The sequence below is a fragment of the Abramis brama genome, assembly GCF_963993115.1.
Source record: "Abramis brama genome assembly, chromosome: 10".
Lineage (NCBI taxonomy): Eukaryota > Metazoa > Chordata > Actinopteri > Cypriniformes > Leuciscidae > Abramis > Abramis brama.
The window spans coordinates 10,733,514-10,877,147 of record NC_139972.1 but is presented as its reverse complement, the minus strand read 5'-3'; the positions used below and the strand labels follow the sequence as shown (position 1 = coordinate 10,877,147).

Here is a 143,634-nt window from a genome sequence, read left to right as displayed (position 1 = left end):
CCCGTTTGAGCTTGTTCGATCAATCAGATCAGGCTCGCGTTTCCAGTGCATCAGGCCCCGCGTCTGTTGAGGCAGCGCGCCGCTTGTATGCATGGGATTCGCACGTGGAGCTGGCAGATAACACTGAGACGGTTGCAACCCTTTCTCAGTGTTTATTAACCAGCTCCACTGGTCTCGCGCACGGTTCGGGAGCCCGCGCTGCGGCTTCTTCCGACCGTGTTAAAGACACAGCGTTTGATTTATCTGGCTCCGAGGGGTTAGATATTATCAACACTGAATCACATAAATATGGGGATTCGCCACCCCATATTCCCGTTATTGAGGAATTGCTGGAGGTTGTGACCAGGGCAGTGGTTAAATTAAATGTTGAATGGCCATATAATAAGCAGGAGGCGACTAAGAAAAATAAAATGGATGAGCGCTTCCTGCAGACCCAGTCACAATCTTTGTGTCAGAGCCTTCCCTTTTTCACTGATCTTCATACTGAGGTATCGAGATCGTGGGAAAATCCATGTTCATCTCAATTATTTTCCCCCCATGTATATATTTACTCATCTATTAGGGAATCTAATGAGAATGGTTATGGGGTGATGCCTCGGGTTGAGGAATATTTTGCGAAATATTTTCTCCCCGACGTTGCGTCACCCCTGATAGCTCAGACACTTCCCTCCAAATCTCGTACATCGAATTTGTTAGGGAAAGCTTATATGGCGGTGGGTCGAGCCGGTGCATGCCTACACACGATGGGGTTATTACAGGCATACCAGGCTGACCTCCTCAAAGAGGTGGATGATAACTGGGAGGTTTCACTCAACGGTATTACTGAATTTCGTAGAGTAGCTGACTTATCTCTCCGTATTATTAAGGAGACGGCTCGTGCTATTGGCCGTTCTATGACAGCAATAGTCGTCACAGAGAGACATTTATGGCTTAATCGCTTGGGGATCGAGGAGAAAGACAGGGCTTTCCTTCTCGATGCCCCCCTTTCACCTTCTGGCCTCTTTGGCGACGCGGCGAGAACCGTTGTCGAAAGGTTTCAGGAGGCAGAGCGACAATCAGCTATCCCCAGTTGTCAATCTAGGTCTCATGGGGTTGCTGCCAGGGGGCAGCCTCAGGGGACAGCCGCCAGTTCAACATATTTTGAGAAGGTTTCCTCTCGTGCCCCCCCGTATAAGGCTTGGGGCCAGAAGAGACATTCTCGTATGAAGCCCTCTATATCGAGGACAGGTCTGAGGACTGTCTCTCGGGCTAAGATGGCTTCAACTAAGAGGTCTTGTCGTAACACGCAGACCCTTATGGCCGTTCCCCCAGGAGAGCGAGTACAGGAGTCTCGCCCCCTTATACAGCCCTTAGGAAATCGATGTTTACTTCCCGCCGCCGATGGCGCTTCGGGACACATCGGCTTCCAGCGAACACAAATCGCAGTATCTGCCCGGAAACGTTGCGGCCCTGTCGAGTTCTCCGCCTCTCAGGAGGTCTGTAGAGAGCATATTTCGGTTAGTTCCTGCCAGTTAGCTGCTTCAGGTCACCGAAACCAATTGAACATTTTTAGCCAAGGCCAGTCTCGAGGGACTGGTCCCCGTAATAGCATATTTAGACACCCCGAGGGGTCTTCAAAATATAGCCTGGAGGGTCCTGCTTACAGCGGAGCTAATATAAAAATATTATCTACTAAGGGTGGTTCACATGTCTGCCAGCCCCGAGCAGGGTTGGTTCTTGGAACAGGAAGTCAAGTCTCTCTTAACAAAGGAAACCTCAAGGTGGGCTCTTCCTCGGTTTCGGGAGCCCGGGTTCTACAGCCGGTACTTCATAGTTCCTGTGAGGGAAGGGGAGTAAGGCCTTGTTTCGGATCTCAGGGTAATGGATCAACCTCCGAGGGGGTTCAGATTCAAGATTCCGACTGTCAGTCAGACCAGCTCCGAGGACTGGTCTGTCGTGATAGATCCACAAGGCCCTTAACTCCTCATTCCCTTCTAACCCCATCACGGGAAGTTTCCGAGATCTGCTTTTGGGGGAAAAGCACATCAGTTCCGGATTCTTCCATTCGGCCTAGTATTGTATCCCCGCACCTCCTCGGAATGCATGGTCACTGTCCTAGCTCCATGGAGTCTTCAGGGCATCCTCATTCCTGTCCATTGACTACTAGAGCAGACGGTTCAACACCGAGGTGTTGTTCCGAGTCTCGTGAGGTGCTAGGGAATATGGCTCAGAGTCTAGGAAAAATCACCAGTGCCTCTTCAGAGAAACCGATTCCTGGGGGCGGTGTAGGTTATAGTCATGATGCAGGCACAATTGTCTCCAGCTCAGACACTCATCTTCCTTACCATAGTCATGAATATCAAGCTAGGCCAGGCCACCACTACGTGACCTTATTAAAGAGTGGACTCGCTGGCAGCAGTGTTCAACATACTATTCTTTGGCCTGCTGTACATGGGGGCCCTGTAGTAGTGGCTCAGGACCAATGGGTTTTCCCCGAGAGGGAACCCACTCCGCATGACCAGAGTTACGCGCACATGCCCTCGTTTTCTGATCATGGGGAGGAAGTTATGGTTCCTGCTCCTAGTACCTGTGTTGGAAACACAGGGTCTGAGGAAACTTCAGAGAGACCATTAGGTTCTATTTTTGACAGACACTATGTCGATGGTCTCTCTGATCAAAGAGGAGGCAGTCATCCTGTTGAGGCAGGGGCTGCAGCCCGGGGATTTCGAACTCCACCCCAAGTTGGCTTTAGCCGGGATGGAGGTCGGTTTGTCAGAGGTGCTCCTGTTTCCCCTTTATGTGGACGGCCACCTTCTGCGCCACCTCTCCCATGCTCTTCCAGCTCTGCTGGGTTTGGATATCATGATACAGACATGGTTGAGGCCATGTCTGTGTATACTTTCCCCGATTGTTCTGCCCCCGGGGGTTCTAGAGTACAAGAGGGTTCAGCAGTACGGGATCAGCTTACTCTTAGTGGCCCTGTACTGACAGGCCCAAATATGGCTTCCAAACATCTGGGCCCTTCTGGCAGGCCTTCCGCGGTGAATCCGGATCAGGATGGTCCTCCCTCTTCAGCCCAAGGTCATGATATTTCACCCTTGGCGGTAGCCCAGGAAGCTACTGGATTGGCCCCTGAGGGGGACCAATTCATAAATTCTGGTCTCTCAACCGAGGTTGTTGAGACCATTGTAAACTCTAGAGCCCCCTCCACGAGGAAACTTTATGCATTTAAATGGAAAATTTTTATTTTATGGTGCAGAGAACATCAGTTGGACCCAGTTAACTGCCCAGTGGCTTCAGTACTGGAGTTCCTCCAGAATCGTTTCTCTGACGGGCTCTCCCCGTCCACGCTTAAGGTCTATGTGGCGGCTATATCAGCCTTCCACACGCCTTTAGGGGTGGGCACGCTGGGGACACACCCACTCATAATTCGTTTCCTTCGTGGAGCCAGGAGGATGAGGCCTGCTATCCAGCCTAGGGTCCCCACGTGGGACCTGGCAGTGGTCCTCGAAGGTTTATCCCTGGCACCCTTCGAACCCCTGGATAAGGTGTCTGAGAAATTTTTATCCTTTAAGGTAGCCTTCCTGCTCGCTATTACTTCCCTGAAACGAGTTGGCGACCTGCAGGCGCTATCTGTGGCTCCCTCTTGCCTCGAGTTCTCTCCTGGCAGAGTGAGAGCCATTCTCCACCCTAGACCTGGCTACGTGCCTAAGGTGCCCACAAATGTGGCACGGTCTATAATCCTTCCGGCCTTTCATCCTCCACCGCATGTGTCGGCTGATCAAGCTAAGTTACACTTGTTATGCCCGGTCCGAGCTCTTGAGGCCTATGTACATAGGACCTCGGGCTGGAGGAAGTCGGACCAGCTGTTTGTGTGTTTTGGGTTATCCAAGAAGGGCTCCCCGGTCTCCAAGCAGACTATTAGCAAGTGGATAGTAGAGGCTATTTCTTCAGCTTACGAGGTGCGCAATCTGCCTTCACCTCTCCTGATAAAAGCTCACTCAACCAGAGGAGTGGCATCCTCTAGAGCCTTGCTAGCAGGGGTTTCTCTTCAAGAGGTCTGTGATGCCGCTGGCTGGGCCTCCCCACACACCTTCATCAAACATTACAGTCTGGATCTGTCCTCTACACCAGGTTCACAAGTTCTCATGTCTTGAGTGTGCCAGATTGCTTCACACCAGGGCAGGGTCTCTCAGTGTGGCGGCGTGGGTATTCGTTCCCCAAAGTATCGAGTATCGATGCAGCGGGAGTTCCCTTTACGAAAGGGAACGTCTCGGGTTACGTATGTAACCCTCGTTCCCTGAGTAGGGAACGAGACGCTGCATCTCTCGGCCACACTTTTCGTGCTCCTGAGAACGACTTGCTTCGACCCTTTAAAAGCTGATACGGCTATGTTCCGTTGCCCTTTTATAGCTTCCGGATCACCGTCACATGCAACGTCACGAGTGACGAGCACCAATCAAGATTGGAATAGTTCCATTACAGACTTCAGACGCGTCATGCCGAGGGCATTCCCCAAAGTATCGAGTATCGATGCAGCGTCTCGTTCCCTACTCAGGGAACGAGGGTTACATACGTAACCCGAGACGTTTTCAAGATGAAGAAATTCGGAACTTCAAATTCAGTTTTCTAAAATTCAAGTTCAAAAATTCAAGTTCAAAAATTCAAGTTCAAAAATTCAGATCTTACAGAAAGTAGGTCACAGGTCATCCACAGGGAAGAGTAAAGGATATCAGATAAGTCGAACAGAGCATTTTGGCTGCACTGCAGTAGTTTTCTGCCGCAAACGCGGTGGTGGTTCAAGATAATCCGTGTATCTTTCGTTTAGTCGTTTTTTTATTTAATATTAAGAGTAGAAAAATGAGAAAACAGCTTGAGTATTAGATTTCTAATATAATAGCCTAATAGTCCGCTGCAGCAGTTGCACGGAGCTTACAAAACGCGTGTATTGCAACTAGGCTACATTTAATTTTCTCATCAAACAGCTAGACTAACGAATGGCTCGGTACAACAGAAGAGCCTAGAAGGGCTTTTTCTCGGTGTAGACCAGCAGTTGGTCTGAATTTGCTATAACCTATAGCCTATTTTCTGGACTGCATAGGCTGTCACGTTTTATCATGAAACACGCTGTGATTTATTCCAAAGTGACTCAGGCATATATAATGCAACGTTATAACGTTAAATAATCTAAATGTTGACTTTCAAAAGTAGGCGCGCCAAGAAGGCTATTCTCTGTATTTTGGTTCATTTTTGGTGAGCGCCAGAAAGATAAAGAGACCGAGACGCGCTAAAGCAGCTCATCATGTTGTTTTATTTATTTTTCAATGACATTATATTTTGTAGTCATTTTGAATGTACACAAATAAAAATATACATTTTACTGTTTCGAATGATGTCATATTATCTGTATGACTATAAATAACAGAGTATTAAGTTATTTACCAGCAGTGGAACAAATCCAAGAGATGGCGCTCGCGCATCGCGCTCTCACACAACATAGTATAGGAGATCAGTTCTGCCGTTGCTTCATATCGCAGACTGCTCATTATCAAAATGAAACACAATCAACCAAACATATAAAAAGTTATTCTGCCTAATTTAATTGGTCTGCTGTACAATATAAAGGGCAAGCTGTGCCGCACACAGTCCTACTTGTTATTCCAAACATTTCCCTTGCTGTGAAGACGCTGATTTGGCCTATATGCCTACGTGTATTTTGGGACTCGACTGAAGTATGACGCCTTTTTATTTGTATTATAATATAATATATTAAAATACAAAATCTTCTGAGTTTTATGATGTAGGCCTTGTGTGTTAAAATGTATTATAATTTACATCTCAAAAGGATGCGCTTTGTGCATTCTCTGACATTATATTTATTTAATTAATTAATATTGAGTATCAATTGATGTTAAACAAAACGGTGTGTTGTTTTCTCTGGCAACTAAACTTCCAAAAAAAAAAAAAAAAACTTCCAAAGAAAAGCCATTGTGCGTTCTCTCCGCGCTCCGCAGCTTTTACACACAGTTTTGAGAACGGCCAGCTAAAAAAAATAGGCCAAAGAAGTAGACTAACGGCTAGTGTCCGGGAAATGCGAGGTACGTTCATATTTATAAATAAACATAACTGAATTTGTCTACACCTAAATACATTTCCTAATAATAACAGTGATTAAGCCCAAATGTGGGTGCATGGGGGTAATGAACACAATATTCATTAGTTGTTTTTTTTTTTTTTTTTTTTTTTGCCAAAATGGTCTTCACTCTATGCATTTTGTAATAATACAGCAACATTTTTTTAACTGACCGTATTTGCCAGAAAATAAGTCGCATGCACATGAGTGCAAGTCACACCGGATCATGTTGAGAGAGAAACGCGTCATAAAAAAAAAATACAAAAAAACATTTTAATATTTGCCTATTCAGCAATAGTGTAAAAGACCTGTAAATAAAATACAACATTTACATGATAAACACTGTTAACATGTAGGCTATGTGTTGCCTATTTTACTTTCCCTTACTGTATATCAAATGAATGCAGAAAACAACAAGAATGAAAAATGAGTAGCCATGTATAATAAAATAATATAGGCTACATAGACTATAAAAATAGCCTATACTGTGCCCTTTATTACAAACAACATTTAGCCTATTTTAAACGCCAAGCCTAAACAAATTTATTTTAATCGAAACGGTCGCGCATCTCTCATTCAGTCAAAAGTTTTCATATTTGCAATGTAACATGTGGATGCTAACTATAAAGAAGGCGTCATACTTCAGTCAAGTCCAGGCTAAATCAGCATCTTCACAGCAAGGTAAATGTTTGGAATAACAAGTAGGACTGTGTGCGGCACAGCTTGCCCTTCCTATATTGTACAACAGACCAATTAAATTAGGCAAAATAACTTTTTATATGTTTGGTTGACTGTGTTTCATTTTGATAATGAGCAGTCTGCGATATGAAGCAACGGCAGAACTGATCTCCTATACTATGTTGTGTGAGAGCGCGATGCGCGAGCGCCATCTCTTGGATTTGTTCCACTGCTGGTAAATAACTTAATACTCTGTTATTTATAGTCATACAGATAATATGACATCATTCGAAACAGTAAAATGTATATTTTTATTTGTGTACATTCAAAATGACTACAAAATATCATGTCATTGAAAAATAAATAAAACAACATGATGAGCTGCTTTAGCGCGTCTCGGTCTCTTTATCTTTCTGGCGCTCACCAAAAATGAACCAAAATACAGAGAATAGCCTTCTTGGCGCGCCTACTTTTGAAAGTCAACATTTAGATTATTTAACGTTATAACGTTGCATTATATCAGAGCCATAGAGAGAGAGAGTTGCGACAACGGAAGTTCAAAATGCTTAGTTGTCACGTGATTCGCGTAGACCTCAGATAGTTCCAGGAAGTGCTTCGGAATCAACTAGCATGCTTTAAAACACAAGTTTATTTGATTCAGATGTACTGATAATATACAATCTTATTCTTTAAACGTCTTACCTTTTAAAAGTGCATCACAAACGGTCTGTTCTACCGCGCTGTTGTTACTTCCGGGAACTATTGAGAGGCTCTACGAGCCGCCATTGCTGTAAAAAAAGCGTTCCATTGTTGTCAATGGAGTTGTCGCAACTCTCTCTCTATATGGCTCTGCATTATATATGCCTGAGTCACTTTGGAATAAATCACAGCGTGTTTCATGATAAAACGTGACAGCCTATGCAGTCCAGAAAATAGGCTATAGGTTATAGCAAATTCAGACCAACTGCTGGTCTACACAGAGAAAAAGCCCTTTCTAGGCTCTTCTGTTGTACCGAGCCATTCGTTAGTCTAGCTGTTTGATGAGAAAATTAAATGTAGGCTCCGTGCAACTGCTGCAGCGGACTATTAGGCAATTAGAAATCTAATACTCAAGCTGTTTTCTCATTTTTCTACTCTTAATATTAAATAAAAAAATGACTGAACGAAAGATACACGGATTATCTTGAACCACCACCGCGTTTGCGGCAGAAAACTACTGCAGTGCAGCCAAAATGCTCTGTTCGACTTATCTGAGATCCTTTACTCTTCCCTGTGGATGACCTGTGACCTACTTTCTGTAAGATCTGAATTTTTGAACTTGAATTTTTGAACTTGAATTTTTGAACTTGAATTTTAGAAAACTGAATTTGAAGTTCCGAATTTCTTCATCTTGAAAACTTGAATCTGTATTTTTTTAAACTGAATATTTGCAGTATACGAATTCAGAACAAAAAAAACTAGCTGTTTGAAAATACATGTCTATAAAATTCAGCCATAAAAACATTTCAATTTGTTAAATTTCAAATGTTCAATATTTGTTTAAAAAAAATCAAATTCAGAACTATTTAAACTACCACCTAAAATTCAATTTAGTTAGATTACACTTGCAAATAATTCAAATTTACACAATTCAAATTCAAATCGTTTTGTCATATTATGAGCTCCATAGTTTTAACTGCTTCTAACACACTTCCAGCAATGTGTGTGTAAAATAATAAAATCATTAATGAGTTCATGCTTGTTGTACAATGTCATTGGCATCAAAGCTTTAACATGTGATGCTTCGTGATTGTAAGTACAGCAGGTTTTTATTCAGATGTTGTGGAGAAAAACAACAATCACACACAATCTCACACAGATCATGAATTCTGGAGAGAAAATATTTCCTAAAACAAACTCTTTCCATCAAATGATCTCTAACTGCACAATACATTATTAATTATACATTAAACCAAAGAAAAACAAATATAAAGATGAAACTTTTAAAGAAACATTGCTATGAAAGATACAGATCATTTTAAAAATTAGTCTTTAAAAGCTTTCTGCCGTTTCTCAGCTTTTTGTCAACACCGAAATCAAAAATCAAACATAAATATAGCTGACGGTTACAAACGTTTAAGCACATGCGTAAAAAGGTATTTTTTATTTAGCAAGCCTGTAACCACCTAGATCATAGACGGAAAATACCATTTACATATGAAGTAGTTTATCGCATCCACTACTGGGATAATGACAGAGTGAAAAGCTTTTGAGCTAAACTGATCACAGCTGACATTTAATTTCTGATGAATATGTAAAATATGTCTGATATCATTTTTGATGATTTAATGTAAAATACTAAATCTATGCGTTTTGACAATTTAGTTAAATAATTGAATAATGACAGAAAAAAAAAAATGAAAATCTGAGTCAAATAAATGCATCTGAATGACAGATCTCTAATGATGCACAAGCCTGTATATTTAGCTGAAGGAGTGTCATAACAGTAATATAATCACAGATGCTTAAGACAATGTTTTCTAAAACAGCAACATTTCCACTTTGAAATTAATCAAAAGATCAGTGTTATTAACACCAAAGAACAATTTCGTTAAATGTTCTCTTTATTTTATCATAATTGCAGATTACATTATTACTTAGATACATCAATCCAAGAACAACAAATATAAAGATTTTTTTTTTTTTTAAGAAACATTGCTATGCATTGATGGAAGATGATATTTGAAAAACTCAATGTCTTTAAAAGCCATTTCTCAGCTTTTTGCCAACAACATCAGATAGTTATAAAACAGTGAAAATCAATCAAAATCAGGCCTCATTCTGAAGTCAACTCAGTTATTCATATTGTAAAAAAGAAAAAGAAAATTGTTAATAAAGAAAGGTGGTCTTATTAGCAGCAGCACAACAGAACAAAACAACAGCTGCATTTAAAACATGTAATATAACATATTACATGTGACATGTAAAACATTATCAACACCGTCCTGTAAACAGTTTACTAGGTTCCACAGCCGAATATGTTCCAAACTAACCTAGAAACCTTGTGGCTCAATGATGAACTGCATCATGAATTCAAACATGGACTATTATCCATTATCCAAAATTAGAGAATACACAAAATCAAAATCATTGCAAAATCTGGTTTTGTAACATCTGATAATGAACTGTTTACTATATCCAACTTGAGAATGTCTTAAATGGGTGTTGTATATTCTTTGATGGTGTTTAAGAAATGTGTCTTTTGTTTATTAAACTACAAGTTACATTTTAATTTCAACATATGTTCCAGAAGTTTAGCAAATGAATCTGAAACTCGATCAATTATATTTATTTCTGGTCTCTCTGAACTCTCTTCTGCTCTATGATCCTGACAGAAGAACCTGTACCAACCCCAAACGCAGGGTATAAGGGTTCAGTGAAAGTGGTCTGGACTCTGTGAAGGAGAGTCATTGTGTCAGAGACGCTGTAGAAGGACAGAGTTCCTGCTCTGTGATCCAGATACACTCCTATTCTAGAGGAGCAGACAGCAGGGATTGAGACTTGGGCTTTATCATGTATGAAATAGACATTCTGGTGATACCGGGACAATCTCCAGGATTCTTTGTTGCAGCCAAGTCTACTGTCATCACTGCTTTTACGATCGATTCCTTTGTAACAAACTGCTATAGCGCAGTCGTTCCCACTGCACTCGACCTCCCAGTAACAGCGACCGCACAAACCCTCTCGACACAGGACATTAGGAAACCTATCAAATCGCTCTGGGTGATCAGGATACTGCTGGACTACATTTGTGCTTAAAATATTTTTATTTCCATCTGACAGGACAAGGTGGTTTTTCGCAGTGTTTGGATCCAGGTGCAGCTGACAGAAATCTGATTAAAATAAATGGACAAACATTAAAATAATGTATAATAAAGTAAAAACTAAAGTTTAAATAATATACACACACACAAACATATAACACGAACGCCAGTGAAGATTCCTCAATCGGCCACCAAAGGTCTCACTGGCCTGAGTTTTAACCCTGGACTACATTTCCCAAGAATCCACATAGCCTACATGGACTGACTGCATCCACACCTGTTCCCCATTACCCAGACTATTTAAGCTATGTGTGTTTATTCACTCTTTGTGAAGTCTCGTTTGCACCAGCTGCAATTCTGAGCATTACAATTCCTGTGTTGTTCTGCACGTGTTTGGCCCTGACCTGTTTGAATTACGATTGTAATCTTTGCTGCCTGCCTTTCTACCGTTTGTTTGCCTGGATTATTCCCATTGTTGTTTGCTGCCTTGTCCTGATCTTCAGCCTGGTTATGACCTCGCTGACTGTCCTGCCTTTGATGTATCTTGACCCACGACTGTTTGCTGTATTTTAATAAACTGCATATGGATCCCACTCAACCTGAGTCGTTGTTACTATATATATATATATATATATATATTATATTTCAAACTGTCACATTCTAGAGGATAAAATGTAGTGGGATGTGTTTGTGTTCTAGAAACATTTGAGAAAATGCATCTCAACTCACATTGCAAACAATCACTTCGAGTGTTTGGTTCTGGAGACTGTGCAACATGGACATTTGACACTGAAAAGGCAAAAACAAAGAAAATGTATTGGTTACTTATAAATACAATTTTAAATACCATGCACAAACACACATGTTTGTTTCACTATATTAGTGAGGGCATTGCATAGATGATGTCCACTGATTTTATATCAGGTTTATATCAGATTAATAAAAACATATAAATAGATACAAAAATGGGACCTTCTCGTGATATTCTGGCTGTTTGCTGTTTATAGACGTCCTCCAAAACCTCCTTAAACGCTGAGACTGAAATGTCTTTAAAAGACAGATGAGTGTGTTGAGTGATGGGAACATCTTCAAATGTGGGTAAAACACACACAGACTGACAGCTCTGAAATGAGACAAATACAGCACTGCTTGTTATGTAAAAGACTATTTAAAAATGTGAAACGGTAAGAATAGAAACATTATGGTATACTGATTAAAGGACTTTTATTACCTTCAGAAAATTGACCTGATCATCATTAATCAGAAGTTTCTCAATCTCTGCTTGTGTTTTTCTGAGTTCTGTCAGCTCTTGATCCAGATGTTTGTGAAGTTCCTCTGCTCGATCTATCTCAGTCTTCTCCTGAGCTCTGATCTGCTCTTTAATCTCAGAGCGTTTCTTCTCAAGAGAGCAGATGAGCTCAGTGAAGACCTTCTCAATGTCCTCCATGGTCTCTAGCGCTGAACTCTGTCAGAGACACAAAGATCTGATCATGGAGAACATTGTTGTGACTCAAAACAATGCATGTAGAAAGTAAATGAGTGGCAGTCAAGCTCCAAAATTGACAGAAGTCTCAATAAAAACACTGTGAATTTCATGTCACAATTCTTATAACAGTTTTTTAACCATTTTTTTTTTAACTCAAAATCCATCGGTCATCATGTACTTTTATTGAATTTTTCAAATCTACTTTTTTGTGTGTCAAACAAACTTTAAAACTAAAGAACACATAAAGAAACATACTTTAAGAAGCTTCACAGCTTCACTGAGTTCCTGCTGACCTCTCTCTCGCTCCTGGATCAGCTTCTGACACGACACCTTTATCTCCTTTAACTCTTCCTGAGGATGTTCACATACAAAGGAGGAAGTAGGTTAGTTATAGTAAGTTACTATGTCAGTCATTCAAATGAGTAATTTAAAAAGAAAAAATTACAACTACCTAAACTGATAAGCATTCATTACCTTTTTACTAGTCCATTCTGAAGCCACAGAAACCACACTGTGTCCTTTATGATTATCAGTACACAAACAACAAATGCATTGACGATCATCCTGACAATAAATCTCCAGTAGTTTCCCATGACTGAGACAGATGTTCTCCTGAATGTTTCTGGAAGCTTCGACTAGTTTGTGCTTCATAAACGCAGGAGATTGATAGTGAAGCTGCAGGTGAGTTTGACAGAAGGAGGCCAAGCACTGCAGACAGGACTTTACAGCTCTGTTCTTCTCTGTAGTGCAAACATCACACTCCACAGCAGCCGTTTGTAGGGACGTCTTCTGCAGCGTCTCCATCATCTCAGCTATCAGAGTGTTCTTCTTCAGTAGAGGTCTCTGACTGAAGCTCTCTCTGCATTGGGGACAGCGGTACGGCGGCCCCTGCTCCTTCTGGCCCCAGCAGTCAGTAATACAGCTCATACAGTAACTGTGTCCACAGGGAATCGTCACCGGCTCCTTCAGAGGATCCAAACAGACTGGACAGCTGAACTGATCCACATACGGACTCGCTGCAGATTCAGACATTTCTTTGCAGACAGTCTGTCCTCAAATAGAAACTGCTCTGCCAGAAGTAAATCCACTTGTAAATCATTAATGAAAGAGCATGTGTAAAAATCTAAAAAATGCTTACACACTCAAAAAAATAACTCTTTGAATGAACATAAAAAAATCATGGAAATGATTTCCACATGATTAACTTGCTTTATTTCAGCATTATGCAATTCTGTTATTCCAATTTAATGTACTTACGTTGGGTCAACTTAATTTATTAAGGTTGATTCAACTTATTTACTATGGTTGGACACAGCTTAATTTAATAGTGTCAGCCCAACTAATTTACTTAATTTGCATTCAACTTATGTGTTTGTTATTTTCATTCACCCATTCATATTTTATTTATTTTAGAGACACATAATTAAATGAATAGACTATAGCTAGCTATTTGCTAGCAGTAGCACGTATTAGCATTTTAAATGCTATGATTTACATGCTCCTTCAACCAAAGCAGTTAAAAGTAACCAAATCAGTCCACAGCCAAACAAAATGTTCCACACTTCTCCACAATGGTAACCCATTGTATTTTAAATGGTTCTAATAAGTCCAACGTAATTGAACATTAAACACAATTACACACTATCAAGTCTTCCCCTTTTCTCATTTTCTCAAAAAAACATAAAATAACACTTAATTTTAACATTTATTCTCTCTTAATTCAACCATATGCAAAGCATGCTGGGAACTAACAAGCACTGCCCAGTTTCAGTTAATGCAACACAAATCATTCATGTAATCCAACACAAATGGATTAAGTAAACTTAAATTTTACATATTAAGCAGATTGAACACAATCAAATTAAGTTAGGGCAAAATGGCAGATGGCGTCGCACTATACTGCCACCCTCTGGATGTAAGAATTTTTTTGCTTAACATAAATGGTTTGCGTTTAGACAACACGTTAGGATTTTGTACTGTTAAGTTGAGACATAATTACGTGGACCTTAATAGAACAAAACATTTCAAGTCAACAAACACAATTATTATAAGTAAACTAAATATAAATATATTATGTAAAGTATACAACCTTCCTAGTTCATTTTTTTGAGTGCAGTTTTGTGAATTAATATAATAAGAATCCTAAACTCTTCATCCATAACCAGAAGAATAAACAAAAATCATCCAGATTAACATGGAATTATTATCAAACTCATACAGTAATAATTGAATTCCCTTTTTTCAATGCAAGAAGACATAAAATAATTAGTTAAGGATTTTTGATGTTCTTACCTGATTTGAAAGAATAACAAGTCAAATATTCCCTCCTTTACAGCTTTAACCAAACTGGAAGAGTGTGGATCCTGAAGCAGAGGCTCGTGTAGCAGGGAAATAGGTTTCATTTCTCTTGAATCCACAAACTTCCTGGTTTTCAGTGTGCAGGTGTGTGTATGAGAGAGAGAGAGAGAGAGAGAGAGAGAGAGAGAGAGAATAAACATAGTGTTTATGTGAAGCCATGACTTTGCAGTTTTAATGCTCTACTCTTTGTACTTTGCTTAAAATCCTACCGCATTTCTTTACACCAGTAATCAGTAGTTTAATGGTTTGTAATAATGCAGAAAATGTGTTTCTTTGTTTGAACTGCTTCTAATACACTTTCAGCAATCTGTGCGTAAAATGATGTTTTATTAACAAAGTTCGGGAGGAGCACGAACTCCTTGAATGCTATTCAAGGAGCACTTGATTAACTCAAGAGGAGCACACTCAGTTAATCAACCAATTATCAAAATAAGAGGTAGGCCTATATATGGGCCATTCTACAGAATTGGTGCAAACTGCTGTCCCACAACCAAAAAACACATTTAAAAAGCATTTAAGTATTCAAATTTTAGATGTTTACTAAGATCCTTCTATTATCTATTGAATCCCACAATAATATTTAAAATATAATTAAATAAAATCATATATATAATCATATATAAAATCATCATTTATTGGGTACTTTCAATTGGGAGGTGGCTGTCCCGAAACCTAACCACTAAATTCCAACTTGTGAAAATGATATTGAAATGTTTTTTTGTTGTTTTTAAAAGTATACTTTTTTATTTCTTATAAAAAGTGAAGTTAAAAAAAATATATATTTTATATTTTATTTTTAAATCATGAAACTTAATGTAAAAAAAAAAAAATGTATTTTGCATTTTCATGTCACTACCGAAACAGTGTGTGTTTTAGTCCATTGGCTGAGACTGATTTTAAGCACACCCCTACATTTTTGATCAGGAAATATTTCTGTCCCTCTCTCTCATTTTCATTGTAGATAGGTACCATCATTTTGAGGGAAATGTGTTCAAAAGTCTGAAAATCTGTGTGTAACTTTAAGGAACGTCACTACCAAACACTTTTTTTCCTGCAACTAAGCAAACTTTTTGGGGTGTTATTCCATAACATTTAGTTTTTATGTGTGTATAACAGTTCAGAACTGTTCTAGGTAACCATGTGCTGGCTATCATCTTTGAACTAGGCTCAAAAGTATCTAAAATTCTCACTACTGAAACATGTGTTGACGTTTCGGTTGTGACATCATGGTTTTTTGAGTGTTATTCGATAAAATTTAGTTTTTGTGTGTGTACAACTGTTCAGAACTGTGCTAGTTAACCATGTGCTGATTAGCATATTTAAGCTAGGCTCAAAAGTATCTAAAATTGTCATGACCGAAATAGTCATGGCCGAAACATGTCATCATTGTTTTGGTAGTGACAAAAGGGAACACATAATCATTTATTTGGGGGAAATAAACAACATTTTAGTACAGTTATGCAAATCATTAGTTTCTTAGTATGTTTTAGTATGTGAGGTTAAATTCTGTAATGTAATGTGGTCACTACTCGCTACCTACTGTCACTACCGAAAATGTGCCATCACGACCGAAACATGGATGTTTTGTCTAAAACTAGATGTACCGCATGGCGGTACAAAATATGACCGCCGCTCAGGCCTGCACTGGCTTTCCACAAAAATAAATGACGTGGAGCAATTTGGCTGTATTGCGTGTTTATGTATATACCTAAAAAAAGTAGTAGTATGTGCATGTCTGTCTGTGTGTGTGTGTATGTGTTTGTGTGTCTGTGCGTGTATGTATGCGTGCGTACAGTACATGTGTGTGCACGTGTGTGTTTGTGTGTGTATGTCTGTGCATGTGGATTTGTATGTGTGTGTATGGGTGTGTGTCTGTGCGTGTGGATGTCAGTGTGTGTGCATGCTTGCCTTTGTTTGTATTCCTGCATGTGTGTGTGTGACAGTATCATCCTAAACCAGCAACCCTTCGCTCAACACCACCATCTACAGGCCGATGAGTGTACAGTCACTAAATGTGCACATAAATGAATTTATTTTATACCCCCCCATGGATGAAATTCTACAAAACTTAGCATACCCCCAGAGGATGTCAAGTTAATCATACACATGAAATATGGTGCAGTTCTGAACATCTAAACTGAAGATAGGGGCGATTAAAGCAGAATAATATTGCATTTTCATTTTTTATGGGAGGGGCGCAAATCACAAATGAGTGATTATGGGCTAGGTTGATGTGGGCCCTTAAGACCAACATACCATACAAATTTCTTCATCCTCGGTGCCACGGTTCAGGTAGCTATTTAGGAAAAACAGCATTTTTTGGGTTTGGGGGGGCCCAGCGCGGGGGGGGAGTGGCCCCCGGGGACCAAACGAAATTTTTCCGTAAAAGTCTAGTGGGGCTACATGCCCACCAAATTTCATGTTCCCCGGTGTTTCGGTGTCCCTGGTATCGTTGACGAAAAATTCAGTAAGATGACAAAAAAAAAAAAAAAACTTTGACAATCGATTATGGGCTAGGTTGATGTGGGCCCTTAAGACCAACATACCATAAAAATTTCTTCATCCTCGGTGCCACGGTTCAGGTAGTTATTTAGGAAAAACTGCATTTTTTGGGTTTGGGGGGGCCCAGCGCGGGGGGGGAGTGGCCCCCGGGGACCAAACGAAATTTTTCCGTAAAAGTCTAGTGGGGCTACATGCACACCAAATTTCATGTTCCCCGGTGTTTCGGTGTCCCTGGTATCGTTGACGAAAAATTCAGTAAGATGACGGGAAAAAAAAAAAAAAAAACTTTGACAATCGATTATGGGCTAGGTTGATGTGGGCCCTTAAGACCAACATACCATACAAATTTCTTCATCCTCAGTACCACGGTTCAGGTAGTTATTTAGGAAAAACTGCATTTTTTGGGTTTGGGGGGGCCCAGCGCGGGGGGGAGTGGCCCCGGGGACCAAACGAAATTTTTCCGTAAAAGTCTAGTGGGGCTACATGCCCACCAAATTTCATGTTCCCCGGTGTTTCGGTGTCCCTGGTATCGTTGACGAAAAATTCACGGGGGGCCCAGCGTGGGGGGGGAGTGGCCTCCGGGGACCAAACGAAATTTTTCCGTAAAAGTGTAGTGGGGCTACATGCCCACCAAATTTCATGTTCCCCGGTGTTTCGGTGTCCCTGGTATGGTTGACGAAAAATTCACGGGGGGCCCAGCGCGGGGGGGGAGTGGCCCCCGGGGACCAAACGAAATTTTTCCGTAAAAGTCTAGTGGGGCTACATGCCCACCAAATGTCATGTTCCCCGGTGTTTCGGTGTCCCTGGTATCGTTGACGAAAAATTCACGGGGGGGCCCAGCGCGGGGGGGGGGGGAGTGGCCCCTGGGGACCAAATGAAATTTTTCCGTAAAAGTCTAGTGGGGCTACATGCCCACCAAATTTCATGTTCCCCGGTGTTTCGGTGTCCCTGGTATCGTTGACGAAAAATTCACGGGGGGCCCAGCGCGGGGGGGGAGTGGCCCCCGGGGACCAAACGAAATTTTTCCGTAAAAGTCTAGTGGGGCTACATGCCCACCAAATTTCATGTTTCCCGGTGTTTCGGTGTCCCTGGTATCGTTGACGAAAAATTCACGGCGGGCCCAGCGCGGGGGGGGAGTGGCCCCCGGGGACCAAACTAAATTTTTCTGTAAAAGTCTAGTAGACCAACATACCATAAAAATTTCTTCATCCTCGGTGCCACGGTTCAGGTAGTTATTTAGGAAAAACTGCATTTTTTGGGTTTGGGGGGGCCCAGCGTGGGGGGGGAGTGGCCCCCGGGGACCAAACGAAATTTTTCCGTAAAAGTCTAGTGGGGCTACATGCCCACCAAATTTCATGTTCCCTGGTGTTTCGGTGTCCCTGGTATCGTTGACGAAAAATTCACGGGGGGCCCAGCGCAGGGGGGGAGTGGCCCCCGGGGACCAAACGAAATTTTTCCGTAAAATCTATAGTGGGGCTACATGCCCACCAAATTTCATGTTTCCCGGTGTTTCGGTGTCCCTGGTATCGTTGACGAAAAATTCACGGGGGGCCCAGCGCGGGGGGGGAGTGGCCCCCGGGGACCAAACGAAATTTTTCTGTAAAAGTCTAGTAGACCAACATACCATAACAATTTCTTCATCCTCGGTGCCACGGTTCAGGTAGTTATTTAGGAAAAACTGCATTTTTTGGGTTTGGGGGGGCCCAGCGTGGGGGGGGAGTGGCCCCCGGGGACCAAACGAAATTTTTCCGTAAAAGTCTAGTGGGGCTACATGCCCACCAAATTTCATGTTCCCCGGTGTTTCGGTGTCCCTGGTATCGTTGACGAAAAATTCACGGGGGGCCCAGCGCAGGGGGGGAGTGGCCCCCGGGGACCAAACGAAATTTTTCCGTAAAACCTATAGTGGGGCTACATGCCCACCAAATTTCATGTTCCCCGGTGTTTCGGTGTCCCTGGTATCGTTGACGAAAAATTTACGGGGGGCCCAGCGCGGGGGGGGAATTGGCCCCCGGGGACCAAACGAAATTTTTCCTTAGAAGTGTAGTGGGGCTACATGCCCACCAAATTTCATGTTCCCCGGTGTTTCGGTGTCCCTGGTATTGTTGACGAAAAATTTACGGGGGCCCCAGCGCGGGGGGGGAAGTGGCCCCCGGGGACCAGACGAAATTTTTCCTTAGAAGTCTAGTGGGGCTACATGCCCACCAAATTTCATGTTCCCCGGTGTTTCGGTGTCCCTGGTATCGTTGACGAAAAATTTACGGGGGCCCCAGCGCGGGGGGGGAAGTGGCCCCCGGGGACCACACGAAATTTTTCCGTAAAAGTCTAGTAGACCAACATACCATAAAAATTTCATGTTCCCCGGTGTTTCGGTGTCCCTGGTATCGTTGACGAAAAATTTACGGGGGCCCCAGCGCGGGGGGGGGAGTGGCCCCCGGGGACCACACGAAATTTTTCCGTAAAAGTCTAGTAGACCAACATACCATAAAAATTTCTTCATCCTCGGTGCCACGGTTCAGGTAGTTATTTAGGAAAAACTGCATTTTTTTGGGTTTGGGGGGGCCCAGCGCGGGGGGGGAGTGGCCCCCGGGGACCAAACGAAATTTTTCCTTAGAAGTGTAGTGGGGCTACATGCCCACCAAATTTCATGTTCCCCGGTGTTTCGGTGTCCCTGGTATCGTTGACGAAAAATTTACGGGGGCCCCAGCGCGGGGGGGAAGTGGCCCCCGGGGACCAAACGAAATTTTTCCTTAGAAGTCTAGTGGGGCTACATGCCCACCAAATTTCATGTTCCCCGGTGTTTCGGTGTCCCTGGTATCGTTGACGAAAAATTTACGGGGGCCCCAGCGCGGGGGGGGAAGTGGCCCCCGGGGACCAAACGAAATTTTTCCGTAAAAGTCTAGTAGACCAACATACCATAAAAATTTCTTCATGCTCGGTGCCACGGTTCAGGTAGTTATTTAGGAAAAACTGCATTTTTTTGGGTTTGGGGGGGCCCAGCGCGGGGGGGGAGTGGCCCCCGGGGACCAAACGAAATTTTTCCTTAGAAGTCTAGTGGGGCTACATGCCCACCAAATTTCATGTTCCCCGGTGCTTCGGTGTCCCTGGTATCGTTGACGGAAAATTCAGTAAGATGACGGGAAAAAAAAAAAAAAAAAAAACTTTGACAATCCCTATATGACCGCTTTCGCTAGCTACGCTAGCGGCGGTCATAATAAAGTATACTGAATTATTAACTAAGATGCTATTATAATGTTTGGTTCAGTGTATATTCAAACTAATGAATCCTTTACTTTGAAATCAGTATGATTAACTGAATGCCTTTTACAAAGAAAAATTGGATTCAAAATACAACAAATTTTATAAATTACACTTGAAATATTGCTAAAATTGTAATTGTTATTGATTTACCTGTGAAAACTTTTTAAAAATAGCAAAAAATATGTTTACAAGGTAGATGTAAACAAAATTTGAATAGGTCAAAATAAGCCTTCTTATTAAATTATTTATTATTATGTTTCGATAGTGACAAATTTAGGGAGAGGAGAAATATTCCAAAACTAAAATATAATTAACTGCACAAATACTAGAAATGTGTACCTTGGATATTATACAATTTGCATACATTTAAAATTTGTGGAAAAAGATAAAAAAAATTCAAGACATTTAACCAATTCTGTAGAATAGCCCATATATAGCAGACTTACCTCCGTTCATCAACAGTTTAACAGCATCCGTCCACCACCCCTTCTCACTTTTAGTCCTAACAACTCTTACAACAACCAGGGGAATACTCTGGTTTTGGGCAAAAATTCAGAGCTCGGAGCCGTTCCCTCGAACAGTACGCCAAATACGCATAACCTTTACTCCACTTAATTACATGTAAGTGTGAAGTTGTGAAATAATCAATTTATTAATGAGTTCATGCTTGTTGTACAATGTCATTGGCATCAAAGCTTTAACATGTGATGCTTCGTGATTATAAGAACAGCAGGTTTTCATTCTGATGTTGTGGAGAAAAACAACAATCACACAATCTCACATAGATCACAAAATATTTCAACAGACACATTTCCATCAAATGATCTCTATAATGTAAAGAAAAAATTTGATTTTCTCTTTATTTTATCATAACTGCACAATACATTAAACCAAAGAAAAACAAATATAAAGATGAATCTTTTAAAGAAACATTGCTATGTTCTGACAAAAATTAAGAAAATTTTACAAATTAGTCTCTTTTTGCCGTTTCTCGGCTTTTTGTCAACACCAAAATCAAAAATCAAACATAAATATAGGTTTAAATATGTCTAACAGGTTTCAAGCATTTTAAGGCCTTTAAACACATGAGTAAAAAGGTATTTAATATATGTTTTATTTAGCAAGCCTACAACCACCTAGATCATACACGGAAAATACCATTTACAGCCAATACAGGCAATTTACTAAGGAAATATATGTTTTAAAGTTTTTTAACAGTTATCAAGGTTGAGCCAAAAAAGTAGGACTAGTCCACAAAAGTAGGTTTTTGATATAATCTCCAATATTTAACTAATAATTAGATTGACAGCAGTGGTCCTAGAGGCAAAGTTTCTCAAAATTAGGATCTCTATATATATGGTATGAATGCCATGGGCATGTGTGGAAAATTGTGTGATATAAAATCCTTTACAAATGTGAAAAATGCGAAGGCGCCCCAGGGGTCAATTTCTCATAGGCCTCTGGGCCGTGAGTCAATTAGGAGTCAAACAGGCCCAGCGAGTTTCGTTAACCTTGTCTGACAGCAAATCGAACTTCATTTGCTGATGGCGGCTGTGTGTCAAGATACGCGAATGTCCTCGCAGACAATCGCAGCACCTTGGACAAAGCCACTGCATGCCAGTTTTCGTGTCAATTGGACTGACTGTTGCACAGCTATATTTTTTCAATTTTTAATTTCATTTTATAGCGCCACTGACTGGCCAGTCGGCACTTCTTTTTCACGCAACCACAGACCGAGCCCATAGCACATCGCTGTACCGAGTTTGGTGAAATTATCTCATACTGTTCATGAGGGAAAGCCGTTTTAGTAAAAGTGGCCACGCCCACTTCGAAAATGTTGGCGTTCCGTCGTGAACGTAAATCGAAATTTCAACTTTTTTTCTATAATTATTGACACTCAGACTGTAGAGAATCTTTCTGCACTGGTTTGCGACCGGGCAAAAAAAAAAAAAAAACTACTAGTTCGCAATAGTAGATTTTTGGACAAATCCAAAATACCCGAAAATTTCGGAAGACAATCGAATCCAAGATGTGCGTTTTGTTTGTCTTGATCCAAGAATTCCAACTATATGAGAAACTTGAGCCTTAAACAAGTTAGGAGTTACATACTTTTGATCGCTATAGCACCACCATCCAGACGAATGGGGCGAGCCTTGGTGACGTTGTAGACGGGGTGAGTACTGCCATTTTTTAAAGTTTCATGTCTCTACGACTTACGATTTGGTCTGCCCGATCACTTTTAGGGGAGAATGTGATCCTTGGAAATTCTAACATTTACAACAGGGTTTCAGTGCTTCAACCCCTCATCAGGCCTCATCCTGAAGTCAACTCAGTTATCCAAATTGTAAAGAAACTGTAAAGAAAGAAGGTCATACTAGCAGGCAGCAACTAAACAAACTATCGGCTGCATTTAATACATGTAATATAACATAATATGTGTGATGTAAAACAATTATTTTATCAACACCACGCTGTAAATAGTTTACTAGGTTCCACAGACAATTATTTTCCAAACCCTGACACTTTGTAGCTTGAGGATGAACTGCATCATGGATTTAGACATGGATTATTATGAGCTGCAGTAAAGAAACCTTGCTGAAGATGAAAGCTTTCAGATGCCAAGATTACAGAATACACAAAATCAAAATCACTGTAATCTGATTTTGTAACATCTGATATTGAATTGAGAGTGTTTTAAAAGGTGCTTTAAATGTTGAATATTCATTGATGGTGTTTAAGTTTGTTCATCCAAACTTCAAATTACATTTTAATTTAAATATACCGGCATACATGTTTCAGAAGTAATATAATTTATTTCCTTCTTTTTTTCTTTTGAATTTTTTGAATATTTTTGCCTGTCTGAACTCTCTTCTGCTCTATGATCCTGATAGATGAACCTGTACTAACCCCAAAAGCAGGGTATAAGGGTTCATTGAAAGTGGTCTGGACTCTGTGAAGGAGAGTCATTGTGTCAGAGACGCTGTAGAAGGACAGAGATCCTGCTCTGTGATCCAGATACACTCCTATTCTAGAGGAGGAGAAAGCAGGGATTGAGACTTGGGCTTTATCATGAATGAAATCGACATTCTGTTGATCAAGTGACAATCTCCAAGATTTTCTGTTGAAGCCAAGCCTACAGTCATCATTGTTTCCTTTACATCCAATTCCTTTGTAACAAACTGCTACAGCCCATTCCTTACCAATGCACTCAACCTCCCAGTAACAGCGATCATACAAACCCTCTCGACACAAGACATTCCAATATCCATCAAATCGCTCAGAGTGATCAGGATACTGCTGAGCTTCAAGTGAATGTGTTGCTTTTCTGTTCCCTTCTGACAAGATGAGGTTTTTGTGTGCTGTGTTTGGATCCAGGTTAAGTTCACAGAAATCTGAGGAGAATGGATGCACACAAACAGAGTTATAAACGTTATTATTATAATTATTATTATTATTATTATAATTTTCTTTATATTTCACTTGACTGATATTTATCAATTAACATGTACAGCCTATTCGTTTTTGTGAGCAATAGCTCAACTTACATTGCCAAAAAGTATTTGGAGTCTTTGGTTCTGGAGTCTGTGCAACATGAACATTTGACACTGAAAACATGAGAAGAAAATCAACAATAAAGTCAATATTTAGGTGTAATCATACATAGTATAAATTACACATTTTATTTTCTAAGGAAAATCATTCAGACCTTTTCGGGATATTCTGGCTGTTTGCAGATGACAGACGTCCTCCAAAACCTCCTTAAACGCTGAGATTGAAATGTCTTTAAAAGACAGATGAGTGTGTTGAGTGAAGCTGGGAACGTCTTCAAATGTGGGTAAAACACGCACAGACTGACAGCTCTGAAATGAGAATAATAATTCAGACTTAATTTGTGAACGCATGACACTTTTTCCATTCATTAAGATAAACTATTTATGGTGATATGTTGTGGAAGGTTCACACACAGATATGATAAATATCATAACAAAATGTATTACCTTCAGAAAATTGACCTGATCATCAGTAATCAGAAGTTTGTCAATCTCTGCTTGTGTTTTTCTGAGTTCTGTCAGCTCTTGATCCAGATGTTTGTGAAGTTCCTCTGCTCGATCTATCTCAGTCTTCTCCTGAGCTCTGATCTGCTCTTTAATCTCAGAGCGTTTCTTCTCAAGAGAGCAGATGAGCTCAGTGAAGACCTTCTCAATGTCCTCCATGGTCTCTAGAGCTGAACTCTGTTGGAAAGGAACAACAGCCTAAATACTGTATTTATAAGACCAATTTCAATTAAATTACTCGAGTTCCGTCAGTGACTGACGAATGGGGGTCCCGATTCAATCACGCCACAGCTGCTGTCTTCCAGTGCCCTGCGCAAGTCTGAGCTCCCTGACGTGAGACTAGCACGGACGAAGGGCTAGGCTTAACGCAAGAATACCAAGGTACACTGGGTGGCATATCCCAGGTAGAACATGTAACACAGTGCCTACCTGTAGAGAGGACTTAGAATACACATATGACCTGAGAGCGGGATGCATATGGAAAACTCAGAGGTATCCAGCCTGCAGGGTGGAATGTTTCAACCTTGAGATGGCAAGAGGTCTTTCCGAGGGAAAACACGTGTTCGGTGGAGACTTACCATAGAAATACACATGTGGGGGTTGCCCAAGCGGGGAACCATGCACATGGAAGCACCAAGCCAATCATGAGGACTGACTGACTGACTGGGCATGCACTCTGGTGATGGCATCGACAGTGCAGGAGGAACTCAGAGTCTAAGAGAACTATCTGAGTGAAATAGCGCATGTATCCAGTCCGTGGAGTGGATTGGCCCAGCAAGCGATGACACAGAGCAGATCCTACTTACTGGCTAGTGGAAGCATGTACATGAGAGGACAATGGCTCTACCCGTAGATTATAGAATCTCGCGAAAGTGTTGGGTCTGCAGCTCTACAGATGTTTTTTAGCGAGGCACCATGCGCTAAAGCCGAGGAGGAAGCTACACTCCGGATGGAGTGAGCCCTCACCCCTTGGGGGCATGGTCGACCCTGCATCTGGTAAGCCAAGACAATGGTGTCCACTATCCAGTGAGACAACCTTTGCTTGGAGAGAGCCTTTCCCTCAAGCTTCCCACCACAACAGACAAAGAGCTGGTCTGAGGTCCTGTTCCGTATTCAGGCCGGGGTCTCAAGATCACATGAGAGTTAGCTGGCCCGAGTTCTAGGCACGCTTCGTCAACCCGAAAATGCCTGCAGGTGCCCTACCATCTTGATGGAGGCCAAAGCGACCAGGAGCGCTGTCTTCATAAACAGGAACTTAAGCTCGACTGATTGCAATGGCTCAAAGGAAGCTCTCTGCAGGGCAGATAAGACCACTGCAAGGTCCCAAGAGGGTTTAAGAGGAGACCGAGGAAGATTTAGTCTCCTCGCCCCCCTCAGGAACCTGACGACCAGGTCATCCTGTCCCACTGTTTTTGACTCCACAAGGTCATGGTGCGCAGAGATCGCAGCCATGTAAACCTTCAAGGTTGAAGGAGACAACCTTTGGTCCAACCCTTCTTGGAGGAAGGAGAGCACCGACCCGATCGGGAATTTTCTGGGATCTTATCAGCGAGAAGAACACCAGGTGACGAAGGGGTTCCACTTCAGAGCATAGGCGTGTCTTGTGGACAAGGCCCTAGCAGAAGTGATGGTAGCCACCACCTGAGGTGGTAGGGTACTCAAACCTGCCGCATCCCGTCCAGAACCCACACATGCAGGTTCCACAGATCGGGACATGGGTGCCAAAGGGTGCCCCGTCTCTGAGAAAGGAGGTCCTACCTCAGAGGGATTGGCCAGGGAGAGGCTGTCGCGAGGAGCACCAGTTTGGAGAACCAAGTCCGGGTTGGCAAATGAGGCGCAACCAGAAGGACCTGCTCCTCGTCCTCCCTGATCTGTGCAAAAAGGCTCACTGGGGGAAACGCATACTTGCGGAGGCCCCGCGGCCAGCTGTGCGCTAGTGCATCCGAGCCGAGAGTCCCTTCGGTCAGGGAATAAAAACCAGCAGCAGTGGGAAATGTCTGGGGAGGCAAACAGATCTACCTGTGTGTTGCCGAACTGTCAGGGGATGGAGTCTCCATTCCCCAGGATTATATATTAATATACATTAATGAGGTTCACAAAAAAGAAATAAAGATTGGTGATGTTAACAAATACTCCATTCCCCGGGATGTGGCCGAAATCATGAGAGCTCGTCAGCTGCACGATTCAGGTCTCCCGGAATGTAAATGGCTCAAAGCGACCTCAGATGCTTCTGACTCCATAAGAGGAGATGGCGGGCGAGTTGCGACATACGGCGGGAGCGCAGACCACCTTGCCGGTTGATGTATGCTACTGTCGCTGTGCTGTCTGAATGGGCTAGTACGAGTTGGTCCTTGAGTAATGTTCGAAAACGGTGTAGAGTCAAACGTACTGCCAGCAACTCAAGGCAACTGACATGCCAAAGGTGCTGGGGTCCTGTCCAGGAGCCCGCAGCAGCATGTCCATTGCACATGGCACCCCAGCCCGTGGCAGAGGCATCTGTTGAGCCAAAAAATGACTGAAAACTCATTCTAAGGGCACTCTGACCCATAGAAAGAAGAGGTTCAACCAAAGTAGGGATGTCCCGATCAGGTTTTTTTGCCCTCGAGTCCGAGTCATTTGATTTTGAGTATCTACCGATACCAAGTCCCGATCCGATACTTCTATAATACATAAAAAAAGAATAAAGAAGAGCGAAAAACAGATCCAGGATGTTCCTTATTTTTTATTTAATTCACCTTATTTTAACATTCAACAACTCTGTTAAAGGGGTCATATAATGCCATTTTTGTACAATCTAATATGTTTCTTTATGGTCTAAATTAAAAGTTTGTAATATACTTTAATTAAAAATTCTCATTAGTATTGTAAGAAAACACTCATTTTACCTGGTCAAAAACAGCTCTGTTTTCAGCACGCCGTTTCAGTGCATGTGTCTTTAAATGATAATGAGCTTTGCTCACCCCGCCCCTCTGTTCTGTGGGGCGTTCTGAAACAACGCACGTGGACCGTTGCCTTGACAACAGTTCAGGTTATATTTTGGAACAAGAATGGCAACGGGAGTTTCTGGGGATACGTCTTTGCAACCATACCAATTTGAACCTGAGTCGGACTCTGAACAAGATGACGGCCCAGAAGAAGTTCGACCATTACGGCTCGGACAGGACGTTTCTGAATGGTTGGTTAACGTAATGTCATTTTGATCTATTTTTGTATGTACTGGCACGGTAGAATAGTGAGATACAAACGCTATGTGTTTAACTTTACTTATGTATAGGTTAGTTCGTTAGTTAATGAGTGTAAACATTAGCCACATTCATCATAAAGTGCAAGCGATTTGCAAATATTAATATACAGGTTAATAAAACGTTATACTTACTTCTTCTGGAATTGCAGCAGGCACACGAATAGTTGGTACAGATTCGTTTTTCAGTAGCAGCCTCTTAGCAAAACCAGCTTTATACTGACACTCGTTTAAAAAGCAGTCTGGTGAGAAATGATTAGCGCAAACATAATAGCATTTAGATCGACCGTTGGGAATATTCCCTTCAAAAACAAAACTCAGCCACTGCGTCTTCAGCGGGTCGGATTTCAGAACAGTAAAATTACTGCTGTGTTCCTTATTACATCTAAAAACAGAACACCACAATCGCTTAGACGCCATTCTACTCCAGCATATCAACAATGGTGGACTACTATGACGACAGCTGTCACAGCTCGCTCAGGGCGGGTCTTGTGTTGAAACACGGCTGTCAATCACAATCGCGGGAGGGGCGTTGGATATTATGACGTCACAATATCGAACGGCTTGATTTCAGAGAGGGTCAAACATATAAGGAGATTAAAACAAAACCACTGGATGGATTTTTATCATGATAGGATGGTTGTGTACAGGCACTGCCAACAGACATTTCAGTGCAATCAACTTGTAAAAGTGCATGTACCATTATATGACCCCTTTAACAAACAGAGCACTTCTGTGAGGTAGCTTGAACAATCAAGTAATAAATAACATAAATTCTTCACTTTTGGACTTAGTGCAACAGTAAATATAAAAAAAGTCTAATATATAAACAAATAGCACCTCAACTTAAAATACCCAGCAGGCATGTAAACAAATAAAAAATAAAAGTGCCACAGTGTTTGCAAAGCCAGTAATGTGCTTTTAGGAACTGCACTCACCGGTTTCACACTGTGCGCGTTAGCAGAGCGTATTTTTTTTTCCCGCGTGTCCTGCTCCTGCTCACCATACGCACTGCTCCTGCGCTGCTTACGCTCTGCTAACATGTGCAGTGTGAAACCGGCGTAACTCTGTGCCACCGCATAACTATAGATTATAGTGTTAAAAAATAATGACAATATATATACATATATATCCGAGTCCTGATCGGGAGGTAACGTCCGATTCCGATCGAGTCTGAAACCACGTGATCGGGCCCGATTTCCGATCACGTGATCGGATCGGGACATCCCTAAACCAAAGGATGACGGTCTGACGCAGAGTAACTAGTACTCATCTCGGCCCATCTCGGGACTCGATCATGAAGCCAGTGCTGAAGCGTTCTCATATGAAGCAGTCCCAGCGGCGTGGCTACCGCTGTGGATGCCATATGCCCCAGGAACCTTTGAAATAACTTCAGTGGGACCGCAATCTTGCCCTCGAATTGACTCAGGCAATTCAGCACTGACTGCGCGCGCTCGCTCTGAGTCATGGCGACTGAGGCGTTTTCCATTCTGAAAATAGAGATCCTCTGCACTGGGGAGAGTTTGCTCTTTTCCCAGTTGACCCAAAGACCCAGACAGGTGAGGTGCCGGAGCACCAGGTCCCTGTGTTCATAAACCTGCTCTCGAGAGTGAGCTAGAATCAGCCAATTGTCGAGATAGTTCAGGATGCGAACCTTGTGTTGCCGAAGTGGCACAAGGGCTGCTTCAATTACTTTTTTGAAGACGCAAGGAGACAGGGCTAGCCCGAATGGAAGTACCATGTACTGGTATGCCTGCCCCTCGAAAGCAAACTGTAGAAACGGTCTGTGTTGAGAAAGAATGGAGAGATGAAAGTACGCGTCCTTCAGGTCGATCGCTGCAAACCAATCCAATCGAAATTGCATTTGGCTGTCAACATCTTGAATGAAATCCTGTGAAGGGGTCGGTTGAAGATGCGCAGGTCCAGGATTGGCTGTAACCCACCGCTCTTCTTGGGTAAAATGAAGTAGGGGCTGTAGAAGCCGGACTTCATTTCGACTGGAGAGACAGTCTCGATTGCACCCTTTGCCAGTAGGGTGGCGACCTCCACACGCATGACAGGGGCATTGCCACCCACCATGGTATAGCGGACTCCCCGGAAGTGGGGAGGAGACCGTGTGAACTGAATCGCATTGCCGAGCCTGATGGTTCTCGGGAGCCAGAGGGACAGATTGGGAAGCTCTAGCCAGGCTCCCAAAAACTGAACCAGCGGGGTCATGTGAACGACAGATGTACCCACGATGGGGCAGAAAGGCGGAATGACCGGTCCAGATGTGGGAGGCGGTGCGTCCCGATGTGGGGGCATGGTCATATGCCGCGTCCTGACAGAGGAGGCCAGGGAAGGACGAGCATTCCACGGGGACCTCCTCTGACAAGAAGTCTGACGACAGAGGGGGACGAGAGTGGTGAGGCGGAGTGTCGCACACTGCCATCCGCGGCCTCTGGGGGCTCAGAGATGGGAATGTCAGTTCTTTCTTTAAGGAAGAACAAAAGATTCTGAAGGAGTATCCCTGCAACCACCTCCTGTGAAGAACTGCATCCTGGAATAACTGGCGTTTGGCAGGCTGCAGGGCTGGTATGGGCTGGGGCGCCTTCCTGTGGCCGCAGGTGGGAGCCGCAGGAGGGTGCCCTCGGCAGCGAGCAGACTGAGACGTCTGAGCCGGTGGCTGGGTGGAGGCCGCAGCTGGCCGCCGGGAAGGAATATGTTTAATAACCTCAGTCTGCTGCTGGGCGGCCGAGAACTGTTAGGCAAAGTCATCGACCGAGCCGGAGGTTGAGGAATGAGGTTTGCTCAGCCTCTCACATATCAGCCAGGTTAAGCCAGAGGTGTCTTTCCTAGACCCAGATGTGGAGATCACCTGACCCAGGGAGCGTGCAGTCACCTTCATTGCCGTAGAGCGAGGTCGGTAGTGGCACGCAGCTCTTCCATGAGCCCTGGATCAGCACTACCCTTGTGCATGTCTCTGAGCACCCTGGCCTGATAGACCTGGGGGATGGCCATAGCATACAGTAAGGAGGCAGCCTGCCCTGCAGCTCTATAGGTCTTCGCCAACAGAGTAGACAAAAACCTACAGGCTTTGGAGGGGTGCTTAGTGTCGCCACGCCAGGTGGAGGTGTTATGGGGACACAGTTGCATCGCCATAGAACGCTCCACCGGGCGGACCCCAGTGTACCCTTTGGCCGCGGCCTCATCGAGGGCAGAGAAGGCGGAAGGTGCCGCTGAGCAGTCGTGAAAAGTCAAAGGAGACTTCTATGATTTCATGACCTCTTCATGCACTTCCGGGAAGAAAGGAATTGGGGGTGGGTGCTGCCGTCAGCCTCAGATCACCCTGGCCACCAGCCAAAGTATCCCCTCTCGGGAAGAAAATAGATTGGAGTGTGGCAAATGGGACTCTACCTCTAAGGAGGTCATTGAATCTCGATCGCAACATTGTGATGGTCATGTTTCCGAAACGAGAACATGACGCATCCACGAATGCTGCCTGAGCGTGATTTAAGGCCAAACACGCCAGGCAGCGTTCGTGCCCATCAGCAGAATTAATCTGTCTACCGCACCCAGAAATACATGGGCGAGACATATTTAAAAAGGTGCGGCGCGTGCAGCTCTTATGGAGGGGATAAAACTCAACAGCACTGCTGAAGCATCTTGGGAGAAAACATACACTGTTGGCAGATCACTGCACAGACCAGCAGCAGGAATGAGATCTCGCTGGAACACGCCATCACACCAATACCGCTGAAGAGTCGCTCGTCTCGTATCTAGAACTCGTAGACAGCTTGCAGAGAGAAGTGAAGAAACACTCGGCTCCGAAGCAAAAACATAATGCGAGATTGCCGCGCTGCTCCTTTTATACCTACGCGGTGGGGCGGAGTTGCGCTATGCAAATTCCGAAGACCCATGGCATTGTTTTGCCTTTGGCTTGTTTTGTAAGAACTCGAAGGTGATAGGCTTCTAAGCAAAACCCCCATTCGTCAGTCACTGATGTAACTCGGAGTGACTGAACGAAAGGGAACTTTTGCATCCGCAAATCTCCATATAAAACTGCATACGAGTATGTTTTTGGTCTTGTTTTTCCGCAACAAATATAGCTTAAGATTCTCCGTAGGATCTGTAATAAATACATAACTTTTACAAGAGCTGTAAACATCACTGTCATCTTCTGATACTCACTTTAAAAGACTTCACAGCTTCACTGAGTTCCCGCTGACCTCTCTCTCGCTCCTGGATCAGCTTCTGACACGACACCTTTATCTCCTTTAACTCTTTCTGAAGATGTTCACATAAAAGAAGTAAGCAGATTATAGTATTTCAGTAATTTAAATAGGTAATTTAAATAAATAACTTTGACTAAAACTCAAGAAAAAATACAACTACCTAAAATTACACAAGCATTGATTACCTTTTTACTAGTCCATTCTGAATCCACAGAAACCACATTGTGGTTTTTATGATTGTCAGTGACACACAAACAACAAATACACTGACGATCATCCTGACAGTAAATCTCCAGAAGTTTCCCATGACTGAGGCAGAAGTTCTCCTGAATGTGTCTGGAAGTTTTGACTAGTTTGTGCTTCATAAACGCAGGAGATTGATAGTGAAGCTGCAGGTGAGTTTGACAGAAGGAGGCCAAGCACTGCAGACAGGACTTTACAGCTCTGTTCTTCTCTGTAGTGCAAACATCACACTCCACAGCAGCCGTTTGTAGGGACGTCTTCTGCAGCGTCTCCATCATCTCAGCTATCAGAGTGTTCTTCTTCAGTAGAGGTCTCTGACTGAAGCTCTCTCTGCATTGGGGACAGCGGTACGGCGGCCCCTGCTCCTTCTGGCCCCAGCAGTCAGTAATACAGCTCATACAGTAACTGTGTCCACAGGGAATCGTCACCGGCTCCTTCAGAGGATCCAAACAGACTGGACAGCTGAACTGATCCACATACGGACTCGCTGCAGATTCAGACATTTCTTTGCAGTATTCAAAGATGAACAGATTCCCAGCTTCTGTCCTGTAATAAGAGCTGTTTTGCCAAGAAAATCAACATTGTTTATCAAATGCTTGAGTGAAAGGATGGATACTGTCAAGATTTTACAAAGTATCTAACCAAAAAAATTGTTTGAGAGAAGCTTAATCACAATTTTTATTTTATTTTTAACCTAGGGAATAAATTCTGTTCTCTGCTGATAAACTGCAGGCTGTAAATGCTGTTGTATATACTGTCAATAGAGCTTAACTTGTATTTATCCAGAATAGTATTTTTAGTCATGATCACCACAGAAATAGGTTGTATTTTTAAACAATCACAGAAATTGTAAAGAGTAAAAATGATAATTTTGTAGCATACCTCAGTATGTAATCGATTTTTTTGTGATCGAGTTTTTATTAGACAACAAAATCCCAAAATAATTGTTTAACAATGAAGTACAAAGCAACATTTTACAAGTTACAGGTATAAACTTTGTACACACAAATACATTATTGCACACTATTTCTTTTAAAAAGCAGACAACATGATAAAGTTATGATCTTTGGATCCTATGAAGTCCTTACCTCGACAAAAAAACAACTCAAATATTATTTGCTTTACAGCTTTGCCCCAAAGAACAGCGGCAAAGATCTATTATAGAGGTTGAATCACTTGTGTAAAGGAGAAATAAGTTTCATTTCTCTTGAACTCAAATACTTCCTGGTTTTCAGCACGTAAACAAAAAAAATGAGTGTGTGTTCTGTGTGAGATAATGAGAGAAAAATTTTTTTTTTTTTTATTTGGGTGTGTGTTCTGTGTGAGATAATGAGAGAAAAAAATATATTTTTTTCATATGATGGACTGGTGTACATTATTTAACTGTTATTATTAAACTTACAATTTTTAGTTCTAGACTAAAACAAACAATCAAATGTTTTTTTTTTAAAATGATTTAATTTAATAATCGTTAGTCATTTATGTAGTTGTCATGTGATTTATCATTTAATTATTTAAATATTATTACTATTTGATTTACATAATTTAGTAATTTATTCATAATTTTATTGTTATTCATTTATGTTATTATTTTTTATTCATTTTTATATTTTATATTAGGCTACTTATAATTTTCTTTCTATTGTTGTCCTTTCAGTGGTTTGAAAGTGATGTTTGTCTTTATGAGTAAGAGAAATGAGAATGTGCCCATTTCAAGGTTTTTAACATCACAGGTTGGATTTGTACTGGTCAGACGAAGTCTAAGCATTAAAACATATGCAACTAAGATAATTCAATAAACACTGCTCTTTTTATTTTATTTTTGCTTTGTCTCCTGCTTCTGCTCTTCCTTGTCTTTCTCAGTCAAACTCTCAGGCTGATAGAAGACTGTTAATAGAGTTTTGCATACCAGAACAGACTTGCTGTTAACAGGTTTTACTGGTTTTGGACACCAGACAAACTTTTGGTTTTCAGTGTGATAGAGTGAGTGAGAAAGAGAGAGAGGCATTGTTTATGTGAAGCCGTGACTTTGCAGTTTTGTTGCTCTACTCTTTTTACTTTGCTTAAAATCATACCGTATCTCTCGACACCAATAATCAGTTGAATAGTTTGTAATAAAATACAGAAAATGTGTTTCTTTGTTTGAACTGCTTCTAACACACTTCCTGAAATCTGTGCGTAAAATGATTAAATCATTGATGAATTCATATTTGTTGTACAATGTCATTGGCATCAAACCTTTCAGAAATAATTTCTGTTTTAACAAGTGATGCTTCTGTTATAAGAACAGCAGGTTTTCATTCAGATGCTGTGGAGAAAATAATAATCACACACAATCTCACATAGATCATGAATTCTGGAGACAAAATATTTCCTAAAACAGACACATTTTCATCAAAAGATCACTTTTCTATTTTTCAAAATTACAACATTAATTACATACTAAACTGAGGAAAACTGGATTTTTCACAGGTTTTTTTTTTTTTTTTATCAAATTTTGAATTACACACTGCATCATGTTGTGTTTTATAGGGTTAAAGGAAATGTCCATAACCATAACCAGATAATACTGCAGCACAAATGATTTGCAAAAATAAATTTACAAACTAATTGATCCTGATGAACTGCATCAATTATTAAAAGCTGCAGTAAATAACCTTGCTTAAGTTGAGCACTTTTAGACACCAAGATGATGAAAAATTTACTGTAACATCTGATTCTGAAAAATCTGCCAATGAACCTCAGATTTATTTACTGACATCCAATCTTAGAGTGCCATAAGGCACATGTGTCAAACTCAAGGCCCGCGGGCCTAATCCGGCCCGCCACATTATTTTATATGGCCCGCGAGAGCATATGGGTGTCTTAAAATTAGGGATGCAACGAAATTTAGGCTGCCAAAAAATTTTGGACGAAAATAACATTTTCGGTATTTGGCCGAAAGATACTAAAAAGCCGCCGCGCCCCTCCGTGTTCGGCGATGGTTTGACTCTGGCTCAGCGTGTTTTATGACTTTGCGTGCGAGTCCGCTTCCGAAGATGCATAACTTCAAAGCGCGTTCTGTGTGTGCGCGCTGTGCTCTCCGCTCCGTGTTCACAGCGCGTTCTGCTCAATGTCCCGCAAGCAGGGATGGATTACTGACCGGCTATGGGGCCAGTGCCCAGGGGCCCTTGCCTACCAGAAGCCCGGGGGGGGGCCTGGGGTTTAAGGCCACGCAATCCAGTTTGGTTCAGAAAACCCATTAACAATGAAAACAAATGTTTATTAATTCTGTAATATATGTGTCCCATAGCCTACACAAGGCCTCTTAAACAAGGCACTTGGACTATGAGGGCTCCCTGGAACTTACTGTTGGGCCCTATGTGAATATGAAGGCCCTGTGGAGTTACAAATTTAAGAATCTGTATAAGATCTGCTGATCTTATGTCCTTACATAACATAACTAAGTTAGAACAATACTAAGAGCACATTGAATTTAGCATTTAAGGTTATGATGATGATATCAGCTGTTAATCAAAGTTTCCAGCAAGAGATTCGTGCCAGTCCTGTTCTCTCTATTGTAAGTTAAATGAGTCAGATTAGTAGTCTAACAAAGATATCAATAGCAAGATTAGTTTTAACATTATGTGACCATTGTATATCGACATGCTGAAAATATTCATTCAAAATCATTCGTGCATTAATGCTGCATAATTATACCTGAGAATGCTTTGACGTGTTTCCACAGCGCACAATGCTTAAAGGCAGGGTAGGTAGGACTATAAAAAAAAAAAAAGATCCAAATTTGTTAAAACTTTCTATATATATCAATACATAATTAAAATGTAAGTACTCTGAAAAAAAGAGTATAAAAATCAAGTGACTCTAGACCGTTTAATCTGTATTAAACACAGCTCATTATTTCGATTCGGGACGAATCAAAGGATTGGCTTAGGCGACTGTCACTCTCTCTCGCAACCATGGCAACAACCCTTTTGCCACGGGATCTGCCCACTTGCGCGCGGCCGCGCGCACGTTTGATTTGAGGAATTCGAGAGGCACTGAACCTAGGAATAGCAAAACAATGGCAGAGAAAGAGCAATCAAAATTCACATTACCGGCATGCAGTTAGTGAAGGCAAACAAGGCAAAAAAAAGAAGACAGTACAAGAAAAGGTAATGAACAAAAAGTCTTTGGATAAACAAAGAAATAAAATGCGTGTCAATATCAGCGTAGCTTTCCAGCGACCACCCCGTCCTCAGCCTCTACTTCCTCGGACCCTAGTTGCACGCCACGGCCTCTTGCACGACCTCCTCTGCTTCGCCCTAAAATTATTTTTATTTTACAAAAGGACATTTTACAAACCTACATTTTGCGCATGTGCTCCTGCATGCACTTTTCCAGTCACAACACAGCAATCAAAGGAGGACGCGCTGAAAACTGTAATGCTGTTCTCTTCCTTCGAATGTTTGAGTTGCAGAGGAATTTGTGACTGTTTCAGCTGTTCAACCACATCAAAGTTTCGTAATTAGTAAGTCCGTGCTTTTTCTCTTTTTGTTCTTATGTGCTGAAGGGCCGCTGTGCCTTGGTGAAACGGTGTTTGTACGTGAAGAGCTCTTTTCCAAAACGCCATAAACCTAAAAAGCTGCCTCAAAGAACCAGCAAAAGTAATGATTATGAATGTGTAAAATATTGCAATAAGACATTTTAATTGTTTATTAATTTCTGTGTCGGCTGCAAAGATGAAGTTGACGATATTTGACTCGCGATCTTCGCAGTAGGCTAGTGAACGCATGCACCGGAGAAATGCACATTTAGGCTACATAGTTTTATTTTGTTTTGGATGGTTTTGTTTAGAACCAGATTTCTGTAAATATATTCCACATTTTTTAGGCCTGTGAGGCGAGGCTACGGTTCGGTTCACGATGATATAATCTCCAGTTCAAGCACCTTATGTTGTGATTGATAGCCTATATTTACTTTATGTATTTAATGCAGGAATGAAAATATTAATGAATTAATGAAAAAAAAATATATTAAAATTAAGATACAATTAATACAAAACGAAATTCGTTTTAAAGAAAGGCTTTGTGCTTTCTGTTTTGAGGTCTCTGTTAAAGTTTGAAAGTCTCAGTGCAGCTTTCAGAGCGCTCGCGTCCATAATGGAGAACTGTCAAGTAATATTGTTTTTTCCTCATAAATGCAAACACGAAAAATAAAAGACAAAAACTTTTTTAAAAAGACAAACCATAAATTTAGAAAAAAAAAAAAAAAAGATGGATTTATAGCGTTTTGGGGGAAAAATGAATGGATTTATACCGTTTTGAAAATGTTAATTTTTTTTTACTTTGAATTGATCATCAACAATATTGTTGTTTGATTTAATAATCACTGTTGCAAGAAGTGCCTAGTTAAGTTTTTTTTTTTTTTTTTTTTTTTGTAAGTGGAAAAAGTAGGGGGTGCCACAGATTCTGTTTAGTTAGCTCCTTTATTGTTTTTTCTATAGCCTAGAATAATATAGGTCAAATGCAGCAAGTCAAAAGACCAACTGGACCTTCTTTGCCAGTTTGCTCACATTTCTTTGAAGGATGGCAAAAATATCGCCTGAATATCTATATCTAGATATTGGAAAAAAATATCGAGATATTCATTTTTGTCAATATCTCCCACCCCTACATGCAGAACACCATATATGTTATGAATCTTACACGAAATTCATCTTCATCACAATATAACTGATGGTAATGTAAAAAAGTGTATCAATGCAACCTGTTTTTAGCTTATATAACTAGCTCGTTAGCGAATCAAAAAATATATATTTTAAATTTACCAATATCAATATGCTAGCTTGATAGTGAGTACTAAAATACATCTTATTTGTTTATATTCATAAGCAATTAGCGTTAGATTTTTTTATTACATGTGATTCTGACATGATGTCACTACATGCACTGTGCTCCTTCCTCTCTGCTTGTCTCAGGTAAATAATGCGTCTTCAGCTCAGCGGTTGGAGTCGCGCGTTCATGTGTTTTGGGGGCGTGGCTTTGGAAGGAGCCCAGAAGGGAGGGGGTGGAGTGAATGGAAATAATGAACTGTCTTTAAAACAGTCCTGAGAGGTCTACAGACACTCGATTTTTATACTTTCTTTTTCAGAGTACTTACATTTTAATTATGTATTGATATGAACATAAAGTTTAAACAAATTTGAAAAAGAAGTTTTTTAGACCATTCCTACCTACCCTGCCTTTAAGGGAACGTCTGCCAATTCCACCAACTGCGGTAAACGTAGTCTATAATGTGTATTATTTAAAATGACTTTTAACATTTAAAAACAGACGTTTTCAAATTCCAAAGCTTGCAGAAGGTTCCTAATGGCAATACTGACTTAGGCTACAGCTTTCCTGTATAGCCTTGAGTGAATTAACTTGTCTAAGAAAATGATTCATAAAACGTATAAATATCAGTTGAGCCTGTTTACTTTCGTCACTGACACAGACGAAAATGAAAAGACTAAGTTCAGCTTTAGGAGGGGAAGAAATAGGCCAGGATAAGAAGACTGAGAGAAAAAGAAATATGAAGATGAGGAGAGAGCAGGTATTGACAAATAATCTAATGACAAGGTTTTAAAGCTAGCCTATTTCTTATCATTTTTTGGCCTTCAAAAGTCCTAAATTGCACATATGTAGATCAGAGAAATCCAAATTTTCTCGTGGGAGCATGCCCCCGAACCCCCCTAACTACGCCGGGGCCTTGAGTCTTGTTGCCCAGGGGACAGGAAATTGTTAATCCGGCCCTGAGCTCAATGAAAAAACAACTTATGATTTCGGGGGTTTACATAGCAGGCTATTGTCCGGTTTCCCCCGCAAAATCGACTGACCGCGTCTGATCAAAAGTAACCTGCCTTGTCTTGTCTGTTGGTGTCAGTGGCCTCTTTGCTTCGGGATTTTTCATTGCGTGAAAAAAGGAGAACAGTGTCAACAGAACACGATGCGTGAGATTTGGCAGCCCTGTCTTCACCAACAACATTGTGCATTATATTTATCAAAAAACAATTTTATTATCGAACTGAGGGGGGGCTGGGGGGGCCTTTGGAGATAACTGGCCCCAGGGCCTTTACAAGTCATAATCCGTCCCTGCCCGCAAGCAACCTCCGTGTGTGTGTGTGTGTTTGAGTTGCGAGCTCTGCTCACGCTCACCGGAAAGGCAAAGTTAAAAAAAACGTGCCGACATGAAATTTCTCTGGACTTGTTTCTTTTTGCAATAGCACTACTTCACGTATGTTTAAGCGTAGTGCGTCTGTGTTGTACGTCACCACGTATCACACATGACCAGCGTCGGCCAATAGTGAGCCTACGTGGTGACGTGCAACACAGACGCACTACGCTTAAACATACGTGAAAAGACCCGAGGCCCAGAGAGAAGGAAATGAAAAGTGGAATAAAGTCGTTATTTTTGTTTGTTTTAGCGCACAAAAAGTATTCTCGTCGCTTTATAAACTTAAGATTGAGCCACTGGAGTCACTTGGACTATATTAATGATGTCTTTAATACATTTTCTGGGCCAGCAAGTTTCAGTCCCTTAGAAGCCTATGGAGGAGTGAGACAACTCTCAGATTTAATCAAAAATATCTTCATTTGTGTTCCCAAGATGAACAAAGGTCTTACGGGGTTGGAACAACTTGAGGGTGAGTAATTACTGAGAATTTTCATTTTTGGGTGAACTATCCCTTTAAGGCCGTTCCTGTTTGGAATATGTGATTGTATATTGTCAACAAAAAGCAGAAACATTCTGCATTTCCATTTTGTAGTGTGGATAATTCATAGCAACATTTATCCTCATTCTCATTTTTAAGAATCTGTTATCTTGACATAATTTATGCTACTGCCCACTGACATGCTTTTAAAGCTATTGTTATCCAAATTTTTTGGCCTTTAAACACCTTAAAATGCACATATGTAGGTCAGAGAAATCCAAATTTTATCGGGGGAGCATGTCCCCGAACCCCCCTAACTACCTCACATTTGAATACGCATGACTGTGTGGTAATGTGTGCTGGTGTGGCTACAGTGCCAGGGCTGAATTTTTGAGCCAGTTTGCCCCTGCATATGTATATATGTAACAATATACATTATTCTCTGTATCAAATCATTATTACCCAGCTCCTGATGTTTCGGGCTCATCCCCTGATGTTTTTAAAACCTAGAAACACCCCTGCAAATGCATATACAAAATTTGTAACTTAAATAAGTAATAATCAAATAAAGAGACAATATATAAAAATTTTTAAAGTCTTACAGTTACAACCAGCCCTCAATGAAAATGAGTTTGACACCCCATAAGGTGTTTGTGATAACTAAGAAAGTACATTACTTTAATCTACCAAACTAGAAAATACACTATGATTTTAAGTAAACTGTTTTACATATATATGTTTTACGTATGCAGAACTGTTGAATTTAAATGAATGTTTGATGTGTACATTTAACTTGTTTTTTTTTAACATAATGCCTTTATGTATAATGCATTACAAAAGTATTTTAATACAGTAATTATGCCTTGTAATACACCTTATAATGCATTGTATTATTTCATGAACCACTGTAACAAGTTATAATACATTATAATACTTATCTATTTATTAAAAACACCTTAAGTTTAGAAAGTGTAATGCAATGAAACACAGCAAACAACCAATTTCAGAATCTGCAAATATTATAATGCATTCTAACTTTGGTTACAATTATTTATGAAATGATATAATGCATTATAAACTACATTATGAATACCTTCATAATGTATTATACATCAGGGCTTTAAGTAAAGTGTTTCGTTTTTTTATCAAATACAGTCATGTAGATTTTAATGTGTAATTTTATTAAATTTTTAATTTTAAATTCTGCTCTTCTATGATCCTGACAGAAGAACCTTCTCCAGAATAAAACGCAGGGTATAAGGGTTCAGTGAAAGTGGTCTGGACTCTGTGAAGGAGAGTCATTGTGTCAGAGACGCTGTAGAAGGACAGAGTTCCTGCTCTGTGATCCAGATACACTCCTACTCTAGAGGAGCAGACAGCGGGAATTGAGACTCGCTTATTATCATGTGTGAAATAGACATTCTGGTGATCGAGTGACAATCTCCATGATTTTATGTTGCCACCAAGTCTACAATCTTCCCTTTTTCCTTTACGTCCAATTCCTTTGTAACAAACTGCTACAGAACAGTCGTCCCCACTGCACTCAACCTCCCAGTAACAGCGACTGTACAAACCCTCTCGACACAAGATATAAATATACCAATCAAATCTCTCTGGGTGATCAGGATACTCTTGCTCTTCAACTGAATGTGATGCTTTTCTGTTCTCTTCTGACAAGATTAGTTTTTTGTATGCAGTGTTTGGATCCAGTTGCAGTTGACAGAAATCTGAGGAGGAGGAATGAACACAAACATGGAGTTATTAACAGTATTATTATTATTATAACCTTAATATGTCACTTTGTATTTTTTGACTAATATCTATCAATTATCATGTACAGTATTTGTGAAGAAATCGCTCAACTTACATTGCCAAAATGTATTTGGAGTCTTTGGTTCTGGAGTCTGTGCAACATGAACATTTGACACTGAAAACATGAGAAGAAACTCAACTGTAAACTCAAAATGAGGTGTAATCACACATAGTGTGAATTAAACATTTTATTACCATAGGAAATAAAAGCGTTCAGACCTTCTCGGGATATTCTGGCTGTTTGCTGATGATAGACGTCCTCCAAAACCTCCTTAAACGCTGAGATTGAAATGTCTTTAAAAGACAGATGAGTGTGTTGAGTGAAGCTGGGAACGTCTTCAAATGAAGGTAAAACACACACAGACTGACAGCTCTGAAATGAGAATATTAAAAATAATTAAGACTTAATTTTTAAATCAGAACAGATCTTTTCCAGAACATAAAACGGTACAATAGTGTTTAATTTTATGGATAATTCCCAACATTTTTGCATCATTACCTTCAGACACTGGATGTGATCATCAGTAATCAGAAGTTTGTCAATCTCTGCTTGTCTTTTTCTGAGTTCTGTCAGCTCTTGATCCAGATGTTTGTGAAGTTCCTCTGCTCGATCTATCTCAGTCTTCTCCTGAGCTCTGATCTGCTCTTTAATCTCAGAGCGTTTCTTCTCAAGAGAGCAGATGAGCTCAGTGAAGACCTTCTCAATGTCCTCCATGGTCTCTAGCGCTGAACTCTGACAGAGACACAAAGATCTGATCATGCAGACAGGAACAACAGCCTGTATTTATGAGACTAATTTCAATTATACCATGGTCTGGGTGAATACTCGATTCTGATTGGCTGCAGGGTGTCCATTAACCCTTGTGTGGTGTTCATATTTTTGTTACTCAGCCAGTGTTCGTGGGTCTGGTGGACCCGCTGCATTTTTGGGTTTTTAATTCAACACAATCAAAAATGTTATGTTAAAATACTCAACAGGGGCCTCATTTATAACTGTTGCGTACGCACAAAACAGGCCCTGAAAGAGGCGTACGCCACTTCCGACGCATAAGTTGTGATTTATAAAAACAAACTTGACAGGAAAATTTGCGCACCTGCACGCAAACTCTGACCCATGCGTACGAACGTTTTGGAGATGGAGCAGTTTGGCGACACCGATGGTGAGCTGGAGTTAAATGTCTTTTTGGTCACTTTTAGACAAAAAATCTAAAGAAAATTAAACATCTACAGAAAGATAATACAAAAATAATTTCACTCACCAAGCCTGTCACTTGAAGCAAATATCCATCCCTTCTTAAATGTCCACGCCAGCGAGCGCGTTGGGCCGTTTAGTGAAACTGACGCAGTTTAAATAAATAATGATTTAAACTACGGTATGTTTTACTTCTGATATAAACATTTAGATTAAATATGCCATTCAAATTATGGAGTTAAACACTTAAACATGAAATCATTACTGAGAAATTTTTTATATTCAATCAATATAAATATTTGTTGTGGATGCGATGCTTTTGAACACTTTTCCTGTGGCGTGCTGCGTTTTAATATTTTAACCACAGAGATAATTGCTTATCATGATAATACCAGATTGTCTGAGAAAATAGTTTCGTGCAAATAATGCCCAAGGTCTATCCATTTCCATTAAAAATAGAAATCAATTAAAAATACAATTCGGCCAGTGGAAAAGATTGAGAAAAAACTTTCTCTGAAATGTATTTTACACTATTTGATTTATGTATTCAAAAACAAGCCAAGGATAGGCAACTACTTGATTTTTATTAATGTAATGTGTCTTGTTAAACGTTATCAAGTGGATGAATAATTATATGCAAATGATATGCAGATGAGGATATGCATAGTAAAACTAGGCGTTGTAAGCTCCATATATGGTTATTTCGGGGTGGAGACGCATGTGCGCACAATCTTCCACTGACTGGGATTTATAAAATGAATTCTGCGCAGGTTCTGGCGTACGAACGGTTTTATAAGTCTGAATATTTTTATGCGTACGCCATTTTTGGCTTTCGGGCGCACGTACACTTTTAGTAAGGTTCCTACGCACAGTTTTATAAATGAGACCCCAGATGTTTACTTCATCCCAATTACAAGCAATATAAACAGCATATATGGTTAATATTTTCTCTTTACCTTTGTTAGATCACATTTAAGAATTGCAACCTTGTGCAGGAATGGCAGGGGTAGAAACAAAACTCACTCTTGCACTCTTTCACACTTACACACAATCTCTCTCTCACACGCACGCACACACACACTCATGCACACACATACACACACCCACAACACACACAAAACACACACCCACACACATGCACTCACTTGGATATGTGGTGTACGGTCACTCTCCATAGGCATAATGGTTTTTCTAATGTACAAACTGTATAATCTATCCCCCTACACTAACCCTACCCCTAAACCTACCAATCACAGAAAACTTTTGGCATTTTTTGAATTTCAAAAAACACCATTTAGTATGTTTTAGTATGAGGACACAGATGTCGTCATAAACCATGTTTACGTTGTAATACCCATGTCATTATACACATTTGTGTTCTCATAAACCATAAACAAGAACATACACACACTAACAGCAGGCCCTGACAGGAGGAGGACAGAGTAAAGGTACACAGGACCTACAATTTACACACTTTTATTAGCCCCGGGTCCAGTGGACCCGAACATCCTGTGTGTAATATAAATGTGTAGGGGGGGTGTACAGTGTGTTTTCATTGAGAATGTGTTCTGATATATATTCCTCACAGAAAATGAGCCAAGGCCAATGAGTCTCAGTTTGAAAAAATAATTAATTGTATAATTTTTCTTTTGATAAAAAATGAAAACGGGTCCAACAGACCCGAACACCACACAAGGGTTAAAAAGTGATAGAGGACACCTAGTAAATAAACCGTCAGGCGTAACCAGGGAAACCAAGTTATTGTTTGTAAAAACTTTAGATTTCAATTGTAAAACTAATTAAAATATAAACTAATGTTTTAAAAATGTGTTATTTGGCAAGTGACCATGGTATAGGCGGGTTAATGCCCTTCGAGGTGTCCATTGTCAGGTATTAATGGACTTCGGCGGAGGCAAATTAATGGACCTCCGCTGCACGTCGGACGGTTCACGCCTCGCCGTCTTCCATTAATACCTGACAATGGACACCTCGTCGGGCATTAACCCTTACTTAAATTACTCCATTATCATAAATCTTTTCCAAATCCAGACAGTGATTATGCATTCTATCAGACAAATGAAGTGGTAAAACTAAAATGTTACATATTTATACTGGATTAGTTTTCCAGTTATTTGCAAACATAAATTATAAAACTACAAATAACTGAAAGTGACATTACCGGAAAAAATGGCTACTTTTGCCTGCGCAAAAACGACATAAATCAGGAAACATTTGCATTTACACATATTTTGTTGTTGCTGTTTGTATGAGTGAGTTTTCGCTTTTGTTTTTCCGATGCAAGTGTTGCTTAAGATTCTCCGTAGGATACTGTAATAATACGTCACTTTTACAAGAGCTGTAAACATCACTGTCATCTTCTGATACTCACTTTAAAAGACTTCACAGCTTCACTGAGTTCCTGCTGACCTCTCTCTCGCTCCTGGATCAGCTTCTGACACGACACCTTTATCTCCTTTAACTCTTTCTGAAAATGTTCACATAAAAGAAGTAGGCTAGTATCTCAGTAAATTTAAATTGGTCATTTAAAAAAATAAATAAATAACTTTGACTAAAATTATCAACTCAAAAAAAAAAAAAAAAAAAAGAAATCTACCTGAAATTATAAGCATTCATTACCTTTTTACTAGTCCATTCTGAATCCACAGACACCACACTGTGGTTTTTGTGACCGTCAACCATACACAAGTAACAAATACACTGACGATCATCCTGACAGTAAATCTCCAGAAGTTTCCCATGACTGAGACAGATGTTCTCCTGAATGTGTCTGGAAGCTTCGACTAGTTTGTGCTTCATAAACGCAGGAGATTGATAGTGAGGCTGCAGGTGAGTTTGACAGAAGGAGGCCAAGCACTGCAGACAGGACTTTACAGCTCTGTTCTTCTCTGTAGTGCAAACATCACACTCCACAGCAGCCGTTTGTAGGGACGTCTTCTGCAGCGTCTCCATCATCTCAGCTATCAGAGTGTTCTTCTTCAGTAGAGGTCTCTGACTGAAGCTCTCTCTGCATTGGGGACAGCGGTACGGCGGCCCCTGCTCCTTCTGGCCCCAGCAGTCAGTAATACAGCTCATACAGTAACTGTGTCCACAGGGAATCGTCACCGGCTCCTTCAGAGGATCCAAACAGACTGGACAGCTGAACTGATCCACATATGGACTCGCTGCAGATTCAGACATTTCTGTGCAGTGTTCAAAGATGAACAGATTCTCAGCTTCTGTAATAAGGGCTGTCTAGCCAAGAAAATCAGTTATTTGTCTTTTTGAATTTTCAGGGCTGCCAACACTCACGCAATTGACACTTTTCACACGCTCTCACGCCACACATCCATTTTCTCACGCACAGAAAAATTGCGGAGCAAAGAGGTACTTTTAATATTAAACTAATTCTCAGCTCTTAGATTCCGTCAATTTTATTACGAAATTCAGACAAAAATACGTTTGGCGCTTGTAAATGTGACGTGACAGATCGCTGAGCGCCTCAGTTCAAGTGCACGTGAACCGATCATCTGTTACTTTTTTATTTAAAGATGCAGTACAACTTACCGAAAGTATACATAACATCGACCAATTAGTGTTTTTCAACCACGGAAAGAGGTCAGTATAACAGCAGGAGAACAATTATGTCACATAACGTTACATTTACCTCAGGAAAGCCATTTAATGACCATAGCATGTTAATTGAATAGAAAAAATGGCTAGAGAGGAGATTTTGCTGAGCACTATATTACATATTTATTATATTTTTACTTATGTCATTAAATAATTGTTATTATAACAAAAACAGCATTATATTTAATTTAATTTGTTATTTTTAACCTTTAATAATACCAGCAGATTGGGCCCTCTATGTTTACAGCATTAGGTGAGATTATTTTTTTAAATAAAATTTAAAATAAACATGTATCCAAATTAGTCAATATTGAATCAAAATCGGAATCAAATCACAAGAATGCAATTGAAATCTTGAAATTTTTGTCAAGCAATAATAAAAACTGTATCCTACCAGTCATTGAACAATGTAAACATTGTAACATGTTGTCACTAAACTTCATAAAATTCTATTTAGTTACCAAATGTTTACTTATTGTGATGCAATATTTGTTTTGCCCTGAATTTTACTTGAGTGAAAGTATGGATACTGACGAGATTTTACAAAGTCCGAGAATAACCAAATAATTAATTTGAGAAAAGACTAATCACAATTTGAATCACAATGTTTCTTTTTAAAAGCAGACAACATGATAAAGTCATAATCTTTGGATCTTATGAAGTACTTACCTCGACAGAAATTCAACTCAAATATGACGCGCGTTAAAGCTTATAAAGCTTTTTACACAAAGAGCAGCGGTGTTGATGTATTACAGATGTTGAATCACTTGTGTAGAGGAGAAATAGCCTAAGTTCTTCTTCTTCTTCTTCTTCTTCTTCTTCTTTCCAATTTTACGGCGGTTGGCATCCAGCTTTTTGGTGCATTACCGCCCCCCTCTGCTCCGGAATATGGATCAGATAATAGATTTTATAATACAACTTTGTCCATTCTCTTTCCTACACTTACATAACACTCATTCCCCTCAAATAAACACTCACACACAAAACACACTTTAATTATCAATTAAATCCTATTGAAAAGTCCCGCCTCCCTTAAAAATAACATCAATATTCTACTCTGAGTCCCATTTACTGCGCTTAATAACCCTTTTAATGTAATCTCCTGCACCCCAATCTGCCTCAACTTATTCTTCATTACCTGCCTCTGCATTTCATATCTCTTACAACTCATAATTATATGCTCCACTGACTCCTCTTCTCGACAACCCTCACACAACCCTGTCTGGTGCTTCCCTATCAACTTTAGTGTTTTATTCAGTGAACAGTGTCCCAACCTCAACCTCGTCATCACAGCCTCTTCTTTCCTATTCCCACTTCCCACCCTATCCCCTTTAACATTTCTCTGAATTTGGTATAAATGCCTCCCTTTCTCCTCTCTATCCCACTTCTCTTGCCATCTTTTATTTATTTTCTCCCAAATTATGCTTTTAACCTCTGCTTTACTAACATTAACCTGTACTTCTACATTCTCTTTTGTTAGCGCCCTTTTAGCCAGCCTATCTGCCATCTCATTACCTGTAATGCCAACATGTGCTGGCACCCACATAAATTTAACCTGACATCCCATATGACTTAACCTTGTGTTTAATTGAAGTACTTCATACAGGATATCTTGCCGAGCTTTTGAATGGAATGACCTTAAACTTGCCAAGACTGATAAAGAATCAGAACATATTAAAACCTTTTCCTGTCTTACCTTTTCCACCCATTGTAAAGCAATTAAAATTGCCATCATCTCTACTGTATATACCCCTAAATTATTAGATGTTTTTTTACAAATTTCTACTTCTTTCCCTGGAATTGCCACCCCAAACCCTGTTTCTTCTGTCTCTGGTTTTTTAGCACCATCTGTATAAATCTGCATAAATTCACTATAGTTCCCACTTACTCTATTGTTAAATATTCTTTTCAGATTAACTTCTTCCTTTTCTTTCCTTTTCTCCTCATGCACATACCAGTCTACCTCAGGCCATGTCATCTTCCAAGGGGCAATCTCTGGAAAACTACCGTAGGACTTATTCTAAGATTAAATACTTCTAACTCTTTAGCTACATTATTTCCAATTCGACCAAAGTTTTCCTTTAACTTTCTTCCATTTTCCCAGCAATCCTGCAATACTGCTTTTGTAGGATGCGAGTCATTATGGCCCTGCAATCCAGCCCAGTAATTCGCCATCAGTTGAATCCTTCTTAATTCCAGTGGCATTTCTCCCATTTCCACTTGTATGGCAGGTACTGAAGAAGTTTTAAAAGCACCACAGCAAATTCTTAAAGCTTGATTCTGAATAACCTCCAACCTCATTAAAAGCGACTTAGCTGCAGACCCAACCACTATACTACCATAATCTAACACTGATCTTATCAGAGCCACATATATACTTTTAAGCGATGAACGACTGGCACCCCACTCTCTTCCTGTCAAACATCTCATCACATTAATGACTTTCTTGCACTTATCTTCCATTTTCTTTATATGTTCTGCAAATGTCAACCTTGCATCTAAAATCACTCCCAAAAACTTAATGGAATTTACCCTCTCTAACTGTCTCCCATACATCATTAGCTTAATTTCTTCCTGAATTCTTTTCCTGGTAAAAAAGACTGTCTGAGTCTTTTCTATTGAAAACCTGAATCCCCATTCATAAGCCCATTCCACCACTTTATCTATTGCTTTCTGAACCTTCCTAATTGTATACTCTATATTTCTTCCTCTTTTCCACAATGCCCCGTCATCTGCAAACAATGATGTTCCAATGTCTTCTGAAACATTTACAAAGACATCATTTATCATTATAATAAATAACAAAGGACTTATCACACTTCCTTGAGGTGTCCCGTTCCCAACCTCATATTGGCTTGACTCTTCTGCCCCTATTCTTATTTGAATTTTCCTACCAAACAGAAAATCTTTTATCCAGTTAAACAAATTCCCACCTATCCCTATTTTATCCAACTTGATTAATAACCCCTCCTTCCACATCATATCATAGGCCTTTTCAATATCAAAGAATACTGCAACTACAGTCTCTTTATTTACTTGTGCCCTTCTTATTTCAGTCTCTAATCTTACTACTGAATCCATTGTGTTCCTTCCCTTCCTTAATCCACTCTGACAACTTACCAGTAATCCTCTTTTCTCTATTTCATATGAAAATCTCTCTGTTATCATCCTCTCCATTATCTTACACAAGTTAGATGTTAGAGCAATTGGTCTATAACTTATGGGTTTACTTGGATCTTTGCCAGGTTTCCTAATTGGAACCACTACTGCTTCTTTCCATGCACCTGGCAGTTTTCCCTCCTTCCATATCTTGTTAAATACCTCCAGTAACTTTAATAGTGATCTTTCCCCAAGGTGTTTTAACATTACATAACACACCTGATCCTTCCCTGGAGAAGTAGGCTTTGCTCTTTTGATCGCTCTAACCAATTCCGCCAGAGAAAAAGCCTCATCAATAATACTACCAGTCTCTTCCTTCCTATTTAACGCATGCATATTTTGATTTAAAGTTACTGACCTTCTCCTTCTCTCTTCTTCTGATAAATTTTCTGAACTGTGTATCTTTGTAAACGCCTTTGCCATTATTTCTGCCTTTTCCAGATTAGTGACACCTATCTCCTCCTCTAATATCAACACTGGGTACTCCCACTGTCTCCTATCTCCACCCATCCTCTTTATCATTGACCATACCTTACCCACAGGTGTTGATCTTCCAGTTTCATCACAAAATTTACTCCAACTCGCCCTCTTTGCCTGTCGAATAGTTCTTCTCACTTCTGCCTGCGCTTTTTTATACTGAATTAGTGACTGCATGTTATGATCCCTCTTTACTTGTTTAAACGCTTTATTTCTTTTCCTCACTGCCTTTTGACACTCTTCATTCCACCAAGGCACCAATTTTCTATTACCTCTATTTTTCCCTTTAGGAATAGCTTCTTCCGCTGCCATTATGATTGCTGAAGTAACTTGGCTATTAATCTCCTCTATACTTCCAGCTATATCAATCCTAGTCATTATTTCTTCACTCATCTTCTTGAATTTATCCCAGTCAGCTTTTTCAAATATCCACTTTGGGATCCTTTCTTCTACCCTTATTTCTTGTCTTCCACCTACTCTGCATATAACTGGGTAGTGATCACTACCCAGAGTATTTGTTTTCCAGACCTCCCATCTAGTATTTCCAGCCAGATTGTTAGACACTAATGTTAGGTCTAATGCAGATTCCATTCCTGTTACTAAATTTATCCTAGTTCCACTTCCATCATTCAGACTGACCAATTCTCTCTCGTCCATCAATTCTTCAATTATCTTACCATTTGCATCTGTTTGTACTCCCCCCCACAGAGGGCTATGAGCATTAAAATCTGCACACCAGACTACTTTTTGTCTATACTGACCTTGAATACTTAATAAATGATCAATCATCATCCTTTTACATGGGTTATAATAGTTGATAACACTTATCCCCTCCCCTTTTTCCCACACCTCCACCGCTATATATTCCTGATCATCTCCCATTTCTATTAACCTATATGTCAATCCAAGCTTTATAAATGTGGCACACCCACCTCCTCCTCCATCAAACCTATCTTTCCTTAATACAGTATACCGTAAATCCTCTAATAGTGGCCTGTATTCCATTAGTGGCCGGGTCTCTAACATTGGCCGGTCTCGCTGTTGGCGGAGGTAAATAAAGGCCGGTCTCTAATAGTGGCCGGGGCTATTATTAGAACCAACGTTTTTCTGGGCAGGCCACAACATTATGCTTGTGATAGTAACATGCAAATACCACAGGGGGGCAATGTTTGCTAATGAATCCAAGCCATAGCTATGGTAGCCTGGTCATGTCAATCACTTCGCTCTTGACTCGCACGTGAGAATTCAGTCACCGGTAGGCTAATGTTGTTTACCATGGCAGCTGCGGAGCCAAAGAGGATTTTTGGCGAAAATCTATTTTTTAACCACCTGGGATCGACAATCGCACTGGCGCGATAGGCTCGCTTTTTTTCTTAAGTGCAAACGAGTTTCAAAATACTCTGTTGACTTTGATCTCTTAATTACGGAGAGCGCGCGTTATTCAAACGCAAATAATCTGAGGCGATCCACGCAAACCTGAACGCCCACAATCAGCTGGATAACACACATCTATCTAAGTAATAATAATCCTGGAAAATTTACCTCAGAAGTGCTTGGAAGTATTATTTCGAGGAGCAACGGATCCAGCTGAGAAATAGGTCAGTTCTATTTGCTTTGTTCTAATCGCAATATTGTCTGTAAGTTACACGCAAAAAGACACGCGTTTCTAGTGTGTGAATGAATGAATGAAATCAATGAATGCACAGATGCGTGCTGTTGTGGAGCTAACGTTACTACTGCTGGAACAAATACTGTTTCAAAATGAATCATTGCTTTTCACAAAAAATATTATTTATATTATATTTATTTGTTGTTAATGTTCTGTATGCATACCATAATGTTATATGGTAACTAACTGTACGTTTTCAATAAATTAACCTAGTATTTTATAGGTTAAAATAGACACAAAATCTCGTTTTTATTCATTCTACTGGTAGTCGGTTTTGCTCAAATACAAATAAAGGCCTGTCTCTAATTATGGCCTCCTTCCAATAAAGGCCTGGGCCGCGATGCGCTTGAGTAAAATAAAGGCCCCGGCCTATATTAGAGGATTTACGGTACCCATGTATTTCAAAATCAAGATTTGGTTTCAGCCATGTTTCCTGTATACACATCACATCTGGTTTCTCTTCCAATTCATTATGAAATGCTTAAATTCTTGACCATTAGCCATTAAGCTTCTAGCATTCAAGTTCTTCTTCTTCTTCTTCTTTCAATTTTTATGGCGGTTGGCAACTAACTTTAATAGTGCATTACCGCCACCTGCTGGACTGGGGTGTGGTACTGGATAATAGCAGAGAATGTCAATAGCCTAAGTTTCATCAGAGCCCGTCTACTGTGTTTACATACTTTTCTGTTAGAAAATTAACATATTTCACAAAAATACAAAACTACATTTAAACATGATCTTCAATTGTGTGTCTAAGTCTAGTACTAACAAATTAGTAAGTTTATAAATGACGGTTCAATAATGTATGGAATTGTTATTTAATAATTCTATAAATTAGATGCACATTCAGACATCTGTATTATTTATCTGTATTATTGTATTATTAACTTGTAAGTCAATTAAGTGCAGCCATTTTAATCTAAATTCATAGTTTATTACTATTATGACATTCCCTCGGCTAAAATACAGGCTTATGTATAATTTAGAGAACAGTAGTGTAATTCAGATGTATTTCTTTGACTGAGATTTTGTCATTTAATCTGTCTTTGTTCAATTATTTATCTAAAAATACAAAATACATAGATTTACATTAAATACTTAATTTAGTATTTTACATTAGATCATCAAACATATCAGTCATATTTTATATATTCAGCAGAAATCAAATGTCAGCTGTGTTAACCCAAGAGTCATTATCCCAGTTCGAGATTTAAACTACTTCATGATCTTCAATTGTGGGCTTTTTTTTTTTTTTTTTTTTAGTCTAGAACACATTTTTTAAATGTCTAAGTTTAATAATCACAGTTAAATCATGTTCACCAGTCGATCAGGGGTAGGGTTGGGAACCGAGAACCGGTTCTTATCCAGAACCGGTACTGTTTTTGAAAAAATACCGGAACCGTGTGAAATTCCTAGGTTTCGGTTCCGAAAACGGTTCTGGGGGAAGTGCTTATCCTTTAATAGCGACGTCTCACCTCATATTAAAATAGTAATGAATGCACGGAAAAGCCCTCGTGCTACTCAAATACGTTTTGCGTCAGATATCAACGCGAGAGAGAGAATTAAAGACAGTCAGAGCTGCACGATTAATCTTCAAAAGATCTCGATTCAAACACCCACGCGATCTTATTCCTAAATACCGGTAACAAAAACCTCACCCCTGAACATTCAAATCTGTTTGCGCTGTTGATGACCCAGAGAGAGCAGTTGTCAATATGAAACGGCTTTACAATCACACAGTATCGATATTTATGTTACAAATATTCAAATGATCATAGAAGTACTGAGATAAAAGTTTATAATTCGAGTAGCCTATAAACACTGATGTCTACGGTAGAAACCAAAATATTGTAAATCACCTTTTGAAAGCCGCTGCCTTCAGATAACGAGTGTATCGATTACATCTGATGCTTCAAAACATTCATAAAGACGCAGTCCGTAACTTCTTTGTGTTCAGAATTTACAAAATGTATAGAATAAGCGAGTGCATCATGAATGCCTTTTTTTCAAACCGTGTTTTTGTCTTATCCTGAATTACTACGTTAAAGGCAGGGTAGGTAGGAATGGTCTAAAAAACTTCTTTTTCAAATTTGTTTAAACTTTATGTTCATATCAATACATAATTAAAATGTAAGTACTCTGAAAAAGAAAGTATAAAAATCGAGTGTCTGTAGACCTCTCAGGACTGTTTTAAAGACAGTTCATTATTTCCATTCACTCCACCCCCTCCCTTCTGGGCTCCTTCCAAAGCCACGCCCCCAAAACACATGAACGCGCGACTCCAACCGCTGAGCTGAAGACGCATTATTTACCTGAGACAAGCAGAGAGGAAGGAGCACAGTGCATGTAGTGACATCATGTCAGAATCACATGTAATAAAAAAATCTAACGCTAATTGCTTATGAATATAAACAAATAAGATGTATTTTAGTACTCACTATCAAGCTAGCATATTGATATTGGTAAATTTAAAATATATATTTTTTGATTCGCTAACGAGCTAGTTATATAAGCTAAAAACAGGTTGCATTGATACACTTTTTTACATTACCATCAGTTATATTGTGATGAAGATGAATTTCGTGTAAGATTCATAACATATATGGTGTTCTGCATGTAGGGGTGGGAGATATTGACAAAAATGAATATCTCGATATTTTTTTCCAATATCTAGATATAGATATTCAGGCGATATTTTTGCCATCCTTCAAAGAAATGTGAGCAAACTGGCAAAGAAGGTCCAGTTGGTCTTTTGACTTGCTGCATTTGACCTATATTATTCTAGGCTATAGAAAAAACAATAAAGGAGCTAACTAAACAGAATCTGTGGCACCCCCTACTTTTTCCACTTACAAAAAAAAAAAAAAAAAAAAAAACTTAACTAGGCACTTCTTGCAACAGTGATTATTAAATCAAACAACAATATTGTTGATGATCAATTCAAAGTAAAAAAAAATTAACATTTTCAAAACGGTATAAATCCATTCATTTTTCCCCCAAAACGCTATAAATCCATCTTTTTTTTTTTTTTTTCTAAATTTATGGTTTGTCTTTTTAAAAAAGTTTTTGTCTTTTATTTTTCGTGTTTGCATTTATGAGGAAAAAACAATATTACTTGACAGTTCTCCATTATGGACGCGAGCGCTCTGAAAGCTGCACTGAGACTTTCAAACTTTAACAGAGACCTCAAAACAGAAAGCACAAAGCCTTTCTTTAAAACGAATTTCGTTTTGTATTAATTGTATCTTAATTTTAATATATTTTTTTTTCATTAATTCATTAATATTTTCATTCCTGCATTAAATACATAAAGTAAATATAGGCTATCAATCACAACATAAGGTGCTTGAACTGGAGATTATATCATCGTGAACCGAACCGTAGCCTCGCCTCACAGGCCTAAAAAATGTGGAATATATTTACAGAAATCTGGTTCTAAACAAAACCATCCAAAACAAAATAAAACTATGTAGCCTAAATGTGCATTTCTCCGGTGCATGCGTTCACTAGCCTACTGCGAAGATCGCGAGTCAAATATCGTCAACTTCATCTTTGCAGCCGACACAGAAATTAATAAACAATTAAAATGTCTTATTGCAATATTTTACACATTCATAATCATTACTTTTGCTGGTTCTTTGAGGCAGCTTTTTAGGTTTATGGCGTTTTGGAAAAGAGCTCTTCACGTACAAACACCGTTTCACCAAGGCACAGCGGCCCTTCAGCACATAAGAACAAAAAGAGAAAAAGCACGGACTTACTAATTACGAAACTTTGATGTGGTTGAACAGCTGAAACAGTCACAAATTCCTCTGCAACTCAAACATTCGAAGGAAGAGAACAGCATTACAGTTTTCAGCGCGTCCTCCTTTGATTGCTGTGTTGTGACTGGAAAAGTGCATGCAGGAGCACATGCGCAAAATGTAGGTTTGTAAAATGTCCTTTTGTAAAATAAAAATAATTTTAGGGCGAAGCAGAGGAGGTCGTGCAAGAGGCCGTGGCGTGCAACTAGGGTCCGAGGAAGTAGAGGCTGAGGACGGGGTGGTCGCTGGAAAGCTACGCTGATATTGACACGCATTTTATTTCTTTGTTTATCCAAAGACTTTTTGTTCATTACCTTTTCTTGTACTGTCTTCTTTTTTTTGCCTTGTTTGCCTTCACTAACTGCATGCCGGTAATGTGAATTTTGATTGCTCTTTCTCTGCCATTGTTTTGCTATTCCTAGGTTCAGTGCCTCTCGAATTCCTCAAATCAAACGTGCGCGCGGCCGCGCGCAAGTGGGCAGATCCCGTGGCAAAAGGGTTGTTGCCATGGTTGCGAGAGAGAGTGACAGTCGCCTAAGCCAATCCTTTGATTCGTCCCGAATCGAAATAATGAGCTGTGTTTAATACAGATTAAACGGTCTAGAGTCACTTGATTTTTATACTCTTTTTTTCAGAGTACTTACATTTTAATTATGTATTGATATATATAGAAAGTTTTAACAAATTTGGATCTTTTTTTTTTTTTATAGTCCTACCTACCCTGCCTTTAAGCCTGCAATAAGCGTTAGAGGTGGGCGGATCGATCCTAAAATATCGATACTTCGATACTGACGTGGTATCGAAAAGGATCGATCCTCACATAAAAATATCGATCCAAATGTGTGTTTTTTTTACCAGTAATTTTTATTAATTTAGCACGCAATTCAGTGCGTAAAATAAGCTTCTAAGTGGAAAAATAAGCGAATGTTAGCGGATAATTGTGTAGGATAGAACTTTTTCTCCTAGTCATCTGGATACAAGACGAAACCAATCAATCACAGAGAGCATTCGATGCTGGTGCTTTACTGAGCTCACAGGCACGTTTGGGAAACGAAGCCTTGCTTAGATGACAGAGAAACAATCGGGAGTTATTTTGCAATAAACAAAGCAAAAGTGTATATAACGGTTCAAAATGTTGAGGACAGTAAGATTTTTTTTAATGAAATTAATATTTTTATTCAACAAGGATCGATGCATTAAATTGATCAAAAGTGACAGTCAAGGGTTTTTCACTGTTAAAAAAATCTACTTCATATAAATGCTGTTCTTTCAACTGTGTTCATCAAATAATTCTGCATCATGGTTTCCACAAAAAAATATGAAACTGTTTTCAACATTGATAATAATAAGAAATGTTTTCTGAGCTGTAAATCAGCATATTAAAATTAAGTATCATCATAACTGGAGTAATGATGCCGAAAATTACGCTTTGATCAATTGAATAAATTACAGTTTAGTATGACATAGAAAACAGATAGCCTATGTTAAATTGTAATATTACAGTTTTTACTGTATTTTTGATCAAATAAATGCAGAAGAGAATTAAAAATCTTACAGACCCCAAACTTTTGAACAGTAGGCTAGTGTACAATAGTACTTTTACTATAATTAGGGTAGTTTTTTAAAAGTCACTGACTAATAATTACAGACGAGTTGAGAGCACAAATCACAAAATATTTAGTAGTCATGAAAACGTTTTCAGATTTAGCATATTAATGATGCATTCACCTCATAAATCATGACACACTGCTCTAGCACAGGAAAGTGCATACAAGTTCAAGTGCATGCTTTTAAAATTAAAAAGTATTGGTATCGGTATCGATATCGGCGATACTGGCCCTGTATTTACTTGGTATCGGATCGATACCAAAATTTGGAGTATCGCCCACCTCTAATAAGCGTTTATACTCGGACTATACTTTAGACTGGCGGATCGCAGCCGCTGCGGAGTAACGTTAGCCCAGTGCCTGCGTGACTCGTCATAGACATAAATAGAGAGAAGTAGCTCCGGCTACAATGTTCTTCCGCAAGACGCATGCAGTTCTGTTTTTTAACTGCTAAAACGCTGATTTATCCAGTAATGAAACAAGTAAAGTCTTTATGAATCAATCATTCAAAACTATTTTAAAAATAATCTGTTCTACACACATCTTACATTCAAGCATATTCTACCCCTTCTGAGAGGTATTCTCCACTGCTGGAAATACAATAAGCTAGGAGAGGTCCCAAATTATTCTAGAGAATGCAGACATTTTTATTTTCCTTCAGAAAAAAATTTTTTTTTGCAAAAATTGCTTAATAATATGTTGAATTTGTTGACATTACCAGTCTGTTAAACTCATTTGACAAGTATAAGAAATAAACACAAAAAGGATTGTGGATTTTTCACTTACTACTATTTTTTTATTAGTTGTTTTAATATTTTTTATTGAATGGGAACCGGAACCGGAACCGGAATCGTTTGGCGGAACCGGAATCGGAACCGGAACCGGAAAATTTCTTACGATTCCCAACCCTAATCAGGGGTATACATTTTATTACTCTTTCTCTCATTATCTCACACAGAACACACGCCCATTTTGTTTACGTGCTGAGAACCAGGAAGTAGGCTATTTGAATTCAAGAGAAATGAAACCAGAGAATGTCTAATAGTTCTGCTGACCTCCGTAACAGACGAAGAGCTGATCTGAGGTCCTGAAGCTTTGCGTTCTGTCCACATATAACCACAAAGAGTGGACGGGACAGTGAAAAGCAAGGGCGGGGTCTACCTCCTCCGAAGGCAGAGCTTGCAGGTTCACTAACTGATCCCTAAAAGGAGTGGTAGAAACCTTGGGCACATATCCAGGCCGGGGTCTCAGGATAACGTGAGAGTTGGCCGGCCCGAATTCTAGGCACGATTCGTTGAGCGACAATGCTTGCAGGTCCCCTACCCTCTTGATGGAAGCCAGGGCAGTCAGGAGCACTGTCTTTAGTGACAAGATCTTTAACTCAGCTGACTGTAGTGGTTCAAAGGGAGGTCTCTGCAGTGCGCTGAGCACCAGAAACAGGTCCCAAGAGGGTATAGAGGGGGAGGCGAGGTAGGGCTGGGTTTCGATTCAAATTTCAAGAATCGATTCGATTCCGATTCTCAAGATCTTGAATCGATTATCATTATTTGATTCGATCCGATTCGATCCGATCTGATCCGATCCGATCTTCGAGATTTAGATAATGGTTTTTGAAAAAAGCATTTTTTTCCAGCTGTTACCTGAATTACAGGACTGTAGTTATGCAACATATTGATACTATTATTATAGACATTCAACTGCAAATTAATGGAGTATTGGTGGTTGTAAAGAACAATCCCCCTTCCAGAGTGTTGATACAACTGCTTTCACAAACTTGCACTGGTGTAGACGACCGAGGACGCAGAGGTATCAGCAGCAGTAGACCGATTATTTAGACGCGAACCTGATGTATTATTAAAAATGACATTAAGAATTTTCCAAAAAGCTGCTACAGTTCAGATGCAAATGCACCTTTATTTTTTATTTTAATGATCAACATTTAGAACACATTTGTTCTAAGCCAGTGCAAATGTAAACAGATTGTTGGTTACTGGCTTCACAGTAAACAGACAACATTACACAGTAGAGATGCGCGGATGGGCTATTACTTCAACCGCATCACAAAACTCATCCGTCCGCACCAACGTTTTTGACCAATTTTCAAACACGTCATCCGCCCGATCCACGGTTTATCCGCGGAGTCCGCGGCTGTAACCGCCAACCGCGCATCTCTACACAGAATGTAAATAAAATTTGAACTTACAAAACCTTTAGAAAACCTTTGCTTTTGTCAAGCTCGTTCTCTGCATTGCTTCTGAACCCGAAATGGTGCCAGATCGCAGCTTTGAGCGTTTCTGGAGTTTTCAAAGCAACAGCTTGCTTAACGTTACTGACGTTGTTTTAATGTCCTTCCACCTCGCGCGCATGCGTGAATTCAATGACGCGGCAAGTTAAAGTTCACGGGGAAAATCGATCCTCTGAGTTACGGATCGATCTTTAGAAATTAATATGAAAATCGAGTCAGAATCGGTGAATCGATTTTTTCAACACAGCCCTAAGGCGAGGCGGATTCAGTCTCCTCACTCCCCTCAGGAACCTGACGATCAGGTCATGCTTTCCCAATGACTTACCTTCAATAGCAGCAACATACTGTACACCTTCAGGGTGGAGGGAGACAGCCTTCGCTCCAAACCATCTTGCAGGAAGGAAAGCACGACTCTGATCAGACATCTTAGGGGGTCTTCCCGGTGGGAAGAACACCATTCAACGAATAGGTTCCACTTCAAAGCATAGAGGCGCCTAGTTGAGGGGGCTCTAGCAGAAGTGATGGTGTCTACCACCGCTTGGGGTAGATCACCTAGAACATCCACGTCCCGTCCAGGGACCAGACATGGATTTACCAGAGGTCTGGACGCGGGTGCCATAGAGTGCCCCGTCTCTGAGAAAGCAGGTCCTTCTTCAGAGGAATGGGCCAAAGAGGTGCTGTCGCGAGGAGAATGAGTCCTGGAAACCAGGTCCAGTTGGGCCAATACGGCGCAACTAACAAGACCTGCTCCTCGTCCTCCCTGACTTTGCACAAAGTCTGTGCGAGAAGGCTCACTGGGGGAAACGCATACTTGCGTAGGCCCCGGGGCCAGCTGTGTGACAATGCATCCGTGCCGAGGGTCCCCTCGGTCAGGGAATAAAACAACTGGCAATGGGTCGAGTCCGGAGAGGCAAACAGATCTATCTGAGCGGCTCCGAAGAAGTCCCATATCAGCTGGACCACCTGGGGATGGAGACGCCACTCTCCCGGAAGCGTAGGCTGTCGTGAGAGCTCGTCGGGCGGCACGATTGAGCAGGCTGGGTATATAAGTGGCACGAAGTGACCTCAGATGCTTCTGACTCTATAGGAGGGGATGGCAGGTGAGTCGCGACATAAGGTGGGAGCGTAGACCACCTTGACAGTTGATGTACGCAACGGTCACAGTGCTGTCCGCACGGACCAGTACGTACTTGCCCTGTAGCGCCCCTTTGAGGTGGCCCAGCGCAAGGCGTACTGTGAGCAACTCGAGGCAATTAATGTGCCAATGCAGTTGAGGCCCTGTCCACAGACCTGAAACTGCATGCCCGTTGTACGTGGCCCCCCAGCCGGTGGCAGAGGCATCCGTGAAGACCACAGCATGCCTAGACACTTGTTCTAGGGGAACACCTACCCGTAGAAATTAAGGGTCCGACCATGGGCTGAAGGTTTGGAGGCAGTGCGGGGTGACATGCACACGGTACGTGCCGCTCTGCCACGCCCATCTCGGGACTCGGCCATGAAGCCAGTGCTGAAGCGGTCTCATATGAAGCAATCCAAGCTGCATTACTGCAGCTGTGGATGCCATATGCCCCAGGAGCCTCTGAAAAAGTTTCAGTGGGACCGCCGTCCTGCTCTTGATTGTACTCAAGCAGTTCAACACTGACTGGACGCGCTCCTCTATGAGTCACGCTGTCTGGTTGACCGAGTCCAACTCCATACCGAGATTAGAGATCCTCTGCGCAGGGGAGAGTTTGCTCTTGTCCCAGTTGACCCGAAGGCCCAACAGGCTGAGGCAGGACTGTAGTACTCGAGTCCGGTCTTGGACTCGAGTCCGGACTCAAGACCGTTTTTCTATGGTCTCGGACTTGTCTCGGACTCGCTGGTATTCGGACTCAGACTTGTCTCGGTCTCGGCCACTGCTCTTGCCAAATATGGCTTTTGGTCTCGACCGAGTCCAGGTGTCTTTATTATGTTCCCAGTAAGCACACATACGTCGCCGCTTGATGAAACCTTTTTTCATTTGATTGGTTCAACCGCCACCCGCCCGAATTTAATTAAAATATTATTTTTCATCACGTCATCTGCCCGATCCGCGATTTATCCGCATCTCTAGTGTGTGTGTGTTTGTGTGAGTTGGCTCGGCCCGCCCTCATGCAGTTTAATTGGTTGACATCGCGTGCATGATTGACAGGAACAGAATGTGAGGCTGATCAGACAGTCGAAATGAATGTGTGTGCACTTTTAGGCCTATATATTTATTTTTTTTGTTGTTCTTTGAATTAGTCAATTATTTTAAATAAAATTAAAATCAGTCATTATTTCATTATTACATAATGATTTAATTTCTATAGGCTATATTTTTAAAAATAGAGTCGGCTCTTCAGATATGCGAGCCAGCTCCCGACGCACCTACAAGAGCCCGCTCTTAGATCCGGCTCATTCGTGAACGACCCATCACTACTAATAACCAATTTAGATTATCTTCGCACAAATGCTTGTATACTGTTAAGTAGGCTATACTGTGCAAAATGGTTCTTATAAATTTCTTAAACAACTTCCTGATGAATTTATTTTAAAATTCTGCAGTTTGTTCTCAAATAAAAAGAACATATGTTAAATTACCCTGTGTTCATTGTTGTTTAACCAAACTTTAATGTTTTCTGAAAATGCATATCTTTCCTATTAACACACGTCCAAATAACAATATAATACAATACAATATTTTTTTCAGGCATAAACCAACCATAGGGGTACACTCTGTAATACTGGTCACTTCTTGTCTACACTACCGTACATCTGGAATGAAGCTATATTGTCATTTAGTTGCTCAAATGCTCAGTACTAGTACCTAGCAGTGGTAAAAGTAGTGGGTTAGTGTTTGTATATCAGTTCTAACACTGCTATTATGAGGTATCACCATATGTCATCATTCTGTTTTCTTTAGATTAGAAGATTATCAAGGGGATAATGATAATGTCATGCATAAGACATTTTTTTCCTGTCCTGGACTTGGTCTTGACTCAGACTCTAACCTTTTTGGACTCGGTTTTGTCTTGGACTCAAACCTCTTTGGACTTGGTCTTGACTTGGACTCGACTAGTCCTGGTCTTGGACTCGACAAAGGTGGTCTTGACTACAGCCCTAGGCTGAGGTGACGGAGCACCATGTCCCTGTGTTCGCACAACTGATCTCGAGACTGAGCCAGGATCAGCCAGTCGTCGAGATAGTCGAGAATATGAACGACAGGGACAGGGACAGCCCGAAGGGCAGGACTTTGTACTGATATGCCCGACCCTCGATTGCAAACCGCAGGAACGGTCTGTGTCGAGGAAGAATCGAGATATGAAAGTACGCGTCCTTCAGGTCGATCGCTACGAACCAGTCTTGGGGACGGATGCATTCGAAAATGCATTTCTGCATGAGCATCTTGAACGGGAGCTTGTGCAGGGCCTGATTCAAGGTTCGCAGGTCCAAGATTGGCCATAGCCCACAGCCTTTCTTGGGTACAATGAAATAGGCGCTGTAGAACCCTGTCTTCATATCGGCTGGAGGAACCGGCTCAATCGCATCCTTCGCCAGTAGGACATCGATCTCTGCCCGCAAGACAGGGGCATCGCAACTTCGCACAGAGGTGAAGTGGATGCCCCTGAACTTGGGAGGGCGCCGGGCAAACTGAATTGCATAGCCGAGTCTGATGGTACGGATGAGCCAGCGAGACAGGCTGGGAAGCGCTAGCCAGGCTCCCAGGCACCGTGCAAGCGGGACCAACGGGACCACAGACGTACCCGGGGTGGGGCAGTGAGGTGGAACACAGCGACTCGGCTCGGAAGGCACTGAGGCGGCCCGAAGCGGAGTCTGAGTGTGTTGTGACACTCTTACCTGGTTCCAGGGTGGAGCAGAGGGTGCATGGGAAGGCTTGGTGGCGTCCCCGAGCCGCACACTGCTGCCCGCTGGCGATGGAAGAGGGGGAAAGGAGTGGCAAGGCATGGGAGCATCGCTCACTGCAATCCGCGCCCTCTTGTGACCCAGAGATGGAAGAACTTGCTCTTTTATTGAAAATGTGGGTGGTGGAACAGAAACAAAACGAAACAAAAGGTTCTCCACCTGGTCCTCCTCCGGGGGAGGGAGAGGTGCAGACACTATCTCCCGAAGAGCAACTTCCTCCATCGCTGGGTCGCCCGTCTCAGGTTGCCAGATTTAGCAGATTTAGTTGCCCGTTGCCAGATTTAGCAGGGGCCTGGACGGGCTGGGCGCTCCTCTTGCGACCGGCCACCTGCTGCCTGGGTGGAGGCTGCTGCTGTTTAGACTGAGCAGGGGCGGAGGCGGCCGCAGGGGGGCGCCCTCTCCGACGAGCAGACGGAGGCACCGCCGACGACGACTGGGTGGAGACAGCAGCTAGTCGTCGGGGCAGGATGTGCTTAATCGCCTCTGTCTGCTTCTGTGCTGCGGAAAACTGCAGGGCAAAGTTTTCCACAGCGTCGCCGAAGAGGCCGGCCTGACAGACAGGGGCATTGATGAACCGCACTTTGTCGGGCTCACACATGTCTGCCAAGGTCAGCCACAGGTGTCGGTCCTGGACCACTAACGTGGACATCGCCCGACCTAGGGAGCGTGCAGTGACTTTCATCGCCCGGAGGGCGAGGCCGTCGCTGTACGCAGTTCCTGCATAACCCCTGGGTCGGAACTACCCTTGGGCAATTCATTGAGTAGGGCAACTATTCCTTGGGCAATTCTCTAGTAGACCTACAGGAGCGAGAGCGGACAAGACCTTACACACCCGGGAGGGGAGGCGTGGATTTCCCCCAGGAGGGGAGGCGTGGATCATCCGGTGGAGCCCCAAAAGAAATTACTGGGGCCGCCGTGGGTGGTCCAGCGCACTCTCTTGGGGGCTCCACTGGTGGCGTTACAGAGGAGTGAGGGGCCCGAGGAGACCAGCTCGGCGGGTTACCTCTCACTGTGATACCTCAGGTCACCAATGCTATTAACCAAATAGGCTTTTTCTGCTGGGCAGAAGAAGAGCTCTTTTAGATGTGCTCTGAGGTTCTGAAATGCACAGGGAGATAGCCACACCAGGAATGCAACCAAATGTGAGCACTCACTCTCGATTGTCACGCCCACCGAACCGACAAAGCTGTGAAAACAGCTGTTTATGCTCTGAAGAGAAGACGCAGAGAGATTGCGACCCTCGCTGTCAGCGCCATCACACAAACACCACGAACCAGAGATTCTTCTTGGCAGAGACTCGAAGACACTCAGTAGATCTTTGCAGGAGACAGGAACGGCATACACCATCTGGCAAAAGACAAGGATGCGAGGCACCTGCTGCTCGTTATATGCTCGTGCACAGCATTCGATGCACAGCAGCTGGTGCAATTATCGCATGGCAATATGCATTGGCTCGTTTTATTTCACTTGAAGTAGATAGGCTCTCGCAAGCGATCCCCTTTCGTCAGAATCACTTCTGACTCAAAACATAGTGAGCTGACGAAGGGGAAACAGCCATTTCCATTGTCACAGATGTTGTTCAAATCCAAAGTGATTATGCTTTCAGTCTAATGAAATTGGCGAGATTAAAATGTTGTGATGGTCTGTGGTATTTGTGATTTGACCAGTCATCTGGTCCTCGTACTGATACTCACGACTTCAAAAGTTTATAAGACTTCACAGCTTCACAGAGTTCCTGCTGACCTCTCTCTCGCTCCTGGATCAGCTTCTGACACGACACCTTTATCTCCTTTAACTCTTTCTGAAGATGTTCACATGCAAAGTTAATATGTAAAAGAAAGATTGAGCTGCAAGCAGCAATAATCAGGGACTAATTCCACAAAAATGCAATTTTGTTTATGCACAATAAAATGTAATGCCATCTGTATACTTGTCCGATTAGGGGATGGGATAAACAAGTTAAACATAAAACTACAAATTACAGATGAACATGAACATAAACATTTACCTTTTGATTTGTCCATTCAGATTGAAAAATGTAATATTCCATTTTAAATATATGTTTTGACAATTTAGTTAAATAATTGAATAATGACAGACAAATTAAATGACAAAATCTCAAATAAATCTGAATGACACTAGTCTAAGTTATACATAAACCTGTGGATTCTTAAGACAATGTTTCCTAAAACAGCAACATTCCCACTTTGAATTAACCAAAATATCACTGTTATTTAACACAAATGCACCATTTCATTTAACTTTCTCTGTATTAATTAATATAGGGGGAGAACGGGAGACTGTTTTTTTTTTTTTTTCAGTTTCCTTCATAATTCACAGACTTCTTGAATTACACTAGTCATCTTTTGATACAAGAAACAAATATACGTGCACTAATTAATAATACAATTGGTATATTTTCACAAATAAGGACAAGACTATAATATTAAATTAAATGCAAGAAGTCCGTTACAATTGCCCCCTAGGTGGGTGATTGTAAATATTTGGGGGCAATTGTAACACTTAAAAATAAGTTAAATTAACCCACTATATCTCAAATAAAAGCCTACCTCAAAGTAATCACTTCACTGCTGTAGTATCTAATAATGTTACTTTTTTGTACATGGTTCAAATTCTTTTAGATATCTGGCATCATATGCATTCAGAAGCAAAAGTCTTTTACTATTTTTGCAGAAGACTAGGCAACTATTCTATTGGTAACTATATTTTAATTTAAATATATATTTTACTCAAATACATTAATCACCTGAGGAGTCAAGAACAGTCTTTAACCAAACTTTAATGAAATGGTACAAGATAGACATATTAACAGAATAACTCTGTGGAGTTCTGGAGATAATATTCATTTTTTAATAATTTCCATAAACAATGACATAATGATTTGCCATACTTAAATTACACTGTTAAACTCTAGTATGATTCACAGTTGTGGCACATGCAGATATCATTGCCATTAGGTCAGGCCAAGTGTGTCCAGGACCGGTGAGACACACAAGACAGCAAGACCTCCTTTGATTTTGAATAGAACACACACATTTATTTTAATACTCCCTTTCTAAATGTAGTTTTACATTTAAATTTAGTGAAATATGTTCATTTTCTAACAGAAAAGTATGTAAACACAGACAAACAACGTGCTTACATTGGGCCATATGGCTCGGGGGCAATTGTAACACAATGTCATCTATCCTTTAGACAGCAGAATAAAAATACTGTACATCCAAAAAGTAACTTTCACAAATCAAAATCAGTGTTTTGTTGAAAACTTCTGCTGAGGTGAAATGATTGAGCTCCTTTTCCACAGACAGAGAGAGAATCCTACTGAGCATGTGCAGATTAACTGTCATCGCTTGTTTCTGATTGCAGGAATTGAGTGTGTTACAATTGCCCACTATTGTCTCCATCAAACCAAACAAATATAAAGAACAATCTTTTGAAAAAATGTTTATAAAGAAAGAAGGTCTTATTAGCAGGTACATTTAATAAATGTAATATAACATGTTACATGTGACACGTAAAACATTTGATCAATGTCGCACTGCTAACGGTTTGTTCCACAGCGACTGCATCGTGGATTCAGACATGGATTATTATTGAGTTTTGCAGTAAAGAAACCTTGCTGAAGATGAACACTCTCAGATGCCAATATTACAATCAAAATCACTATAATCTGATTTTTGTAACATCTGATAATGAACTATATTTATTTACCATATCCGAATTGAGAGTGTCTTAAATGGGTGCTGAATATTCATTGATGGTGTTTAAGACATATTATGACTTTTGTTCATCCAAACTACAAATTACATTTTAATTGAAATACATACACATTTCAGGAGTTTAGCAACTGAATCTGAAACTCCTCTGCTCTATGATCCTGACAGATGAATCTGTACTAACCCCAAAAGCAGGGTATAAGGGTTCAGTGAAAGTGGTCTGGACTCTGTGAAGGAGAGTCATTGTGTCAGAGACGCTGTAGAAGGACAGAGTTCCTGCTCTGTGATCCAGATACACTCCTATTCTAGAGGAGGAGAAAGCAGGGATTGGGACTTGGGCTTTAGCATGTATGCAACTAAAATTCTGCAGACAATTCCCCAATCTCCAGGATATTTTGTTGAAGCCAAGTCTACAGTCATTACCGTTTCCTTTACGTCTAATTCTTTTGTAACAAACTGCTACAGCCCAAACGTCCCCACTGCACTCGACCTCCCAGTAACAGCGACCGCACAAACCCTCTTGACACAAGATGTAATGAAACTTATCAAATCGCTCTGGTTGATCAGGATATTGCTGATCTTTATCTGAACATGATATTTTCCTGCTGTCTTCAGACAGCTTGAGGTTTCTATGCGCAGTGTTTAGATCCAGGTGAAGTTCACAGAAATCTGAGGAGGAATGAACAAAAAACACAAATATTGAACTTTAAAGTAAACTTTGGTTCCAAATGGTCACAATGTAACAGATCATTTCCACTGATCAATTAATGATTTGCCTTGAAGAAACCACAGTTCAACTTACACTGCAAAAAATTATTTGGGGTCTTTGGTTCTGGAGGCTTTGTAACATTAACATTTGACACTGAAGAGACAAAAAAAACAATTAGGTTAAATTGTTGGTTTAAGACTATGAATGACAAAATAATATATTAAAAGATTCAGACCTTCTGGAGATATTCTGGCTGATTGTTGTTGACAGACGTCCTCCAAAATCTCCTTAAACGCTGAGATTGAAATGTCTTTAAAAGACAGATGAGTGTGTTGAGTGAAGCTGGGAACGTCTTCAAATGTGGGTAAAACACACACAGACTGACAGCTCTGAAATGAGACAAATACTAATTCAAACATAATTTGTGAAGCAGAACTGATCTTTTCCAAAACATATAACAAGTCAAGCACCTCAATAATGTTTAGATTCTCAAAATGTTGGCATCAGCACAAGTGACTGTTTCCACTAAATAAAAGAAATACTTAAAAGCAAGGCAAGTTTATTTATATAGCACATTTCATACACTATGGCAATTCAAAGTGCTTTACAGAAAGGAATTCAAATAATTACAAAATAAAAGCAAGGAAAGTTAAAACAGTTATAAAAGGAATTAAAAGAGATATATGATACAGTTATAAAATGAATTAAAAGAGTAAAAAGATGATACATAGATAAACTTCTCATCTGGCAAAACACTGGTTTATCATATTTTTCACAACTCCCAGTTTTACTGTGAGTTTTTCCCATGCTGATTACACTGTGTCTGTGGTGTTCTTTCGGCGCTTAAGAAATCTATTGGACTTCTCCGATGGATCCGATTTTTCCCTAAAATTGGACAGGAGGAGCTCTAGGACTGACTCACGGGGTAACCTCGGGTTCACTGCCCCATCAGTCCGCACCCCAAAGATTTGTTCGGAAGCTCTAGGAATGTAGTGGATCCAGTCCGCTCCCCACAGAACCTCGAGTTTAATTACACATCAAACTCACTACTCCACCACAGACCCAGGTCATCAGCATGGATTCATCTCTCTTACCCAATTCTCAGTGCCATTTGAGGTCAGGGTAACACTTTAGAATACCGTTTCTTACTTACTGCATAACTAATAAGGAATTACTGAAGAACTAATAGGTAATTCTTTATTAACACTCAAGTCACTACTGTTAACTACCAAGGAAGATGTGCTAACTAATCAGTAATATAATTTTATGATTGTGTTAAGTATCAGTTAGTTAATCAGTAACTAATGAATTCTGTCATACCTACTATTAATTAACTACTATGAATTATCTACTAATTAAGGTTCAAGAAAAATAACTATGAAGTAACTAATAATGAACAGTCATACAGTAGTCACTACCAGGTTTTTCTTAGCTGTGGAGTGGTGGATGAAGTACACAAATCAAGTACTTGAGTAAAAGTACAGATACCCCAATAAAATATTACTCCAGTAAAATTATAATTAGTCCTATTCATTTTCAAAATTACCTTAGTAAAAGTACAAAGGTAATTCATTTTTAAAGTGATCAATGTTTTTTTTTTTTTTTTTTAGACAGTAATAAAGGAAGATATCATGTAGCCTAAACAAGTCATTGTTGTGTATTTTACAAAGGTTAAGATGATTACATTAATAGGGTTTTTTTTTTTTTTTTTACAGTAAGTTTGATTTGAGTCAGAATTATGTGGCAATTCTTTATTAATTTTAATAGGTTCCCTATTTTTTCACTTTAGAATACTGTTTCAGGTTATAAGTAGCCTAATTCCTGGATAATTATTTGATAATTCTTCATTAATTACTAATGGGTTCCCTATATTTTCACTTTAGAATACTTTTCAGGTTCTAAGTAATTCCTGCAGAGTTATTTGATAATTATTTATTAATTACTAATAAGTTCCCTATATTTTCAGTTTCCCTCAGTTGTTGCCTCAAATACATGAATTTACTCAATGGCATTCTATGCTGAGGAATACAGACACACACAGTACTGTAAATAAAATATAAAAAATAATCTGAGGTTAGTTATGGCAAGGCACTTGAGTGGGGTTCTTTTTCTTACAGAACACACAAACCACACAGGCAAAAACCTCTTTAACATTTATATGTATTTGTTAAACTTGTATTTTCATAATACTACTTCTATTAATAACATCAGTAAATAAGGAAGGTCACATCTCATTGTAGTTTTGTATGACTGTTCATTAGTTACTTCTTAGTTATTTTCTTGAACCTTAATTAGTAGATAATTAATAGTAGTTCTTCATGAGGTATGACAGAATGAATTAGTTATTGATTAACTAACTGTTACTTAACACAATCATAAAATTATATTACATACTGATTAGTTAACACATTTTCCTTAGTAGTTAACAGTAGTGAAGAAGTAGTTAATGAAGAATTACCTATTAGTTCTTCAGTAATTCCTTATTAGTTATGCAGTAAGTAAGAAACAGTATTCTAAAGTTACCGAGTTCAGTTTAGAATAAAAAGTATATACAAAATAAAATACAGGTCATACAAAACTACAATGAGATGTGATCCACCCTGCTGGTGTAATCCATTACAGTAATCCACCCTGCTGGTGATGAAAGCATGAACAAGTTTCTCTAAGTCTTGTCTAGAAACAAAGCATCTAATTCTTGCAATATTTTTGAGATGATAGTATGCTGATTTAGTTATTGCTTTGACACGACTACCGAAACTAAGGTGAAGATTGAATGGTGAGCGTCCTACAGTACATCAATAACACATGTGATCATTAAAAGACTTTTATTACCTTCAGAAAATTGATCTGATCATCAGTAATCAGAAGTTTCTCAATCTCTGCTTGTGTTTTTCTGAGTTCTGTCAGCTCTTGATCCAGATGTTTGTGAAGTTCCTCTGCTCGATCTATCTCAGTCTTCTCCTGAGCTCTGATCTGCTCTTTAATCTCAGAGCGTTTCTTCTCAAGAGAGCAGATGAGCTCAGTGAAGACCTTCTCAATGTCCTCCATGCTCTCTAGCGCTGAACTCTGTCAGAGACACAAAGATCTGACCATGAAAAACATTGTTGTGACTCAAATTAGTGCAATAGTCAAAATAATGTAATTTCGTTTTCCTTTTGTCAAATGTCCAAGAAGTCAAATTAAGCTGTATCTGTTCCAAACAAGGTAGACAGTAAATTAGTGGCTGTCAAGCTTCAAAACAAACCAAAGTTTCAATAAGAACGCCATAAATTGTGTCACTACTTTTATAACACTTTTTAATCAGTATTTGTAGCTAAACAGCTATTGGTCACATCTACTTTAATTGAATTCAAAATATCAACTTTTGCATGTCAAACAAACTTTAAAACTGAAGAACACATAAAGAAACATACTTTAAGAAGCTTCACTGAGTTCCTGCTGACCTCTCTCTCGCTCCTGGATCAGCTTCTGACCTGACACCTTTATCTCCTTTAACTCTTCCTGAGGATGTTAACATACAAAAAATAAAATAAAAATTGGTTAAAATAGACATAATACCTTTCAAGTCTGGCAAAGGTGTGTAACAAGGTTAATCGAAATTACAGCCTATAAATGCAATATAATAATTATAATAAAATAGTTTATGCATGTTTTTTAATTATTGATATTACCTTTTTACTAGTCCATTCAGAATCCATAGACACCACACTGTGTCCTTTATGATTATCAGCACACAAACAACAAATACACTGACCATCATCCTGACAGTAAATCTCCAGAAGTTTCCCATGACTGAGACAGAAGTTCTCCTGAATGTTTCTGGAAGCTTCGACTAGTTTGTGCTTCATAAACGCAGGAGATTGATAGTGAAGCTGCAGGTGAGTTTGACAGAAGGAGGCCAAGCACTGCAGACAGGACTTTACAGCTCTGTTCTTCTCTGTGGTGCAAACATCACACTCCACAGCAGCCGTTTGTAGGGACGTCTTCTGCAGCGTCTCCATCATCTCAGCTATCAGAGTGTTCTTCTTCAGTAGAGGTCTCTGACTGAAGCTCTCTCTGCATTGGGGACAGCGGTACGGCGGCCCCTGCTCCTTCTGGCCCCAGCAGTCAGTAATACAGCTCATACAGTAACTGTGTCCACAGGGAATCGTCACCGGCTCCTTCAGAGGATCCAAACAGACTGGACAGCTGAACTGATCCACATACGGACTCGCTGCAGATTCAGACATTTCTTTGCCGTGTTCAAAGATGAACAGATTCTCAGCTTCTGTAATAAGGGCTGTCTAGCCAAGAAAATCAGTTATTTGTCTTTTTGTTTTTTACTTAAGTGAAAGTATGGATACTGACAAGATTTTACAAAGTCCGAGTATAACCAAAAAAATAGTTTGAGAGAAGCCTAATCCCAATGTTTATTTTTTTTTTTAACTGAGGGAAAATAAAATCTGTTCTCTGCTGATCAGCTGCAGGCTGTAAATGCTTTTGTATATGCTGTCGATATAGTTTAATTTGTATTTATCCAGAATAGTCTTATTAGTCATGATCACCACAGAAATAGGTTTGTATTTTTAAAAAATCTTCGAAATCGTAAAGAGTAAAAAGTATAGTTTTGAGGTATGTAATCGAGTATTTCAATTCAATAGTAAATCACTTATGTTTTCATTAGACAACAAAATACAAAAATAATTGTTAACCAATGAAGTACAAAGCAAAATTTTGTTTCATCAGGCCTGTTACAAGTTACAGGATTAGAAACTCTGTATACACACACAAACACACAAATACATATTTGAACGCGATTTCTTTTTAAAATCAGACAACATGATAAAGTCATAATTATTGGATCTTATGAAGTCCTTACCTCGACAGAAATACAACTCAAATATGATTTGCGTTAAAGCTTATAAAGCTTTTGACACAAATAACAGCGGTGTTGATCTATTACAGAGGTTGAATCACTTCTTGTGTAGAGGAGAAATAGCCTAAGTTTCTTTTCTCTTGAATTCAAATACTTCCTAGCTCTCAGCGCGTAAACAAAACAATGGGCGTGTGTTCTGTGTGAGATAATGAGAGAAAGAGGAATAAAATGTTTCTTCCCCTGATCGACTGGTGAACATAATTTAACTGTAATTATTAAACTTAGATATTTATTTAAAAAAAAAGAAAAAAAAAAAGTGTTCTGGACTTTAAAAAAAAAAAAAAAGCCCACAATTGAAGATCATAAAGTAGTTTATCTCGTACTGGGATAATGACCCTGTAAACTCTTGGGTTAAATTTATCACAGCTGACATTTGATTTCTGCTGAATATATAAATTATGACTGATATGTTTGATGATCTAATGTAAAATACTAAATTAAGTATTTCATGTAAATCTATGTATATTTTGTATTTTTAGAAAAATAATTGAACAAAGACAGATTAAATGACAAAATCTCAGTCAAAGAAATACATCTGAATTACACTACAGTTCTCTAAATTATACATAAGCCTGTATTTTAGCCGAAGGAATGTCATAATAGTAATAAACTACGAATTTAGATTAAAATGGCTGCACTTAATTGGCTTACAAGTTATGATAAATAATACAGATGTCTGAATGTGCATCTAATTCATAGAATTATTAAATAACGATTCCATACATTATTGAACCGTCATTTATAAACTTACTAATTTTTTAGTACTAGACTCAGACACACAATTGAAGATCATGAAATAGTTTATCTCGTCCACTACTGGGATAATGACTCTCTGGAGAGAAAAGCGCTTGGTGATAAAAACTGATCACAGCTGACGTCTGATTTCTGCTGAATATGTCAAATATGTCTGATATCATTTTTGATGATTTAATGAAAAAGAATAAATTAAATATTTCATGTAGTAAATATATGTGTTTTGACAATTTAGTTAAATATTTGAATAATGACAGACAAATTAAATGACAATATCTCAAATAAATCTGAATGACACTAGTCTAAGTCATACATAAACCTGTGTGTTTAGCTGAAGGAATGTCATAATAGTAATAGAAGCAGATTCTTAAGACAATGTTTCTTAAAACAGCAACATTTCCACTTTGAATTAACCAAAAGATCACTGTTATTAACACAAATGCAACATTTCATTGCATTTTCTCTGTATTTTATCATAATTACAGATTAAATTATTAATTAATATTAGTGGAGATTGTAAAATTGTTCACATTTTCCTTCATAACTCAGGGCCCGGTTCCCGATAACGCTCACTCTTAGCGCTAAGAAGACTCGAAAGATATCTTACCAAAGTTGTTTATGTTGTGTGTTCCCCGAACCATACCTTAGGAAGCTGCTTAAGATATACCTTCTTACATGCGACGTTACCGGGTGCTGTCCGTGACGATGGTGCTGAATTGGTTGATATCGATGGCTCGAGAATCAATTATTCTCTCGTGCAGGGGCTGTTTATGTGAGAAAGCGGTGTTCTTTATAAAAGAAGCACTTCAGAAATAGTTGAAATTGCATTTATTAGGACTCATGGGATATTATAAAAAATAATCCAAACTATAATAGCCTATAGCCTACATATTTTTAAATTGTATCATATATTGCTGCCATAATAACCATTTCAAATTTGTACGTGCTTTCTTCTCTTTCCCATTTTTGTTCGCTGAGGTGGAGCTATGATGAAATATTGTTCTTGGAAATACTTTACAGCATTTCAGTAATAAAAGTGTAGGCCTACATCTCGGTGCTCGGCAGTGATCAAAAAGGGTTTAAACAGTGGATTTTGAATCTCTTCTTGTAAACTCAGAGAGTTTGGATTCAGACGGCAATTAAATTACCACACGACCTGTTTGTCAAAAAACAGTAGGTACTAATTTGGCCAGGGATTTTTACGCGGGTTGGGTGAGAAAAAACACTGATATTATGGATTCGGACGGCACTAAAATCACCGACTCACCCCTATAAATGTTTAAAATACCATACAAGCCCATGAGAAACAATATTAGCGTCCGAATAGGACTTAACTGACAGTAGCCTATGCTTTCACTGGCCTTTAAAAGCGCTTTTTAATTAAATTAATAATATTGTATAATAATATAATTAAAAATCTAACAACAATCAGTGTAATGACAATTTTATTCTTTGCATGAAAACACTTGAATTAGCCTAACTGAATACTGTCTGGGTGTATTAAAACTTCAGAATTATATTCGTATAGACCTGCAACAGTGATAAGGTAAAGCTAAGAGTGGTCCAGACCAACCTTACGAAAGTGTGACTTACATAAGATATACTTAGCGTACGAACGTGTCGGGAATCGTGCCATAACTGTCAGGTATGTGGAGATAGATAGGACCCGAAGGCGTGAAGCAGATTCAGTTCTCTTTTAATAGAAACAAGGCAGGCCGAATAGGCAGACAGAAAATAAGTCTCTTCTTAATATGTCCAACAGAAGATCGAGAGACAATATAACAGCAGGTCTCTACTCAAACACAAACAGAAAGCAGCGCTGATCTGTAATGTCTGGTCAGGTGGTGAAAGCAGGGATGCTGGTGAGACCACGAACCTGCATCAACTCTAAACAGCAGGGTAAACTGGCTGAGCACAAAGAGAGAACAAAATAACAGGAGGGAGATACCACGTGTAACACTCGACAGGACAGGACAGGACAGGACAGGACAGGACCTCTGTAGATAGAGATAGCGATCAGTAACATGCGTTACAGTCAGCAATAATCTGACAGAGAAGAAGAGAAAAAGGGGACTAGAAATAGAAAGACTAATGATAGAAGATGGGAACAGGTGAGGAGAGGAAGGAGAGGGAGATGGGGTGACGAGATACAGCTGGAGTGAATGAGCACGTGTAGTAATGAATGAGCGCGTGTAGTAATGGGTGTGTGCGTAAACAGGTGTGGGCGGAGGGGTGTGTGTGTGTGTGTGTGTGTGTGTGTGTGTGTTTGTGTGTGCGTAAGAGGGAAAGGGAAAAAACCAGAAGGAGAAATAAAGAAAGAGAGAGCCAGGATCATGACAATAACGTTAAGAGAGAGGTTAAGGAATAGGTTAAGAACTACTTAGCGATAAGAACGTTTTGGGGAACCGGCCCAGATTACTTGAATTACACTAGTCATCTTTTGATACAAGAAACAAATATAGGTGCACTAATTAATAATACAATTGATATATTTTCACTAATAAGGACAAGACTATATTAAATTAGGCTAAATGCAAAAAGTTAGAGTGTTACAATTGACCCTTTTGTGAGGTTGTTTGTAATAGTGTTTGGGGGCAATTGTAACACTGAAAAATAAGTCATTTTAACCCACTGTATCTCAAATAAAAGCCTACCTCAAAATTATTACTTCACTGCTGTAGTATCTAATAATGTTACTTAAGATTTATTTGTGTATGGTTCAAATTCTTTAATTTGTCAGGCATCATATGCATTCAAAAAGTAAAAGTCTTTTTTATTTGTGTAGAAGACTAAGCAGCTATTCTAGTGGCAACTATATTTTAATTATTTAAATATATATTTTACTCAAATATATTAATCAGCTAATGAGTCAAGAACAGTCTTTAACCAAACTTTAATGAAATGGTACAAGATAGACATATTAACAGAATAACTCAATGAGATAATGTGGAGATAATATTCACTTTTTAATAATTTCCATAAACAATGACATAATGATTTGCCATACTTAAATTACACTGTTAAACTCTAGTTTGATTCACAGATGTGGCACATGTAGTTGCCATTAGTTCAGGCCAAGTGTGTCCAGGACCGGTGAGACACACAAGACAGACAGACCTCCTTTGATTTTGAATAGAACAAACACATTTATTTTAATACACCCCTTTTAAATGTAGTTTTACATTTAAATGTAGTGAAATATGTTCATTTTCGAACAGAAAAGTATGTAAACACAGACAAACAACGTGCTTACATTGGGCCATGTGGCTCAGGGGCAATTGTAACACAATGTCATATATCCCTTAGACAGCAAAATAAAAATACTGTACGTCCAAAAAGTAACTTTCATAAATAAAAATATTTTTTAGTTAAAAGTATTTTGTTGAAAACTTTTTGTTTTGAAAATTTTGCTGAAATGATCGCGCTCCTTTTCCACAGACAGAGAGAGAATCCTACTGAGCATGTGCAGATTAACTGTCATCGTTTGTGTCTGATTGGAGGAATTGAGTGTCTTGCAATTGCCCACTATTGTCTCCATCAAACCAAAGAACAACAAATATAAGGATGAATTTCTGAAGAAACATTGTATGTATTGATAGAAGAGGATATTTTAAAAAGATGCGTCTTTAAAAGTTTACCATCAGATACTGTAGTTATGAAACAGGCTAAACAATTATTAAAATTAAAAAAATGATAAAGAAAGAAAGTCTTATTAACAGAACAAAAAAAGCGGCTGCATTTAATAAATGTAATATAAAATGTTACATGTGACACATAAAACATTTGATGAATGTCGACTGTAAACAGTTTGTTCCACAGCCGACTGCATCGTGGATTCAGACATATGAGCTGTAGTAAAGAAACCTTGCTGAAGATGAACACTTTCAGATGCCAAAATCACTATAATCTGATAATGAACTGTATATTTATTTACTAAATCCAGCTTGAGTGTCTTAAATGGGTGTTGAATATTCATTGATGGTGTTTAAGAAATGTTATGCCTTTTGTTCCTCCAAACTACAAATTAAATTTTTATTAAAATACATACACATTTCAGGAGTTTAGCAACTGAATCTGAAACTCAATCAATTATATTTATTTCTTGTCTGTCTGAACTCTCTTCTGCTCTGTGATCCTGACAGATGAATCTTCTCCAACCCCAAAAGCAGGGTATAAGGGTTTAGTGAAAGTGGTCTGGACTCTGTGAAGGAGAGTCATTGTGTCAGAGACGCTGTAGAAGGACAGAGTTCCTGCTCTGTGATCCAGATACACTCCTATTCTAGAGGCAGCAGGGATTGGGACTTGGGCTTTAGCATGTATAAAACAAAAATTCTGCAGACAATAGCCCAATCTCCAGGATATTTTGTTGAAGCCAAGTCTACAGTCATTAAGGTTTCCTTTACGTCTAATTTGTTTGCAACAAACTGCTACAGCCCAATTGTTCCCACTGCACTCGACCTCCCAGTAACAGCGACCGGACAAACCCTCTCGACACAAGATAAAGGGAAACCAATCAAATCGCTCTGGGTGATCAGGATACTGATGGTCTTTATATGTAAATGATATTTTCCTGCTGTCTACAGACAGTTTGAGTTTATTGTTTGCAGTGTTTAGATCCAGGTGAAGTTCACAGAAATCTGAAGAGGAATGAACAAAAAACAAATATTGAACAAAGTAAACTTTGGTTCCAAAATGGTCACTTTGTAACAGATCATTTCCACTGATCAATTAATGATTTGCCTTGAAGAAACATCTCGGTTACGTATGTAACCCTCATTCCCTGAGGAGGGAACAGAGACCTCACGTCAGTGAATGACGAAATGGGGGTTTCGCTTAGAAGCTTATCACCTTCGAGTTCTACAAAGCGAGCCATTGGCAATGGAATGCCATGGGTCTGCAGAATTTGCATAGCGTAACTCCGCCCGACCGTGTGGGTATAAAAGGAGGATGCTGGCAATCTCGCATCATGTTGTCCACTGAGGAGCCAAGACTGAACTCCAGGCTGCTCCAGTGGTTGTGGCAGAGGGACGTAACGTCTCTATTTCATCCTTAGGGAACGAGGGTTACATACGTAACCGAGACGTTCCCTTTCGTTCAGTCACTATGAGTTACATTAGTGAATGACGAAATGGGGGTCCCAATTCAATCACGCCACAGCGACTGTCTTCCAGTGCCCTACGCAAGACTAAGCTCCCTGTCGTGAGACTAGCACGGACAAAGGGCTAGGCTTAATGCAGGAATACCAAGGTACACTGGGTGGCATATCCCAGGTGGAATATGTAACACAGCGCCTACCCGTAGGGAGGACTTAGAATACACATATGACCCGATTGTGGGAAGCATATGGAAAACTCAGAGGTATACAGCCCTTAGGGTGGAATGTTTCAACCTTGAGATGGCAAGAGGGGTCTTGCCGAGGGAAAACAGGTGCTCAGAGGAGGCTTACCGTAGAAATACACATGTGAGGGTTGCCCAACGGGGGAACCATGCACATGGAGCACCTAGCCAATCACAAGGGCTGACCAACTGGGCATGGTGACGGCATCAACAGTGCCGGAGGAACTCAGGGTCTAAGGAGAACTCATCTGAGTGAAATGGCGTCCACTATTCAGTGAGACAACCTTTGCTTGGAGAGAGCCTTTCCCTTCAGCTTCCCACTATAACAGACAAAGAGCTGGTCTGAGGTCCTGAAAAACTATTGCGTTCAGTCTACGTAAGCACGGAGGGCGCGTACTGGACAGAGCAGTGCTAAGGCTGGGTCTGCCTCCTCCAAGGGCAGCGCTTGCAGGTTCACCACCTGATCCCTGAAAGGAGTGGTGGGAACCGTGGGCATGTATCCAGGGCGGGGTCTCAAGATAACGTGAGAGTTAGCTGGCCCAAATTCCAGGCACGCTTTGTCAACCGAAAATGCCTGCAGGTCCCTTACCCTCTTGATGGAGGCCAAAGCAACCAGGAGCGCTGTCTTCATAGACATGAACTTAAGCTCGACTGATTGCAATGGCTCAGTGGCTCAAAGGGAGCTCTCTGCAGGGCTGATAAGACCACTGCGGGGTCCCAAGAGGGTATGAGAGGAGAGCGAGGAGAGATTTAGTCTCCTCGCCCCCCTCAGGAACCTGACGACCAAATCATGCTGTCCCACCGTTTTCGACTCAACAAGGTCGTGGTGCGCAGAGATGGCAGCCATGTAAACCTTCAGGGTGGAAGGATACAGCCTTCTTCAGGTCAATCGCTGCAAACCAGTCCAGGATGAACACATTCGAAAATGTGTTTGGCTGTCAACATCTTGAATGGAAACCTGTGAAGGGTTCGGTTCAAGACGCGCAGGTCCAGGATTGGTCGTAACCCACCAGTTTTCTTGGGTACAATGAAGTAGAAGCCGGACTTCATTTCGGCTGGAGGGACGGTCTCGATCGCACCCTTCGCCAGTAGGGTGGCGACCTCCACATGCATGACAGGGGCGTTGCCACCCACCATGGTATAGCGGACTCCCCAAAAGCGTGGAGGAGACCGCGCAAACTGAATCACGTAGCAAAGCCTGATGGTTCTCGCGAGCCAGCGGGAAAGATTGGGAAGCTCTAGCCAGGCTCCCAAAAACTGAACCAGCGGGGTTATGCGAACCACAGACGTACCCACGATAGGGCAGCGAGGCGAAATGACCGGCTCAAATGGGGGAGGTGGAGCATCCCGGTGTGGGGGCACGGTCATATGCTGCATCCTGACAGAGGAGGCCAGGGAAGGACGAGCATTCCACGGGGGCCTGCTCTGACAGGGGTCTGGCGACAGAGGGGGACGCGAGTGGTGAGGCGGAGCCTATTACCATCTCCTGGGAAGAACTGCAGCCCATCTCTGAGCTGCCCGTATCAGGAGCGCCGTTTCACCTGCCGTTTGGCAGGCTGCAGGGCTGGTACGGGCGGGGGTGCCTTCCTGCGGCCACCTCCAAGCTGCAGCCCGGGTGAAGGCTGCTGCTGGGGCCGGGTGGGAGCTGCAGGAGGGCACCCTCGGCGGCGAGCAGACTGAGGATTCTGAGCCGGCGGTTGGGTGGAGGCAGCAGCTGGCCACCGGAGCAGAACATGTTTTATGGCCTCAGTCTGCTTCTGGGTGGCCGAGAACTGTTGGGCGAAGTCCTCGACCGCGCTGCCGAAGAGGCCAGCCTGGGATATGGAAGAGTTGAGGACCCGGGTCCGCTCAGCCTCTCGCATATCGGCCAGGTTTAGCCAGAGGTGTCTCTCCTGGACCACAGCAGTGGACATCATCTGACCCAGAGTGCGTGCGGTCACCTTCGTCGCCCGGAGAGCGAGGTCGGTGGCGGCACGCAGCTCTTCCATGATCAGCTCTACCCTTGTGCATGTCCCTGAGCATCTGGGCCTGGTAGACCTGTAAGATGGCCATGGCATGCAGCGAGGCGGCGGCCTGCCCTGCAGCTCTATAGGATTTCGCCACCAGTGTAGACGAAAATCGACATACTTTGGAGGGGTGCTTTGGATCACCACGCTCAGCAGTGTGATGAAGCGCCCAGGGAGAAGCATACACATTGTTGGCAGATCACTAAACAGATCAGCAGCAGGCAATGTGATCTCGCTGGAACGCGCTGTTACACCAACACATTGGAGAGACGCTCGTCTCGTAGTCTCGAAGAACTCAGAAACAGGCTTGCAGAGGAGTGAAGAGAAGCTCTTGGCTCCGAAGCAGAAACATGATGCAAGATTCCTTCTTTTGTCAGATGTCAGGTTCCTCCTTTTATACCCATGCAGTCGGGCGGAGTTACGCTATGCAAATTCCGCAGACCCATGGCATTCCATTGCCATTGGCTCATTTTGTAGAACTCGAAGGTGATAAGCTTCTAAGTGAAACCCCCATTTCGTCATTCACTGACGTAACTCGTAGTGACTGAACGAAAGGGAACCACAGTTCAACTTACACTGCAAAAAAATGTTTTGGGTCTTTGGTTCTGGAGGCTTTGCAACATGGACATTTGACACTGAAGAGACACAACACAAGCGTACGGTTAAATTGTTGGTTTAAGAGTATGAATGACAAAATAACATATTAAAAGATTCAGACCTTGTCGAGGTATTTTGGCTGATTGTTGTTGACAGACGTCGTCCAAAACGTCCTTAATCGCTGAGATTGAAATGTCTTTAAAAGACAGATGAGTGTGTTGAGTGAAGCTGGGAACGTCTTTAAATGTGGGTAAAACACACACAGACTGACAGCTCTGAAATAAGACAAACAGTTCAAACATGATTTGTAAAGCAGAACTGATCAGTACAAATGACCGTTTCCACTAAATAAAATAAATAAAGCACAGAACAATGAATAGTGAGCTTCCTACATTATATCAATTACACACATGATCATTAATTACCTTCAGACACTGGACCTGATCATCAGAAATCAGAAGTTTCTCAATCTCTGCTTGTGTTTTTCTGAGTTCTGTCAGCTCTTGATCCAGATGTTTGTGAAGTTCCTCTGCTTGATCTATCTCAGTCTTCTCCTGAGCTCTGATCTGCTCTTTAATCTCAGAGCGTTTCTTCTCAAGAGAGCAGATGAGCTCAGTGAAGACCTTCTCAATGTCCTCCATGGTCTCTAGTGCTGAACTCTGTCAGAAACACAAAGATCTGACCATGCGGATCATTGTTGTGATAATGCAATTTAATTTATTTTGTCAAATTCTCTAAATGTAGAAGAAGTCAAATTAAGCTGTATCTGTTCCAAACAAGGTAGACAGTAAATTAGTAGCTGTCAAGCTTTAAAACAAACCAAAGTTTCAATAAGAACACCATGAATTGTATGTGACTACTTTTATAGCTTAACAGCTATTGGTCACATCCAAGGCCGCATTAATGCACGGGCTTACCTGGGCTGAAGCCCAGGGGCCTCCCAAATTCAGGGGCCTCCCATGTTCAGGTTCATGATGAGCTGAAAAGGTCATATTGTTTTAACTTGTCAGATTTTGTCGCTAGTCGCTTGTGGGCGTTGGTAGTGCTGTCGCTCTAATGTTATTGTTATGGTGCGTTCACACCAAACGCGAATAGAGCGTCTGGCACGAGTGATTTCAATGTTAAGTCAATGCAAAGACGCGTTTATGCGCGTCTAGAGGTCCCGCGGCGCGAATGAGGCGTTAGACTGCTCGTCTGGCCACATCTATACAAAACACCATTACAAGTGATATTATACAACTATATCATTTTAATTTGACTAGGAATTAGGCTCAAAAGAAACAGTATGCTGTTGGGAGTGTTTTTATATTACCACACAGCAGTGTTCAGTGGATTAAATAATTTACTAGATTAACGATCGATCAATCTACAAATTAAACTCACTCATACTGTCATAAATTACTAAAACGTCATCCGAATTTGACAAATAATCAATTTTCTTGTCCCTAATAGTCAACATAATGCAGGGGAAACTGTAAAATGAACTGCAGCAGTGCTAAACTTGCATCATAAAACTACAACAACACTCGAACTATAAATGTATGAATTAAACTCACTGAGACTGTCGAAAGTTTCTTTTCCATGCATCATTTTATTATATCCATGTTTGTGGTTAGTTACAGTCAAATCATATAAAACAGTGAAATCGCCCTTGAACTCTTCTGTCTTGCCTGCACTGCACTCGAGACGGTGACGGGAGCTGAGCTCCATTGAAAGGCTTCTTTCCTATTGGTTGTCGCTCGCGAAAATCGCTTCTCATTTGCATAAAGTTGAAATTTAGTTGCAGTGTGTGGTTGTTAAATAAAGTTTCTTGTGTTTATGTGCTCAGTGATATGTTAATAACAATATTAAAATTAAAAACAATATAAAAAAACTCACTGTTGTAGGTCTCGAAAGAAACTAATGCATTTTGTGATGTAGATTACCTAGATAGGCTATTACACTTTTTTTAAATGAGACTCTATAAATCGAGGGGATGGGGGGCCTACAAAACCTCTCAGCCCCGGGGCCTAACATTAGGTTAAGGCGGCTCTGGTCACATCTACCTTTATTAAATTCAAAATATCAATTTTTATGTGTCAAACTAACTTTAAAACTAAAGAACACATAAAGAAACATACTTTAAGAAGCTTCACAGCTTCACTGAGTTCCTGCTGACCTCTCTCTCGCTCCTGGATCAGCTTCTGACACGACACCTTTATCTCCTTTAACTTTTTCTGAGGATGATAACATACCAAAAACATATATATATATATATATATATATATATATATATATATATATATATATATATAAAATAATAATAAAAAAACTAGACATAACACCTTTGTCTGGTAAAGGTGTATAACAAGGTTAATTGAAATTACAGCCTATAAATATATGCAATATAATAATTATAATAAAATAGATTATGCATGTTTTTTTATTTTTATTGCTGATATTACCTTTTTACTAGTCCATTCAGAATCCACAGACACCACACTGTGTCCTTTATGATTATCAGTACACAAACAACAAATGCATTGACGATCATCCTGACAGTAAATCTCCAGAAGTTTCCAGTGACTGAGGCAGATGTTCCCATGACTAGAAGCTTCGACTAGTTTGTGCTTCATAAACGCAGGAGATTGATAGTGAAGCTGCAGGTGAGTTTGACAGAAGGAGGCCAAGCACTGCAGACAGGACTTTACAGCTCTGTTCTTCTTTGTAGTGCAAACATCACACTCCACAGCAGCCGTTTGTAGGGACGTCTTCTGCAGCGTCTCCATCATCTCAGCTATCAGAGTGTTCTTCTTCAGTAGAGGTCTCTGACTGAAGCTCTCTCTGCATTGGGGACAGCGGTACGGCGGCCCCTGCTCCTTCTGGCCCCAGCAGTCAGTAATACAGCTCATACAGTAACTGTGTCCACAGGGAATCGTCACCGGCTCCTTCAGAGGATCCAAACAGACTGGACAGCTGAACTGATCCACATACGGACTCGCTGCAGATTCAGACATTTCTGAAGGAGTAACCTACATAAATACACATGCAAATCATTTATGAAAGAGCATGTATAAAACTAAACAAAATACTTAGTTTTGTATATTAATATAAAAGAATCGTAAACTCTTCACCCGTAACCAGAAGAATAAACATAAATCATCCAAATAAACATGGAGCTATTATCAAACTCATGCAGTAATAATTGAATGTTATTTTTTTAATGCAAGCAAGAAGACATAAAACAATTAGTTAACGACTCTATGACATTCTTACCTGATTTGACAGAATAACAAATATTCAAATATTCCCTCCTTTACAGCTTTAACCAAACTGGAAGAGTGTGAATCCTCAAGTAGAGGCTCGTGTAGCAGGGAAATAGGTTTCGTTTCTCTCGAACCCACAAGCTTCCTGATATTCAGTAGCAGGGAAATAGGTTTCATTTCTCTCGAATCCACAAACTTGTTTATGTAAAGCCATGACTTTGCAGTTTTAATGCTCTACTTTTTGAACTTTGCTTAACATCATACCGTATCTCTCGACACCAATAATCAGACCAGTTGATAACTTACAGCAATCTGTGTGTAAAATGATTCAATATTTCATGTTTGTTATACAATGTCATTGACCATAAACCTTTCAGAAATCATTTGTTTTAACAAGTGATGCTTCTTTGTTATAAAAACAGCAGGTTTTTATTCAGATGCTGTGGAGAAAAATAATAATCACACAATCTCACATAGATCATGAATTCTGGAGACAAAATATTTCCTAAAACTGTCACATTTTCATCAAAAGATCACTAGAATGTTATTAACACAAAATACACTATTTCATTTTATTTTCTCTTCATCTGATCAAAATTACATCATTAATTACACACCAAACTGAAGAAGGCAGAAATCTAAAGATAAATCTGAAACAAACATTTCTACAATGTACTGGCAGAAGGTCTTTGTTAAAAACTGTGCCTCTTTGAAAAGGTTTCAAACAGTATTTACTGACATCCACTCTGAGAGTGTTGTAAGGTGTGTTATATTCATATTATACACTGCCCCACCAAAAATAAGTCACTATTTAGATTTAAATTGGCAAATGCTTAAGAGTCTAAGATTGGATCATTCATTATTGCAGTGATTTTTTATGTTTCTAGCATGTTTTATGTTTGGCAACAGTCCTTCTAATTCTCATTGAAAGAGTGAGTAGCTTTTCATTTCTTAAACAACCATGAAGACACATCAGGATGATTGAAAGTCTTTGGGTTGTGCTGGAGGAGACTTTACAGAGTGCTTGACTCTTGCATTATCAAAACAAGATCTTGACCAAAAATGTATGCATCTCTTGATGGAAATCTTGTCGAAAGATCTTGTATTGTCAATGCAAGAGTCAAGCACTCTGTTAAGTCTATATGCACGTAAACAAAATGGGCGTGTTCTGTGTGATAATGAGAGAAAAATAAATAAAATCTTCCCCTGATCGACTGGTGAGCATTATTTAACTGTTATTATTAAACTTTGACATTTATTAAAAAAATGTGTTCTAGACTTAAATAAATAAATAAATAAATAAATAAAAGCCCACAATTGAAGATCATGAAGTAGTTTATCTCGTACTGGGATAATGACCCTCTAAACTCTTGGGTTAAACTCATCACAGCTTACATTTGATTTCTGCTAAATATATAAATTATGACTGATATGTTTGATGATCTAATGTTAAATACTAAATTAAGTATTTAATGTAAATCTATGTATATTTTGTATTTTTAGATAAATAATTGAACAAAGACAGATTAAATGACAAAATCTCAGTCAAAGAAATACATCTGAATTACACTACAGTTCTCTAAATTATACATAAGCCTGTATTTAAGCCGAAGGAATGTCATAATAGTAATAAACTACGAATTTAGATTAAAATGGCTGCACTTAATTGGCTTACAAGTTATGATAAATAATACAGATGTCTGAATGTGCATCTAATTCATAGAATTATTAAATAACGATTCCATACATTATTGAACCGTCATTTATAAACTTACTAATTTTTTAGTACTAGACTCAGACACACAATTGAAGATCATGAAGTAGTTTATCTCGTCCACTTCTGGGATAATGACTCTCTGGAGTGAAAAGCTCTTGGTGATAAAAACTAATCACAGCTGACATCTGATTTCTGCTGAATATGTCAAATATGTCTGATATCATTTTTGATGATTTAATGACAAATAATAAATTAAATATTTCATGTAGTAAATATATGTGTTTTGACAATTTAGTTAAATATTTGAATAATGACAGACAAATTAAATGACAATATCTCAAATAAATCTGAATGACACTAGTCTAAGTCATACATAAACCTGTGAGTTTAGCTGAAGGAATGTCATAATAGTAATAGAAGCAGATTCTTAAGACAATGTTTCTTAAAACAGCAACATTTCCACTTTGAATTAACCAAAAGATCACTGTTATTAACACAAATGCAACATTTCATTGAATTTTCTCTCTATTTTATCATAATTACAGATTACATTATTAATTAATATTAGTGGGAGACTGAGGGCAATTGTAACCATTTTTTACAGTTCCCTTCATAACTTACAGACTACTTGACATAGTCATCTTTTGATACAGGAAACAAATATACGTGCACTAATTAATATTACAATTGGTAACACTAATAATTTCCATAAACAATGACATAATGATTTGCCATAATTAAACTACACTGTTAAACTGTAGTCTGATTAGTTGTGGCATCAGAGATTAGAACAAACACATTTATTTTAATACACCCCTTTTAAATGTAGTTTTACATTTTGTGAAATATGTTAATCTTCTAACAGTAAAGTATGTGAACACAAACAAACAACGTGCTTACATTGGGCCATGTGGCTCGAGAGCAATTGTAACACAATGTCATCTAAACTTAAGACAGCAGAATACAAAAACTGTACTTCCAAAAAGTAACTCTCATAAATCAAAATCAGTGTTTTGTTGAAAACTTATGCTGAGGTGAAATAATTGAGCTCCTTTTCCACAGAGAGAGAGAGAATCCTACTAAGCATGTGCAGATTAAGTGTCATTGCTTGTTTCTGATTGGAGGAATTGAGTGTGTTACAATTGCCCACTATTGTCTCCATCAAACTGAAGTACAAGAACAAATATAAAGATGAATATTTTGAAGAAACATTGCTATGTATTGATAGAAGAGGATATATATATAAAAAAAGATGTGTCTTTAAAAGGTTTTTTAAAATCATGGTTTCTCAGCTTACCATCAGATACTGTAGTTATGAAGCTGGGTAAAAATAAATCAAAATCAGACCTCATCCTGAAGTCAACAGCTATTCAAATTGTAAAAAACAACAACAAAAAAACAGTTTATATAGAAAGGCGGTCTTATTAGCAGATAGCAACACAACAGAACAAAATAGCGGCTGTATTTAATAAATGTAATATAACAGGTTACATGTGACACATATGACATTTAAGTAACGCTGCTCTGTAAACAGTTTCTTTAGTCTGGTAGGAAGGGGAGGTCCAACTGCACCCGAAAGGTATATTTTTTTAACCTAGTGTTTTGTAATCCTTAAGGTGTCTAGTAAAGTAATTTTGATGTTCCCCACGCAAATTATTGTCCCATATGTGATTTTTTGTATCATCTTTTGTGTCCGTGCTTGATTTTCGGCTGTGAAAAATGAAAACTTTAAATCTACATAGAATCTGAACAATACATCCTACAGACACAATCCACCCCATTTTCTCTTAGTCTTTGCATGAGGAATTGATAGATATGAGGATTGTCATGATTAGATGATGTATGGTGCATTAAAACTCAAATAAACGCAAAAAAATGTAAAAAATCTGTGACATTGGATCACTGGAACTCCTCCCCTATGGACCCTATTGATATATGTTTTCTAACTTTTGTATTTTTATAGTCTTTATGATGTCTAATAAGCAAATGTTGATGATCCATACTTGAAATATTGTCACATGTTGGTCCAAATGAACATCTCCCATAATAAGGAGTTACTATTCAAACCGTTATATTGGTATTATATTTATTGAAACAAAACAGAAAACCACTCATATAGTCAAATATGTGTATATATAGGGTATAACAAATCCCCATTACAGTAGAATAAACTGAAATAGAAAAAAGTCATTCTAATCAAAGGTCAAAAGGTCAAGGGCAATAATGTCTATTCATCATACAGCAGGTCTTCATAATCAACCTCTTGCTCCTCGCCTTCCTCACCATCTCCATCCATCTCCTCGACTGTTTCCTCCAGCAAGTCAGTGAGTAAAGTAAAGTGGGGAGGATAGGTCCACAAGACCACACTGGTTCCAGGGTACCCTCTTGAGTCTTTTCCCAGCCTTGGCCAGGATCATGGGGCTTGGGACATCAGAATATCGGTGTGGCTGCTCCCTTGTAGTTGGCCAGACAGTGGTCAACACGGTTGATGTGTGGGACCAGGTTGTCTCTGCAGGGCGGGAGCCGGGACAGATCCACCTTGAATCTGGTGGTAAGCATCTCATCCTCTCCAATCATTATTTTTCAGCATGATGCTGCACACGTTGTTCACAGATTTTTCGCGGGTCTGGCCATACATTACACATGTAAATACCTCGATGTCCTCCACCACATCTGGCTCCACAGAGCACTGATCACCAAGTTTTCTGAGGACATAAATAATTAGTAGGCTACGTCGACATTGGGACCGGAAAGCACAGGCGAATCCTAAATGTCAGCGAACTGCCAGAATGTAAGGGGGCAGACTACTGCACAACAATACTCTGCCTATAAGTCTTCACAGGAGAAGACGTTACAAGTACCTTTAGAGGCAAAGGGAAGGTTGGGCCTCTGAAAAAGCTGCAGAGTAATCCAAAGTACTATGCAGCCTTCAAGTGAGTATTTTTAGTCAGATATCCTGTAGCATGTAATGGCATTTAATGCTTAACATAGGTATTGATACATTGTGACTTTGCAATACTATAATTATTTATGTCCTCAGAAAACTTGGTGATCAGTGGTCTGTGGAGCCAGATGTGGTGGAGGACATTGAGGCTTTTACATGTGTAATGTATGGCCAGTCCCACGAAAAATCTGTGAACATGCGCAGCATCATGCTGAAAAAAATTATTGGAGAGGATGAGACTGTTGTGTATAAAAAAGGAAGCTGGATGAGAGATTTATGCATGCAACTCTCTTTACTTTTCGGACAAACCGGACATTCGGACAAACCGGAACCAAACATTTCAGACCAAAACAGCTGCAACCTAAACATGCAGCGAGGTGTTACCAAACAAACACAGATTAATTCGTCCTGAGCGGACATAACATTTTCCCTTCTCTGGGGGGTTCAACTATGAAAAGTAGACACAAAGTCCTTCAGGTAATCGGGCCGTGCCTTGGCGCGCACTGGCCGTGGAGAACACACAGCTGAAGGTGAGGCAAACAGTGGTAGGGAGGCTGGGGAAAGGGGCAGCGACAATGATGATGGGGGCACTGGGTGTGACAACGAGGGAGTATCTTCAGGCTGTGCGGCTGCTTGTGGTATGGAGTCCTCCTGCTCCGCTCTGGGTGGCATTATGTCCCCGCTGTTCTGAGTTAACATTGCAGGAGGTGCTGGCACCTTCTAAAGGCAGCTGGCGTGCCAGCGGGTGCCATCATCTAGTAGGTATGTGGCTGGTCCCAGTCGGCGGACCACTTGCTGTGGAGTGGACCAAAATGATGCCATCTTGTTTTCCCTGTGCGGTCGGCGAGCTCTCACCCAGTCTGCCACAGCGATATCTGGTATCCTGACTCTTGTCAAACCACTGTTTCATCCACTTCTGACAGCGGGTGACTGAGGCTTTGACAGGTGTGAGTGAGTTCTGGACTGCGGTGGGGTGGAGCCTGTCCAGTGGTAGGTGTAACTCTCTACGGTAGTGTAGCAGTAGCACGGTAGTGTAGCAGTGTTAGATGTATGGCTTGTTTAAAGGAACAGCCCTGGGCCTGATGTGCTCTGATGCCATTTTTTAGGGATTGATGGAAGCGTTCCCCCCTGCCGTTTGCCTGTGGGTGATACAGGGCTGTACGGATGTGTCGAATCCCCCTGTTCTCCAGGTATGAAGTAAACTCCACAGATAAAAACTGTGGACCATTGTCGGTGGTAATGGTCTGTGGAAGGCCCCAGCGGGAGAAGAGAGACTCCAGAAAGTCCACAATGACCTGGGAGGTGACGGAGCCGGTAGTGGTCAGCTCAGGCCATTTGGAGTGTAAACCATACACTACGACCAAGAACCGCTGATAGTGGGGGGCACCGTGGATCTCGCCACATGTGTCTAATTGCAGATGCTCCCATGGTTTTGAGGGCCAGGCCAGGGGATGCAGGGGTGGTGGGTGTCGACGACCAGTCTTTCCACTTACAAGACATGCTGGGCATTCTTTAACAAGGGCCTCAATGTCTTTGTCTATGCCTGGCCACCACACCAGGTCGCAGCATCTCTGTTTAAGTTTCACTATTCCCAGGTGGCCATCATGCGCCATGGCCAGCACACGGGCGCGAAGGGCCCCTGGAATCACGGTGCAAAACCTAACCGCCACAGATGTCTCATTCCAACAAGAGAGCTCCTGCTTGACCAGAGAAAATGCTAACAGCTCCTCTGGTAATTCCTGTGGCCATCCCTGACAACTGTAGATGCAGAGCTGGGAGATGACTGGATCCTGTTTTGAGGCTGCCTTCAGTTCCTGTAGAGTGACCGTGGACTTGAGCAGAGTGTGTAGCGTGAGAATAATTTCACTTTCAATGTGGTTGACACTGGTAGGCAGGGCCTGGGCAGGAACTGAGAAGGTCTGCAACGACATTATCCCAGCCCTACTGTAGAGTATAGTTGTATTGGCGGAGGCGGTCATACCAATGATGCATTCTCAGCGGCCTGTGCCCGGTGCCAGTAGAGGAAAGCAGAGCTGTCAAGGCCTGGTGGTCTGTTCTTAGCATAAACTGGCGGCCATAAAGGTAGAGGTGCCATCTCTCGCAAGCCCACATACAAGCGAGTGCCTCCCGCTCCCCAACTGAGTATCTTTTGGCGCTTTTCCATTACCAGTACCAGCTCGACTCGCCTCGACTCAGCTCGGCTCGGCTCGCTTTTCGCTCCGTTTTCCATTGCAGATAGTACCTCCACAATAGTACTTGGTCGTCATAGCGACGCTGTGAAACTGCCGTGACTTAATCTTTTACGCGAGACGCGCGAGACACACCCACTACCCAGACACACAGGACAATGGAGGAAATCGAGTGTATGCTGTTTTTGGACGTTTTTGTTTTTGCTGTTTTTTATTCAGGATACTCCGTCTGACGCGTGCAATGATGACACAGTGAATAGTGACGATTCTCTCTGACCAATCAGCAGTCTGCCATGTTTTCACGTCACATTTTAGTATCGCCTCAGCTCGCTTAGAACCTCGCCGGAGGTGGTACGAAAAAAAGTACCTGGAAGCAGGTACAGGTACAACTTTTACACAGTGGAAAACCAAACAGAGCCAAGTCGAGGCGAGCCGAGTCGAGCTGGTACCGTGTAGTGGAAAAGCGCCATTTGTTCGGTTTGGTTCAGAGCTCGGGAGGCGAATGCAACAGGCCTCTCCACGCCATTCTGTACTTGTGACAGTACAGCCCCTATCGCCATGGCCGAGGCATCACAGGTGACCAGGGTGTGACTGGATATGTCAAAATGTGCCAACACTGGAGGTGAGGTAAGTTGAGCTTTAAGAGTTTGCACTACCTTGGTGCATTCTAACGACCAGACCCACAGTTCATCTCTCCGAAGCAGCTGGCGCAGTGGGGCTGTTATGGCTGAATACTGAGGCATGAACTTCATGTAGTAGCCCGTCATGCCCAGGAATGAAGCGAGCTGGGCAGCCGAGGTCGGTTCGGGACGTGGGCAATGGGTATCTGTTTGGGATGACAGCTTTATTTACTGCACAGAGGTCCACACAGACTCGCAGAGCCCCTGTTTTCTTTCTTACCACAACCAAATTTGAAATCCATGGTGAAGCATCAACCGACTCAATGATACCGACATCCAGCAGCCGCTGCAGCTCAACAGACACTCCATCCCTTCAGGGCCAGTGGAATATGGCGCAGTGGCTGGACGACTGGCGTCACCGAGGAGTCAATGAGGGGTTGATGGGCAAAAGCAGACAGACAGCCCAGCCCTTCAAACAGTGATGACCACTTCTGATGTGGTCCGGCAGCGACAGTCATAATGGCAGCCCCCCCTGTGTAAATGAGTGAAAATCCCAATGCCATGAACAGATCCAGCCCCATTAAATTCACCCCTCGTCAGGCCATATTGAAGACAAAGGAGGGCAAGACCCTAGTGCCATAGCTAACAGTCACTGTGATGGACCTCAACAAGTCAATTTTTGAGTTACCATACCCATATAGGACAGCAGTGGGCGTGGACAGTGGACAGGAATGAAAGAACTTATGGTATGTACTGGCATTCAGAAGGGAGACACTTTCACCTGTGTCTAGCAGCAGGGGAGTACACACTGTGTTTATATTCACTGTACATGACTTGAATTGCATGGGCCCCGATGTTACATGGCGAATTATGGTGGGTGAACCACGGGGAGTGTGTGCATCCGACCTGGAGGGGTCAGAGCCGTACATTTTTGCAAAGTGATTTTTCCTGCCACAGTTACGGCATGTTTGGTCATTAGCTGGACAGTGCCGGGCTCTGGTGGCATGTGTGTTTGATCAACAGTTACCGCAGGAAAACTGCCTTTGACGCTGACGTGGCCCTTCTTATCTTGTGAGATGCATGACTGGGTCTGGGGCTGTGTCTGGTTCATCCAAAACAGACCTAGATGGCTGCTGCTGTTGCTGGTCATGTGACTGTGCTCTTATGCATACTGCTTGGCTTAATGATGATTCTGTCTGTGTTAATTTAGCTGCACATTCCGCTGCACTTTCAATTTGGAATGCAATGGCAACAGCCTTAGCTAGTGTTAAGTCGTCTGATTCGAGTAGCAACGTCTCCCATATTTTAGCCTGTGTAGTGTGCTCAATCAGTTGATCGCGTTTCATCTCGTCTGTCAATGCGCCGAATTTACAATGGCTGGCTAAACCTTTTAGGTTGGAGACGTACTGATGGACGGACTCCCCTGGTAGTTGGTGTCGTTGTCTAAACATAAACCGTCTCAATAAAACACTCTGTGGGGCAGCAAACTGGTCTTTTAAAAGTTTCACTGTCCCTGCATAGTCTGTATTTGTCCCATTGCCAGTTAATGTCTCCAGTACCCATTGTCCCTCGACTCCTAAACAGTGCCTCAGCAACGCTGTTTTCCGAACTGCACTCACGTCAGCTAGTCCCGTAGCTTGTAGGTATGTTTCAAAAGACTGATGCCAGCGATTCCACGGTATTGTAGGCTCACCGGAAAGTGCGAGGAAAGGAGGTGGAGGAGGAAGAGAAAATTCACCCATCCTCATCGCCAATTGTTGTGTATAAAAAAAGGAAGCTGGACGAGAGATTTATGCATGCAACTCTCTTCACTTTTCGGACAAACCGGAACCAAACATTTCAGACCAAAAAAGCTGCAACCTAAACATGCAGCGAGGCGTTACCAAATGAACACAGATTAATTCGTCCTGAGCGGACATAACAGAGATTCACCAGATTCAAGGTGGATTTGTCCCGGCTCCCGCCCTGGAGAGACAACCTGGTCCCACACATCAACCGTGTTGACCACCGTCTGGCCAACTACAAGGGAGCAGCCACACCGATATTCTGGTGTCCCAAGCCCCATGATCCTGGCCAAGGCTGGGAAAAGACTGAAGAGGGTACCCTGGAACCAGTGTGGTCTTGTGGACCTATCCTCCCCACTTTACTTTACTCACTGACTTGCTGGAGGAAACAGTCGAGGAGATGGATGGAGATGGTGAGGAAGACGAGGAGCAAGAGGTCGATAATGAAGACCTTCTGTATGATGAATAGACATTATTGCCCTTGACCTTTTGACCTTTGATTAGAATATTTTTTTCTATTTCAGTTTATTCTAATGGGGATTTGTTATACCCTATATATACACACATTTGACTATATGAGTGGTTTTCTGTTTTGTTTCAATAAATATAATACCAATATAACGGTTTGAATAGTAACTCCTTATTATGGGAGATGTCCATTTGGACCAACATGTGACAATATTTCAAGTATGGATCATCAACATTTGCTTATTAGACATCATAAAGACTATAAAAATACAAAAGTTAGAAAACATATATCAATAGGGTCCATAGGGGAGGAGTTCCAGTGATCCAATGTCACAGATTTTTTACATTTTTTTGCGTTTATTTGAGTTTTAATGCACCATACATCATCTAATCATGACAATCCTAATATCTATAAATTCCTCATGCAAAGACGAAGAGAAATGGGGTGGATTGTGTCTGTTGGATGTATTGTTCAGATTCTATGTAGATTTAAAGTTTTCATTTTTCACAGCCGAAAATCAAGCACGGACACAAAAGATGATAAAAAAAATCACATATGGGACAATAATTTGTGTGGGGAACATCAAAATTCCTTTACTAGACACCTTAAGGATTACAAAAAACTAGGTTAAAAAAATATACCTTTCGGGTGCAGGTGGACCCCCCCTTCCTACCCTACTACTTCCACAGCCGACTGCATCGTGGATTCAGACATGGATTATTATTGAGTTTTGCAGTAATGAAACCTTGCTGAAGATGAACACTTTCAGATGTCAAAATTACAGAATACACAAAATCACAATAATTTGATTATGTATAATCGTACATTTATTTACTAAATCCAACTTGAGTGTCTTCAATGGGTTTTGAATATTCATTGATGGTGTTTAAGAAATGTTATGCCTTTTGTTCATCCAAACTACAAATTACATTTTAATTTAAATACTGTACATACACATTTCGGGAGTTCAGCAGTTGAATCTGAAACTCGATCAATTATATTTATTTCTTGTCTGTCTGAACTCTCTTCTGCTCTGTGATCCTGACAGAAGAACCTGTACCAACCCCAAAAGCAGGGTATAAGGGTTCAGTGAAAGTGGTCTGGACTCTGTGAAGGAGAGTCATTGTGTCAGAGACGCTGTAGAAGGACAGAGTTCCTGCTCTGTGATCCAGATACACTCCTATTCTAGAGGAGCAGACAGCAGGGATTGAGACTTGGGCTTTATCATGAATGAAATAGACATTCTGGTGATACCGGGACAATCTCCAGGATTCTTTGTTGCAGCCAAGTCTACTGTCATCACTGCTTTTACGATCGATTCCTTTGTAACAAACTGCTATACACTGTAAAAAATCCAACTTGCAAATTGTTTACTCACCTTAAGATTATAAGTTGAGTGGGCAAATGTTTGAGCGCAATGTTGAGTTAACTTATAAAAACTATTTAACTGCATGTTTACTACTATTTGTCCAATGAACACAAAAAAATAAGTTGAGAAAACTTAATGTTTTGATTTCTGTGCTGGAACGTTTAACTTCCCACCATCGCGCATGCGCAGTCTGTCTCTATGTACGTTACACGGGGTTTCCTCCTTCAACCACGCTATCGAAGGGACTGGATTCATCTCTGAGGTAAGTTTTATTTTGCTTTATGAATGAAAATAAGCTACATTGATTGCAGACATATGTTGGTAAAATATAGTATTATGTTAAAAGATATTTTCTGTGGAGACGATAAGTGTCTATTGTTAGAGATTATCCGCGTAGCACATGGCTAACTTACTTAACTATTGACACCTAGACTAACGTTAAAGTGAGGAAACATGCTTGAATGAGAAAAGACAAGAACGTGCACGAAGTTTAAAATGTTAAGCGCAGTAAGTCGTTAAAAAAGACTCAAATCTGGTGCTTGCGCTGATTGAGACAGAAGAGAGCTGTTTATCTCAGACAGAATGTGAGTGCGAATTCAGTTATCTTTCACGGCTTATTGCTAATTAATAGTGAAATAACGTTACACACAATTATTTAAAAAAACCCACTGTGTGTGTAGTATTCATGTAAATACAGTCGGCTATGTCTTAAGTGAACAAACAATGTTGTAAAATCCAGATGTTTCCGTATTAAATCTGTGCAATAGCTCTTAAAGTGACAGTAGTCTATTCGATTTAAATTCAATTTCAAGTTTATTTGTTATATAGGCCTATATACAAATGTCAGTGACAATTTGTACATGCTTAGGTTGAGGCTCAGGCATTCTACAGTAGTGCAATATAATTCAATATAATACAATTTAGAGGGGAAAAAATATAGGCCTATATATGCAAAACAAATGTTATGTTAAAAATACGCATGTTTGCTTTGTATATTAAATAATGTTTAAAGTGAAAATATGTTATCTGCCGCTGTCAGTGTCCTTCCTGTTAATCAATGAAAGACAAAATCGCTCACTGCTCTTTAATAACTTTTGTATTTTTAAGGAAAAAATTAATTTTTTTTTTTTTACATTTGATTATTCCATTTCTGTAGTATTTTTACTATATGTAAATTAACCTACTGTAACTGTTTTTTTTAGTTTAATATGAATCTTTGTTATGTTGTATTTGTCCCTTTTAGACTAAAGAACATCAGTACAGCAACAAGAACCTCTGATGTGCTAAAACAGTGGCCTTTGTTTTTGAAAGATCAGGTGAGTTTATCATTTTTAGTTAGTAGAACTGAATTAACGTGTAGGCCTACACTTAATTCTTACTGTTTTAACAATGTTTTTTTTTTTTTTTTCAGGGTCTGTGCTGAGTATTACAGGTTTACACAAACTAATCAGAAGAGCACCTTTTTCTCTTAGTTAGATGAATACACATCTAATTGTACAAAACAAGTGGTGGAGCGTATACGATGAGATGAAGATCCTCCTAGACCAACTTATTTATCAGGTAATTATTTTGCATGTGGTCATATCTCTCTGGTTAAAGGCTGAATTTTGCCATCTCCTTTTCAAGGTAATTCCCATGCTTCTCTTTGGATATAACATGCATAGCTTGTTCCATATTTGTTTTCTGTCTTTCAGACACAGAAACTACAATGTGCTTGGTCAAAGAAAGGCTACAACTCTCAGAGCTCTACCTTTGTTTATGAGGGAAAAGTCAGGAAACATCCTGAAGACTTGCCTGGTAAGAAGATGTGTGTCACCAGCATATACACTCACACTTGATATAATTTCACCTGTTCACCAGATCCCCATGACGTTGTGCCACGTGTAACTATATTAAAGGAATAGTTCACCCAAAAATGAAAATTAGCCCATGATTTACTCACCCTGAAGTCATTAGGTGTATATGGCATTCTTCTTTCAGACAAATACATTTGGAGTTATATTAAAACGATTCCTGGCTCTTCCAAGCTTTATAAGGGCAGTGATATAGTGGCAGACTTGAGGATGAGTAAATCATGGGCTAATTTTCATTTTTGGGTAAACTATCCCTTTAATACTGCATGGCATCTAACAGCACAGGGCAGGAAATTGGGAGATGTATTCTGTTTATCAGTTTTAGTTCTATGGCTGAATTTGAACAAGCTTAAAAACATGACCACCTTTACTTTTCAAGTGAAGGTACATGAGCACATGTTTAGGGTCACTCTGTGGTGTAACGTAATTCAAAATAAAAAAAAGTTATGTCAATTTATTTTCTACTGCAGGACACAGAGCCAGAAGACATTCACAAGGGGAGAAGATGAGGATCTTAACTATCGTTGAAGATGATGTTGCAACTGTTCCACTCCAACCCAATTATAAGGTGCCTCTCTGTAGTACTATAAGAGCAGATTGGGCTAGATAATGTGCAAGAACTTTGCCACAGCTGTTACTCTCATCTTTGGCTTGATTTATACCCTCAATGTGAACTGTCCTAAACAATTAAAATACATAAAATACACTTTTGACTAAATTAAAAATTGTTTATTGGTCTTGACTTAAAGTGCTCAGCAAGAGTCCGGTCCTTCAAAAAATTATTGTTCAAGTAGCTGCAATCCATATGGATAATTGTAAGATTGAGCATTTATTTGTTCCAGTTTGTACTCTTATTTAGTGCATAGTCTTTTTATGGCTTCATTTCTTCTCTAGAACATAAAGATATAAATGTAAGCCATGTTTTATATAAATGTAACACATATGATTTAATCCATGTCTTCTGAATACAATCGGATATCAAGATTTAAAAAGAATTGTTAGTTTATTGTTTCTCCCAAAACTGTATTACTTCAGAAAATACAAATTACAGCTGCATGTCTTTGTGTCTTGCACAGAAGAAAATAAGTCCTATGAGTTTGAGACAGAAAAAAGTAAATAATTATGATTTTGGGGTAATATATTCCTTTGAATAAAAAAAGAAAATTCTTGTCATGATGACAGCTAATTGAAATGACATTTTTATTTGCCTTCAACATGCTTCTGAATAAATGTTTTGTTAACATTGACTCACTGTTTTCAGTTTTTGACTTGGGCAAAGTTATTGTAGTTTCCAGTCTTAACATATTATTACTTAGTACCAATTTCCTTTAGGATTTTTTTGTTCACTCAACTTCAGACATTGAGACAATTTTTTTTTAATTGGCTCAACTTAAAAAGGTTTGTTAAAAAATAGTTGCACCTCTCCAGAAAACTAACAATCTTAAGTTAACCCAATAAAAAGAAAATTGTAAGACTTACAACTTAATTTCAGTCAGTCTAACTGTTATTTACAAAAGTTGAGTAAACAAGAAAAAGCTGAAGGAAATTAGTACTAAGATTTTTTTTGTTGTACTGGCTTAAATTTTTTTACAGTGTAGCGCAGTCGTTCCCACTGCACTCGACCTCCCAGTAACAGCGACCGCACAAACCCTCTCGACACAGGACATTAGGAAACCTATCAAATCGCTCTGGGTGATCAGGATATTGCTGGACTACATTTGTGCTTAATATATTTTTATTTCCATCTGACAGGACAAGTTGGTTCTCCGCAGTGTTTGGATCCAGGTGCAGCTGACAGAAATCTGATTAAAATAAATGGACAAACATTAAAATAATGTAAAATAAAAAAATTATGTTTAAACACACACACACACACCAGTGAAGATTCCTCAATCTGCCACCGAAGATCTCAATGGCCTGAGTTTAAACCCTGGACTACATTTCCCAAAAACCCACAGAGCCTACATGGACTGATTGCATCCACACCTGTTCCCCATTACCCTGACTATTTAAGCCCTGTGTGTTTATTCACTCTTTGTGAAGTCTTGCCCTGGCTGCAATTCTGAGCATTACAATTCCTGTTCACTCTAAAAAATAATTCAAGGGATCTGTTACCACAACATAATTTAATACATTGTTGTAAATTAAAAATTCTAAATTGTTAATTTGATTAAACCTTTTAAGTTGCCAGCATTATTTTAATGAGTTGTCATGACAGAATAATGTTGATAATTACATCAACTTAATAATGTATGTAATTTAAACATAAATATATGTGTTGATTAGTTTAAAACAATATTTACGCTGTAGCAACCCAATGAAATTGGCTTGATAACTTAATTTTTCCACACCATTTGAGTTCAGGATTTCAAAGCTCCTCCCCCACTTAACGAGCAAGGAGCAAGTTCAGACATGTTTTAGGCTGACCAGTATGACACAAAGGACATTTCAAGGTGAGTAATCTGAGTTTTATTTCATTTACAAATAAATTCTCTCCATTTAACTAGAGGTTTAGCTACACCTAGTAATACAGTTGATGTTAGCAGTGTAATTTGACCAGGATAGCAGTGGATAAGAATGTAAAAACGGTTTCATTGAAAAATATGCTCAGCCAGAGAGGGAATTTCATTTGTGCTGTAAATAGGAAAATAATTTAATGCACAGACACATTTTTAAAAATCTGTCGTCATTCACACAGATAGCATTCAAGTTTTATTGTAGGCAGTTTGCTGTTTGACCAACATTAACAGACTTTTGATCTCTGTAAAAAAGATTTACAATTTTTTTTTTAATTGCTTTTTTTATACAGTGTGTTTTTGTGTTAGTACAACCTGAAAGAGATATTCTGGATTTTGGTCACTGTTGTTATGCAACCTAAAATTTGTATTTTATTTTCCTGCACTTAAAGGCATACAGTAAATTACTGTTAAATTATCATTCAGTGAATCTTCTGGCATCAATTACGAATATCTACTGGTTGCTGAGATTTGAACAGTTAATGCAAATGTACTATGACATTCTAGGCTGATCAGTATTTTTTAAGTTGGCCCATATCTAAAAATGGGTTTGGGGAGTAAAATGTGTAAATTTGAAACCAAAACACAAATAGTGTTGCTAAAACATTACAGGCTATACCATGGTCATGGTGGGCAACCACTGCCATGCCTTTATCAATCTTCACTTTGCACAGTGTAAACACACAGGGCAACAACGTGCTCCTGCACTGCTCTCTTTCAGTTCAAATTTTAGGTATATTACACTGGCCACACACTGGGTCTACCCAGGTCAGTGATATCATAACAATGGGCTATTTAGTTTAATAAAGAGATGTATGGAAAAAGACTTGTAAAAATGTGTATGGCTGTTGCTTTTCACTTAACCATTTGAATTATTTCATGAAACTTACTATTATTTTTATGATAAAATATTTTTGATCATTACTTATTGATGCAACCTATTTTGGCCATTTGAGTAACTAGGCGCATGGTCATTAAAATAAAATAAAAAAAAGTTAAAATAGAGTTAAAGTTAAAATAGAACAAAGTTTCCAGTGATTAACTGAATTAAGTAAGATTAACCTAAAAAATCAGCAATAATAATCCAATTCATTAGCTCTAACATGCTATCTATATTTTCTCTTGCTTTACAAGAACACACAAGAGTTTGAGGAAGACATTGAAAGGCAAGTGATGACAATTGCCATCATCGATGATCAACCTACTTCAGGATTTGACCACAAGACGGCAACCATTGTGGTTGAGGGCATCAAAATCCTGAATGGAATGGATATCTCAAGGTGCTGTGCTCTGCTGATGGGCATAATATATGCTCTGAATCTGAGTTACCCCAAGGAACTTAAATATACCTGTGAAGTGTTTCAGAAGCTGTTTCTTGAACTTGATGGACTGAAACCCAGTGCAAAAGTAATGCGTCTGAAGAACAGTATTTTCTGAAATCTGATCTCTACTTGTTCCAGAGGAAATTTTGTTCTTTTTTTTTTTTTTTTTTTTGTAATTTGAAGTCTACTGTAGGCTGATCTTTGTGTTATATTTCATACTGCTTGAAAAACTGAGGTTAATATATGAATGTCAGTAGCATATGCTTGTTTGTGACAGTAGCAATCTACTGTCTAATTTTTAATCCATTAAAAATGGGGTTTACTGTGAAGAAATAGTTTTAAAATTTAAAGTTTTACAGATTGTTTGACACTGTGGAAAAATATGTAAATGCCAATAACTTTGCTGTGTTGGAATTTATTCATTGTGATGGCATAACCGAGTATGCATACAAATGTTTTAAAGGCAAATCTGTAGGGCCAGTTTGTTTATAATTTGTGGGGAGCACACATTTTTGTTTTGTAAATTGTGCAAAGTGCAAAATTTTGAAACTCAATTTTTGAAACTGCAGTTCAAAATAAAATAAAAAGTTAACTAACAAAATTGTTGTTGAATGAATTAATTTCTTACAAGCAACTAAATGAATGAACAAAAACATGAAGAAAAAAAAAGCTAAACAATTAAACCAACTTAATTTTGTATAGGTTGTGAACTTGAAAACTTGCATTCATAATTATGGTAATTAAGTACATAACACTGAATTTATTTTAAAATGTATGTAAAAAAATAGTTGGAACAACGTAATTTTTTCAAGTACTCAACTTAAAAAATAGAGTTTATGCTACTTAAAAATGCCTCTGTCTAAAGAGTAAAAGGTAATTTGTCTAACTCAATATAGTTTGTTGGCTGAATGTAATGTTATTAGAAGTTGTCATAACGCAAATATATTGATGCAAACTGTTGCGTTGATTTTTTTTTTTTGAACTACACAATATTTTTTAGAGTGTTGTTCTGCACGTGTTTGGCCCTGACCTGTTTGGATTACGTTTGTAATCTTTGCTGCCTGCCTTTCTACCCGTTTGTTTGCCTGGATTATTCCCATTGTTGTTTGCTGCCTTGTCCCGATCTTCAGCCTGGTTATGACCACGCTGACTGTCCTGCCTTTGATGTATCTTGACCCACGACTGTTTGCTGTATTTTAATAAACTGCATATGGATCTCACTCAACCTGAGTCCTTGTTACAAATATATATATATCAAACTGTCATATTCTAGACGGTAAAATGTAGTGGGATGTGTTTGTGTTTTGAGAAAATGCATCTCAACTCACATTGCAAACAATCACTTCGAGTGTTTGGTTCTGGAGACTGTGCAACATGGACATTTGACACTGAAAAGGCAAAAACAAAGAAAATGTATTGGTTACTTATAAATACAATTTTAAATACCATACACAAACACACATGTTTGTTTCACTATTAGTGAGGACATTGCATAGATGATGTCCATTGATTTTATATCAGGTTTATATCAGATTAATAAAATAAAAATAAAATATAAATAGATACAAAAATGGGACCTTCTCGAGATATTTTGGCTGTTTGCTGATGACAGACGTCCTCCAAAACCTCCTTAAATGCCGAGACTGAAATGTCTTTAAAAGACAGATGAGTGTGTTGAGTGAAGCTGGGAACGTCTTCAAATGTGGGTAAAACACACACAGACTGACAGCTCTGAAATGAGACAAATACAGCACTCTTTGTTATGAAAAAGAGACTATTTAAAAATGTGAAACGGTAAGAATAGAAACATGGTATACTCAATGAAGAAATTTCATTACCTTCAGAAAATGTATCTGATCATTAGAAATTAGAAGTTTGTCAATCTCTGCTTGTCTTTTTCTGAGTTCTGTCAGCTCTTGATCCAGATGTTTGTGAAGTTCCTCTGCTCGATCTATCTCAGTCTTCTCCTGAGCTCTGATCTGCTCTTTAATCTCAGAGCGTTTCTTCTCAAGAGAGCAGATGAGCTCAGTGAAGACCTTCTCAATGTCCTCCATGGTCTCTAGCGCTGAACTCTAACAGAGACACAAAGATCTGATCATGAAGAACATTGTTGTGACTCAAAACAATGCAGGTAGAAAGTAAATGAGTGGCAGTCAAGCTCCAAAATTGACAGAAGTCTCAACAACACTGTGAGTGGTTCAATAAAAACATGTCACAATTCTTATAGCAGTTTTTTAACCAATTTTTTTAAACTCAAAATCCATCGGTCATCATGTACTTTTATTGAATTTTTAAAATCTACTTTTTTGTGTGTCAAACAAACTTTAACACTAAAGAACACAAAGAAACATACTTTAAGAAGCTTCACAGCTTCACTGAGTTCCTGCTGACCTCTCTCTCGCTCCTGGATCAGCTTCTGACACGACACCTTTATCTCCTTTAACTCTTTCTGAGGATGATAACATACAAAGGAGAAAGTAGGTTAGTTATAGTAAGTTACTATGTCAGTCATTCAAATTAGTAATTTAAAAAGAAAAAATGACATCTACCTAAACTGATAAGCATTCATTACCTTTTTACTAGTCCATTCTGAATCCACAGACACCATGTTGTGGTTTTTATGATTGTCAGTAACACACAAACAACAAATACACTGATGATCATCCTGACAGTAAATCTCCAGAAGTTTCCCATGACTGAGACAGATGTTCTCCTGAATGTTTCTGGAAGCTTCGACTAGTTTGTGCTTCATAAACGCAGGAGATTGATAGTGAAGCTGCAGGTGAGTTTGACAGAAGGAGGCCAAGCACTGCAGACAGGACTTTACAGCTCTGTTCTTCTCTGTAGTGCAAACATCACACTCCACAGCAGCCGTTTGTAGGGACGTCTTCTGCAGCGTCTCCATCATCTCAGCTATCAGAGTGTTCTTCTTCAGTAGAGGTCTCTGACTGAAGCTCTCTCTGCATTGGGGACAGCGGTACGGCGGCCCCTGCTCCTTCTGGCCCCAGCAGTCAGTAATACAGCTCATACAGTAACTGTGTCCACAGGGAATCGTCACCGGCTCCTTCAGGGGATCCAAACAGACTGGACAGCTGAACTGATCCACATACGGACTCGCTGCAGATTCAGACATTTCTTTGCAGACAGTCTGTCCTCAAATAGAAACTGCTCTGCCAGAAGTAAATCATGAAAGAAAGTACATAAATCCACATGTAAATCATTAATGAAAGAGCATGTGTAAAAATCTAGAAAATGCTTACAGTTTTGTGAATTAATATAAAAGAATCGTAAACTCTTCATCCATAACCAGAAGAATAAACATAAATCATCCAGATTAACATGGAATTATTATTAAACTCATGCAGTAATAATTGAATGCCCTGTTTTCAATGCAAGCAAGAAGACATAAAATAATTAGTTAAGGATTTTTGACGTTCTTACCTGATTTGTCAGAATAACAAGTCAAATATTCCTTCCTTTACAGGTTTAACCAAACTGGAAGAGTGTGGATCCTGAAGCAGAGGCTTGTGTAGCAGGGAAATAGGTTTCGTTTCTCTCGAATCCACAAACTTCCTGGTTTTCAGTGTCCAGATGTGTGCATGAGAGAGAGAGAGAGAGAGAGAGAGAGAGAGAGAGAGAGAGAGAGAGAGAGAGAGAGAGAGAGAGAGAGAGAGAGAGAGAGAGAATAGACATATTGTTTATGTGAAACCATAACTTTGCAGTTTTAATGCTCTACTCTTTGTACTTTTCTTAAAATCATACTGTATCTCTCGACACCAATAATCAGACTAGTTTAAAGGTTTGTAATAATTTCTTTGCTTTAACTGCTTCTAACACACTTCCAGCTTGTTGTAGGCTACAATGTCATTGGCATCAAAGCTTTAACATGTGATGCTTCTTCATTATAAGAACAACAGGTTTTCATTCTGATGTTGTGGAGAAAAACAACAATCACACACAGATCATGAATTCTGAAAACACAATATTTCCTAAAACAAACACATTTCCATCAATTGATCTCTAACTCTAACCCTTCTTCACCACGACAGACCGACTTTTATTTTGTGATTATTTTAATTCCTTTCGGTGTAAAGCACTTTGAAGTACCATAGTGTATGAAATGTGCTATATAAATAAACTTGCCTGCACACAGCAGGGATTGTGACTTGGGTTTTATCATGAATGAAATGGACATTCTGTTGATCGAGTGACAATCTCCGATTCTCCAAGTTGACTTGACTGATCACTATAAAATACAAAAATGTCTCTTCTAGGTGAAAGCTGTGTATCACACTGAGCTTTTTATATATAGATTTCAACAGTAGGTAAAAGGTTATTACAAAAGTTATTTAGGCTACTGTAGTAAACAGAAAAAGAATATGCACAGAAAATATGACTTTGCATGTAATGCTGTACTTTTATTTTCAAAGCAATGTGTTACACGTACACAGATAATTTACATTTGCATATCCTTTTTTACGCATTTCTTACATGTAAAGTATATAGTGAACAGAAAACTGCAAAAAAATGACATCCAGGCAAGCTCCATATGCTTACTGAGAAAAACACTTTATAAATGAAAATGTTTACCATCTTTAAACATTTAAGTTTGATTTTAAATTGATTTTGAAGTTTGCACCAATTCAAATGCACACACCACTAAGCCATTGCTAGAAGAAAAGGCATGTTAAAATTGTCACTTTTTGAGAGTGATGTGTCCCTAAATAAAAATAATCTGCTGCTGCTCCTGGTGTTGTGCCGAATTTTGACTCCCTGCCAAATGATTACTCCCCTCGTTGAAGTCAGTACCTGATTGCCTAATCCTAACCCCACAACTAATCCTAAACCTATACTAGGGGGGTAATAATTTGGAGGGAGTCAGAATTCGGCACAACACCAGCACAGAGGGCGGAGCTTCATCAGCTTGTGTGTTATCTTTAATTACCTCACACAGACACTCACTGAAAATTTCAAAAACTATTAGCCTTTTATGTTCAAACCAGAGTTGGACAAAGATGGAGAGACTCAAGAAGAAGTGACAACATGTAGAAGCAACAGGACATTTCTGAATGGTTAGTTGATGAATTTGTGTAGCTGATGCAGAGTTAACTAACTTCTAGTCACTGATTAGCATATTCTGTCATGATAATCTATAAATCGCATTCCCGGGGGAGGAAAGTGATTTCTGTAAAAAAAAAAAAAATCTCCCTTTGATTTGAACTTTGAGTGTCGTAACTTTGCAGATGTTGTTAATGCTCAAACAGCAACATTACACACTAATTAAAGTTTAAAAAGTGAAATCATAATCAACCACCCAGATCACTACAGATCCAGCCACATATTAGAGAACCCAGCTATGTTTCATCACTAAACAACAACAACAAAAACCACCAGATTTATAATTGAAAATATTTACCATTTCATCTTTTTCATCCAACATTGAAGTTTTATTTTCCGTAATTGTGAATTTATTTTTTACTCCCCCTTCTCTATGATCCTGACAGAAGAACCAGAGTCAGTTCGAAACGCAGGGTATAAGGGTTCAGTGAAAGTGGTCTGGACTCTGTGAAGGAGAGTCATTGTGTCAGAGACGCTATAGAAGGACAGAGTTCCTGCTCTGTGATCCAGATACACTCCTATTCTAGAGGAGCAGACAGCGGGGATTGAGACTTTCTTATTATTATGCATGAAAAATATATCCTGTTGTAAGTAGCCAAATCTCCAGGATTTTGTGTTGAAGCCAAGTTTACAGTCATAATTGTTACCTTTACGTCCAATTCCTTTGTAACAAACACCTACAGCCCAATTCTTCCCACTGCACTCGACCTCCCAGTAACAGCAATTGCACAAACCTTCTCGACACAAGATATAGGGAAGTTCAAAACGCTCTGGGTGATCAGGATATTGCTGGACTTTTTTAGAATATGATGCTTTTGTGTTCCTATTTGACAGTTGGAGTTTTTTGTCTGCAGTGTTTAGATCCAGGTGCAACTGACAGAAGTCTGAGAAGGATAGATAGAAACAAAGATATATTGAATAATTGGACACTGAATGAATTTCAAATCATGGGCAAATTTATAGGGAGTTGGTCATGCTCCCCCGAAAGTTCCATTGCCACAATGTTAAAAGCACAGAATCTTCTGGAATTTCATTATATTCCATAACATTAAGATTTGTCTTTACTACGGTTAAGGTAGACAAACCAATTAATCACAAGGGGGTGTGCACATATTATGCAGTGTATTTATCAATGAATGTTTTTGATTCAGATATTTTTTTTTTTACTTACATTTCAAAAATTCATTTGGTGTTATTGGTTCTGGAGGCTCTGCAACGTGGACATTTGACACTGAAGAGTCAAATATAAATAATTTACTGTTTATTTCTTAAGTGTAATCTTGTATGAATGAAATCATGGTACAAATAAAACTTTCAGACCTTCTCGAGATATTCTGGCTGTTTGCTGATGACAGACGTCCTCCAAAACCTCCTTAAACGCTGAGATTGAAATGTCTTTAAAAGACAGATGAGTGTGTTGAGTGAAGCTGGGAACGTCTTCAAATGTGGGTAAAACACACACAGACTGACAGCTCTGAAATTAGACAAATACAGCACTGCTTGTTATGAAAAAGAGTCCATTTAAAATTGTGAAACAGTAAGAATATAAACATTATGGTATACTGATTAAAGGAATTTTATTACCTTCAGAAACTGGATCTGATCATCATTAATCAGAAGTTTGTCAATCTCTGCTTGTCTTTTTCTGAGTTCTGTCAGCTCTTGATCCAGATGTTTGTGAAGTTCCTCTGCTCGATCTATCTCAGTCTTCTCCTGAGCTCTGATCTGCTCTTTAATCTCAGAGCGTTTCTTCTCAAGAGAGCAGATGAGCTCAGTGAAGACCTTCTCAATGTCCTCCATGGTCTCTAGCGCTGAACTCTGTAGGACAGGAACAACAGCCTAAATACTGTATTTATGTGACCAGTTTCAATTAAATTACTCCAGTCCATTATCATAAATATTTTCCAAATCCAGACAGTGATTATGCATTCTATCAGTCAAATGAACTGGTAAAACTAAAATGTTGGTTGTTTATACAGGATTAGTTTTCCGGTTATTTGCAAACATACTTTATATAACTACAAAGAACTGAAAGATGTTTCCGAAAAATAAATGACTACTTTTGCATGCGCAAAAACTACATGAACCAGAAAACATTTGCATTTGCACATTTTTTGTAGTTGTTGTTTGTATGAGTATGTTTTCGCTCTTGTTTTTCCGCTGCAAATGTCACTTAAGATTCTCGGTAGGATAGTGTAATAATAATACGTCACTTTTACAAGCACAGTAAACATCATTGTCATCTTCTGATACTCACTTTCAGAAGCTTCACAGCTTCACTGAGTTCCTGCTGACCTCTCTCTCGCTCCTGGATCAGCTTCTGACACGACACCTTTATCTCCTTTAACTCTTTCTGAAGATGTTCACATAAAAGGAGGAAGTTGGTTAGTATCTTATTAATTTAAATTGGTAATTTAAATTAAATTAAATTACACAAGCGTTGATTACCTTTTTACTAGTCCATTCTGAATCCAAAGGCACCACATTGTGGTTTTTGTGACCGTCAACCATACACAAGTAACAAATACACTGATGATCATCCTGACAGTAAATCTCCAGAAGTTTCCCATGACTGAGACAGAAGTTCTCCTGAATGTTTCTGGAAGCTTCGACTAGTTTGTGCTTCATAAACGCAGGAGATTGATAGTGAAGCTGCAGGTGAGTTTGACAGAAGGAGGCCAAGCACTGCAGACAGGACTTTACAGCTCTGTTCTTCTCTGTAGTGCAAACATCACACTCCACAGCAGCCGTTTGTAGGGACGTCTTCTGCAGCGTCTCCATCATCTCAGCTATCAGAGTGTTCTTCTTCAGTAGAGGTCTCTGACTAAAGCTCTCTCTGCATTGGGGACAGCGGTACGGCGGCCCCTGCTCCTTCTGGCCCCAGCAGTCAGTAATACAGCTCATACAGTAACTGTGTCCACAGGGAATCGTCACCGGCTCCTTCAGAGGATCCAAACAGACTGGACAGCTGAACTGATCCACATACGGACTCGCTGCAGATTCAGACATTTCTTAGCCGTGTTCAAAGATTGAACAGATTCTCTGCTTCTGTAATAAGGACTGTCTAGCCAAGAAAATAAACGTTATTTGTCAAATGTTTCAGTGAAAATATGAATACTGTCAAGATTTTACAAAGTCCAAGTATCTAACAAAAAAAAAAAAAAAAAAATTATGGAACAAAAAATGTATCAGGAATAAATATCTCTCTGTCTCTCGATGAGAAACCGCTAAGTTATATCACGTAACGTTAGTCTGGGCGGATATTAATGAGCATGACAAACGCCTGATCAAAGCTTAGTTTCTGTTATTGTAAGTTCCAATATGTTCTGTCTAACATTAATCCTGGCCTGTCCCTGCTCTCTTGGCAGCCTAGCAGGCTCATAATTGTATGGCTGTGGTCCGTCAACAATTTCCTCAGCATCCGAAATGTCATTGCGATCCATTTTTCCCTGTTGTTTGAATCGACCGCTCTCCCTTGTGCTACGTCACGCCCATTTTCAGATGCGGAAGTAAAATTCTCTCACAAAAACGACTCCAGAAGCCACTGTAGCGTATTTATAAAAAAAAATTTAAAGAAAATCTAGTTCCTACATTATTTTTCTATACATTGACTTGTTGGGTCTTCTAACCTGCAAGATGCTCTTTAAGCCTGTTTATACTCGACGCGTCCGCACGAGCGCGAAGGTGCGCGCGGCAAAAATGACGTCATTGCGGTGTGGGCGGTCGTGCGCGTTGGGTTCGCAAGACCCAATTTCGCCTGGCGGTGTGCGCGACATTTTTTGTAACAACGCGCGCCGCGCCGCATCCGAAGATGAACAACTTCGAGCCGAATCTGGCCGAGCTCGAACTTTTCACCACACCGGCACCCAGTTTGCACGTCTAAATGAGTTGATTACATTTAAAAATTGAGCATACAATAGCATAAAAAGTATTTTTAATTAACATAAAGGTCCATGTTTAATAAAAATGTTCACGAAACTTAATGAAATGTTTAGTGAAATTAGAAAATATGTAAGAGATCGTTAATTTAGTTATGTTGTATACACATTCTCATATCCATATATTTTGTTTTATTGTCACGAGTAATAATCTCAGGGTTTACTGGGTTTTACACGATTCTTTTTGTAGTGTGGTATTGGTGGTGGTGTACTAAAATAAACATCGTCACGTGTGTATAGCTTTCTTCTTCTCACCGCTGATTCCTGATGGTTTAGAGGACAATTACTCGAGTCGCCCCCTGTCGTTTCAAAGAATAGTACAACGGCGAGCGCGTCAAGTATAAACGCCTCGGAGACTCGCGCTGCGGAGCCAGGCGAAAGTATAACCAAGGCTTTATACTCCGGAGCGACTTATAGTCCGGAAAATACGGTATTTTAACGCTTTATAAGTTGCAAAATTAAAATGTATTACAGAAATGATTAGATATGTTTAACATGTTCAAGCAAAAACTGCAGCAAAATTGTAATTTAAATGTAATTTTTTCTTAATTGCATTTACACTGACGGTTAAAGGGGACATATCATGCTAAATCCACTTTTTTAGCCCTTAAATGCATTTTGTTGTATATTTGGAGTGTTTAGAAGTACAGAAAAGTTGAAATTATTCTCTTCAGGTGCTTCGTTGATATCTTTATATTCTGTTTTGGTCATATTTTGCAACCTGTTCCGATTTTTCTATTCTCTATTACGTTTTTTGAACAATAACGTCAGCGGAACTGCCAAATAAGGACATCGACTCCCGGCCCAACACTTAGAGCAATCCTCCATTTTTATTTCTCGCTTGATTTTGTAGTCCAAGCTCAAGGATGCAGAAGTTACGAGAGGGTAAGTCAAAATGTTCGGTTGTTGGATGTAGTAACCCACACGCTTCATTACACCGTCTCCCAGCATCAGAACCTCTTCGAAGTGCCTGGTTGAGTTTTATTTTTCACGGATATGTACCCACATCTGTGGGTAAAGTCATTTTTGTGTGCGCGAACGCGAAGCACTTCAAGGATAACTACTTCAGCAACAACAGGGTTTTTCCTGCATTGAACTTGTTTTAGCGCCCGCCAAAGCGATTTTTTTTTTCCCGCCAAAGTCTTATTTGATCGTGAGTAATGTAGATGAACTGCCGCGCTTGTAACAGGGCACATGTTTAACTGAAAGAACCATAGACTGTAAAAAAAGATGGATGACGCCCCTTCGCTCTCTTCCATTGATGAGAACTGAAGCCGCCAGAGTCCCGATATGGTGCTGACATATTGGAACTTGAGTCTGCGCAGTAACGATCTCGGGACCAGACCTGCGCAGTAGTGAGCAGGAAGTAAAGCCGCGAAATCAACGCTCCGCCCTCACTCTCGCAGAATGCACTCAGGGAGAGAGGATTCTGCACACTTTTTAAAAAATTGATTGCAGTACGACAAGAGGCTTATTAAAATAAAGTAAATACAATCTCCTCAGTCGTCCGAAGATCTCGAAAAAAATGTCCGTTGGTGCTTCAGTGACTACTTCGCTCAGAGAACCTGTCAATCACAGCTGTCAATCATGACGTACACCACCGCATCACGTAACTAACTAAAAACTAACTTATTTTTGAAACAGACACTTGAACTTACATCGGCGTGATAAAAACGACAGCAAATGAAAGAAACCACCTTTGGAAAAAGATATTTGAAGTTTAGTTGGTCTCACGTCCCGTTGAATAACACGGGGAGGCGGGGCTTATGACCTATACTAGGACCAGTCACCGGGGGGGCGATCGAGACGTTTTGGCTTCACTTTCAGGGCTTGTGTGGCACGCTTGGAAAGAACGAGCAGAGAGAGTGTCTCGGCCTCGGTCTCTCTCGGTCTCTCTCTCTCTCTCTCTCTCTCTCTAGAGCCAGGCGAAAGTGTAAACAAGACTTCACTGTCTCCAAACTAAGCGCTGTCTTGCTCTCTCTCCCTCGCACATATTAATCAAAATAAATCGACACGGTGGTAAAAGGTCGGAAGACCAAAGTTTCATGTGGAGCATTCAGAGATATTTTTTTTCCTGAATTACCGTGTGAATTGTGCTAAATAAGTTGCCTTATCTTTTATATAAGCGTTCCGGGCATTAAGCTGACATAAAACAACACTTCAAAAACTGAAAAAACTATCCAATGATGAAATGTTTTCTGTGTTGACACAAATCTTGGATGTCCAAAAGCTTCTGTGCTGCTAGATAATCGTATCTCTGCTATCAAACTACAAAAATGGCCGAACGGGGTGGAGTTGAACCGAGTGTCACCTCTGCAACCTGGAGAGGGGGCGGGGTATGAAGTGTCTCAATTGCATTTAAAGAGACCGCACCAAAACGAGTTGCTCTCAGACGCACATCAGAAAAGGGGTAGAAAAGGGGCCTGTGGAGCTATAATAATGAGGAATTCAGACCCAAGCATTGCAATTCCGTTTATATAGACCACAAATGTATGATTTATACGTAAAAAGGAACGATTTAAAAGCATGATATGTCTCCTTTAAGACGCTTGCGATTGCATTTCCATTAAGTGTCCCGCAATGAATGTAGCAAAATTCAATGTGCAATTTGAAAATGCATTCACGTGCCCGTCCCGCCCTGTCAATCACTGCGTGAAGTTGGCCCTGCCCCCAACCCAATGCAAAACGTATACTATAGTATACTATATTCTATCGTATACTATAGTATACTACAGTCTACACTGCACTGTATGTTTTATACTGCACTGTCTGTCTATACAATATAATACCAACCTTCCTTTGCAGTTTCTTCAACTAATACTGCCTTCTCTTTTCTCCTTTGTGCTCGTTTTATCTTCGTGATATTTGTGAAATGGCTGTAGCACTCCCTGTGGTAGCCAGTGTTAGCTGGTTTGACTATCTGGTTTGTAGGTTCCTGGCATTGTAACTTGTATGCCTGTACTGCCTCTTCTGCTATAATACTTTCTCTGCACTCAAAGTCTTTCCTCAGAAACACTGATTTAATGAATTTGTCCCAACTTATGTTTGTGAAGGGAATGGTGGGTCCACTTCCCTCAAATATATGCAGTAAACATGTGCAGGAAAAAGAGTATTGACTGGCTCGTTTTGATAACGTTGTGTTTCCAAGCAATACAGATCAAATGTGTGAAATCAGAACGGTGTATTTATTAAAGATTTCAAAGAAATGACAGGACATCGTTACCTCTACATTCACATTTTGTGTCAAACTGAATATGTAGCATAAGTGGGTAAAATTAGTTAACAAGTTAAATCTTTCCTGGGCGCGGATCACGCCAGTGTGTTGACAAACACGTCACCAACACCGACACTTTCCACGCACGCTATTGGACGAAGGCAACAAATACGTCATGCAGGTCAGACCCCACACGTAGCTGCCTGCTCGATTCGCCGGGAAAATAACCTGGAGAAAGTTACCGATATTATAGTTATGGACAAAGTATGTGAGTGGCAACAATTTTTATTTGCTTTGTTGAAATGCGTAGTGGTTACATATAAAAAACTGGGTTATCCATCACCACAGATCGTCTGAAAAAACGAAATCTCCCCTCGGCCCACCGTCTAACTTAGATCCTCCAGAAATCAGTCTAATATGATGATTTGATGATCAAGAAATATTTATGATTATTATCTGTTTATTTATTCACGTGGAAATTCTCACCACTAACAAATATTAGACCTTATTAAACGACAAATTAAACCAAATGTACTATTTAAATTGTGTTAGCAACGCTTTTTTATTAAACATTTTTATTTATTTACATTAGTAAGCCTGCTCATAGGCTACTTTTTTTTTTTTTTTTAAAGAGACCCCCCACAAAGATGAAATCATAATTCGAACCCTGATTCAGACCATCCCCAGATTACACTCTACAAACTTAAAATTATTGTCAAAAATAATAAAGAATAACTCCAGACAATCTCACAAAACAAAGTATACACATACTGACGATGCTACGTCAGACACGGGAAGTCGACAGATACGATTGAAATGCCATGAATATAACAGACCGCTGAAACACGCATGAAGTGCGTGAGCGTTTACTTCCCAACTATGGATCACGTAATAGGACATTTAGAACCATGCGATCTTAAAGTGAACATGACCTAAATAGAAACACATGCTGGAACACATTCGAATTCTGAAATGCTGACTAAAAGTAAAGCATGTCTATCTTCTGTAACTTTAAACTTAATGCTTATTTACATTTTCTTACTCATAACAAAACAAACACAAAAGTATTTTTTTAGTTCCTTCATCACAACGGCACCTGTCCGAAAAGGTAACGTTAGATGTTAAAATGGCAGAGGTCTGACTAATATAGGTGGCGCTGGTTAGCAGTGGCGGCTGGTGATAATTATTTTTGGGGGGGCGCTTTTTTTTGTGTGTGTGTGGGGGGTGGGGGTATTTAACCCTCTGATTATCTTCATTTGGGACGACACTAGTTATCTTTGGGTATCTTATTGTCCCCAGACAATAACATTTAATTTTGTAACAGAATAATAGTTTTTTTGTTTTGTTTTTTTTTTACAAATGTAATTTTACACTGTTTATTAATGTTTATTAAGTTTTTGGAAGATTTATGATATATTTTAAATTTCTTTAAATAAATAAATATTTATTTAAATAGGCTTTTTACAAAAAACAGCATTTTATGTAAAATTCACTTTATAAAAGACCCATATTTCTAACTTTCATTCATGGGGATCGCATGGATAACTTTACATGGTTTAGTGTAAACTTTTTGCCCATATTTTGTAAAATGTAGTTTTAAAAGTAAAAAATGATAATTTTAGCTACTAGATGGCTATAGAGTGCCGAAGTTATGACGCGGAAGTGAGTTAGCATTTTAGCACTACCGGTTCCCTCGCCCTAAAGTCTATGGGTTTTTTGAATGGGTTTTTGCTAAATCGCCTGAAATAAGGTCTGTGGTTAACAAAGCCTCTAAATATTTTCACGTTTTGATCTATGACATAAAACACACCAGTTATAACCTGCTTGTGATTTTTTTAAACTTTATTGTGTCTTAAAAACGGTGGTTGCTAACAAGTTGCTAAAAGGGACTACATCCTTTGGCGGGGACTTTAGACGTCATCATGACAAACATGAAATCTCTCACGAGCTCGCGTTTCAGCTTCACGGTCTTAGAAGTTTACCTTTCAGTTAATATACATAACGTTATTTTTGTTTTGTCCCGAGATGCAACCACAAGTCATCGAATGAAATCTCATTTGACCATTTTCCGTCCGATGTTACCCAGCGGAGACTCTGGGTTCGTGCCAGATGGAGTAAAAAAGGCTAGCAGTAGCAAGAATAAGCGTTTTTCATAACCAAATTAACAGCTAAAATACCTTTTGTCTTTCTCTTAAAATATCTAAAAGCTTGTTTACTTTGCCACTGTTTAATAGATTAGATCCGCTGCAGTTTTATTAAAGGCTAACGTTACGTTGAGAAATGTTTAATTAAAATATTCAAAATAATACCTGGTTTATTGACTTTTATTGTAACTTGTTTGGATATAATTATAGAAAGGGTGGGTCCTGCACCCTGATATTTGTGAACTTGGCTTTTACCCACTTATAATAATATGATTGTATTTGTAAACAGCATTACCGGTAGTTAAGGCATTAGGTAACAATGATATTAATCTTTGTTATTTTAGTAGTAAATGTATATTTAATGTGCTATATAAACGTGGACAATTCCCAGAGAACACGCTGATATGTATAGCCTTAATGCACTGTAAGTTGCCTGTCTGACACATAAATTAAATGTTAAACTATTACTATATTGTAACTACACTCCAGTCAGCTCACAGTAATGTGAATGTGAGATAAAATTTACTACACTGGCTCTCACATTGGGGCTTGTGGATTACCAGGTAAAAATATATAACGTTAGAAAATGTTAACAAAATTAGTATATGTGGTTTATTTAGGGAACATATATGGTTTAATTATAATATATTATAATAAGCATTTGCTATTGGACAATTCTCTTTAAATTCAATATAATTATATACAACTATTATATTAAATGTTTGGAATTTAACTGTGTTATGCTTGTTCAGAGATTATCTGTATAGTTATCTTAAATACATAGAACACTATTATAACTCCTCTATCTCTCCCTAGTTTTACTTACCAAGACTCGATTAACCTTGTCTCTCATGCTGGCCCTTACAATACCGGCAAGTAAACCAGAATCTAAGCTGCACTGTTCATGTCCAGATTTATAGTGGTTCTCTCCTCGATCTATGGTTTTTCTATCGTCTAAGAAAAAGGACTGGAAATTGATACGGCCATAACGTTAGTGCTTCCGAGAAAGCACGTTTTTTTCCTGGCGAATTAGCAAATGGTATGCAAACATAATACAGTGAAAGATAATCTTGAAAGTTAATTTGGGGCACAATGATCAGGCATAATAATCTTAATCACAAAGAAAATAATATTAAGGTTTATATAAACTAACAAAATAATAAACGAATAAATAAAACATTAACAAAAGATATAAAAAATCTCAGAGAGGCACGCATAAACAAAATTAGTTTCTAACATTTTTGGAAAAAACGAATGGGCAATATTTCTCATGAAAAAGTGGATAAGTGTTCATACCATATAGACTGTAAAAATAGGTTCATACCATAGACTGTAAAAAATAGGTTCATACACAGCGCAGATCATAATGAGCGAGCGTGTTTTTTAAAATAAAGTTTGAGGAAGCTTGATGATGACGTTGATCCGCGACCATGGTGTGCTGTAGTCCGTTTATAGCCTACCGTTAGCATTTTATATCTGACGGCTTTATTTAGGCTTCAAAATGTATAAATTTTGGATTAACTTGTAAAGATTATCTTGATAGACAAAACGTGTTAGGGTCACAACTCTTTGTTGAACACAGATCTTATTTTTTGCGATTTTCCAAAAGTCTATGGGGAAAAAGCATTGCTTTTCGATCGAGGGAACCCATGCGCCGCTAACTTCCGGGTTGGCCTACAAAATGATGTCATAACTTCGGCACTCTATACATAGTTCCAGAGAATGTCTAATAGGAAGAGAATTGGCACTCTCTGCTTACTTCCGGGTTCTGGATTGGTTGCAGTAACACGTCTCTATCCATGCGGGGGCGCTCGCGAGCGAGTGCAGAATGAATGGAGGTCTATGGCGAAATACCCCTCAAAACCCACTTTTCTCAGGATATAATTTTTTGTCTAGTAATTTGAATGTTGTATTCGAAAGGAGATGCAAAGAAATTACACATTGCTGGGTGTTGGATTTTTTAGAGTCACTTATTTGCTTTAAAAAGTCTTTTAAAATGTCAATGACGTCACACACATCGTACGACCAGAGATACTGCTTCACGGCAATCCTTCACTCACTCTGGTGAGTTCGCGCTCTGCACTTTCTTTTCTCTCGAGGCATCGACAACACAGCTGACACAGGTAAATACACGTGCTAGAAGAGTTTTTGTTTTGTTTGTTTCTGGTCCCGCTTCGGATGCCACGATGCCATCAAGCGGTATCTCTGGTCGTAATCAGTCCTTCACTGACCAATCAGCGTTCATTAGCAGAATGCTAGCGTGTTATGGGCAACAACAACTCAACCTGTAAGAAATCGAAAGGACATAAGTACTCGTTCATTCAACTTTCGACCTATAACCCATGTTGAACTTGCAAAGCCTACAATAAAATCTGAGATTTCTCAACGGCAATCGGGTGAAAGAGACACATTTAGCCGTATAGCCCCATTGACTCCCATTCAGTCTGCACTCGCTCGCGATCACCCCCAGTGGAATTCTAATGGAACTGCAACCAAAATCAATACAATGGGGCTGAATAGGGAGTGCCAAGGCTCTCCGTAGACGGGCTCTGATAGTTCCCACATGACGTCACAGCATACGGGCATTTGCCGACCCGGCGCCATTTCTGAGGGCAGAACACAACAATCTTACAATGCAGAACATGAGAAGAAGAAGCTGAAACGGAAATTTTGTGATTAAAAAGTGAAAATGGTCATCTCCTGCTGGGTCAATGGATGTTCCAATCGTGCCGGAGGTTCAGTTAAATTTAGTTTTTTTAGCATTTGCCGACCCGGCGCCATTTCTGTGGGCAGAACAATAGTAGAAGAAGCTGAAGCGAGTTCATTTCGTGATAAAAAGTGAAAATGGTGATCTCCTGCTGGGTCAATGGATGTTTAAATCGTGTCGGAGGTTTAGTTAAATTTGGATTTTACAGTATACCCGTCATTAGACTTCATGAATGTGAGAAGATAACGTTAAGCTTTTGTCAGAACAACGACGGAGGTTATGGCTGGCGAGGATAAACAGGAAAGAAACTCCCTCAAAACGCAAGAATTTGTTGTTTTTTATTGCGAGTGTACACAAATATAAGTTAACACTTTGCAGTTTGAATTATGTCCTGTATGAACAAAATGACGAGATATTAAAAACATACAAAAACAACATTGTTTCCACTGTTCGATCGCGCCCGCGACTCTCTCACTCTCATACACACACACACACATTCCAGCACGGCAATCTCAGATTATGTCCCTAAAGAACCCGCGTATAAAGTAGTTCCGCATTACATTAATTAATTTGCACGCGAGTTTTATTTATTTTCATACCGTGTATATTACCGTGTATATTCATATTCATGCACATATTTCCAGGCTCGGAATTGCTCACATGTGTTAAAACTCCTAGCCAATACCAGATAATGATACACATGATGATAATACTGTATCTGCTGCATAATCAGTGCTCAGTGCTTCCTTTGTTAGCACATACGGATCCACACCATTTATGACTGAAATTTTCGCATTGTACCTCTCTCTGTCTTGTGTTAATAGAGTCTCTTTATAATCTCTGTCACTTTGTCTCTTCATGATTTTCGTAACATTATAAATTGAAAGAAATATTCGAAATTTGCTTGTAAAACTCATAGACAGTATGGTAAAACATTGTAAACACAGCAGCTTTTGCCCTCAAAGATGGGGTCTCCGGGGAGGTCACGTGACATTAATTGGCCTGTGGGAACTATGTATAGAGCTCCTATCGGCACGTGACTCCTCACTCTCAATATGCTATTTGACCAACTGAAAGATATCTTTTCACAAGATTTTCCAGTTGGATTCATATCTAAATATTATGAAATCACAATTCTAACAATAAAAATGTTTTTTGTACTGAAATTTTGTTTTTTCAAATAATGTTACATTATGATTAGAATCAAACCTGAAAAGGATAAAAGTTGAAATTTTAGAGTTTATCATTTATTTCAATCATCTTTTTTTTCATATAATTGTACAAATGTGATCTACACTTCAGTTACTAACTGTAACAGAACAGATATGTACAGTTAGATTATATATTGAGTACAAATACATGACATGAACATTAAAATTCAATGAATTGAACAGCTTAAGTTAACAAATAAGCAAATAAAGCCAGCCACCTCCGTTTCTCATAACAAGCGCGGGTGAAGCTCCGGGTGTAGCGTTAGCTTCGTCCTCTGTCACTGGCCTGTAAATCGGGTTGGTCCGGTCGGAGATCCTTTATCGTTTTTTTTCTTCCAGCGAACGCCTTGTGAAAGGTTTTTATTTGTAAATCAATGACAGAATTTGGTTTAACTTCTGCCATTCTCTCTACGAAAATGATCAGACTAGCAAGGTTTTGACGGTGTCGCCCGCGTCGCCAGCGTTGAGTTGAATGGCAGGTGACGAGAACCAATCAGATTGGATAAAATAACGTGTCCAATTCTGATTCGCCAGGGACACAGCGACCTGCGTCCGGAGGAGAATCTTTAAGAAACCAATTAGAGAGAGAGAGAAGCCTAATCACATTTTTGTTTTTTTAACTGGGGAAATAAATTCTGTTCTCTGCTGATCAACTGCAGGATTAAATGATGTTGTAGGCTATACTGTCAATAGAACTTAACTTGTATGTAGCCCAGAATAGTATTTTTAGTCATGATCATCACATAAATAGCTTTGTATTTTTAAACAATAATCGAAATCGTAAAGAGTAGCCTAAAACGTATAGTTTTGAGGTAATCGTCGAGTATTTCAATTCAATAGTAATACTTACGTTTTCATTAGACAACAAAATCCAAAAATAATCGTTTAGCAATAAGTACAAAGCAAAATGTTGTTTCACCAGGCCTGTTAGGCTACAAGTTACAGGAGTAGAAACTCTGTACACACACAGACACACACAGACACACATACAAATATATATAATTGCAAGCGATTTCTTTTTAAAAGCCGACATGAAAAAGTCATAATCTTTGGATCTTGAAGTCCTTACCTCGACAGAAATACAACTCAAATATGATTTTGCTTTACAGCTTTGATACGAAGAGCAGCAGTGTCGATCTAGGTTGAATCACTTGTTGTGGAGCAAGTTTCATTTCTCTTGAATTCAAATACTTCCTGGTTTTCAGCACGTAAACAAAATGGCCGTGTGTTCTGTGTGAGATAAAGAGAGAAAGATAAATAAAATGTTTATTTTTCCCATATTATCGACTGCGACATTATTGAATTTGAACTTATTAGTAAACTCATACATTTACAATTTTTTTTTTAACTCTAGACTTAGACACAATTAGAGATCATGAAGTAGCCTAGTTTATCTCGTCCACTACTGGGATAATTGACTGCTTTTGAGCTAAACTGATCACAGCTGACATTTGATTTCTGATGAATATGTAAAATATGTCTGATATCATTTTTGATGATTTAATGTAAAGTAGTCAGTAGTAAAGAGTCAAAGAAATGCATCTGAATGAAAGATCTCTAATGATGCCCAAGCCTGTATATTTAGCTGAAGGAGTGTCATAACAGTAATATAAATCACAGATTCTTAAGACAATGTTTTCTAAAACAGCAACATTTCCACTTTGAAATTAATCAAAAGATCACACAAATGAACAATTTCGTTAAATTTTCTCTTTATTTTATCATAATTGCAGATTACATTATTAATTATATACATCAAACCAAGAACAACAAATATAAAGATGATTAAAAAAAAGAAAAAAAAGAAAGAAACATTGCTATGCATTGATGGAAGAGGATATTTGAAAAACATGCATCTTTAAAAGGTTTTCAAAAAATGCCATTTCTCAGCTTTTTTGCCAACACCATCAGACAGTTATGAAACAGTAAAAATCAATCAAAATCAGGCCTCATCCTGAAGTCAACTCAGTTACTCATATTGTAAAAAAGAAAAAGAAAATGCTAATAAAGAAAGGCGGTCTTATTAACAGCATCACAACAGAACAAAACAGCGGCTGCATTTAAAACATGTAATATAACGTACATGAGTAAAACATTACCAACACCGTCCTGTAAACGGTTTACTGAGTTCCACAGCCGAATATTTTCCAAACTAACCTAGAAACCTTGTGGCTCAATGATGAACTGCATCATGAATTCAAACATGGACTATTATCCATTAGCCAAAATTACAGAATATCAAATCAAATCAAATCAAGTATATTTGTATAGCGCTTTTCACAATACAGATTGTATCAAAGCAGCTTCACAGTATTAAAATAAAATAATACAACAAAGTTTGTTTCTAGTGGAATTTATTGATTGATAGAATAAAATTAAATATCCCCAAAATATCCCCAACTGAGCAAGCCAAAGGCAACAGTGGCAAGGAACCGAAAAAACTCCATCAAGTGACCTAATGGTGTCCTAAAACTCCATCAGGTGACCTAATGGAGAAAAAAAAAAAACCTTGGGAGAACCCAGGCTCAGTCGGGGGCCAGTTCTCCTCTGGCATTTATGAACTAGAGGCCGGATTGTAGTTTGAAACTGTGAGATTAACAATATTATATGAATGCCTGGCTGAAAAGATGCGTCTTTAATCTTTAATCTAGAATACACAAAATCAAAATCATTGCAACATCTGGTTTTATAACATCTGATAATGAACGGTTTATCCAACTTAAGAATGTCTTAAATGGGTGTTGTATATTCATTGATGGTGTTTAAGAAATGTGTCTTTTGTTAATAAAACTACAAATTACATATTAATTTCACATAGGCCTACATGTTCCAGAAGTTTAGCAATTGAATCTGAAACTCTATCAATTATATTTATTTCTGGTATGTCTGAACTCTCTTCTGCTCTATGATCCTGACAGAAGAACCTTCTGCAGTTAAAAACGCAGGGTATAAGGGTTCAGTGAAAGTGGTCTGGAATCTGTGAAGGAGAGTCATTGTGTCAGAGACGCTGTAGAAGGACAGAGTTCCTGCTCTGTGATCCAGATACACTCCTATTCTAGAAGCTGCAGGGATACGGACTTTGGCTTTATTATGTATGAAATAGAAATCCTGCAGACAATAGCCCAGTCTCCAGGATATTTTGTTGAAGCCAAGTATAAAGTCTTCACTTCTTCTTTTACGTTCAATTCCTTTGTAACAAACTGCTACAGCCCATTCCTTCCCACTGCACTCGACCTCCCAGTAACAGCGACCGCACAAACCCTCTCGACACAAGATGTAATTAAACACATCAAATCGCTCTGGGTGATCAGGATATTGTTGAACTTTATCTGAATATGAGACTTTTCTGTTCTCTTCTGACAGTTTGAGTTCTTTATTTGCAGTGTTTGGATCCACTTGCAGTTGACAGAAATCTGAGGATGAATGCACACAATTATTATTATTTTTCAAAATTTCTTATTTTGCACTTTTAATTATGTTTATATTGACATATCCATATTTTTGTGAAGAAATCGCTCAACTTACATCGCCAAAATGTATTTGGAGTCTTTGGTTCTGGAGTCTGTGCAACATGAACATTTGACACTGAAAACATGAGAAGAAAATCAACTGTAAACTCAATATGAGGTGTAATCACACATAGTATGAATGAAACATTTTATCACCATAGGAAAAGCATTCAGACCTTCTCGTGATATTCTGAGTGTTTGCTGTGGACAGACGTCCTCCAAAACCTCTTTAATCGCTGATATTGAAATGTCTTTAAAAGACAGATGAGTGTGTTGAGTGAAGCTGGGAACGTCTTCAAATGTGGGTAAAACACACACAGACTGACAGCTCTGAAATGAGAATATTAAAAATAATTACGACAGATCTTTTCCAGGACATAAAACAAGCACGGCACAATAGTGTTTAATTTTATGGATTATTCTAAAAAGTTTTGGGTCAACCTTCAGACACTGGACCTGATCATCATTAATCAGAAGTTTGTCAATCTCTGCTTGTGTTTTTCTGAGTTCTGTCAGCTCTTGATCCAGATGTTTGTGAAGTTCCTCTGCTCGATCTATCTCAGTCTTCTCCTGAGCTCTGATCTGCTCTTTAATCTCAGAGCGTTTCTTCTCAAGAGAGCAGATGAGCTCAGTGAAGACCTTCTCAATGTCCTCCATGGTCTCTAGTGCTGAACTCTGTCGGAGACACAAAGATCTAATCATGCAGAAACAGCTTAAAAAAATTCATGTGATCATTTGCTAATTTGCATGATGTTAAAATCTAATTTATTTCTGATTATGCTTTCAGTCTAATGAAACTGGCAAGATTAAAATGTTGCCTATTTAAAACATTAAAACATCTGTTGTATTTGTGATTTGACCAGTCATCTGGTCCTCGTACTGATACTCACTTTAAAAGACTTTACAGCTTCACTGAGTTCCTGCTGACCTCTCTCTCGCTCCTGGATCAGCTTCTGACACGACACCTTTATCTCCTTTAACTCTTTCTGAGGATGTTCACATACAAAGTTAATATGTAAAAGAAAGATTGAGCAGCAAGTAGCAATAATCAGGGACCAATTCCTCAAAAATGCACACTTTTGTTTATGCACAATAAAAATGTAAGTCATCTGTATACTTGTTAGAGTAGGGGATGGGATAAATTTTTTTTAAACATATTAAACTATAAATTACAGATGAACATGAACATAAACATTTACCTTTTGATTTGTCCATCCGGATTCCAGCGAAACCACACGGTGGCCGTTATGATTGTCAATCATACACAAGTAACAAATACATTGACGATCATCCTGACAGTAAATCTCCAGAAGTTTCCCATGACTGAGACAGAAGTTCTCCTGAATGTTTCTGGAAGCTTCGACTAGTTTGTGCTTCATAAACGCAGGAGATTGATAGTGAAGCTGCAGGTGAGTTTGACAGAAGGAGGCCAAGCACTGCAGACAGGACTTTACAGCTCTGTTCTTCTCTGTAGTGCAAACATCACACTCCACAGCAGCCGTTTGTAGGGACGTCTTCTGCAGCGTCTCCATCATCTCAGCTATCAGAGTGTTCTTCTTCAGTAGAGGTCTCTGACTGAAGCTCTCTCTGCATTGGGGACAGCGGTACGGCGGCCCCTGCTCCTTCTGGCCCCAGCAGTCAGTAATACAGCTCATACAGTAACTGTGTCCACAGGGAATCGTCACCGGCTCCTTCAGAGGATCCAAACAGACTGGACAGCTGAACTGATCCACATACGGACTCGCTGCAGATTCAGACATTTCTTTGCAGACAGTCTGTCCTCAAATAGAAACTGCTCTGCCAGAAGTAAATCATTACAGAAAGTACATAAATCCACATGTAAATCATTAACAAAAGAGCATGTAACTCTACAAAATGTTAACAGTTTTGAGAATTAATATAAAATAATAATCCTAAAATATTCATCCATAACCAGAAAAATAAACATAAAACATCCAGATTAACATGGAATTATTAACTTATTAACATTAATATATGTGACACAGGTCCACAAAACCAGTCTTATGGGTCTTTTTATTTATTTATTGAGATTTATACATAGCCTGAAAGCTGAACAAATACGTTTTCCATTGATGTATGGTTTGTTAGGATAGGACAATATTTGTCCGAGATACAACTATTTGAAAATCTGGAATCTGAAGGTGCAAAAAAATCTAAATATTGAGAAAATCACCTTTATTTTACACCTAAAGTCCATTTCTGTTGGCGATTTTGCTGTGTCCACTCACAAAAATAATTTTTTGATATATTTACGGTAGGAACTTTATAAAATATCTTCATGGAACATAATCTTGATTTAATACCCAAATGATTTTTGGCATAAAAGAAAAATCTATAATTTTGACCCATACAATGTATTGTTGGCTATTGCCACAAATATACCGGTTCGACTTATGACTGTTTTTGTGATCCAGGGTCACATATTATTAATAATTATATATTAATTATTAACATACAAACTCATACAGGAATAATTGAATGCTCTTTTTTCAATGCAAGCAAGAAGACATAAAACAATTAGTTCTATGACGTTCTTACCTGCTTTTACAGAATAACAAGTAAAATATTCCCTCCTTCAGCTTTAACCAAACTGGAAGAGTGTGGATCCTGAAGTAGTAGCAGGGAAATAGGTTTCGATTCTCTTGAATCCACAAACTTCCTGGTTTTCAGAGTGCAGGTGAGAGAGAGAGAGAGAGAGAGAGAGAGAGAGAGAGAGAGAGAGAGAGAGAGAGAGAGTTTGAACTGCTTCTAACAAACTTCCAGAAATCTGTGCGCTAAATGATTAAATCATTGATGAATTCATATTTTTTGTACAATGTCATTGGCATCAAACCTTTCAGAAATAATTTCTGTTTTAATAAGTGATGCTTTATTGTTATAAGAACAGCAGGTTTTCATTCAGATGCTGTGGAGAAAATAATAATCACACACAATCTCACATAGATCATGAATTCTGGAAACAAAATATTTCCTAAAACAGACACATTTTCATCCAATGATCACTACAATGCTATTAACAAAAAATGCACCATTTCATTTGATTTTCTCTTTATTTGATAAAAATTTAAATATTACTTACATACTAAACTGAAGAAAAGCAGGCATATAAAGATAAATCTGAAACAAACATTTCTACATATTGACAGAAGGTCTGTTAATTATGAAACAATAAAAATCAAGCAAAATCAAAGTCATACTGCATCCAGAAGTCATCCAGTTGTAAAGAAATACGGCTCAATGTAATGTTTTAATATGAGGGAGTTTTATCAAATTATGAATTACACATTGCATCATGTTGTGTTTTAGGGTTAAAAGAAATGTCCATAACCTTAACAGATAATTTCCAAACTAACGATGATGATGAACTGCATTAATTATTATGAGCTTCAATAAATAACCTTGCTGAAGTTGAGCACTTTCAGACACTAATACACACAAAATTTTACCCTGGTAATCCAGAGTTCTCGCGAGAGCACAAGTTGAATTTGCTCAGCGAGTTACTCTGGTGTCGAGTAATGATGCTCATTAAATATGCCCCTCGATCTGATCTGCACCAATCACATCGGGTTATCTGATATAGGCGGGCCAGAGGCGAGCTAAACAGATGATGACAGCGCTGTGACGTCGAAGTCATTAGTAAACATTGAGAGATGGCTATGGATGAATACCAGTTGTTTGAAACGGCTTTGGCCGCTACAATGAACGAGTTAGACTTGGCTTTTTCTCTAAAAGAGGAACAGAAGACGGCGCTCGAATCGTTTCTTTGCAAGATGGACGTTTTTGCTGTTTTGTTGACCGGATACGGTAAAAGACTAATCTACCAGTTAGCTCCGCTGGAAGCTAAGCGATAACTTGTTGTGATTGGTCGTAGTGTTATCCAGTTGCATGCAGGGAGATTTTCAAATGCATGCTTGGTGCCGCCCCTCGAGCTGGGCGATTTTCAGTAGTTGATGCCAGACCTTTAATCTTTCAGATTTAGGTCTGGATTTCCAGGCTAACAAAATTTCACTGTAACATCTGAATCTGAAAAATCTGATAATGAACTGCAGATTTATTTACTGACATCAAATCTGAGAGTATCATAATGTGTTTATCTTTAAAACTAGAAAATACACCTTGATTTAAGTAAACTGTTTTACATATTCAGAACTCAATTTAAATGAATGTTTGATGTGTAAATGTAACTGTCAAATACAATCATGTCGTTTTAAAAGTAGTTTTCTGATAAATTATATTTTTAAATTCTGCTCTTTATGATCCTGACAAATGAACCTTGTCCAGCTAGAAACGCAGGGTATAAGGGTTCAGTGAAAGTGGTCTGGACTCTGTGAAGGAGAGTCATTGTGTCAGAGACGCTGTAGAAGGACAGAGTTCCTGCTCTGTGATCAAGATACACTCCTATTCTAGAGGAGGAGAAAGCAGGGATTGAGACTCGCTTATTATTATGTATGAAAAGGACATTCTGTTGAGAGAGGGACAATCTCCAGGATATTTTGTTGAAGCCAAGTTTACGGTCATCACTGTTTCCTTTACGACCAATTCCTTTGTAACAAACTGCTACAACCCAAATGTCCCCACTGCACTCGACCTCCCAGTAACAGCGACCGCACAAACCCTCTCGACACAAGATGTAATGAAACTTATCAAATCGCTCTGGTTGATCAGGATATTCCTGAGCTTTATCTGAACATGATATCTTTCTGTTGTCTTCAGACAGTTTGAGGTTTTTGTGTGCAGTGTTTAGATCCAGTTGCAGTTCACAGAAATCTGAGGAGGATAGATGCACACAAACATGGAATTAGTAAAATATATTATTATATTCTTTATTTTTACTATGCAGTTTTAACTGATATTCACCAATGAATATGTACAGAATTTGTGTTTGTGAAAAACAGCTCAACTTACATCGCCAAAATGCATTTGGAGTCTTTGGTTCTGGAGTCTGTGCAACATGAACATTTGACACTATAAGATGAGAAGAAAATCAACTGTAAAGTCAATATTTAATCACACATAGTATAAATGACATATTTTATATTCCACGGAAAAGAAGCATTCAGACCTTCTCTGGATATTCTGGCTGTTTGCTGATGAAAGACGTCCTCCAAAACCTCCTTAAACGCTGAGATTGAAACGTCTTTAAAAGACAGATGAGTGTGTTGAGTGAAGCTGGGAACGTCTTCAAATGTGGGTAAAACACACACAGACTGACAGCTCTGAAATCAGAATATTAAAAATTATTAAAACTTTAAATCTGTAAACCAGAACAGATCTTTTCCAGAACATAAAACAAGCACGGTATAAGTGTTTAATTTGATGGATAATTCTCAACATTTTTGCATCATTACCTTCAGACACTGGATCTGATCATCAGAAATCAGAAGTTTGTCAATCTCTGCTTGTCTTTTTCTGAGTTCTGTCAGCTCTTGATCCAGATGTTTGTGAAGTTCCTCTGCTCGATCTATCTCAGTCTTCTCCTGAGCTCTGATCTGCTCTTTAATCTCAGAGCGTTTCTTCTCAAGAGAGCAGATGAGCTCAGTGAAGACCTTCTCAATGTCCTCCATGCTCTCTAGTGCTGAACTCTGTCAGAGACACAAAGATCTGATCATGGAGACAGGAACAACAGCCTGTATTTATGAGACTAATTTCAATTAAATTACTCCATTATCATAAATCTTTTCCAAATCCAGACAGTGATTACCGTAAAACTTCAAATAATAGCCCGGGCTTTTATTTTCCCAAATCTCTGAGCTGCACTGGCTTGTATTTGAGACAGGCGTCTATATGAGACAGGCCTTTAATTTAGTGTTGAGATGAACATGACAGTAGGAGGTTACCAAATCAGTGTTTGTGTTTAACAGATCAGTTAATGTAAGAATTAGCCTACTATATTTCCGTATGTCTAAAGGGGGTCGCACACCAGAGGAGAAACGCAGAGCCACGTCTTTAAAATTTAAACACATTATTCTCTATACATTGTACATTAATCTCTATACATTGTATGAGTGTACATTGTCTCAAATTGTCATTAATGTATATACTGATTTCACCCTGTGCTGCAATATACATTCAGTTTTACATTCATTTACAGAAATCAGCTGCTTGAGTGAAAATTGCTGATGTTATCGGATTTTCAGGTGATATTCTCAATTCATTCAGTTAACGGACACTCGGAGGTAAAGTGAATTCAGACTGCAGACTAAGCAACGATTGTATTCAATTGTACAGTACAATCAACATAGTACAGACAGACATGATCTTAATTCCATAATATCCTTAAACATAACTATATTGCTGGCCATAAACTGACAAAGTGCGCATCCGGTGTGCGATACCTCGAGTTGTCATAGACGCGGCGCTGCACTTCTCGTACGGTGTACGACCCCCTTTAGATTATTGGCAGCATAAAAAACAAAACGATGTGATAGCCATGGGCTGAACAATACAAGTTACCGGTAATATCCATCGAGCCTATGAACTAGTTGCCCGAAACACATCAACAAGAAAGAATGAAGGCTACCCTGTAAAACAACTGCAATCATGTGACACAAAAGGACCCTATTCATCATTATCATCATCACCGCGATCCTCAACTACAAGTTCATTAGCGAATTCCTCCTCCTCGTCGCTTTCCTCCACTTCTCCCTCTCCGGCCTACGCTAACTGCCTTGCTTGCGCTAACAGCTCCCGCCCAGACTCGGCTATTATTTGAAGTTTCACGGTATGCATTCTATCAGACAAATGAACTGGTAAAACTAAAATGTTGCATGTTTATACTGGATTAGTTTTCCGGTTATTTTTGCAAACATAAATTATACAACTACAAATAACTGAAAGTGACGTTACCGAAAAAAATGGCTACTTTTGCATGCGCAAAAACTACATAAATCAGGAAACATTTGTATTTGCACATATTTTGTTGTTGTTGTTGTTTGTATGAGTGTGTTTTCGGTTTTGTTTTTCCACTGCAAGTGTTGCTTAAGATTCTCCGTAGGATTATGTAATAATACATCACTTTTACAAGAGCTGTAAACATCACTGTCATCTTCTGATACTCACTTTAAAAGACTTCACAGCTTCACTGAGTTCCTGCTGACCTCTCTCTCGCTCCTGGATCAGCTTCTGACACGACACCTTTATCTCCTTTAACTCTTTCTGAGGATGTTAACATAAAATAAGTAAGTAGGTTAGTATCTTAGTAATTTAAATTGGTCATTTAAATAAATAAATAACTTTGACTAAAATTAAAAATAAATAAATAACTCTACCTGAAATTATAAGCATTCATTACCTTTTTACTTGTCCATTCTGAATCCACAGACACCACATTGTGGTTTTTATGACCGTCAACCATACACAAGTAACAAATGCACTGACGATCATCCTGACAGTAAATCTCCAGAAGTTTCCCATGACTGAGACAGATGTTCTCCTGAATGTGTCTGGAAGCTTCGACTAGTTTGTGCTTCATAAACGCAGGAGATTGATAGTGAAGCTGCAGGTGAGTTTGACAGAAGGAGGCCAAGCACTGCAGACAGGACTTTACAGCTCTGTTCTTCTCTGTAGTGCAAACATCACACTCCACAGCAGCCGTTTGTAGGGACGTCTTCTGCAGCGTCTCCATCATCTCAGCTATCAGAGTGTTCTTCTTCAGTAGAGGTCTCTGACTGAAGCTCTCTCTGCATTGGGGACAGCGGTACGGCGGCCCCTGCTCCTTCTGGCCCCAGCAGTCAGTAATACAGCTCATACAGTAACTGTGTCCACAGGGAATCGTCACCGGCTCCTTCAGAGGATCCAAACAGACTGGACAGCTGAACTGATCCACACACTGACTCGCTGCAGATTCAGACATTTCTGTGCCGTGTTCAAAGATGAACAGATTCTCAGCTTCTGTAATAAGTCATAAAATCAGTTATTTGTCTTTTTGTCTTTTACTTGAGTGAAAGTATGGATACTGACGAGATTTTACAAAGTCCGAGAATAACCAAATAAATAATTTGAGAAAAGCCTAATCACAATTTGAATCACAATGTTTAAATTTTTTAACTGAGGGGAAATAAATTCTGTTCTCTGCTCAACTGCAGGCTGTAAATGCTTTTATATATGCTGTCAATAGAGCTTAACTTGTATTTATCCAGAATAGTCTTATTAGTCATGATCACCACAGAAATAGGTTTGTATTTTTAAACAATCTTTGAAATCGTAAAGAGTACAAAGTGTAGTTTTGAGGTAGGCCTATGTAATCGAGTATTTCAACTCAATATAACTCACTTGTTTTCATTAGACAACTAAATACAAAAATAATTGTTTAGCAATGAAGTACAAAGCAAAATGTTGTTTCATCAGGGCTGTTACAAGTTACAGCATTAGAAAAACTGTACACAAATACACAAATACATATTTGCACGCGATTTTCTTTTTAAAAGCAGACAACATGATAAAGTCATAATCTTTGGATCTTATGAAGTCCTTACCTTGACAGAAATTCAACTCAAATATGACTTGCGTTAAAGCTTATAAAGCTTTTGACACAAAGAACAGCGGTGTTGATCTATTACAGAGGTTGAATCACTTGTGTAGAGGAGAAATATCCTAAGTTTCATTTCTCTTGAATTCAAATACTTCCTGGTTCTCAGCGCGTAAACAAAATGGGCGTGTGTTCTGTGTGAGATAATGAGAGAAAGAGTAATAAAATGTATATATACCCCTGATCGACTGGTGAACATTATTTAACTGTAATTATTAAACTTAGACATTTAAACGAATAGGTTCCACTTCAAAGCATAGAGGCGCCTCGTTGAGTCGGCTCTTCAGATATGCGAGCCAGCTCCCGACGCACCTACAAGAGCCGGCTCTTAGATCCGGCTCATTCGCGAACGACCCATCACTACTAATAACCAATTTAGATTATCTTCGCACAAATGCTTGTATACTGTTAAGTAGGATATACTGTGCAAAATAGTTCTTATGAATTTATTAAACAACTTCCTGATGAATTTATTTTAAAGTTAATTCTCAAATAAAAAGAACATATGTTAAATTACACTGTGTTTTCTAGACTAAAAAAAAAAAAAAAAAAGCCCACAATTGAAGATCATGAAGTAGTTTATCTCGTAGTCCCAAGAGGGTATAGAGGGGGGGCGAGGCGGATTCAGTCTCCTCACTCCCCTCAGGAACCTGACGATCAGGTCATGCTTTCCCAACGACTTACCTTCAATTGCATCAATTGCAGCAGCAACATACACCCTCAGGGTGGAGGGAGACAGCCTTCGCTCCAAACCATCTTGCAGGAAGGAAAGCACGACTCTGATCAGACATCTTAGGGGGTCTTCCCGGTGGGAAGAACACCATTCAACGAATAGGTTCCACTTCAAAGCATAGAGGCGCCTCGTTGAGTCTGTTCAGATATGCGAGCCAGCTCCCGACGCACCTACAAGAGCCGGCTCTTAGATCTGGCTCATTCGCGAACGACCCATCACTACTAATAACCAATTTAGATTATCTTCGCACAAATGCTTGTATACTGTTAAGTAGGATATACTGTGCAAAATAGTTCTTATGAATTTATTAAACAACTTCCTGATGAATTTATTTTAAAGTTAATTCTCAAATAAAAAGAACATATGTTAAATTACACTGTGTTCATTGTTGTTTAACCAAACTTTAATGTTTTCTGAAAATACATGTCATTATACATTTTTTTCAGGGAAGGCATAAACCAACCATAGGGGTACACTCTGTAATACTGGTCACTTCTTTTCTACACTACTGTACATCTGGAATGAAGCTATATTGTCATTTAGTTGCTCAAATGCTCAGTACTAGTACCTAGCAGTGGTAAAAGTAGTGGGTTGGTGTTTGTATATCAGTTCTAACACTGCTGTTATGAGGTATCACCATATGTCATCATTCTGTTTTCTTTAGATTAGAAGATTATCAAGGGGAATGTCTAGCACCATGCACCATGTCCCTGTGTTCGCACAACTGATCTCGAGACTGAGCCAGGATCAGCCAGTCGTCGAGATAGTTGAGAATACGAACGACAGGGACAGGGACAGCCCGAAGGGCAGGACTTTGTACTGATATGCCCGACCCTCGAACGCAAACCGCAGGAACGGTCTGTGTCGAGGAAGAATAGAGACATGAAAGTACGCGTCCTTCAACGACTGGGTGGAGACAGCAGCTGGTCGTCGGGGCAGGATGTGCTTAATTGCCTCTGCCTGCTTCTGTGCTGCGGAAAACTGCTGGGCAAAGTTTTCCACAGCGTCGCCGAAGAGGCCGGCCTGGCCAAGGTCAGCCACAGGTGTTGGTCCTGGACCACTAACGTGGACATCGCCCGACCCAGGGAGCGTGCAGTGACTTTCATCGCCCGGAGGGCGAGGCCGTCGCTGTATGCAGTTCCTGCATAACCCCTGGGTCGGAACTACCCTTGGGCAATTCATTGAGTGCCTTGGCCTAGTAGACCTACAGGAGCGCCATGTCATGCAGGGCGGAGGCAGCTTCTCCACAGGCTGAGCAAGCCTGCCCGGGAGGGGAGGCATGGATCATCCGGTGGAGCCCCAAAATAAATTACTAGGGCCACCTTGGGTGGTCTTGGGGGCTCTGCTGGTGGCGTTACAGAGGAGTGAGGGGCCCGAGGAGACCGGCTCGGCGGGTTACCTCTCACTGTGATACCTCAGGTCACCAATGCTATTAACCGAATAGGCTTTTTCTGCTGGGCAGAAGAAGCGCTAGATCGGGGAATAAGATTGATGTAACGGAGTCTCGACCGTAACGCCACGATGGTCATGTTCCCGCAATGAGAACATGAGTCATCCATGAGCGCCATTTCAGCGTGCCTATAGTCCAAGCACGTGATACAGCGATCATGCCCGTCAGCCGGAGTCAAACATTGGCCGCATCCAGAAACACACAATCTGAATGACATCTTGAAAAAGATGCAGACAGATTGTGTTAGCTCTTTTAGATGTGCTCTGAGGTTCTGAAACGCACAGGGAGATAGCCACACCAGGAATGCAACCCAATGTAAGCACTCACTCTCGATCGTCACACCCACCGACAAAGCTGTGAAAACAACTGTTTATGCTCTGAAGAGAAGACGCAGAGAGATTGCGACCCTCGCTGTCAGCGCCGTCACACCAACACCACGAACCAGAGATTCTTCTTGGCAGAGACTCGAAGACACTCAGTAGATCTTTGCAGGAGACAGGAACAGCATACACCATCTGGCTCCGAAGCAAAAGACAAGGATGCGAGGCACCTGCTGCTCGTTATATGCTCGCGCTGCGATGCACAGCAGCTGGTGCAATTATCGCATGGCATTATGCATTGGCTCGTTTTATTTCACTCGAAGTAGATAGGCTCTCGCAAGCGATCCACATTCGTCAGAATCACTTCTGACTCACAACATAGTGAGCTGACGAAGGGGAAACAGCCATTTCCATTATCACAGATGTTGTTCAAATCCAAAGTGATTATGCTTTCAGTCTAATGAAATTGGCGAGATTAAAATGTTGTGATGGTCTGTGGTATTTGTGATTTGACCAGTCATCTGGTCCTCGTACTGATACTCACAACTTCAAAAGTTTAAAAGACTTCACAGCTTCACAGAGTTCCTGCTGACCTCTCTCTCGCTCCTGGATCAGCTTCTGACACGACACCTTTATCTCCTTTCACTCTTTCTGAAGATGTTCACATGCAAAGTTAATATGTAAAAGAAAGATTGAGCTGCAAGTAGCAATAATCAGGGACTAATTCCACAAAAATGCAATTTTATGCACAATAAAATGTAATGCCATCTGTATACTTGTCCAATTAGAGGATGGGATAAACAAGTTAAACATAAAACTACAAATTACAGATGAACATGAACATAAACATTTACCTTTTGATTTGTCCATTCAGATTGAAAAATGTAATATTCCATGTAAATATGTTTTGACAATTTAGTTAAATAATTGAATAATGACAGACAAATTAAATGACAAAATCTCAAATAAATCTGAATGACACTAGTTATACATAAACCTGTGGATTCTTAAGACAATGTTTCCTAAAACAGCAACATTCCCACTTTGAATTAACCAAAATATCACTGTTATTAACACAAATGCACCATTTCATTTAACTTTCTCTGTATTAATTATGACCGCCGCTAGCGTAGCTAGCGAAAGCGGTCATATAGGGATTGTCAAAGTTTTTTTTTTTTTTTTTTTTGTCATCTACTGAATTTTTCGTCAACGATATCAGGGACACCGAAACACCGGGGAACATGAAATTTGGTGGGCATGTAGCCCCACTAGACTTTTATGGAAAAATTTCGTTTGGTCCCCGGGGGCCACTCCCCCCCCGCGCTGGGCCCCCCCAAACCCAAAAAATGCAGTTTTTCCTAAATAACTACCTGAACCGTGGCACCGAGGATGAAGCTAGCCCATAATCACTCATTTGTGATTTGCGCCCCTCCCATAAAAAATGAAAATGCAATATTATTCTGCTTTAATCGCCTCTATCTTCAGTTGAGATATTCAGAACTGCACCATATTTCATGTGTATGATTAACTTGACATCCTCTGGGGGTATGCTAAGTTTCGTAGAATTTCATCCATGGGGGGGTATAAAATAAATTAATTTATGTGCACATTTAGTGACTGTACACTCATCGGCCTGTAGATGGTGGTGTTGAGCGAAGGGTTGCTGGTTTAGGATGATACTGTCACTAAGGTTGCCAACTGTCCCGAATTAGGCGGGACGTCCCGCATTTTGGGCCTAATTTATTTGTCCCTTGCGTGACCTCCCATGTCCCGTTTTTTGACAAGCTGATAAACCTTCCGCTTCCGCTTCAAGCCGGACTCGTCTCGCGCTAACGGTAATTTCCTTTCACTGTCCACGTTTTGATTTCGGCTAATCAATTTTGGCGAATGCAAACAACGTGATTATTGTTCATGAGTCTAACATCCAGCCACGCAAGAAAACATGTAATCTACCTGAGGGAATAATATGCTCAAAAAACATTTCTGATTATTATTAATGTTTTAAAGCTTTTAGAAAGTACATAGAAAGCTTTTGTAACATTATCTTAACTGTCACTTTTGATTAATGTAATGCATCCTTGCTGAATAAAAGTAGGCAATTACTTTCTTTTTTTTTTCTTTCCAAAAAATAATCTTACTAACCCCAAACTTTTGAACTGTAAGCCTAGTGTATAATGTTAAAAAAGCTTTCTATTTTAGATAAATGCTGTTATTTTGAACTATGGTTTGTTTGTAATGTGACTTTTTTCATGTATGACATTAAAATTATTTTTAGAATTAAATACATAAATAGGTTAAGCAATACAAATGTGTTTATTTCTGATAACCTTTTAAACACAAACTTAACTGCAGACACTGAAATGACGTACACTGTGTGATACAGTACAAATATTTTGAGTGTCTTGCAAACTGTCCCAGTGCATGCTGGAGGTCCTGGTTTGATGAGGCCAACACGACAACATCATCCGCAAAGAGCAGAGACGAAATCGTGTGGTCCCCAAACCTGACCCCCTCCGGCCCCTGGCTGCGCCTAGAAATTCTGTCCATAAAAATTATGAACAGAACCGGCGACAAAGGGCAGCCCTGCCGGAGTCCAACACGCACCGGGAACAAGTCTGACTTACTGCTGGCAATACGAACCAAGCTCCTGCTCCGGTCGTACAGGGACCGGAGAGCCCTTAGCAAAGGGCCCCGGACCCCATACTCCCGGAGCACCCTCCACAGGCCGCCGCGAGGGACACAGTCGAATGCCTTCTCCAAATCCACAAAGCACATGTGGATTGGTTGGGCAAACTCCCATGAGCCCTCCAGCACCCTGTAGAGGGTATAGAGCTGGTCCAGTGTTCCACGACCGGGACGAAAACCACACTGTTCCTCCTGAATCCGAGGTTCTACTATCGGCAGTATTCTCCTCTCCAGTACCCTGGCATAGACTTTCCCAGGGAGGCTGAGAAGTGTGATCCCCCTATAGTTGGAGCACACCCTCCGATCCCCCTTCTTGAAAAGAGGGACCACCACCCCGGTCTGCCAGTCCAAAGGTACTGTCCTGTCGGGGACTGTTGCCATACTTAAATTACACTGTTAAACTCTAGTATGATTCACAGTTGTGGCAAATGCAGATATCATTGCCATTAGTTCAGGCCAAGTGTGTCCAGGACCAGTGAGACACACAAGAAAGACAGACCTCCTTTGATTTTGAATAGAACACACACATTTATTTTAATACTCCCTTTCTAAATGTAGTTTTACATTTAAATTTAGTGAAATATGTTCATTTTCTAACAGAAAAGTATGTAAACACAGACAAACAACGTGCTTACATTGGGCCATGTGGCTCGGGGGCAATTGTAACACAATGTCATCTATCCTTTAGACAGCAGAATAAAAATACTGTACGTCCAAAAAGTAAATTTCACAAATCAAAATCAGTGTTTTGTTGAAAACTTCTGCTGAGGTGAAATGATTGAGCTCCTTTTTCCACAGACAGAGAGAGAATCCTACTGAGCATGTGCAGATTAACTGTCATCGCTTGTTTCTGATTGCAGGAATTGAGTGTCTTACAATTGCCCACTATTGTCTCCATCAAACCAAACAAATATAAAGAACAATCTTTTGAAAAAAATGTTATAAAGAAAGAAGGTCTTATTAGCAGGTATCAACACAACATAACAAAATAGCAGCTACATTTAATAAATGTAATATAACATGTTACATGTGACACATAAAACATTTGATCAACGTCGCACTGCTAACGGTTTGTTCCACAGCCGACTGCATCGTGGATTCAGACATGGATTATTATTGAGTTTTGCAGTAAAGAAACCTTGCTGAAGATGAACACTCTCAGATGCCAATATTACAATCAAAATCACTATAATCTGATTTTTGTAACATCTGATAATGAACTATATTTATTTACTATATCCGAATTGAGAGTGTCTTAAATGGGTGTTGAATATTCATTGATGGTGTTTAAGACATATTATGACTTTTGTTCATCCAAACTACAAATTACATTTTAATTGAAATACATACACATTTCAGGAGTTTAGCAACTGAATCTGAAACTCCTCTGCTCTATGATCCTGACAGATGAATCTGTACTAACCCCAAAAGCAGGGTATAAGGGTTCAGTGAAAGTGGTCTGGACTCTGTGAAGGAGAGTCATTGTGTCAGAGACGCTGTAGAAGGACAGAGTTCCTGCTCTGTGATCCAGATACACTCCTATTCTAGAGGAGGAGAAAGCAGGGATTGGGACTTGGGCTTTAGCATGTATGAAACTAAAATTCTGCAGACAATTCCCCAATCTCCAGGATATTTTGTTGAAGCCAAGTCTACAATCATTACCGTTTCCTTTACGTCTAATTCTTTTGTAACAAACTGCTACAGCCCAAACGTCCCCACTGCACTCAACCTCCCAGTAACAGCGACCGCACAAACCCTCTCGACACAAGATGTAATGAAACTTATCAAATCGCTCTGGTTGATCAGGATACTGCTGATCTTTATCTGAACATGATATTTTCCTGCTGTCTTCAGACAGCTTGAGGTTTCTATGCGCAGTGTTTAGATCCAGGTGAAGTTCACAGAAATCTGAGGAGGAATGAACAAAAACACAAATATTGAACTTTAAAGTAAACTTTGGTTCCAAATGGTCACAATGTAACAGATCATTTCCACTGATCAATTAACGATTTGCCTTGAAGAAACTACAGTTCAACTTACACTGCAAAAAATTATTTGGGGTCTTTGGTTCTGGAGGCTTTGTAACATTTACATTTGACACTGAAGAGACAAAAAACAATTAGGTTAAATTGTTGGTTTAAGACTATGAATGACAAAATAATATATCAAAAGATTCAGACCTTCTGGAGATATTCTGGCTGATTGTTGTTGACAGACGTCCTCCAAAATCTCCTTAAACGCTGAGATTGAAATGTCTTTAAAAGACAGATGAGTGTGTTGAGTGAAGCTGGGAACGTCTTCAAATGTGGGTAAAACACACACAGACTGACAGCTCTGAAATGAGACAAATAATAATTCAAACATAATTTGTGAAGCAGAACTGATCTTTTCCAAAACATATAACAAGTCAAGCACCTCAATAATGTTTAGATTCTCAAAATGTTGGCATCAGCACAAGTGACTGTTTCCACTAAATAAAATAAATACTTAAAGGCAAGGCAAGTTTATTTATATAGCACATTTCATACACTATGGCAATTAAAATAATCACAAAATAAAAGCAAGGAAAGTTAAAACAGTTATAAAAGGAATTAAAAGAGATATATGATACAGTTATAAAATGAATTAAAAGAGTAAAAAGATGATACATAGATAAACTTCTCATCCGGCAAAACACCGGTGTATCATATTTTTCACAACTCCCAGTTTTACTGTGAGTTTTTCCCATGCTGATTACACTGTGTCTGTGGTGTTCTTTTGGCGCCTAAGAAATCTATTGGACTTCTCCGATGGACCCGATTTTTCCCTAAAATCGGCCGGGAGGAGATCTAGGACTGACTCACGGGGTAACCTCGGGTTCACTGCCCCATCAGTCCGCACCCCAAAGATTTGTTTGGAAGCTCTAGGAATGGAGTGGATCCAGTCCCCACAGAACCTCAAACTCACTACTCCACCACAGACCCAGGTCATCAGCACGGATTCATCTCTCTTACCCAATTCTCAGTGCCATTTGAGGTCAGGGTAACACTTTAGAATACTGTTTCTTACTTACTGCATAACTAATAAGGAATTACTGAAGAACTAATAGGTAATTCTTTATTAACACTTAAGTCACTACTGTTAACTACCAAGGAAGATGTGCTAACTAATCAGTAATATAATTTTATGATTGTGTTAAGTATCAGTTAGTTAATCAATAACTAATGAATTCTGTCATACCTACTATTAATTAACTACTATTAATTATCTACTAATTAAGGTTCAAGAAAAATAACTATGAAGTAACTAATAATGAACAGTCATACACAGTAGTCACTACAATAATCCAGGTTTTTCTTAGCTGTGGAGTGGTGGATAAAGTACACAAATCAAGTACTTGAGTAAAAGTACAGATACCCCAATAAAATATTACTCCAGTAAAATTATAATTAGTCCTATTCATTTTCAAAATTACCTTAGTAAAAGTACAAAGGTAATTCATTTTTAAAGTACGGATCAATGTTTTGTTTTGTTTTTTTTGACAGTAATAAAGGAAGATATCATGTAGCCTAAACGAGTCATTGTCGTGTATTTTACAAAGGTTAAGATGATTACGTTAATAGTGTTGTTTTTTTTACAGTAAGTTTGATTTGAGTCAGAATTATGTGGTAATTCTTTATTAATTTTAATAGGTTCCCAATTTTTTCACTTTAGAATACTGTTTCAGGTTATAAGTAGCCTAATTCCTGGATAATTATTTGATAATTCTTCATTAATTACTAATGGGTTCACTTTAGAATACTTTTCAGGTTCTAAGTAATTCCTGCAGAGTTATTTGATAATTATTTATTAATTACTAATAAGTTCCCTATATTTTCAGTTTCCCTCAGTCGTTGCCTCAAATACATGAATTTACTCAATGGCATTCTATGCTGAGGAATACAGACACACACAGTACTGTAAATAAAATATAAAAAAATAATCTGAGGTTAGTTATGGCAAGGCACTTGAGTGGGGTTCTTTTTCTTACAGAACACACTCACAAACCACACCGGCAAAAACCTCTTTAACATTTATATGTATTTGTTAAACTTGTATTTTCATAATACTACTTCTATTAATAACTAGGGGTGTGACGAGACGCTTACTCCACGAGACGAGACGAGACACGAGATTGGGTTCACGAGAACGAGACAAGACGAGATTTTTACACAATTTTTAAGAAATCCTCAATGATGAAATATATGAATGGAAAATAGTCTTTTATTCAACTGAAAATCACAAAATGCAAAACAATTTAGGTGCATTTTGAAATCAACTTGTAATAAATGTTATTTTACTTCTATTTTAATGAATTCTATGCAGTAAAGGACATGCAAACACTGCTAAATGTTTTGCTATAAACTCTACCGTCTGGCTTCTCCCCTGTACGATTTCACATGAGAAATCTAACTCCTTTCCACAAATCGAACATAAAAAAAAATAAAACAGTATAAATAAAATAAATATAAATAACTGAAATAACACTTTAAATGCAAACAGTGTGTATCCATAATCAAAGTAGCCTACTGCTCTCTCAAAACTACAAGTTCAAACAGAAATTTTTTTTTTCTTCAAGCATGAAAAAGAGATAAATTAACTACACAGAACAGACTAAGATTATGGTCATGTTCTTTTTCAAGAATATAAGCATGTCGACGATTTCTGGCAGCAGTTGAGACCTTTGGGCAGTAACTAGGGCTGCACGATATGAGGAAAAGCTGCGATGTGCGATAACATTGTTTAATATTGCGATGTCGATATGACTTGTGATATGTGAATGTTAGCTATACTGTTCCCATGTCTTAGTGCTTTAATAGGTTCTTTGCGCGATAGGTCAAATGTTTATTACCTGCCTGGTTCAGATTACACTATTTTAGCGCGATCCGTTTCGTGGAGATTCGTAAAGGACAACGGGCGTCGGGAAGCAAGATTCGATCGTTTAAGATCGTTTATCGGTTGAGTGTGCGTGTGTGCGGCGGCCCCTGCTCCTTCTGGCCCCAGCAGTCAGTAATACAGCTCATACAGTAACTGTGTCCACAGGGAATCGTCACCGGCTCCTTCAGAGGATCCAAACAGACTGGACAGCTGAACTGATCCACACACGGACTCGCTGCAGATTCAAACATTTCTTGTTCTTGTGCCGTGTTCAAAGATGAACAGATTCTCAGTCTCTGTAATAAGGGATGTCTAGCCAAGAAAAACAGTTATTTGTCTTTTTGTTTTTTACTTAAGTGAAAGTATGGATACTGACAAGATTTTACAAAGGCCGAGAATAACCAAAAATAAATAAATAAATAAATAGTTTGAGAGAAGCCTAATCACAATGTTTAAATTTTTTAACTGAGGGGAAATAAATTCTGTTCTCTGCTGATCAACTGCAGGCTGTAAATGCTGTTGTCAATAGAGTTTAACTTGAATTTATCCAGAATAGTCTTATTAGTCATGATCACCACAGACATAGGTTTGTATTTTTAAACAATCTTTGAAATCGTAAAGAGTAAAAAGTATGGTTTTGAGGTATGTAATCGAGTATTTCGATTCAATAGTAACTCACTTATGTTTTCATTAGACAACTAAATACAAAAATCATTGTTTAGCAATGAAGTACAAAGCAAAATTTTGTTTCATCAGGCCTGTTACAAGTTACAGGATTAGAAAAGAAACTTTTTTAAAAGCATACAACATGATAAAGTCATAATCATTGGACATTATGAAGTCCTTACCTCGACAGAAATTGCATGAAAGCTTATAAAGCTTTTGACACAAAGAGCAGCGGTGTTGATCTATTACAGACGTTGAATCACTTGTGTAGAGGAGAAATAGCCTAAGTTTCATTTCTCTTGAATTCAAATACTTCCTGGTTCTCAGCGCGTAAACAAAATGGGCGTGTTCTGTGTGAGATAATGAGAGAAAGAGGAATAAAATGTATATATTCCCCTGATCGACTGGCGAACATTATTTAACTGTAATTATTAAACTTAGACATTAAAAAAAAAAAAAAACACAATTGAAGATCATGAAGTAGTTTATCTCGTACCCTCTAAGCTCTTGGGTTAAATTTATCACAGCTGACATTTGATTTCTGCTGAATATAAATTATGACTGATATGTTTGCTGATCTAATGTAAAATACTAAGTATTAAACTTACTTAAATAATAAGTATTTAATGTAAATCTATGTATTTTGTATTTTTAGATAAATAATTGAACAAAGACAGATTTAATGACAAAATCTCAGTCAAAGAAATACATCTGAATTACACTACAGTTCGCTAAATTATACATAAGCCTGTATTTTAGCCGAAGGAATGTCATAATTGTAATAAACTATGAATTTAGATTAAAATGGCTGCACTTAATTGACTTACAAGTTATGATAATACAGGTGTCTGAATGTGCATCTAATTCATAGAATTATTAAATAACGATTCCATACATTATTGAACCGTCATTTATAAACTTACTAATTAGTACTAGACTTAGACACACAATTGAAGATCATGATCTCGTTCACCACTGGGATAATGACTCTCTGGAGAGAAAAGCTCTTGGTGATAAAAACTGATCACAGCTGACATCTGATTTCTGCTGAATATGTAAAATATGTCTGATATCATTTTTGATGATTTAATGAAAAAGAATAAATTGAATATTTCAATGTATGTGTTTTGACAATTTAGTTAAATAATTGAATAATGAAAGACAAATTAAATGATAAAATCTCACATAAATATGAATGACACTAGTCTAAGTTATACATAAACCTGTGTGTTTAGCTGAAGGAATGTCATAATAGTAATAGAATCAGATTCTT

The 143,634-nt window shown here is 39.4% G+C and overlaps 8 protein-coding genes, 1 long non-coding RNA gene and 2 pseudogenes across 18 annotated transcripts; 1 reads left to right on the top strand and 10 right to left on the bottom strand.

The window, feature by feature from the left end:
* Positions 1 to 8,577: 8,577 nt before the first annotated feature.
* On the bottom strand, positions 8,578 to 14,503 carry LOC311090601 (E3 ubiquitin/ISG15 ligase TRIM25-like). Of its 3 annotated transcripts, none has more exons than XM_084125983.1 (7): positions 14,372 to 14,503; positions 12,554 to 13,166; positions 12,335 to 12,430; positions 11,825 to 12,058; positions 11,566 to 11,716; positions 11,323 to 11,382; positions 8,578 to 10,662 (listed from the first exon to the last, which is right to left on the bottom strand). In XM_084125983.1, exons 2-7 carry the CDS (start codon positions 13,109 to 13,111, stop codon positions 10,118 to 10,120), a joined length of 1,644 nt encoding a protein of 547 aa, XP_083982109.1. In that variant the 5' UTR covers positions 13,112 to 13,166; positions 14,372 to 14,503; the 3' UTR covers positions 8,578 to 10,117. The 3 variants fall into 3 exon arrangements, with proteins under 3 accessions (XP_083982109.1, XP_083982110.1, XP_083982111.1); XM_084125984.1 differs by having other exon boundaries at positions 12,554 to 13,148; XM_084125985.1 differs by having other exon boundaries at positions 12,554 to 13,143.
* Positions 14,504 to 22,418: 7,915 nt separating this feature from the next.
* Positions 22,419 to 33,236, bottom strand: LOC311090592 (E3 ubiquitin/ISG15 ligase TRIM25-like). Its single transcript, XM_084125971.1, has 7 exons — positions 33,039 to 33,236; positions 31,893 to 32,508; positions 31,664 to 31,759; positions 24,196 to 24,429; positions 23,904 to 24,057; positions 23,743 to 23,802; positions 22,419 to 23,589 (listed from the first exon to the last, which is right to left on the bottom strand). Exons 2-7 carry the CDS (start codon positions 32,451 to 32,453, stop codon positions 23,009 to 23,011), a joined length of 1,686 nt encoding a protein of 561 aa, XP_083982097.1. The 5' UTR covers positions 32,454 to 32,508; positions 33,039 to 33,236; the 3' UTR covers positions 22,419 to 23,008.
* A 6,002-nt stretch (positions 33,237 to 39,238) lies between these two features.
* LOC311090595 (E3 ubiquitin/ISG15 ligase TRIM25-like) lies at positions 39,239 to 48,162 on the bottom strand. 2 transcript variants are annotated; one of them, XM_084125976.1, is made up of 7 exons: positions 46,926 to 47,078; positions 45,264 to 45,878; positions 45,016 to 45,111; positions 41,934 to 42,167; positions 41,654 to 41,807; positions 41,490 to 41,549; positions 39,239 to 41,349 (listed from the first exon to the last, which is right to left on the bottom strand). In XM_084125976.1, exons 2-7 carry the CDS (start codon positions 45,822 to 45,824, stop codon positions 40,805 to 40,807), a joined length of 1,650 nt encoding a protein of 549 aa, XP_083982102.1. In that variant the 5' UTR covers positions 45,825 to 45,878; positions 46,926 to 47,078; the 3' UTR covers positions 39,239 to 40,804. The 2 variants fall into 2 exon arrangements, with proteins under 2 accessions (XP_083982102.1, XP_083982103.1); XM_084125977.1 differs by having other exon boundaries at positions 39,298 to 41,349; positions 45,264 to 45,874; positions 46,926 to 48,162.
* Positions 48,163 to 65,991: 17,829 nt separating this feature from the next.
* On the bottom strand, positions 65,992 to 72,574 carry LOC311090629 (E3 ubiquitin/ISG15 ligase TRIM25-like; annotated as a pseudogene). Its single transcript, XR_014609628.1, has 7 exons — positions 72,445 to 72,574; positions 71,258 to 71,869; positions 71,000 to 71,087; positions 70,419 to 70,652; positions 67,822 to 67,975; positions 67,680 to 67,739; positions 65,992 to 67,546 (listed from the first exon to the last, which is right to left on the bottom strand). The product of XR_014609628.1 is annotated as an E3 ubiquitin/ISG15 ligase TRIM25-like (transcript).
* Positions 72,575 to 76,130: 3,556 nt separating this feature from the next.
* LOC311090602 (E3 ubiquitin/ISG15 ligase TRIM25-like) lies at positions 76,131 to 85,577 on the bottom strand. 2 transcript variants are annotated; one of them, XM_084125986.1, is made up of 7 exons: positions 84,450 to 85,577; positions 83,639 to 84,205; positions 83,315 to 83,410; positions 81,620 to 81,853; positions 81,316 to 81,469; positions 81,173 to 81,232; positions 76,131 to 77,891 (listed from the first exon to the last, which is right to left on the bottom strand). In XM_084125986.1, exons 2-7 carry the CDS (start codon positions 84,188 to 84,190, stop codon positions 77,350 to 77,352), a joined length of 1,638 nt encoding a protein of 545 aa, XP_083982112.1. In that variant the 5' UTR covers positions 84,191 to 84,205; positions 84,450 to 85,577; the 3' UTR covers positions 76,131 to 77,349. The 2 variants fall into 2 exon arrangements, with proteins under 2 accessions (XP_083982112.1, XP_083982113.1); XM_084125987.1 differs by lacking the exon at positions 81,173 to 81,232.
* Positions 85,578 to 94,390: 8,813 nt separating this feature from the next.
* Positions 94,391 to 104,851, bottom strand: LOC311090598 (E3 ubiquitin/ISG15 ligase TRIM25-like; annotated as a pseudogene). Its single transcript, XR_014609626.1, has 8 exons — positions 104,664 to 104,851; positions 103,795 to 104,387; positions 103,576 to 103,671; positions 103,061 to 103,294; positions 102,800 to 102,953; positions 102,551 to 102,610; positions 98,976 to 99,186; positions 94,391 to 95,498 (listed from the first exon to the last, which is right to left on the bottom strand). The product of XR_014609626.1 is annotated as an E3 ubiquitin/ISG15 ligase TRIM25-like (transcript).
* On the top strand, positions 95,724 to 98,631 carry LOC311090632. Its single transcript, XR_014607915.1, has 4 exons — positions 95,724 to 95,793; positions 96,775 to 96,847; positions 96,943 to 97,328; positions 97,855 to 98,631. It is a non-coding gene; the product is annotated as an uncharacterized lncRNA (long non-coding RNA).
* Positions 104,852 to 105,380: 529 nt separating the features above from the next.
* Positions 105,381 to 120,757, bottom strand: LOC311090605 (E3 ubiquitin/ISG15 ligase TRIM25-like). 4 transcript variants are annotated; one of them, XR_014607908.1, is made up of 8 exons: positions 120,624 to 120,757; positions 108,789 to 109,404; positions 108,598 to 108,693; positions 107,925 to 108,158; positions 107,661 to 107,814; positions 107,512 to 107,571; positions 106,639 to 107,224; positions 105,381 to 105,468 (listed from the first exon to the last, which is right to left on the bottom strand). XR_014607908.1 is itself a non-coding variant. In XM_084125991.1 (8 exons), exons 3-8 carry the CDS (start codon positions 109,347 to 109,349, stop codon positions 106,698 to 106,700), a joined length of 1,632 nt encoding a protein of 543 aa, XP_083982117.1. In that variant the 5' UTR covers positions 109,350 to 109,404; positions 120,405 to 120,510; positions 120,624 to 120,726; the 3' UTR covers positions 105,617 to 106,697. The 4 variants fall into 4 exon arrangements, 3 of the variants coding, with proteins under 3 accessions (XP_083982117.1, XP_083982116.1, XP_083982118.1); XM_084125991.1 differs by lacking the exon at positions 105,381 to 105,468 and adding an exon at positions 120,405 to 120,510 and having other exon boundaries at positions 105,617 to 107,224; positions 120,624 to 120,726; XM_084125990.1 differs by lacking the exon at positions 105,381 to 105,468 and having other exon boundaries at positions 105,617 to 107,224.
* A 1,146-nt stretch (positions 120,758 to 121,903) lies between these two features.
* Positions 121,904 to 124,860, bottom strand: LOC311090600 (E3 ubiquitin/ISG15 ligase TRIM25-like). Its single transcript, XM_084125982.1, has 6 exons — positions 124,263 to 124,860; positions 123,954 to 124,049; positions 123,505 to 123,738; positions 123,240 to 123,393; positions 123,080 to 123,139; positions 121,904 to 122,967 (listed from the first exon to the last, which is right to left on the bottom strand). Exons 1-6 carry the CDS (start codon positions 124,821 to 124,823, stop codon positions 122,426 to 122,428), a joined length of 1,647 nt encoding a protein of 548 aa, XP_083982108.1. The 5' UTR covers positions 124,824 to 124,860; the 3' UTR covers positions 121,904 to 122,425.
* A 2,461-nt stretch (positions 124,861 to 127,321) lies between these two features.
* On the bottom strand, positions 127,322 to 131,713 carry LOC311090603 (E3 ubiquitin/ISG15 ligase TRIM25-like; the record flags this gene model as incomplete). The annotated part of the gene is made up of 7 exons (XM_084125988.1): positions 131,559 to 131,713; positions 130,376 to 130,974; positions 130,144 to 130,239; positions 128,433 to 128,666; positions 128,147 to 128,300; positions 127,990 to 128,049; positions 127,322 to 127,851 (listed from the first exon to the last, which is right to left on the bottom strand). The coding sequence occupies exons 2-7, from the start codon at positions 130,934 to 130,936 to the stop codon at positions 127,322 to 127,324; spliced, it is 1,635 nt and encodes a 544-aa protein (XP_083982114.1). The 5' UTR covers positions 130,937 to 130,974; positions 131,559 to 131,713.
* A 5,480-nt stretch (positions 131,714 to 137,193) lies between these two features.
* On the bottom strand, positions 137,194 to 142,844 carry LOC311090622 (tripartite motif-containing protein 16-like). The gene is made up of 4 exons (XM_084126037.1): positions 142,544 to 142,844; positions 138,980 to 142,007; positions 138,840 to 138,899; positions 137,194 to 138,707 (listed from the first exon to the last, which is right to left on the bottom strand). The coding sequence occupies exons 2-4, from the start codon at positions 139,161 to 139,163 to the stop codon at positions 138,163 to 138,165; spliced, it is 789 nt and encodes a 262-aa protein (XP_083982163.1). The 5' UTR covers positions 139,164 to 142,007; positions 142,544 to 142,844; the 3' UTR covers positions 137,194 to 138,162.
* Between the last annotated feature and the right edge of the window lie 790 nt (positions 142,845 to 143,634).

Coding starts and splice junctions, on each gene's coding strand:
- LOC311090602 (XM_084125986.1), bottom strand. CDS start 84,190: ATGTCTGAATCTGCAGCGAGTCCGTATGTGGATCAGTTCAGCTGTCCA. Junction 81,854..83,314: donor AAGCTGTGAAGCTTCTTAAA/GTATGTTTCTTT, acceptor TGTTTCTGACAG/AGTTCAGCACTAGAGACCAT. Junction 81,233..81,315: donor AGCCAAAATACCTCGACAAG/GTCTGAATCTTT, acceptor GTGTCTCTTCAG/TGTCAAATGTCCATGTTGCA.
- LOC311090592 (XM_084125971.1), bottom strand. CDS start 32,453: ATGTCTGAATCTGCAGCGAGTCCGTATGTGGATCAGTTCAGCTGTCCA. Junction 24,430..31,663: donor AAGCTGTGAAGTCTTTTAAA/GTGAGTATCAGA, acceptor CCTTTCCAACAG/AGTTCAGCTCTAGAGACCAT. Junction 23,803..23,903: donor AGCCAGAATATCCCGAAAAG/GTCTGAATGATT, acceptor TCATGTTTTCAG/TGTCAAATGTTCATGTTGCA.
- LOC311090622 (XM_084126037.1), bottom strand. CDS start 139,163: ATGTTTGAATTATTATTTGTCTCATTTCAGAGCTGTCAGTCTGTGTGT. Junction 138,900..138,979: donor AGCCAGAATATCTCCAGAAG/GTCTGAATCTTT, acceptor TTGTCTCTTCAG/TGTCAAATGTAAATGTTACA. Junction 138,708..138,839: donor CCCAAATAATTTTTTGCAGT/GTAAGTTGAACT, acceptor ATTCCTCCTCAG/ATTTCTGTGAACTTCACCTG.
- LOC311090600 (XM_084125982.1), bottom strand. CDS start 124,823: ATGTCTGAATCTGCAGCGAGTCCGTATGTGGATCAGTTCAGCTGTCCA. Junction 123,394..123,504: donor ATCAGGTCCAGTGTCTGAAG/GTTGACCCAAAA, acceptor TTCTCATTTCAG/AGCTGTCAGTCTGTGTGTGT. Junction 123,140..123,239: donor ACTCAGAATATCACGAGAAG/GTCTGAATGCTT, acceptor TCATGTTTTCAG/TGTCAAATGTTCATGTTGCA.
- LOC311090595 (XM_084125977.1), bottom strand. CDS start 45,824: ATGTCTGAATCTGCAGCGAGTCCATATGTGGATCAGTTCAGCTGTCCA. Junction 41,808..41,933: donor ATCACATCCAGTGTCTGAAG/GTAATGATGCAA, acceptor TTCTCATTTCAG/AGCTGTCAGTCTGTGTGTGT. Junction 41,550..41,653: donor AGCCAGAATATCCCGAGAAG/GTCTGAACGCTT, acceptor TCATGTTTTCAG/TGTCAAATGTTCATGTTGCA.
- LOC311090601 (XM_084125983.1), bottom strand. CDS start 13,111: ATGTCTGAATCTGCAGCGAGTCCGTATGTGGATCAGTTCAGCTGTCCA. Junction 12,059..12,334: donor AAGCTGTGAAGCTTCTTAAA/GTATGTTTCTTT, acceptor TGTCTCTGACAG/AGTTCAGCGCTAGAGACCAT. Junction 11,717..11,824: donor ATCAGGTCAATTTTCTGAAG/GTAATAAAAGTC, acceptor GTCTCATTTCAG/AGCTGTCAGTCTGTGTGTGT.
- LOC311090605 (XM_084125990.1), bottom strand. CDS start 109,349: ATGTCTGAATCTGCAGCGAGTCCGTATGTGGATCAGTTCAGCTGTCCA. Junction 108,159..108,597: donor AAGCTGTGAAGCTTCTGAAA/GTGAGTATCAGA, acceptor CCTGTCCTACAG/AGTTCAGCGCTAGAGACCAT. Junction 107,815..107,924: donor ATCAGATCCAGTTTCTGAAG/GTAATAAAATTC, acceptor GTCTAATTTCAG/AGCTGTCAGTCTGTGTGTGT.